The following is a 144,179-nucleotide window of genomic DNA, read 5'->3' as shown; positions in this document are numbered from 1 at the left end:
ACAAGGGCAGATTCTGTACTCAATTTATATAATTTGTTGAAGCCATCTAGACCAATTCTGTATAACTTTAAAACAATAATTAACAGTCTTGGTCGGTCATGCGCTGAATTTCATATTCAAAATTTCAAAGTTTAAACCTACAGGAACTTAATAGAAACTGACTTCTTGTTTGACTTGTCTGTATATGTACACGGGTATTGAAATTTGAGGAAGCGAGAACGGTAGTAATAATTAATAAGTGATTTTAAAAAGACTGAATTAAATGGGATGGAGTTTTTTCTGTAACTTTTATATAAGTATTTGACGTATTTTTCAACGGTCGATCTTAACGGGTTTTGTTCTGCAGAGAACGCCAATTAGAAGGTTTTTGATAGATTCAACAGACAGGCGTAAGAATCTCCTCCATGAGAAAACTAAAGTGACCAATATTGAGTTTATGTGTGATGAAAAAGGCAACATGTAACAATTTTATTGCTCATGTAGGACTGATACAAAACAATTGCAGGTTTATACAATATACAACAAGTTACAAAATCCGTCTTTATATAAAATTAGCCGAGTTTTGATTTACCAAGATCAGAATTTATTTTTGGTGACTTTAGTCTATTTGAACACCACACTGCACACTATATTTTCAGTATTTATAGGTCAAATCTCATCAAAGGATTGCCAATTTATGTCTCGCGCGTGCGATAGGCAAATTGTTATTTTCGGGTAACAGTAAAAAATGATATAAATTTTCATTTTATTTGTAAGAGATGCTGTGATAGAATACATAACTCTTATTTATTAAAAAGATATTTTAATACTAGATAACATATTTACAGATACATAATAACATCATTTGGTTGGGTAAAGTTACGTCTAGCTATAGCTGCTTCCCCTCGGCCTCACAGGACCCCTCTGCCCGGTGTCGAGGGCAGACCCTCTCCCGAGGTCCGGGAGACCTCTCAGCCTCTACGGGTCTCTCTTGTCCCTCCTTTGTATTTTCCTGCCTGCTTGTAAACTAGGCTTTTTATATCGGTTAAGGCACGCCATAGTTAATACCATTCGTAATCAGAACAATGAAAAGTAATTATTAAGATTCACACATCTTAGCTCAAGACAAAAGGTGTCAATACGTGTTAAGCCTGAATCTTATACCATATAGACACTCTGAGTATACATGTTTGTACAATCCATTAAATCTTACATAATATTATTTCAACAACCTACACCTGTTTTAGATTAAATCTTACAATTAATCTGTCACTTAATATATGTCTAAAATTGAGTTACAAATAAAATATGAATTAAGAATACAATATTGAAATTTAGATCCCAAATTCAGAGCATTTTCTCGGAGGTAAGATGAAGCAAATGACGGACCGTTCTCTCACTCGAGTAGAGTCTATTCGACTCGTTCTTACGTTGCCGACCAATGGTGATAATATAATTTGAAATAATAATATCCGCTTTGGCATGCTTGTATATTTTACATACTGTATGAAGTCACAGTAAACGGAATTCAACCATCAAAATATTGAATTCTTTTCGCATTGAACCGTCGGCCATTTTAATTAGATCTGTTTATTTTTTTAAAAAAAAAACGAAATATCAAATATTCACCGCTTGGACTAATCATTAGGAGTATAAGATAACTTGGGATAATCTTTCTATATAACGTTGGCAATTATCAATCAACTAATCAACCAACACGACTGATTATAATTTAGTATTACTCATTAACGCGATCCGGATTATCAGCCCATTGATTAATTTATAGTATGCCGCTACGTGCATTGACGCTCAATGTAATGGTTAATCTAGGATAAATACGATTAGAATTTTTATACGCCCACATTTTCATGTGGACGTATTTTGCCGTCGCCCCTGTCCGTCCGGACGTCCGTCCGTCCGTCCACAATTGTTTGTGGACTCTCTACAGGTCACAATTCTTATCCGATTTTGACAAAACTTGAAATATAGGTTTATCCCCAAAAGATCTCGGCTGCTTTCGATATTGGCATGTATCGGATCGAAATTTCATGGATTATGGCCCCTGATTGCACGAAAAATCACGTTTTTAGCTTGTGGACCCTATAGAGGTCACAATTTTTATCCGATTTTTTGGAAACTTGAAATATAAGTTTATAACCCAAAGATCTCGGTTCCCTTCGATCTTCGCGCACATCGGACCGTAACTTCCTGAATTATGGCCCCTGATTGTACGAAAAATCGCATTTTTAGCTTGTGGACCCTATAGAGGTCATAATTTTTATCCTATTTAAAAAACCGTATTATTATATCACCGTTACACCCTAAGGTAGGATGAGTTAGAATTTCGTGAAAATCGGCCCAAAATTGACAGACAAAATGGCCGCCGTTCGTTCTCAAATAGCGTAAAAATATGGTATATCGAGGTTGTGGACCCTATAGAGGTCACAATTTTTATCCGATTTTTTTGAAACTTGAAATCTAAGTTTATAACACAAAGATCTCAGTTCCTTTCGATATTCGCGCATATTGAATTGTAATTTCCTGAATTATGGCCCTTGATAGTAGGAAAAATCACTTTCTTGTTAGCTTGTTCTCTATCCATCTCTCGAAAATGTGGGCGTATCCTGCCTGGCAGCCGCTGGTCAGATTTATTTCCGCCAGTTCTCAAAAACAATCGCCAGTACCCCAAAACGCTATTGCCAGAATCAAATTTTGATAGCATCTTTCATATTGCGACTTTGGCGACCGACTGCGTGAATCCTTGTACTAGGTATGTATCATCGACATTAAAATTGCGGCGTATTACTTCAGTACTGAGGGATTGAATTAATTTGTAGTACGAAACATTTCGGGTTACCGTCTTGATTGGCCCTGAATGTGCAGAAAAGTAGGACGTTAAACCCATTTCGGAGTAAGAGAAATGTCAGAGATCTGACAGTTACACACAAGACCTATATATTTTGTCCAAACAACCACCAAAACATTGTCAATGAAGACTCACCAACACGCTGTTTCACCTGCAACGCAGAAATCAACAGTAAAGATAGTGATGATCCACCACCAAAATATTTACATTTTCCGATAATTCCACGACTGGTGCAACTGTATGATATACCTACCATCGCATGTGCGCTGCAAACTCATCCAACCAGACCTATCCATAAAAGTGCGATGTGGCAAGAAGGCAGTGAAGACCCGCGTGAATTGGTTTTGTCCTATTGGAGTGATGATGGTTTCAACCCCTATCACTACATCATGAAGAAGCGTAGTTATAGTATATGGGCACAAACGGGCGAGATACTTATATCCCTGTTTTGACGTCGCGCTATTGTGTAACTAAGCGACGCCATTGTCTTTTGTGTTAGCCCTGAAGACACGGTAAGGCCAAAAGATCTTGGCACTAATGTAAAAGTTATTTACATATAGATTATTCCATCCAAATATTAGTATTATTGTTTTGGAAAAGAACATTTTGATTACGGTTATATATTTTTAAATCTGTATGTTCAAAGATGAATATCGAACTGAAGTTCGTTACAACAATAATGGTGCAAGAATTTATGGAGCTAAAAAGGGAGTCACTGCATTTGATGCCTACAGAAAGGAGTCTTTTACATTAAAAGCACGAATTGGTAAGTACATCTAACGAAAAGCGATCTGTTCAATCAATATAATTAATAAATTAATCCTCTTGATTGGTTGGCTGACTAGCATTCTTCTGCTGTTCTGCTGTACACAGTCATACGTCATGTAGTGTGCTATGAGAGAAATTTTGCCAGGACAGCGGTGCTACGACTTAATCCTATTTCGAATTAAAATATCAAGGATAGTTTACGTTCACGCCAATGTATTCATAGGTTGCTGTACCATCCACGGGACTATACACGGTTCCTCGCAGGCCCTCTGTCTGCCATCTCTGACAGGCGGAAGGCACGCTGGAAAATCCCGAGGTACTATTTCTATTTTTCTCGTGTTCTCTTATCTAATGACATTCAATTTCTTTATTGAATTGTCAGATATACCCTGACAGTCTCATATAACAACTCTTGGTCTTCGAACGAATTATTAGTCAGCAGAAATTCGCCCATGTATCTGTTATCACCCGTCACTTCAGTCAGTTATATAGAGGGATAACTCATGTTTTCCTTTTGCGTTCGTCACTTCCGATTGTTCAAGGATTGATTAGGCATCTATCGTAGCAATAATCTCTGTGATAAAATAATATTTGGAACTTGTTTAACCAGTTCTGTCACATACGTGATAATGACTGGCCCCAATATTGTCCTTTAATGTGGACGTACATTGTCGGGAACCTGTCTTTCGGTCCGTCTCCCCGCACTTGCTTTTTAATGGGAGTATACATTTTTTCATACCATTGTAATGAAACTTATGTGTAAAATAGCTTTATTTAACGTCCGGTTCCATCGACGCGGTATTACTGACCATTAATATTTACAAGTATTTCTCCTTTTTTATCACAGGGTATTGCTTATAAAAATGATTAATGGGAATGAACTTTCATCAAAAGTTTTGACAGCCGAAGAAGAAAATGGTCGATTTCAGCAACATACAGTAAGGTTATGTTTCATTGAGGTTAATTTTACAGTAAATAACGCACACACGTAAACATACATATAATAAAATACAACTCCCATCTAATGTATAAACTAAATTAACAACGAAAGACACCAAAATACCAATTAGCGACTAGCGCTTTTCTGTTCGTACTGAACATCTTTCGGCCATTTTTATTATTTTTATTATAAAACTGTCCTGAAGATATTCAGTACGAACAGAAAAGCGCTAGCCGCTAAATACATATATAAATATCAACAATGCCAGTAGACTGGAAAGTGGTGAATATCTGAGCAGGTTTCAATGAAAAACCTGGATTTAATACACCATTTTGGTTCAGAGGGAATAATAAAAAATATTGATTTTATTGTAGGCAAAAAGAAGACGGCTGTCCCTAGACGGAAGGTAAAACACCCAAATTTTCATTAATATGCACTAGAAGTTATCCCACTAAAATACATTTTCAAAAAAATAATTATGTCACCCACCCCATGACTATAAATAAACGGTTCACTCCCATTTCGACTACACCCCATTTCGACTACAAATTTTTTTACCCACAAAATCCTCACCCCCAACTAATCAGCAATGAACTGTTCCGCCGATTAATTAAGAGATGTAATTAAGGTAACGAATACAGTGAAAAAAAAACTTGTGTTGAAACAACGCAAGTTAGGTGTCTCTATTTAACAACACAAACTTGTGTTGAAACCGGGGGGGGGGGGGGGACTTCCTCTGTGTGTGTGTGGGGCGGGGTGGGGGTAGGTTTAAGAATTTGGGGGAAAGGTCAAGTCTCCACATAAGCACTGACCTAGGATGATGGAAATTTGTTTCGTGATACTTCCTAGTTTTATTAAAAATACATGCAATACATCAGGTTTATGTACAAGGTTGATTTCGCTGTTTTTTCTTTGACATAGGTAACCCAGAGCCCGGTCCTCTGTGTGTGTGTGGGGCGGGGTGGGGGACGGGGTGGGGGTAGGTTTAAGAATTCGGGGGAGAGGTCAAGTCTCCACATAAGCACTGACCTAGGATGATGAAAATTTGGTTCATGATATTTTCCTTGTTTAATTAAAAGTACATACAATACATTATATTAATATACACAGTTTGTTTCGTTGATTTTGGTGTTGGTGGCGCTGATGGTCTTCCTTCTATGTCGATTGTGGTATTCTGGTATTTTGATTTCTGAAGAAAAAAGGAATAAATTTAAGGCTCTCGGGTGAGAGCCACATTAGTGTGTTTCCTACTAAGGATTGGATTTTCCAAAAATGAGATTTTTTCACTATCCCGGGGTAAGGGCCAGGGATTCTTATCTTATAACTTGTTGATAACTAAGGGTTAGGGCTAGGGTTTGATATATTATTTGCTTTGGATGAGGGTGAGGGCTGGCGTTATTTAGTCTAATTTACTGATCACTAGGATGTCGTTCAGATTTTTATTTTTAGCCGCCTCTGTAATGGATTCACATTTTTTTTTAGAAATAAGCAAGCAATGTACAAGTGAACATATATTTACAATGAGTGCTTTATAGATGTCCCTTGAACCGTCTACCGATTTAGAAAAACGAGTGGACAGTTTTAAAAATATTGAGTGAGTTTCCCAAGTCGTCAATTCCGTGCAATAAGACAGTAGTGTTTCGATGGATAGTAGGTAAATTATTTATTGTATTATTTCGGGCATCTGAATATAAGGAGCAAAGGAATAAAAAATGTTCAGTATCTTCAAAGTGATGGCCACATTTACATAGAGAATCTCCTACCAGTCTTTTTTGATATCAAAAAAGACGAGTAGGAGATTTTATTTATCACCCAATCCTTTCTTACACGCACAAATAGATAAATATAATTCTTTGCTGTAGATTTCACTTTTACTGAACGGCGTAGTGATACATCATTTTTTGACAGCAATTCAACCATTGCAAAGTCCTTTATATTGACCCAGTGTTTCCATCAAGGTCAATTGAATAACAATAGTTCATTTTTAATTTTAAAAAAAGTTATTTTTAATAAGAAATGGACTGTTCTTTGAAAATAAAAAAAAGTAGTTCCTTTTCAACTGACCAATCAAATTCTCCTAAGGAGATATCGCAGTAGCTTATGAAATATATCACACAAGCGATATCTACTGTAGAACGTATTATTGGGTGATAAAGCATGGATTGTCAAACAAGTGATGTAAACATTTATATCCGTTTAGACTGCTGCAAGAGCCGCAGTTTATGAATGAATGGGGTAGGGTGAAAGAGGTATAGATGGTTTGCAACGATTTACGGTTGAGTCTGTATTTAAGGGATCTTAAGGGACTGGGCCTGAGGGGGTGCTTACGTAGTCTCTGAAATTACATTTACTTGACTTGCAAAATTCTGATGGGCAGACAATACGTTTTAATTTCTACAGGGATTAAATATACAACACGTAAAATTCTTAAGTTCTATAAATCGCCTTAACATTTCATAATTTAAAGGTATTTGTTTTACGTATTTCTGAAACAAACTATGCTTCCGATAGCTTCTTACCAACTGTTCGACTAATATGATTCGTATGACAATCAAAATCTTCGTAATAAGCCCTCTCAATTTCTTAGACCAACATACTCATAACAGGGATTTTTTTTCAAACATGACAAGTTGACAAGGTTATTTTATACTATACCGTTGCAAGTTAGGTGCACGGATTCACACCAAATGTTTCCATCCTATTTTGGCATTATTGGTTAACCTCATTAATCCATTAAGTCTGAGACCCACTGCAATGAGTACCTATTTTGAGACCGACTATTTCTTTCCCTCGGGGGTGGGGGACTTTTCTCTTAGACCAACGGAATAAGAGTGAAAAACATTTATTCAAACATGACAAGTTGGCAAGGTTATTTTATACCATAGTTTTGTGTGACGTATGTAATTTAGGTGCACGGATACACGGAAATTCATATATTAAGTATTTGAGATTTCCCCCTTCTATTCTGGCATTTACCTCATTAATTCATTTAGTCGCCGATGCATAATTTTGAGACCGACTGCAGCGACTTTGGGGATTTTTTTTTCTTAGACCAACATACTCACAACAGAGTAAGGGTAAAACATTTTATCAAACATGATAAGTTGACAAGGTTATTTTATACTAAAGATTTGCATGAATAGCCTGACATATGCAATTTAGATGCACGGATTCACGCAAATACATGTTTGGGTTTTTTCTTCTATTTTGGCATTGTTTGTTTACCTCATTAATTCAGGAAGCATTTATTTTGAGATGGACTGCAGTTATTTTGAAACTGACTATTTTTTTCGGTGGGGGTTGTACCCCCCCCCCCCCCACACACACACATTTACGCCCCTGCCTCGTTAGACCTCAGTGAGTAAGTTGTTGGCTCATTAACTAGGGGGTCCTAGATAAGGTGATGAGAGAAAAATGGGGTTTAACGTCCACTCGACACAGACTAGGTCATTTCGGGACCAACATATGGTTTAATTTTATTTCAATAATTCGCTTGCGCATAGGGGTCTTTAGCAGTCGGAGGAAACCGGAGGACCCCCACGAGGCTGGACAGGCGACCCTACTCCTTGTCACGTACAACCGGGGATTCGAAACCACGCCAGTCGACTCAATGACAGACTTAATGATACAGCGCGTGCACGCTAACCATTCCGCCATCGACCACCCCCCCCCCCCCGATAAGGTGGTATTACATAATCCTACCCGATACGGTACAAATCATCTCTTTTAAACTGAAGTCAATCAAAATGCGGAACTTAGACGAAGAGAAAATCGCAAGTAGAGGAATGAACGTTCCAAGTCAGTCTTTTTATTACATTAGACCTGGTATGTTTAATTAGTTCTAATGGTATAAATTATGTTTTTGAAAAGATTTTGGCTACGTTCCGGTTTCGATCCTGGTGTTGGCCGAAAACGAAAAAGTTCTTCGGGATTTAGCTGTGCGGTTTTCACTTGTCAGTTGTGCAGAATAGAGGGCCTATACAGGAACAGTGTCAAAAATGAAAAAAAAGCCGGGTACATATTGGCGTGTACGTAAAATAAACCTGGACAGGTGGAATTCGGAATGGAGTAGGCTGTAGTACCGCTGTCCAGGAAGCATTTCCCACACAGCACACTTTATGTCTTGTTAAGCCCAGTCAGTACAGAACAGTAGGACTTTAAACCCCATCTCAGTGGTAGAGTGGTCTAAGGGATTCGTTTTAGATCATAAGATATAACACTGAGTCAAGCGGCTTGGTTTCAACCCCACACTTGTACACAGCGCCGCTGTCCGGGAAAGATTTTCCTCACAGCATCAGCACGTTTAAAAAAGCCAACTCATGATCACTCTAGATCATAAGGTCTGTCACTTAGTCAAGTGGGCGGTTTCGATGACAAGCTTGTGCGTTACAAGGAGTAGGCCTTATATAGAATGACCTTCCCAACCATACAAAATAAAACTAAATACTCCTCACTTTATTATAGTATTTTATGATATATTTCAGGTAAAAAAAGGTACATTATACAATGAGGTTATTAATTATAGAATTTATGATAAAGTTCATATTACGAATTATACTACAATGAAGTTAGTATATACAATGGTATATGTTATAATATACAATTCTTTCTGACCTTATCACACAGATATTATTGATACGGGTTTTGATTTTAAAATTGGACTTTTTAAGTTGATGTTTGTTTGTTTCGCTGTATACAGTGCGTTTAAAGATTATATAAGTCATTTTTATCGACCACTCATAATCAGTCAAAGTGATTTGCATTCAATCAAATTTTCATCTTTAACGTCCATCTAATTCAAATTGATTACCCAAATCTGCCAAATCGCTTCGAAATCAACTACACTGTCACAAAACAGCACCATTAAATTCAAAGCGAGTTAGCAAGTCGATAAAAACGCTTTATTAAAACATTTTGTTGTTAATGAACCATGTTCAGTAAACGATTATGGCGTATTATACAAATATGAAACAATACACTGTAGGTAAATACTGAACACAGTAAAAACATAGAGAGGGTCGTATCTAGCCCCTAATACAACCACCAGCAGCCCTTTCAAACATTAAACACAAATCCAACAAATACGTTTTGTCCCGTATCGCGTTCACAAGCTTTAAAAAAGTCTCACTGACAGTGGAAAGTTAATTCTGCAAAAACACATTCAAAATTTACAATCCAAACTTTTGTTTTAACAAATTGGATTTCCTTATCGCGTTCACAAGCTTTCATAAGTTGTAAGTAACATAGAGATAAATACTTGATTTCCGTTCCAAATATTCTGAACGTCGATCAGGTTTTTATGAAATATCTGGCCAGCAGAGAGTTGGCAAGAAATTGTGTACGGACGACGGATGGTAATGACGACAAAATACACCCGTGTTTATTTAAAATGAATGTTTGCACCTCATGAGATTTATGAACTTATAAAACTTAATCATTAGTTTGTTATTTTTTTTTAAACATTTTTACACAGGTTTTTTATAATACAAAAACATATATATAAAATATATCAACATATGGCATATTTAGTTACTGTAACAAAAATAACAACCATATTATATTCTGGTGGTAACAAAATATTCATTTTATATTCTGGTGGTAACAAAAATAACAAACATTTTATATTTTGATGTAAACAAAAATAACAATGACATAATACAAAACATTAAAACAATATGATAAATAATTTGTATAGCAAAAAAAAACATGATCATATTTCTTTTATTAATTCTGATTTAATATTAAAGATTGAAATCCTTTGGCTTTATGTGGAATTTTAGACATTCAAAATATATGATATGATAAAGCAAGAATGTTATTTTTGACCCATTCTTTTTTGGAATTCAGATATTTGGAATAAAATATTGTAATATGAATTATTTTAAAAACTGCGTTTTATTTGAGCATGGTTGTTAAAGGTGAAACATAATTATTAATAAAGTATACAAAAACGAAATCCAACCACAAATACAAGTTCTCAACTTAAATGAAGTTACTTTTTCTGACAACTGTTTTTGAATTCAGACATTTGAAATTTATGACAATATGATTTTAAAAAGGGAAACATTAATAATACAGAAAGAAATCATACGACAAATTCTGAAGCTGCATGAAGTTAGACGGTTGCTTTGTTAATAGTACAATTGTTGGATTACTCGGATTTCGGCGTTTACAGACTTTACTTATATGGTCAGTATCACTAAGGATATATTATATCCCCATTACCGGATTGATTCCGATCAAAAACGTCCCATTCTCTTTGATAATCTAAATATAGGGGATTAGGCATGCCTGTTCCTCTTGGCTGTTGACTGAATCCAGCTGGTTTAATTCCCATAGGAGCGTAATAGTCTAAATCACTATTATTATAATCCATCATAGATCGCTGATCTTTGCTGTTCAAATGTTTATTTCTGTAATGAAAAAAATAAAAACAATAATAATGCTGATGTATGATGATGATGATGATGAAATGAAGATGACGATGATGATTATGATGATGAAGACGATGGTACATATTATAATGATAGTAATGACAAAGATAATAATAATAAAAATGATAACAATGACACCGATGATAATAATAACTAGATCTGCTACTGTGCCATGCACATATGAAAGCTTTCATATTCATCGTCACGTGTCATTGATTATATTAAGAATCTTAAAAGAAAAATGAACAAGGAAAAATAATTATTAAAATCGGTCAAAAACTCGCGAAGTTATAAGCCTAAATAAAGCGAGAAACATTTCACCCGGGCGAAAAGATAATCTGAAAAATAAAGAGAAATCACTGAGACTTGTATTGGTGTGATCAGACTGACTTCCCGCTACAGAAGTTGCAAAATAAAGCACCAAGTCGTTTAAAATCAGAAAATGAAATAAAAGAAATTACGGAAAAGCACTAAAAAATGACAGGAAAATATCGAAAAATTAATATTGAGATAAATTTGAATGGAACTTATATTTTGGAGTCAGATTGATCTCAGCTGTTCGGATATTTAGTTTAAATTTGTAAATTTTGAACATTAATGAAATACATTGTCCCGTAAACAACTTTGTCGGCACGAAAAAGGTAAACGGCTAAATTTGAAATTTTCAAATTTTCAAATACCCCAAATTTGACCCTGATTCCGGCTATCCAGAAATGTATTCATTTCGGAAATAGGAGACGAATTATCCAAACTACGGCCTATTGTGTTTATTATCACACCAGTTAACGTGGAATTTTCTTTTTTTTCTATATTCAATTCAAAATGGTGACCTAAATCAAAATTCTGCCCTGAACGTTTTTTAGACATTCCTTCAAGGATTTAGAAAATGTAAATCCCATGTCTGTAAGTAAATTATCGCATAAGCCTTAGGGATTTTTCACGATTCATGATGGTGACACTTCCGGTTAGATTGACAGCTACTCAAAAAAAAAAAGAATGATCTAAGTTTCATGAAAATCGTGATGATATTAAAGAAGTTGTCATGTTGGATTTTACTTCCAGGATGAAATATCAATGACGTAATTTTCTAAATTCGAAAATCAGAAATAGAAGATTTAAAGTAGATGTGTAAGGTACTCAAAGAAAAAAGAAATAGATCAAAAAGTCACAAAGTTACAGCTATGTAAGTCATTTTTTTTTTCATCGGTAAATTCCGGTTATTTCGGATTCCTAAAACGTTTTGAAAATATATTCATTCCATAGACAATATCTATTGTTGGAAGGAGGCTAACCAGAAATGTATTAATTTCGCAAATAGGAGACGAATTCCCGAAACAACAGCCTATACCGAGTATTTCCAAATCGTTAATGCGGATTTTTCGCTCGTAAACAACTAGAAATTCGAAATTTGAATCTTTCAAATACCAGAAATTCGACCATGAACCTGGCTATTCAGAAATGTATTAATCTCAGAAATAGAAGAGCAGTTCAACAAACTACGACCTATTGTGTTTATTTACAAGCCCGTTAACGTAGATTTTTCATTGTTTTCCATATTCAATTCAAAATGGTGACCAGCAGTTGACCGAAATCAAATTTTTGTTATGAACGTCTTTTAGGCATTTCTCCAAGAATTCAGAAAATGTAACTCCCATGTTTGTAAGTAAAATATCGCAAAAGCCTTAGGGATTTTTCACGTTTGATTATGGTGACACTTCTGGTTCGATCAATTGACGTCATATATTGTGTACGCATCAGCAATTTCTTAGCTAGTACAGAAAAAAAAAATTCAAGGCAATCTGACCAATATTTTGTCGATTTTTTGGAAAACTTTGACCCATAATTTCTCCAAAAGGAGATAAGTTAGAAAATTTCTCATGGCATCTTTAAAGTCGCATGAGTGAGATCTACATATATTCCAAATTTCATGAAAATCGTGCAAATATTAATGAAGTTGTCAACTTCCGGGACGAAATTTCTGAAATTCGAAAATCTGAAATTGCAAGTGAAAATGAATTTCCTCAAGGTACTGAAAGGGAAAAGAATGAGTAAAATGCATTGTTAGGTTTTTCGTTCGTATGATTCGGTGATTTCGAACTCTTAAAACCGTAAAACATTTTGAAAATGGTTTTAATTCTCAGCCATTACTTGGTGGGGGTGGGGGATGTCAAAGTTTCAGCAAAATTTTAAGAGTTATGGGTAAATAACAAACAAAAAAATAAATAAATAAATAAATAAATAATAAAAATAATAATAATAATCTTAACAGAAACAATGTGTAATATGAAAGCTCAATAACAATTAAAGCAGTGTGGTACCGGCTTTCCGGAAGCAGACCAAAAGGAATAATACGATTGTCCATTCATCGGGCTATCCAGCGATACTTTAGCTGTTTTGATCGGGTTATATCTGATGGAGATTTTTTTTTTTCGATTTTTACAAAATATCGGATATTTGTTCGATTATTTCCGGTTTACGGATCATTATCTGGATAGTTTTAATATGATTTGGGCAATTGACATACATTTAGCAGTTTTCAAAGAAAATGAAAAATAGTAGAGCATTTTCAGAAATTCAATTGTTTTTCAACTTTTTTCAAACACTGAGGTCCTTTTTAGACCAATTATATCATTTCAAGCCTTTTACTTTGGGATGGACACCCTAGACCACCGATAGGACTCTGAGTAAGAGACATTTAAGAAACCAAAAAAGAGGCCTAGTTTTCCAGATAAAAGCGTCTCAAAAGTTTCTAAATTGGAAAATACGAGATTTTCGGAGTACCAGAATTTATTTCTTAACCGTCGAATTCGTATCAATTGGCTACCATATGATAGTCCATCCATAGGACTATCCCACGAAACTTTTGTTAATTTGATCCGCTGAGATCTAACGGAGATTGTGTTTTTTGCAAGAGCACCACCCGTCGGAATAAAGCGTTGACTTCCTCGGAAATGTTAACTTCTGACACACTTCTAAGAACACGTCCCTTGAAGTGTGTAACAAACTCCACCGAAATGTTCATTTCTAGGACACTTCTAGGAACACTTCAAGTGTTCACTTTAGAAAATTTCCAAAGACAATTCCTTTCAAGTGTTATAAAAACTCCACTGAACTGCTAATTTTATCAACACTTCCAAAAGATGATCTGTTTTCCCAGCATTTCATGGTCACTTACAACTGCTTGTCATTCGCCACTTCTGAAAGACAGTAGGCTATATATACAATTACATGTCATTAACACTTCTGAAAGATAGTCTATATACAACTGCACGAATGCACGATCATTCCATCGCCACTTCTGATATTCCACTTCCGAGTTGATTGTTAGGGTGGTTCGTTGTGATGCAACCGACTGGTGAATCGGGCTAAGGATTCGCCTAGTGTGCAATTCGGCGCCAATTGATTCGGCCAAATGATTCGGCTAGTGTATCCACTAAGCAGATTAATAGGGTTTACTGTCCACTCGACACAAACTAGGTTATTTCCAGACTAATATATGGTTCAGTTTTATTTCAATAATTAGCTTGCGCTTAAGGAAACCGGACGACCCAGAGAAAACCGACGAGGTTGGACAGGCGACCCTACTACTTGTCAGATTCCATTAAGCAGGGAATCGAAACCACGCCACTTGACTCAACGACAAACCTTGTGATTTCATGCGCATACGTCAAACACTGGACCATGGATCCAACCAAAGCATTGAAAAAAAAGAGACGAAAGCATAGAAACAAATGTTAGCCCGGAAGTGACCTGGTTTGTGTTGAACGGACTATCTCGTATACAAACACAGAATGTGCAGTGTGGTATGAGGGAAATTCTACCTTGACATCTACCGTGCGACCTACGCTTATACCTGCAATGGTTCTTTCGCATGCATACACATGAGTAAACAGGATCTTGAGTTCGTTTCCGTGCACACCAAAGCTTTCCTTCCATAGCAGCAAGATTCGAATGACTCCCCCCACCCCCTATCTCCCACCCCTGTCCCGAAAACCCCACCTTCCCCGGGTTGTATGATCAGGGACAGTTTTTCGGCCGTCGCCCTGTTTCTCACCATCAGGTGGGTCAACACTTTTCGATTTCTTTCCACTCATTTCATTTCTTGTGCTGGGCGCGCAGTGGTTGGATGTTGCCATTCAGCAGTTGGTTGGCGGCCAACTTGAACCACTGCAACAATCCAATACGCGCCCTGCCCGTATTCTTGACCAACTGTTCATAAGCCACATCGGGAGTCAAATGTTGTAACTTGGGAATGAAGAACTCTTCTTTTCTCTCCTTAGTCTCTGAATGATCGGAGACACAGGCCCCCTTGGTGACGTGAGACGCGGCGGTGGTGGTGTGACCGGAAAGGGTGTTAACGAGGGCAATAAATGTGCTCGGCCGAGTCGGCCTTCGTATCGTGTGATCTCGAAGATCAGGTGTCAGGGTGGACAACGTTGCTCTGGGAAGACCCGGGGTGGGTGTTTACGTATTCTTCGTGCGAGCCATCGTTATAACAGAGTCAATTCTAGGTACAACTAACCCCCTTTTATACTTTTCAGGTAAAATGTTGGATCTCAATCGCAAAGCTTCGGGCATGTCGGGCTTCAAATAAATGAGTAAGTAACTGCGAGAGGCACTCGTTGCATCGGCGTAAGCGTCCTGCATATACATGGAACGGGAAGGCATATCTGAGCGTCTTCTTCCATCACGTCGTAAATATCCCTCAATCCTTTGACGTAATTGTACGGAAAACGATCTAACTACCCTGTCATTCCCTTAAAGGCTCACATGGTACGCTGGGAGGGGCGTCGAATAGGCACGCTTGCAGACATTTCTGTACAAAGACCGTCTTTCCAACACCTGTTGGACCGCTAGCTAACCTCTGTGCCCACAGAACAACAGACATGGAGTGAAATAAGAACAAAAGTTATGTTACAATAAAATACAAATGCATGGCATACAATACAAAGAAAAAATGCAAGGCATACAATACAAAATAAACAGAAAAAAGAATGCACGATGTTAGTTTGGACTGTTTCTCTTCGGGATCTGTTCTGTCATCAAGAGTACGTTTCTCAGGACGCGCGGAACCCAATACACTTGTCCCAAAAGCTTCTGTATCATATCCTGCGGAATCCAGTCATCCACTTCATTTAACATTATGACGACAATAGGTACCCATTTACTCATATCGAAAGATGGGGATACGATAAGACTTTTCTCATATCTCTCGCACCCGCATATAGGCTGGGTGCTCGGGTCAAACTTTGCAAGTCTTTCTCCGCGAGCCAGAGACATTGGACAGTAGGCTTTATGGCTTCACTGTTGGTCAGTAGAATGAAAGAAGTTGGTGGGATGGAAAGCTTCGTCGGTCGTTTTCTTTATCTCCTTGTATCGACTGTAGAGTTCGAACGCTAACTACCAGTACCAGTATCGCTAACTACGGGCGTTGTCTCTGGGCATATAGATGTTGTTGTCCAGCATGCGATTGGCAACGGCATAAAAGTTGTCTTCGGTTTTGTATTTTTTCTTGGCACTCGCGAAGGCCGTGTGCGAGCTGTTCACAGTTGAGGCACTTGTGGTTCTTTTGACGGTGTCTTTTCATTATTCATCGTTTTTCGCTTTTTGGGCTTCGGTTCGTTTGCCACACTGGGGTGCCCACTGCCCAGTGTCCTGTCTGTCAACAAAGGAAACAACTTCCGTAAGAGCCATAAGCTGGTCTGTCTTTGTTGTGGTTTTCGTTGCTGATGTTGGGAACGAGCAGTTCAGCCTCTATAACAGTGTCCGACCTTATTGCAGAAGAAACAAGCTTCTCCCAGCTTGTCGGACATCACATTGACATCGATGTCATCCATTTCTTCGGTAACTCGCCTATCCATCGTCGTATGGGGTCATCTTCGTCTTTGCGTTCGATGAACTTTGCGTTTGATCGAGACCGTCTTAAATGCCGGAACGATCTTCTAGTACTTTCTCAATTCTTCCTCGACGTCTTCCTGTCATCTCTGTCCGTCTTCCCTCCTCTCGACTCGACCCCTTCGATCATCCGTCGTACTGCCCACAACGCTTTCGATGTCTTGTAGTTTCGGTTCGTCCACCCAGATGTAGTGACTGTAATCGTCGATGGGATGTGAGGTGCGGCCCGGTATAGCTGACACGAGTGATACTTTGGTACATGTACTGGCAACTGATGCACTCCTCAGCCTGCCTGGTTTCTATTATCGGCAAGTAACACTTTAGCCATCTCTGTCTTCGTTTATCGGCTATACCCGTATTCTCTGCTGGTCCGCCATCTTCTCTGGGTTTTTTTCGCCATCGAGACAAGAAAGTCAGTATCCGCATAGGCAAATGTTTGGTTGGCCATCGTCATTGAATTGAACGAAACGCTTGTCGTAAACGATTTTATATTTTGTTGTTCTTGGTGCGTGTCCAGAGACGTCGGTCACGTGATCTTGATGTCTTGAAAGGATTGCAAATGGGTAGAGGTTTGTTCTGATTGACGTTTCGTACGTTCTCCTCCATGGTGAGTTTATTCAGCGTGAATTCCCTGGCTTTTCATACAGTTTTTCCACCGCTCTGCCGGTACGCCCAATTCTTTGGCTCTCTGCTAACAAATTCCTGTATGGTTACGTTCTCACCGTTCTTCCACTAACGTAACCTGGAACCTTCCATTGGAATCCATGATGTTGGATTTTATGTGTAGACGACAGTGTCGACGTTGGCATCCATGATGTAGGATTGTATTTGTAGATGATACTGTCGGTGTCAAAATAGCAGAGACGTTCCCCCAACTTTTCCAAGACGGAATAGAGTCTCAACCGGTCCCGAGCGGTGACAAAGACCGCGATAACCACGTTGGTAATGGGACAGGGTGAGATATGTTCCTCTTTCTTCAACGTTTCCACCAATATCATGTCATCGTTGACTAACTGCATGTCTCGAAACGGTCTGAGCTAGGCCCCACACTGTTGAAGTCTGCAACCTTATAAGCATTCGTTCAAAGTGACAAAAACACAATATAACGAAGTAGCAACACCCGATAAGCAATGGGTTGAAGTGAGAAAAACACCCGATAAGCAATGGGTTGAAGTGAGAAAAACACTCGATTAGCCCTGGGTTGAATGGAACAAAACACTCGATAAGCACTAGGTTAAAGTGAGTAAAACACCCGATAAGCATGGGTTGAAGTGAGAAAAACACTCGATAAGCACTAGGTTAAAGTGAGCAAAACACCCGATAAGCAATGGGTTGAATGGAACAAAACACTCGATAAGCACTAGGTTAAAGTGAGCAAAACACTCGAAATGTTCATGAAATGTACACTTCGTGGAAGCCTAATTTGTATAATTGATATGGCTTCATCCTCACTTCAATATCATTTCTACCTTCTTTATTTCATTAGAATTTTGAAGTGTGACTTTTGAAGTGTGGTAGAAATGAACACTTCGTGTATCAAACATTTCACTTCGAACACGTCTCAGTGTAGTGCCATTCACACTTCATTCGGGTGGTGTCGTCAGATGAAATCGGCCTAATGTAGAACAATTCAAAGCAGACATAACTTATGAGCAGTTATATGAACAGACCAAAGCACATGATAATATTCATCATAAAATTGAACAATATAACAAAATTATTATTAAATTATTAGATAAACATGTACCGGTTCAAATTAAAAGTATAATTATCAGATCAAATAGATATTGGTTTAATGATGAAAATCAGAAATTCAGAAATGTAAACAGAAAGAAAAGAAAAGCAGAAAACAGGGGTGAAAATCAAATCTAGAAATACACAGAAATTCACAAGATTATCAATAAAATCCTAAATAAAGACGGGCCAGAACAAACTCTCCCAGTAGATCGGGATTCTGAAATGCTGGCAAATTGATACTATACGATCAGGTCTTGGAACAATTCCACTCACTGACTCTCATTTAGAACCCTATCTAATCTTGATATAAATATCACGGATATTGTAAATTCCTCTTTGGCTTCTGGTTGTTAATGTTTCCGCTACTAAAAAATCCCAGCCTTGATAAAGAATTACAGACCGGTTTCAAATCTTTCTCTTCTTTCAAAAATTATTGAGCAAGCTGTTGCCTCCTGTTTTTTAAAGACATTTGCATAATAATAACCTAAACGAAGTATTCCAATCTGCATATAGAAAACAGCACAGTGCCAAAACCGGCTTATTACGTGTTCAAAATGACCTACTAAACGAAATGGATAAGAAACAAACATCAGTAATAGTCCTGCTTGATCTAAGCGCTGCGTTTGACACGATAGACCACCAAATTAATGTGTTTTAAAAGATTAATGAACAACTTTAGAGTGGACTAGCCCTTACATGGTTCCCGCCATACCTTGAAAACCGTACACAGACAGTTGTTATCAAAGGTTCCCCATCCAAATCAACGGTTTTAAAGTAGGGCGTGCCACAGGGTTCCGTTGTCGGTCCTTTATTGTTTACTACACACAAAACATCTTTCGGAAATGTCATACGTAAAAACGGTCTTAACTACCATCTGTACGCTTTTGTACTTTCTTCTGAATCATCTGAGATATTCAAACTTGAGGATTGCTTATCAGATATTCGTAAATGGATGGGGTCAAATTAAAGAAAAATGTCAAAATATCGAAAATGACATTACAATAATCCAAAACATTTACACATCATTAGAATCGCTATTAGACCACCTATCTGAATATATTTACCTTATTTGAAAATCTGTAAATATAAAAAAAATATTTAACGATTTTTCGTCTTTTTATTCAATTTTCGCCAGTTCCCTTTTTGTCCTATTCCTGTTATTTCGAAGTCTTATTGGAAGCCTTAGTGCACAAGACTAAGGAAGCCACTCTCGATAGAAAAGGTTTAAGAGAAATCGCTTTAGTTTTTTTCGATATAAGGCGTTCAAAAAAGATCCAAATCAGAAAAATACCTGATTTTCAACGTAAATGAAATGCAGGCCCTACTGTTCCGCTCCTATACTGAGGTAATGAAGACGGGCATACGCCATACAGTGTGCTATAAGGGAAATCTTGCATGGGCAGGGGCACTATGGACTAGACTTTTATGTGCACGCCAATGTATACACGGGACCTCGTTTTTTCTTCCCATCCGAACGACTCGAAAGCTATCCTTGTCAGGCTCTCCGCCCTGCACCACCGACATGGCGAAACCACGTCGGAAAACCCCGATGAACTTTTTCGGCCAATGCAGGGATTGAACACGCGACATCCAGGCTAGCGAGCCAGCGTCTTACCCACTTAGGCACCATGGGTCCGGTATCATACATTAGTCCAATCACCGGTCGACCCTTTGATACCTTAATTTGTTTCATCCGTTGATATCGGAAGGATAAATCGCGTTTTTCTCCAAACCATCGATTGTTTGCTTTTTTTTTCAAAATATCGGAAAATACTTCTGGTTTATGGATCCTGTCGGGATAGCTTTATTAGTTGGTTTGGGCGTATGGCTTCATGTTTCAGGCGTTTTAGAAACAACCATTTTGCCGTAAAAGCAAAATGCAGCTGACAAAATGGCATCTTTCAAGTCGCATCAGAAAGATCTATTTACATTCGAAATTTCATGAAGTTGTCAAGTTGGTCTCAACTTCCGGGACGAAATCACAACGACAAATTTTCGAAATTTGAAAATCTGAAAATGCAGGTGAAAATGAAATCCGCCAAGCTATTCAAAGAAAATAGAATTAGTAAAATAGGCCAATTAACCACAAGTTACGACTATGCGTTGTTAGTTCTTCGTTCGTAAATTTCGAATTCGTAAAAAGTTTTGAAAATATATTTAAACAAAGGCCACAACCCATTCTTGGGGAGGGTGGAGGTTAGGTCAATGTTTCAGAAAGATCCTATGGTTACATTCTGAGATACAAGATTTGTAGGGGAAAACAAGACTAATAAAATTAACAGAAACAATAAGCTTTCATCTGAAATATAAAGGCTTCATAAAAAATAATAATTTTAGTAATAACAATAGTCTAGGCCTAACAATGACATTTTTAATAATCAATACCCAGAAAAAGTTCTTCAAACCACCATGACTTTCTTCCCCTCCAGCATCACTGAAATCAATGATTGAAATTCCCAGGGATCAAGTCCATGCATAGAAAGCATCCTTTCAACTATTTAAATGATAAATAGATACTTTTACTTACTTATATCTGACACAGCAACCGACAGCAATTAAAATAAGTAATAAAAATCCACAAACACCGCCGACAGTTCCCCCTATTATTGGTGCAGTCGATGAAGAGAAAACTGAAAAAAAGGGTTTGCAACAATCATACAAATATAGTCCAATCAGTCCTTACTAGTCAATTTAAATTCATAATTCTCAAAACATTAAATCTTGGCCATGTCGTTACTCCCTTGTGTTACCATGACAATCTAAAACTGCTTAGAACAACTCCGTTCCAGGACATCTTCTATGATTTGATTTTTAAGCAGATCTGACGCAGTAAAACACTACAGTGGTATCTTATAGTATATAACCATTTGATTTGATAGTTTTCATCATTATTTTCTAGTTATACAATTGTTTTGTCTTTGGCAAATACTTTTCAGCATTGGAATTCCTCAATATATTATATGAGCTTTACGTATGACGTACTTTGGGTGCCTATTTTCAGCTTGGAAAACCCAATACCACTGGACGGAAGATAACATGGGGCTTAATACCGTGCAGTATAAAATACCTTTATTTAACATCAAGGTTATATCACAGGAACATGACCAGTCGCCATTAGCTTAGTGGTTTGACAGGAACATGACCAGTCGCCATTAGCTGAGTGGTTTGACAGGAACATGACCAGTCGCCATTAGCTTAGTGGTTTGACAGGAACATGACCAGTCGCCATTAGCTGAGTGGTTTGAATAAAATACTTACTCTTTCTGTTTTCACACGTGAGTCCGACATAATTTTCTGTACAAGTACACATCATTTTATCACCATCAATTCGACATGTTCCTCCATTTTTACAGTAACCAGGATTAGCTTCACACATAGCTAGAATAATAATAAACAAAATGGGCTTTAACGAGGTCTTATACTACTGTTATACAATACTAATATGACTGTTATACAATATTAATATTACTGTTATACAATATTAATACTACTTGTATACAATACTAATATTACTGTTATAAAATAATAATACTTCTGTTATACAATACTAATATTACTGTTATACAATACTATAAATAATGGAAAAGGCAAAAAAGATGTGTTTCGTGGGGCATATAAAGGAAACCAAAAAACGGTCTATTATATTCTTTAAATCCTCTAAAAATAACAAAATAAGAAAATTAGCCGTTTCATAAAGTGGCTATAAGTCCACAATGTTTTAAGATTAATTTTGTACACTGTCAAATCTAAAGTCCTGCCATCTTTAGCCTGTCCTTGGTTTGTTGCTCTTAACTATCGTTTTTATAAGTTTCTCCTCCAGTCGTTTCCGTTCACAGTAGATTAACATCAATTTACAGCCCATCGATGTTTCAGAGGAATACATGACCTTTTGCAATAGACCAACATCAATTTTAAGTTGTTTTCAGTCTCGGTGAAACACAGGGTTCCCCACAAGTAGATGTCCATAAATACCAATACGAAAACCGAAACCACATTATAAATAAATACCCCAGCCAGAACCAAACAGATATACTTACAGATACACAGCGAAGCCATGTTTGAACCTGTTGTCATGGTAACATTATTTCCAGGACAACTGATACATGTGGATTGTTTTATTTGATTTTGGTATGTATTCTTTTCACACTGGATGCATCTTACAAGTGTTGTGTCATATCGTGTTCCCGCTGCACAATCAACTGAAAAATAATTTGCATAAGTGATTTAAAACACTACCTGGCCTTTACTGCAATATAAGTGAATTGAAATGGGGTTTAACGTCCTACTGTTCTGCTCCAACTGGGCTAATGAAGACAGGGATATTCCATACATTGTGCTATGAGGGACATTTTGCCCAAATAGTAGTACTACGGCTTACTCTTATATCGAATTCCAACTGTCAAGTTTTCTATTAGGTGCACGTCAATGTGAACACGGGACCTAGGTTTTTTCGTCCCGTCGCTATGACTATACGTTGCCAATTGTAATCAAGTTTGTAAGGGATATGTTGTATTCCTGCTTCACACTCAACTGAAAAAATGATTTTACAATGTAGTAGACGTTTCAAGAGAAGTTTGCAAGGAATTAAACAAATGCGAGATTAGCGACTTTAACAATTATATATATCCAAGAACAATATATCGAACCCCCTTATGGCCAAGGTGTACAATATTTTTGAAAAGCAATATAATCTAAAACATATGTCAGTGTTTAGAACAAACTGTCGTTTTCATCTTGGCGTGAGGGTGTGTGTGTGTGTGGGGGGGGGGGGGGGCTTCTAAGTAGAAAGGCCTAAGGTCTCTTTTTATCTACATCCGGTACTGGAGGGGGGTCACCTTGGCTAAGTGGGTAAGACGCTGGCTCACTAGCATGGAGGTCGGGTGTTCGATTCCTGCATTGGCCGAGAAAGTCCATCCAGATTTTCCGGCGTGATTCCCCCTTGTCAGTGATGCAGGAGGAAGGGTTTGACAAGGACAGCTGTCTAGTCGTTCGGGGGGGAGGGGGGAAATCGAGGTCCCGTGTACACATTGGCGTGCACGTAAAAGATCCCTTGACAGTTGAAATTCAAAATAAGAATAGGCCGTAGTTCCGCTGTCCGGGTAAAATTTCCTTCATAGAACACTGTATGGCGTATACCCGTCTTCATCATCCCAGTTCGGAACAGAACAGTAGGACGTTAAACTCCATTTCATTTCTTTTCCGGCACTGGAGGGCGGGGAAAGGGGAGGGGCATAAGAGGAAAAACCTAGGGCCTCTTTTCATCAAAAGGCAACACTGATAACAAAATATACTTAACTTACCACACATGTTATTTTGAATTTCTTCTCCAAACGCACATGTGATGGCTCTAGAGATATCAGCAATACCAGCATACGTAACCTGATTATCATCCTTGTATTAAAAAATAAAAATATTAATTAATCAAACAATGAATTAAATAGCGGGTGTATATTGTCACTCAAAGTTTAGTGAGGTGGGTGACCGAATGATTTGACGCGTGCGCTTTAAATTATAAAATCTTTCGTTGAGTCATGTGTCGTGGTTTCGATTCCATGATTGTACGAATAAAATACAAGGATTACGGGTACCATCGCGTGTCCAACCTCGTGTGTTTTCTACGAGTTCATCGGGTTCTTTCCACTGCTAAAGAGCTCTACGTGGAAGCCAATTATTAAATGACCTAGTCCCACCAAAGGTGATATTGCAGATAAGTCTTTAAAGTAATTACCCATTGTTATAAAAATAGATTGATAAAACCAACATGGCGACTGCTAGATCATTATTAAAACCAACTACTAACACCCAGTAAACATCTTTATATTAGTGACTGTCGTTTGTTTGTCTGTCTGTCTGTCTGTTCAGGGTTGGCGGCTACACTAGCGCTGTCCCGTGGCTGAAATTTATGGTTAGCTCGGACCGATCAGTAATATAGGCATGGTGGCCATGGACTACCGGTTCATGGCAATACCCGTGCTACGCCGAGTTAACCGCTAGGGTTCTATAAATGGAATACATTAGGGTTAAACGTCCTACCTACTTTTCTCCACCAACCGGGATAATGAAGATATGCTAAGAGAGAAATTCAGTACGAATATAAACTGTCAACAATTCATTTACACAAATGCGTACAGTAGACCTCGGTGTTCCTTACCATCCGAACAACTAGTCTTGGCTCCTGTTGACAAGGAGGAAACTACAGCGGAACATCCCGAGGAACACCGGGATCGTCCCCGGGCACGCCCTGGTTAATAAGCCAGTGGCTGAATGATAGTACCACTATTGTTAATCCAAACAAAAATACCTTTCAACACTCAAAAACAAGAGAAAAGAAAGATATACATACCATGACTTGTTGACTCTGTGGAGGAAAGGTATACGTAGATTGTTTAATCACACTTTCAGTATCTCTACTACCAGTATTCGACTCGACAACAACTCTATATTAATAAACAATATAAAAAATATATTTCAGTTTATATGTTTCAGTGTCTCTACTACTAGTATTAAAGATACATTATGGGGGATTCGATAACGAGTTGGCAGTTCTCACTATAATACTTAAAAACTAGATAATTCAAAGGCAATTCGCTGAAAATTTCATTCACATAGATCCACTATGACCCGAGAACTAAAAGTTTGAAATTTCCGCCTAACGACGATCATCATTACTGAAGTCAGTACGGTAAACAGCATAGTTTCGATTATCCATTTAACCGTTAAATCGGGAAGGAAAGTTATGCAGTAAATCGGCTCATAATCCACTTAAGATCGCAGGCTAGTGATGCCGTCTAGAGCTGATTATGGTCTGGATAGGTTAATTAATGTCTAATTAATAATTTAGATAACATTTCAGGCCTAAAGAAAGACCTGCATTAAACAGATTTAGCTCTTGCATAATATATGTTTAATAAACATGATAATAACTATATTTCATGTTATATTGTTACGTGTACTCTATAATGGATGATAAATAACCTGATATGGATGGGCGGACTGGGCCTATATTTCTCTTCAAAATAAATCAAATTCATCATCGCGTCAACTGAAAAATATAGTAGTCTAAATCCGAGAAGAAAAATGAGTCGGGTGCGGGAAAGGTCAATAAACTTTCTTCCGTTTTTTTTTCGTTATGGCACGTATTCCTCAATGCGTTAGGGGGCGAAAAAAACTAGTTGGTCCGTTGGCACATAGCTACAAATAAACAAGTTCCACGAATGTGCACCCTTGACAGATGGAATATATATCCAATATATAAGACACTGTAAACCATTATAAAATCAGTACACGCAGGTGTGCACTGTATGCTCTCGAAAACAATGGGGCGTTTTAACAATGGGGCTAAATGTCAAACAGAACTAACCAAGCGAGAGCCACTGCTATTCAACTTGGACTCCTCACTTAGTTCGACAAAAACTGATTAGACATTACAATAAAAGTTTTAAAAATATACTCTCATATTACACTAAAATGTGTCTCCGCCATTTTAAGTTCCAAAGAAATGACGACAGGCATACGCCATACAGTATACTACACTTATATCGAATTTCAACAGCCAACGGATCTTTTATGTGTACACGGGATCTCGGGTTTTCGTATCATTCAAATAATTATACGATGTCTCGTGCCAGGCACTTCACTACTAACAAGGGGAGAGGGCACGCTGGAATATCCTTATGATCTTTCTCGGTCAACGCAGGGGTCGAGTACGAGACCTCCAGGCTAGCGACCCAACGTCTTACTCACTGAGCCATGGTGGCTCCAGGTTGCATAGAATTTATATTTAGATATATACTTACGGTACATCAGTGATATTTGTAGTAACAGTAGCCGTCTGATCTCCTGTTTGTCGTTTCTGACGTCCACCCACAGATTTACAGTTGGGACTGAATACTACAAAGGTAATAACATTACCACAGTTCGGTTGACTACAAACATCACGATATACACCCGCTATGTCCAGTATCAGATTAAGTATCAACCTTTTCAGCAGGCTTTCCAGTTGGTTCAAATTACCACAACTACCAAGAATAAACGTGGTCGTCATGGTGTATGTCGTCCTTACAACTTCTGTAGGTTGTGGGGCTATAAATACAAAAAAAATAAACAATAAGAAATGAAATGAAATGAGGTTTAATGTCTGCTCCTATACTGGGCTAATGAAGACGTGCATACGCCATACAGTGTGCTATGAGCGACATTTGGTCCGGACAGTGGTGCTACGGCCTACTCTTATATCGAATTCCTACTGCCAAGCGTACTATAACGTGCCCACCAATATGTACACGGCACCTCGGTTTTTCGTCGCATTCGAACGACTATACTTTTTCTCTTACCAGGCCCTCCGTCCTGCATCACTGACAAGGATGAACCACGGCGGAAAATTCAGATGAACTTCCATAAACAATAAGAGAATGCAGTGTAAATGACATGGGGTTTAACGTCTTACTTTTCAAACACGGGTTTACATCCCAACCTGTCCAACCTCGTGGGTTTTCTCCGGGTCTCCCAAACCGCTAAAGACCGCTAGACGCCAGCGAATTATTGAAATAAAATTGCACCATATCACGAAATGACACCACCACCCTCTCTCATCTCTCTTTGCTGCTATAACTGTCCTCATATGAAATCTAGAAGCAAGCCTTACCTTCTGCTCGAATGCAGTTCGAACTACCTACATCAATGGTAGTGAAGCCTGATGGACATTGAACACAGGAAGGTGTACTGCTGTTTTTATAGAAACCCAAGGCACACATGGTACAGTTGTTATTTTGTAAATCATATTCAGACCCATCGGTACAAGCAACTGTAAAACAAAGTTGAACGATTGAATGATTTAAATAGTCTATCATGGTTTAGTTAAAGATTAGATTTTCTCACCTAGATACGCTGCCTAATCTCGTCGGTTTTCTCCTGCAACTTTGGTTACTAGGCTAGGTACCCAGCCCAATGCCGCCGTCTTTCTCCCGTGACTCCGGGTTCGGTACCCTATTAATGTCGCCGTGTTTACCGGGTATTCTGGTGTTTGAGTTATGTATCCATATTTATCTATCTGCTCCTTCTTGTTTAAAACCCATATTTATATATGTAATATACAATATAACACCTAACGATGCTTAATTACGAGAAATCAACTTGCTTATGAATGAATGAATGAACATGAATTGAAATGGAGTTTCTACTGTTCTGCTCCGACTGGTCTAATGAAGATTGGCATACCACATACATTGTACTACAATGGACAATTTGCTCGGATATCTAGGGATATTTTACTTGTACATCAATGTGTACACCGGACCTGTATTTATCTACGGTAAACATAGAAGCCTTTATATATACTATTCAAAAAAAGTAGGGGATATTTGATTTTGGGGGCATAATACTAAAATATGCAAATGACTACGAAAAAAGTCACTATAGAACCTAACAGAAGAAACATTTCCAGTTACATGTGACGCCCAAACGCACCAATAGCTACCGCATGGAATGCAGGTGATGCTTGGGATCATCATGGGGGTCCAACCCAAGATTTGCACGACTCTGACTTTGAATGTTACAGTCATTGTGGCATTGAATTCCAGGGTGGAAACATCAGTTTAATTGTTTTAGTGACCAGAAAACAAATTTTGATATGCGTCGGCTTACCCAAAATGAAAGGTTACGTGCCCTTGGCATGCTACAGATCGGCACAACACAGGCGGTTGTGGCGCGGACGATGAATGTTTCTCAGTCTGTCATAAGCAGGCTATGGTCCAGATACCGTGATACACAATCTGTACAGGACAGACCACGCTCAGGTCGACCAAGGGCGACAACTCAAGCCCAGGATCGATTTATCCGTACCTTGGCCTTGAGAAATCGTGTCATCACAGAAAATCAGATCAGCGCTCGTCTTCAAACAGACACTGGTGTGAGAGTGAGTGGCCAGACGATTCGGAATCGACTGCATAGGGATCACCTTCGCGCCCGACGTCCTCGCGTGATCCCTTGTTTGAGAGATCATCACATTCAGGCAAGACGTCGTTGGTGTAGGGATCGTCAACACTGGGATAATCGACGCTGGAGCAATGATATGTTTTCAGATGAGTCAAGGTTCACTGTTGATTTTTTGGACAGACGTAGGAGGGTGTGGCGTCGTCGAAACGAGCGCTTCCAAGACGTTAACGTCATCAGACATGATCGATTTGGGGGTGGTTCTGTTATGGTGTGGGGAGGCATCACTGTTGCTGGAAGAACGGCTTTACATGTTGTTGCAGGGCGTGTTACAGGCCAGTACTACCGGGACAACATCTTGGCAGTCCATGTTGTGCCGTTCGCACGACGTCATGGCCGCCGTTTCATCTTCCAGGATGACAACGCAAGATGTTACAGGGCCAGGATCGTTACAGGTTACCTCCAACAACAGAACATCACCACATTACCTTGGCCAGCACTGAGTCCCCGACCTCCCCCCAATCGAGCATGTCTGGGACATGCTTGGACAGAGGTTACGTCAACGTCAACAACGTCCTGTCAATGTCCAAGAACTTGCTGCTGCGTTGCAACAGGAATGGGACAATCTGGACCAAAATGACCTTAGACGTCTCATTAGGAGTATGCCACGTCGGATCAATGCTTGTTTGGCAAACAGAGGAGGATTTACCCGTTACTGACTTGGTTGTGATGCTGTGGTAACTTTGCTGTTTGACCCCGGGTATCATTTTACCCTTATAATGGTCAGTCTGTGCCTTACTTAGTCTAACGATCATTTGGAATAAATCGATGAATGTGAACTTCATTTCATTTTGTCATTTGTTTCTTCGTCAGTTTCATTAGGTGACTTTAATAACACTTAAAAATCAAATATCCCCTACTTTTTTTGAATAGTATATATATACTAACCAACACATAATTTTTCCATATCGACGCCTTCTTCTAAAGTTGTTTTACCAGTAGGACATTGAATACAAGCTGTTTGTGAGGTCTGATTTTGATAAGATCCAAGAGCACATTTCTTACACCCGCCTGCTTCCCTGAAAGAACCTTTATTACAATCATCTGAAAAAAAGAAAATAAATCATTTTTAATTTCTCTTGCATAAGTAAAAAAAACAACGAAAATGAAATGGGGTTTAAGGTCCTACTGTTCTATTGATATGATATTTATTTCTTGTGGTTTGTCTTATCCACAGGTTTATCTTATTGGTAGTTATACCTATTATAAAAAAAACATTTCAAAATAAAGCAAGGACTCACACACAGTCTAATAATTTCATGCAACACAAATAAATATTTGTTTTGTCTACAGTGTCAGTACTGAAATCAATTGGATAGGAGGAGAGATGGATAGAATGGGAGGGGGAGAGATGGGGAGAATGGGAGGAGGAGAGATGGAGAGAATGGGAGATGGAGAGATGGAGAGAATGGGAGGAGGAGAGATGGATAGAATGGGAGGGGGAGAGATGGGGAGAATGGGAGATGGAGAGATGGAGAGAATGGGAGATGGAGAGATGGAGAGAATGGGAGATGGAGAGATGGAGAGAATGGGAGGAGGAGAGATGGAGAGGATGGGAGATGGAGGGAATGGGAGCGGAAGAGATGGAGAGAATGGGAGGAGGAGAGATGGGGAGAATGGGAGGGGGAGAGATGGAGAGAATGGGAGATGGAGGGAATGGGAGCGGAAGAGATGGAGAGAATGGGAGGGGGAGAGATGGGGAGAATGGGAGGGGGAGAGATGGAGAGAATGGGAGATGGAGGGAATGGGAGCGGAAGAGATGGAGAGAATGGGAGGGGGAGAGATGGAGAGAATGGGAGGAGGAGAGATGGAGAGAATGGGAGATGGAGGGAATGGGAGCGGGAGAGATGGAGAGAATGGGAGGGGGAGAGATGGAGAGAATGGGAGGGGGAGAGATGGAGAGAATGGGAGGAGGAGAGATGGAGAGAATGGGAGGAGGAGAGAATGGGAGGGGGAGAGATGGGGAGAATGGGAGGAGGAGAGAATGGGAGATGGAGAGATGGAGAGAATGGGAGGAGGAGAGATGGAGAGAATGGGAGGAGGAGAGATGGGGAGAATGGGAGGAGGGGAGAGATGGAGAGAATGGGAGGAGGAGAGATGGAGAGAATGGGAGGAGGAGAGATGGGGAGAATGGGAGGGGGAGAGATGGAGAGAATGGGAGATGGAGGGAATGGGAGCGGAAGAGATGGAGAGAATGGGAGGGGGAGAGATGGAGAGAATGGGAGGAGGAGAGATGGAGAGAATGGGAGATGGAGGGAATGGGAGCAGGAGAGATGGAGAGAATGGGAGGAGGAGAGAATGGGAGGGGGAGAGATGGGGAGAATGGGAGGAGGAGAGAATGGGAGATGGAGAGATGGAGAGAATGGGAGGAGGAGAGATGGAGAGAATGGGAGGAGGAGAGGTGGAGAGAATGGGAGGGGGAGAGATGGAGAGAATGGGAGGGGGGGAGATGGAGAGAATGGGAGGAGGAGAGAATGGGAGGGGGAGAGATGGAGAGAATGGGAGGAGGGGAGATGGAGAGAATGGGAGATGGAGAGAATGGGAGATGGAGGGAATGGGAGCGGGAGAGATGGAGAGAATGGGAGGAGGAGAGATGGAGAGGATGGGAGGAGGGGAGATGGAGAGAATGGGGGGGGAGATGGAGAGAATGGGAGGAGGGGAGAGATGGAGAGGATGGGAGGAGGGGAGAGATGGAGAGAATGGGAGGGGGAGAGATGGAGAGAATGGGAGGGGGAGAGATGGAGAGAATGGGAGGGGGAGAGATGGAGAGAATGGGAGGAGGAGAGAGATGGAGAGAATGGGAGGAGGGGAGATGGAGAGAATGGGAGGAGGGGAGATGGAGAGAATGGGAGGAGGGGAGATGGAGAGAATGGGAGGAGGGGAGAGATGGAGAGAATGGGAGGAGGGGAGAGATGGAGAGAATGGGAGGAGGAGAGATGGAGAGAATGGGAGGAGGAGAGATGGAGAGAATGGGAGGAGGGGAGAGATGGAGAGAATGGGAGGGGGAGAGATGGAGAGAATGGGAGGAGGGGAGAGATGGAGAGAATGGGAGGAGGAGAGATGGAGAGAATGGGAGGAGGGGAGATGGAGAGAATGGGAGGAGGGGAGATGGAGAGAATGGGAGGAGGGGAGATGGAGAGAATGGGAGGAGGGGAGAGATGGAGAGGATAGGAGGAGGGGAGAGATGGAGAGAATGGGAGGGGGAGAGATGGAGAGAATGGGAGGGGGAGAGATGGAGAGAATGGGAGGAGGAGAGATGGAGAGAATGGGGGGAGGGGGAGAGATGGAGAGAATGGGAGGAGGGGAGATGGAATGAATGGGAGGAAGAGAGATGGAGAGGATGGGAGGAGGGGAGATGGAGAGAATGGGGGGAGGGGGAGAGATGGAGAGAATGGGAGGAGGGGAGATGGAGAGAATGGGAGGAGGAGAGATGGAGAGAATGGGAGGAGGAGAGAATGGGAGGGGGAGAGATGGAGAGAATGGGAGGGGGAGAGATGGAGAGAATGGGAGGAAGAGAGATGGAGAGGATGGGAGGGGGAGAGATGGAGAGAATGGGAGGAGGGGAGATGGAGAGAATGGGGGGAGGGGGAGAGATGGAGAGAATGGGAGGAGGGGAGATGGAGAGAATGGGAGGAGGAGAGAATGGGAGGGGGAGAGATGGAGAGAGAGAGAGATATGGAGAGAGAGAGATATGGAGAGACGGTGTTTAACGTCCACTTGACACAAACTAGAAAATTTCGGGAATAACCTATAGTTCAATATTTATTTAACAATTCGCGTGTGCGTATGGGTCTTTACCAGTGGGTGGAAACTTGAGAACACGGAGAAAACTCATACCCTTTGTCACCACGCCATTTGACTCAACGAAAGACATGATTATGCAACGCACATGCGTTAACCATTCGGCCATCCAACCTCTCAAGTAAATGAAGTCAAATTTAGCGGAAAATCAAATTCTCAGAATGCCCGGTATCACTCATTCCGAGGAAAGAAAAGGTGTTTATTGGTTATCTAATGTTTATAGTTACCTAGACTACAATCAGCAACACTGGTCGACTTCTCAGATCTTGTTGTTTTACCTGTAGGACAGTCTTGACATTTATCGTGGAGACCAACTAATCCGGAATATTGACCAAGAGGGCAGGAAGAACAGATCATACCATTCAGATATTGACCAGCTTGACAAATTGCTGAAATATAAATAAAGATCGTAACAAGTGAACACTATATTAATTAAACTATAACAACCCCTACATACAACTATTGTTACTTCACTCAACGTTTCAAGAAGTCGAAGGTATCTTTTCAACGTCAAAATACAGGATATGGAAAAACAAGCTGATATTTTATTTTTTAATCTGTGTGCCATGCAATTAAAGATTTTTACAACCCAATGGCTGTGACCTAGCGCCATGTACAGGGAGAGTCTGACCAACTATTGACACGATGGGTGTAGCCTAGAATCTTTCATAGAGGGTCTGACGAACTATTGACACAATGGGTGTGGCCTAGAATCTTTCATAGAGGGTCTGACCAACTATTGTCACAATGGAAGTGACTTAGAGTCATACATTGAGAGGATCTGACCAACTATTGTCACAATGGGTGTGGCCTAGAACGATACACAGAGAAAGACTGACCAAATATTGTCACAATGGGCGTGGCCTAGAGCGATATGTAGAGAAGTGTAGCCAACTATTATCTCAGTTGTGATAAGGTAATAACATGGATGTTTTGTACGATTCAATTTAATATTCGAATATAGTTCCATCTTCTGATCTATAGGTTAGGGAACCATACATAATAAGAACTTACGTAGACATTCTGAGATACTTGTTGATCTATTATTACGGGTTGTTTGACCTTGAGGACAGGCGATACATTCAGTCTGACCTGTAGAGTTCTGATAAAAACCAACCCGACAATCATAACACACATCTCGCTCTTTCTCCGGATTACGTAGTTGACCCACTGGACACAAAACTTTTATATGAAATAAAATATTACAATTTAATCAGAATTACCATAGCTGGTAATCAACATAGTTAGCATAGCTGACTATCACCATACCATAGCTGGTAATCAACATAGTTAGCATAGCTGACTATCACCATACCATAGCTGGTAATCAACATAATAAACATAGCTGACTATCACCATACCATAGCTGGTAATCAACATAATAAACATAGCTGACTATCACCATACCATAGCTGGTAATCAACATAATAAACATAGCTGACTATCATCATACCATAGCTGGTAATCAACATAATAAACATAGCTGACTATCATCATAACATAGTTGGTAATCAAAATAATAATAAACGTGACTGGCTATCACCATGATAAACATGTATGGCTATCACTATAATAACATTCGACCACCGCTCTATAATACATAGTCATTAACCAACATAAATATAATCAAAGATGTGTGTGCGTGTGTGTGTGTGTGGGGGGGGGGGGTCTGTTCCCCCATCACACTTCGCCGCCGCAACATGCCCCCACATATGTGGTATCATATGAATCAGCAATGATACCGTGGAATTTGAGTCCGGGTTACATGGTTATATTATAATAAGTCATTGCATTGAGTCCGGGATATATTGATATATTATAATAAGTCATCGCATTGAAATAAAAACTTACTTTTACACATTTCTATTGAATTAGCTGCTGTATTTGGTGTTGTAAAATTCTCCCCACAGAAAATACAAGATGTTTTAAAACTGTCTGGTTGATAAAATCCTGTATCACATGGCGAGCACTGATTGGATGAATTACGGTAATTACCAGCTGTACATATAACTATTAAATAACAAACAAACATCATTATGACATCTACATGTATAGATAAAAATATGTGATTATAAATAAAAATATGGGATGTATAGATAAATATATGGCATCTATAAATAAAAATATGGGATGTTTCGATAAAAATACGCCCACATTTTGCAAGAGATGGACAGAGAACGAGCTAAAAAAAATAATGTTATTTTTGTACAATCAGGTGCCATAATTCAGGGCTTTACGCTCCGATATAAGCGCGAGATCTTTGGGTTATAAACATATATTTTAAGTTTCATTAAAACTAAATAAAAAATTGACTTATAGAGGTTCCACAACCTTGGTATTACATACTTTTACACTGTTTGCGTACAAGGAGGGTCCACAAGCTAAATTGGGATTTTTTCCACAAGCTAAATCGGGATTTTTTCGTAAAATCAGAGGCCATAATCCCTGAAGTTACAGACCGATATGCGCAAGTAACGAAAGGATCCGAGATCGTTGGGTTATAAACATAAATTTAAAGCTTAATCGAACGGGACATTAACATTTGCCCTACCCCCCCCCCCCCCCCAAATCCTCCGATCTGATGTACTGGGTATACCATAAACGAAGTATAAATTTATAAATTATATAAGGGCTAACTTACTAAGGCAGTCACTTTCTAACATTGATCCTTCGGCAGTTGTATTATAGTTGGTAGAACAGTCAATACATTGAGTCATACCCGGGTTAGACTGGTACGTAGCATATTCACACTTTTTACACATATTGTTAGCATCTCTATATTCACCCGCAGCACAATAAACTATAAAACAAAATGGAGAAAAAATATAATCTTAGATGATCTGCGGGGCCCCAGGTTATTTCACGTATGAGGCCTCTTACTACCCCCCCACCCACCCTCACGAAGATACAAGTGTTCTTTCAACACAATTTCGGGTAGCTGGATTTTGAAGCCATAGGGTTCAACATGTAGGTAGACCCAAATGATTTCTTGTAAAATATTGGAGATAAGTTTTATTATTTGACTCCACATCTCTTTAATTACTGGTATTTGAATTAAGAATATATCCACGTATTTGTAAAATGAAAAACCCGTCTAATATTAAAATCATGTCCTTTTTGATAAAGGGAAAGTCGGAATATAACGATCTTTGAAAAAGATGGCATGACGTCAGGCAAACATGACCCAGACAACTTTCAGCACTACAGATGATGGTGCAGGCCTACGTTACGTCGGATAATATTTCTATTTCAAAACAGTTGATTAAAATCGTTCGTCAATCATAAAGATATTCAAATATCTACTACAAATTGCAACGTGATCAACGAGCATATTATGTTATAATATGACAATTCCTAGATAGCATAGCATGATAATTTGATATATTGTTCCTAGATAACATAGCATGATAGTCTGATTTATTAGTCCTAGATAACATAGCATGATAGTCTGATTTATTGTTCCTAGATAACATAGCATGATAGTCTGATTTATTGTTCCTAGATAACATAGCATGATAGTCTGATTTATTGTTCCTAGATAACATAGCATGATAATTTGTTACATGGCTCCCAATATGGGGAATCAAAGATGTGAAAACACGAGCTCCCAGCAATTGTTGAAAATTATTAGATCGTAGACGTAGTAATTTTTTCTAAAATGAAAATAAGATCGCAGATATATTGTTCCCAGTAATTTTTTAAAATAAAAAAAATTAGATTGTAGGTATACTGACTCCCAGTAAATTGTCTAAAATGATAAGTATCTCGTAGTGTATTGTTGCAAAATTACATAATATAATTTAAACAAACAGCTTTTACTTACCTAAAGAACAATTGGCTAGATCAGTTGCGCCTGTAGAGACGGTAGTTCTACCACTAGTACAGTTCTTACACGTGGTTTGTCCTTTCATATCTGTATATGTGCCCTGAGAACAGACCTCACACGAACTAGATACAGCAGAATAAAACAAACCCAGTTCACAGAATGCTGAAATATATGCAGAACGATGGAGGTCATAGGTCAATGATGAATAGGAGAACGATAGAGTTAATAGGTCGACGATGAATAGGGGAATCGTAGAGTCAACGATAAAGGTTAAACCAACAAATACTAGATAAAAGGTGAAGGTCATAGTCAAAGATGAATAGGTCAGGTTAAACCAACAAATATAAGATGGATGTTGGAGGTCATAGGTCAACGATGAACAGAGCTTAAAACAGCTACACCAAGGAATATCACTGTTTTCTGCAACGATATGTTTTTAAGTTTAGAATGGAATGGGTTTTAACGTCCTACTTTTCTGAACCAATCGGGCTAAAGAAGACAGACATACTTCACAGCTAAAACTGTATTAACAAAAACGTAACATATTGAAGAATCATTTCTTCTGAAGTTTGGAATCTTTGCTGTAACAGCCAAATAATGGGATTTTAGAACAGATTCGACAGAGGTAAGATGGAAACTAGCATGGATATGTAGTTTCACAATAAATGCATATTTGCTTACAAGACGTCTATTTTAAAATAACACCAATTTTATTCTGAACTCAACTACTTGCCTGTCCTACCTCGTGGGTTTACTTCGGGTCCCCTAGCTTCCCCATACTGCTTAAGATCCCTACGTACAACCGAATTATGGAAATAAAATTGGATGATATGATGCTGAGTGACCGTTTAACCCCCATCTCTCTCTGTCTCTGTCTCTCTCTCCCTCTCTCTCTCTCTCCTTTACAAGCCGTCAATATATTAAACCTTCAAAAAGAAGGGTCGTTGCCCTTAATTAGTTTAATTTTTATTAATGTACTTACGAACATTACAATCACTATCAGATCTTGATCCACTTTCGGCTGTGGTGAAATTCTTTGGACATTCCATGCAAGTTGTATTTCCTCGTACAGCTTTATAAGAACCAATGGTACAATTGGTACAGGATCCGTCACTACTTGGTTGAGATCCAAGGTCACAAAATGCTAGAAACAAAGATAAAAATATAATGCCATATATATAGTGGTATATTGGACACCATAGTAACACCCCAGGATCACCATAGTAACACCCCAGGATCACGTGATCCGAATAACACGTTCCTCAATTACAACGAATTTATTCCCATGATTCAGAATTGAAATAAAATGGGTTTAATGTCCTACTTTCTGCGCCGGCTGGGTTAATGAAGACGGGCATACGCTATGCAGTATGCTCTGAGGGAGTTTTTTTTTTATCCAGACAGCGGCTCTACGACCTATTTTTTATTTCGAATTCCGTTTGTCAATGTTCTTAAGTACACAATGCAAGGATTATCATTGCCTTATTTTAATATTATCACAACAATCCAATGCGCCACGTTTATCAAATGTGCCGGAAGTGGTCTTTCCTAATTTAGGTCGTTTTGGATTTATTATATTATTACAGGGATGCAATACGTCACTTGCCATCACCTAATACGCCACATTTGGCACATGCGTCAGAGAAAGGCCATCCTTGCTGTGGACGCTTACGGCTAGCCCCTGGATCCATTGACTTGATCTGATATGTGCGTGTGTTGTTTGTGTAATTATGTAATTGTGTGGGGTACAGTCCTCCAGAATTTACTGTAGAATATATATACATAAATATACGTACGGATATCACAAGTTGATCGTGCAGCATTTGATGTAAAATGACCTGGGCACTGAATACAGTTGTCATAGCCTGCTTCAGATTTAAAGAAATCCTCAGCACACAGAGCACATGCTCCATTTTTATCTTGTTGACCAGCCTGACAGAATACTGTAACAATAATAATAGTTTTAATACATGTAATGGTGACATAGTAGATCTTGATGTCCAGTCTGACAGAATACTGTGACTAATAAAGTTTTAATACATGTAATGGTGACATAGTAGATCTTGATGTCCAGTCTGACAGTCTGTTCTATTTATAAATTTATATGAACGCAACTCTTAAATCATACATGTAAATGATTGTTCTGCTCCAACTTGGCTAATGAAGACGGCCATACGCCATGCAGTGTGCTACGAGTGAAATTTTGCCCGGACAGCAGTACTATGGTCTATTCTTATACCGAATTCCAACTGCAAAGGGATTTTTTACGTGCACACTAATGTGTACACGGTATCTCGGTTTTTCGTACCATCCGAAGGACTGGACAGCTGTTCTTGTCAGACCTTCGACCCGCACAACTGACAAGGGAAAACCATACCCGGTTAAAATCCTGACGAACTTTCCCGGGCAACACCGGTAGCGAACCCGTGCGCTCCAGGCTAGCTCTATTAGATTATAAAAAATAGTTTTTGAATCTGAAAATGACTATGATGCAGTTTGATACACGAGGATTCGCGTTCATACCGTATATGGTGTAAGTCAGTGGTTTTTAACATTTGTTAAACCATCCCCAATTTCAGTCATTAATATAATGGACGTGGACTTACTCTGAACTCAATCTCATCACCAACCCACTTGAAAACCACGGAGGTATATGATAAATATAATGGACGTGGATTTACTCTGTCCTTAATCTCATCCCCTTGAAAACCACGGAAATGAAATAAAATGGGGTTTAACGTCCTACTGTTCTGCTCCGACTGGGCTAATGTATAGACGGGCATACGCCATACAGTGCACTATGAAGGAAATTTTGCCCGGGCAGCGGGACTATGGCCTATTCTTACATCAACTTCCAACTGCCAAGGGATCTTTTACGTGCACGCCAATGAGTATACGGGATACGAGGCCTCAATTTTTTATACCATCCGAACGACTAGACAGCTATCCTAGTCAGACCCTCCGTCCTGCATCAGTAACAAGGGATGAAAACCACGGAGATAATTATGTGATATAATGGACTTACTCTGGCATTGCTCGAAATTTGTTGCACCAGGTGTTGATGTGTTCTGGTTAACATTACATGATAAACATGTTGTTTTATGACGATCTGGTTGATATTTACCGAAAGGACAGTCTTCACAATCAACAGAATTCACTATCTTTTGACCGGCTGGACAATCACCTGTTTAAAATACAATTTTACTTCATGGTTTAAAAGACCCATTGATAAAGCTGTTCCAATTCGATGCACGCAAATATCGGAGATTGCTTGGTAGCGGAACACCACAATAGGTAGTTAAACTAAATTTGGTACCATGTACTTCTCTGTCATCATTTAAGATTTCTCTTAAAACCCACTTGTTTAAAAAAAATGCTTTTAATTTATCATCTCTGTGATGTGTATGTATTATACATTAATTCCTTTTACTCAACTTTTATGTATATATTAGTCACTTTGTTCATATTTGTTTTGTCAAGTTTTTAATATCATATTTTGTTTATTGCAAAGCGTCATCTAGCACTTTTGTGGAAATGACGCTATATAAACGCTTATAAATAATAATAATAATAGCTCCAGTAGAATTCAGCATTATACATAGTTGAACAATTCCAAGCTGTTCAAATCAACTGGGCGCCAATAACACAGTTTATCATGCAAAATAATTTTATGATTACAGGGTTTTAATGGGGAGAACAATAAACCAGTAAGTACATTGATGGCTATTTGAGGGGGTTATTGTAAACTAAAACATGCTGATCGCCCATACTATCTATTATATCGGTCTTGTGGCGTCAGTTTCCTCCCATTTTCCAATAGTTATAAATAGGAGAGCAGACCTTCAGGTTAGAACTTTGTGATAAATATGACCGCAGACCTTTAGGTTAGAACTTTGTGATAAATATGACCGCAGACCTTTAGGTTAGAACTTTGTGATAAATATGACCGCAGACCTTTAGGTTAGAACTTTGTGATAAATATGACCGCAGACCTTTAGGTTAGAACTTTGTGATAAATATGACCGCAGACCTTTAGGTTAGAACTTTGTGATAAATATGACCGCAGACCTTTAGGTTAGAACTTTGTGATAAATATGACCACAGACCTTTAGGTTAGAACTTTGTGATAAATGTGACCGCAGACCTTTAGGTTAGAACTTTGTGATAAATAGGAGAGCAAGCCTTAAGGCTAGAACTTTGTAACTTACGTAAAGTACAATTATCTATTGACGTTGAACCATTTTGATTGGTTGTAAAATCTGCTTGGCATGATTGGCAGGTTTCAAATCTTAATGACATGTTTCCATTATTCCACGTGCCTTGTGGGCAGTCTTCGCATTTGGACATGGCTGTGTTATATTGTTGACCAGCTGAGCAATATGCTAAATTACCAGTTATAAATCAAGTACAGTTATAGATGAGATATGACATTACATTAACATATTACATTAACATTACATTAACATTACATTAACATTAACATTACATTAACATTACATTAACATTATATTACATCTACACCACACCCTCACCAAATTATCAATAACATTAACCCTGTCTTTGTGTCATTACAGATTCATATTACATCTATATCACACACCCATCAACTAATCAATCACATAGTACATCCACATCACACCCTCACCCACTAATTATTCTACGTCACATCTACATCACATTCCCGCAGACTAATTAATTACGTTAACCCTACTTTGTATCATTACATCTAGATTGCATCTACATCACACACACCCCACATTGTAATCACCTCGTATCCTCAGCTTTTAATCAAACACATGGGAAAGATGTTTGTATGTCAATCGTTATTCTATCAAGCGTATTGATCACAGGTACATGAGGACAGGAGCGCTTTTCTTATGCCTATGGCGCACCTATGTCACATATGATTTTTTCAAAGATTTTTACATCGTTTTCTTTTCTTCATATTTTTAAAATTTTTTTAATCTTCTTTACTTTTCTTCCTATTTGTTGCTAAATCATATAATATTTACTATCAAACATGATCGTATTAAAAAAAATACCTCCTGATGTAGGCCTATATAATAAAAGAGAAAGGTAAGACACTTTTCGGTTGACATTTTTTTCTCCGTGAGTTACCCCTGTCACTATTTAATTCAAAATCGTGAATAAAATTGTCTTGCCTTACAAATCATGTTTGATAGTAAATATTATATGATTTAGCAACAAATAGGAAAAAAAGTAAAAAAGATTAAAAAACAATAAAAATATGAAGAAAAAAAACGATGTCAAAATCTTTGAAAAAATCACATGTTACATAGGTGCACCATAGGCATAAGAAAGGCGCTCCTGTCCTCATGTACCTGTGGTATTGATCGATAAAAGTAGCACAATCATGAAGGGCAGATAATTTGAATACGTGTTTCCGCCATGGATGAACCCAGGATATAGTGAAGTGGAACGGAATCAGACCACCGTGGGAAACGAGGATGAATGTTGATTAACTTACGTAGACATAAAGTAGAATTAGATGAAGCTTGTTGTTTGGTACCACTATCTGTTGGGCAGTTTGAACAGGTGGTAGAGAGATCAGGTAGAACAACAGGTTGATATGTATCGAATGGACAGTCACTACAGGTATCATTGACAATAATCTGACCAATAGAACATTCCTCTGTAAATAAATCCACAAACATTATAAACAGTGATAATAATAGAGACTGTTCAACGAGACAAGGGGTGGGGTTGCCTGTCCAACCTCGTGAGGTTTCTTTAATCTGTTGAAGAAATAAAATGAAAGTAAATGGAATTGGATTTAACGCCATACTGGGCCAATGAAGGCGGGTATATACAATATAGTGTGCTGTTTTTGAGGGTTGAATGTTGTGCTTGAGAATTCCCTGTAAACACGTAGCAGATGAAAATAGTGATTGCACACAATGAACTTACTGGTTGAATTTACTGACTGAACACAATGAACTTACTGATTGAACACAGTGTTGATGAGTTAGCACCTTCCATGTTTGTTGTCATACCACCGGAACAAGGTGTACAATTAGCAAAAGGCTGATTGTCAGGTTTAAATGTTCCTCTTGGACAAAGTTGACAAGTTTCCCCGGATTCTGATAATATTTGTTTTCCACCTGGACAGTAAACTGTTAAAAGAATCAAAACAGTGACTAAATTTTCAAGTTAATTTGATGATTCTGAAATATCGAGGGATTAGATTACAATCCATATCGTATAGTTTAATCTAGAACGAAAGAACAAACCACAATAATACAAATTAAATGGAATAATATAGGATTTTACGTTATATACTATTCAAAAAAAGTAGGGGATATTTGATTTTTAAGTGTTATTAAAGTCACCTAATGAAACTGACGAAGAAACAAATGACAAAATGAAATGAAGTTCACATTCATCGATTTATTCCAAATGATCGTTAGATTAAGTAAGGCACAGACTGACCATTATAAGGGTAAAATGATACCCGGGGTCAAACAGCAAAGTTACCACAGCATCACAACCAAGTCAGTAACGGGTAAATCCTCCTCTGTTTGCCAAACAAGCATTGATCCGACGTGGCATACTCCTAATGAGACGTCGAAGGTCATTTTGGTCCAGACTGTCTCATTCCTGTTGCAACGCAGCAGCAAGTTCTTGGACATTGGCAGGACGTTGTTGACGTTGACGTAACCTCTGTTCAAGCATGTCCCAGACATGCTCGATGGGGGAGAGGTCGGGACTCAGTGCTGGCCAAGGTAATGTGGTGATGTTCTGTTGTTGGAGGTAACCTGTAACGACCCTGGCCCTGTAACATCTTGCGTTGTCATCCAGGAAGATGAAACGGCGGCCATGACGTCGTGCGAACGGCACAACATGGACTGCCAAGATGTTGTCCCGGTAGTACTGACCTGTAACACGCCCTGCAACAACATGTAAAGCCGTTCTTCCAGCAACAGTGATGCCTCCCCACACCATAACAGAACCACCCCCAAATCGATCATGTCTGATGACGTTAACGTCTTGGAGCGCTCGTTTCGACGACGCCACACCCTCCTACGTCTGTCCAAAAAATCAACAGTAAACCTTGACTCATCTGAAAACATCACATTGCTCCAGCGTCGATTATCCCAGTGTTGACGATCCCTACACCAACGACGTCTTGCCTGAATGTGATGATCTCTCAAACAAGGGATCACGCGAGGACGTCGGGCGCGAAGGTGACCCCTATGCAGTCGATTCCGAATCGTCTGGCCACTCACTCTCACACCAGTGTCTGTTTGAAGACGAGCGCTGATCTGATTTGCTGTGATGACACGATTTCTCAAGGCCAAGGTACGGATAAATCGATCCTAGGCTTGAGTTGTTGCCCTTGGTCGACCTGAGCGTGGTCTGTCCTGTACAGATTGTGTATCACGGTATCTGGACCATAGCCTGCTTATGACAGACTGAGAAACATTCATCGTCCGCGCCACAACCGCCTGTGTTGTGCCGATCTGTAGCATGCCAAGGGCACGTAACCTTTCATTTTGGGTAAGCCGACGCATATCAAAATTTGTTTTCTGGTCACTAAAACAATTAAACTGATGTTTCCACCCTGGAATTCAATGACTGTAACATTCAAAGTCAGAGTCGTGCAAATCTTGGGTTGGACCCCCATGATGATCCCAAGCATCACCTGCATTCCATGCGGTAGCTATTGGTGCGTTTGGGCGTCACATGTAACTGGAAATGTTTCTTCTGTTAGGTTCTATAGTGACTTTTTTCGTAGTCATTTGCATATTTTAGTATTATGCCCCCAAAATCAAATATCCCCTACTTTTTTGAATAGTATATATTGCAGCAATCGGGCCAAGGAAGAAGTCATGCGCAATTCAGTGTGCTTTGATGAGACATTTTTCAATGGCAGTCTACTTTTTATCCAATTCCAACTGTCAGAGGACCTGGGCTATTCTTTATCAAAACCGAGAGAGAAATAGCTTAACGTCCACTCGAAATAAAGTGATTTTGGGACTGACATATGGTTTAATTTTATTTCATCAATTCGCTTTCGGGAGGAAACCGCAGGACTAGGAGAAAACCCACGAGGTTGGATAGGCGACCCAACTCCTTGTCACGTAATATCGGGGAATGGAAACCACGCAGTTGACTCAATGACAGACCTTGTGATTTCGCGCGCATGGCAAATGTTGCGAAATTTGCAATTCATTTAATATCTGCAAATACTGACTGGAACTGAACAATATTTGGACTTAATTTAAAATGCATCAAAAACATATCTTGCTTTAAAAAGAAACAATAAATACTTACATTTACATAGAGTAGAGTTATCCGCCCTTTCAGTCATTGTTGTATATTTATCAGCAGGCTGACATGGCATACACGTATCCTGTAGATCCTTTTCCTGGTAATATCCAATAGGACAGGCACCACACGTGTTATTGTCTGGGAATCGTCGATTACCAGCCAGACAAATAGCTAAAGTAAAAAACAATAGTAAGCTAGTGATTTTTATCTTTATATATGTCCTACTGTACTAACCAGTCTAATGAAGAGGGATATTTAACTCGACCCCCGATCAGCGACGCTTTCGCTTGCACATCGTCCAATTCGAAATGCCAAGGTTTCTGGATATAAGTGAGATATCACGTGTGACACTGAACTTATTTAATGTGGCTGTGTTGGGGTGGGGGAGAAGTGACTAATTGTTCTGTATGTTTATAGGTGGTTCTGCTGTCTGTAGTATTATGTACTAGCAGGATACCCGGCTTCGCTCGGGGGTCATGACTCCGAAACCGGAAGTGGTAGACTAACGACACCTGGCCTATGTTACTCCCCGTTCCGAGCTACCCCTATACCCCAAATTTCAGACTCGGGGCAGACCTAGTGTAGCCGCCAACCCGGAACAGACAGACAGACAGACAAACGACAGTCACAAATATTAGTATAGATTTAACTACATGTATTGCATCCACTCGACACAAACTAGGTCATTTCAGGACTAACATATGGTTCAATTATATATTTAATTAATTCCATTGTGTGTAGGAGGAAACCGAAGAATCCGGAGAAAACCCACGAGGTTTGGCAGTCGACCTTATTCCTTGTCACGTACAAGTATGGACTCGAAACTCCTTGACTCAATGACAGACCTTATACTATGAAGTGCACGCGTTAGACCACTTGACACCTTACCCTCCTCCGTCTCAATAACAGACCTTATGGTCTAAAGCGCATACGTTAGACCATTCAACTACCCAACCCTCCCCCGTCTTAATGACAGGCCTTATGGTCGAAAGCGCATACGTTAGACCATTCAACTACCCATCCCTCCCCCATCTTAATGACAGGCCTTATGGTCTAAAGCGCAAACGTTAGACATTCAACTACCCAACCCTCCCCCGTCTTAATGACAGGCCTTATGGTCGAAAGCGCATACGTTAGACCATTCAACTACCCATCCCTCCCCCATCTTAATGACAGGCCTTATGGTCTAAAGCGCAAACGTTAGACCATTCAACTACCCAACTCTCCCCCGTCTTAATGACAGGCCTTATGGTCTGAAGAGCATACGTTAGATCATTCAACTACCATCCCTCCCCCATCTTAATGACAGGCCTTATGGTCTGAAGCGCATACGTGAGAACATTCCCACCCCCTCACCCGTCTCAATAACAGGCCTTATTGTCTAAAGCGCATACCCACTTGACTTGATGGCAGACCTACGGATCTAAAGCGCAAACGTTAGACAAATAAACCACCCGCCCCCACCTCCATATTATAAAATGACTTACTTATATTACAATGACTGGCCATCGTACTACCCGTTCCTACTGTTGTTTTGGTAACATCAGAACAAAGGAGACAAGCACCATAAACCTGTGATTGTTCATCCGATTTAAAATAACCACGTTTACATTCGGTACACTCAGTAATATTCCCCTCAGAACCAGCAGGACAGGCAACTGTAATAAAACAATAAAATAATTATATTAATTATTGAATTAAGCAAGTCTATATTTCTAAGAAAAATGACAACCAGCATATCCACACCTAATTAAATGACAATTCAAAAAGAAAAATTTGGAAACTATTCCAACGAGTGTGACAACTAGTGTCAACTGCATACCGTGGACTACAATCACAATTCAACGTAGCCTACTTTAAAATTAACGACGTACTTCCCTCTCTCTCCACACTTGGCTCCCACTTTCTCCGACTGCCACGCCGTCGCTTATGGAGATAGCAGCTTATTTTTCTTATAAATAAAATTAAATTAAATTGGGCTTAATGCCCTACTTTTCGGCACCGAATGGGGAGAGAGAGGGAGGGAGAGAGAGAGAGAGAGAGATGGGGTTTAACGTCCACTCGGCATAAACCAGGTCATGTCGGGACTAACATAATGGTTCAATTTTATTTCCACAATTCGCATGCGCGTACGGGTCTTTAATAACAGTGGGAGGAAACCGGAGGACCCGGTGAAAACCCACGAGGTTGGACAGGCGACCCTATTCCTTGTCACGTACAACTTGGGATTCGAAACCACGCCAGTTGACTGACAGACTTTATGATACAGCGGGCACGTGCTTACCATTCAGCCATCCACCCCCCCTGCACCGTCTGGACTATTGAAGACGCTACGGCCTACTCTTATCTTGGATTTCAACTGTTAAGGGATCTTTTATGTGCACATCAATGTGTACACAGGACTTTGGTTTTTCGTTTCATCTGAAAGACCATTCTTATAAATACATATCAACGATATTTAGTTGGAATGATACTTACATTCACACTGCGAGCTATCGTTGGCCCCGTTCATACGTGTAGAGTAACTGGTAGAACAAGCTGTACAGTTGGTCATCCATTTGTCGGGTTGATATGTACCGTGTTCACAAGGTTTACATATGCGTTCCATTATATCTATAAACTGACCGGGCGGACACGGTGCTGGAAAATATAAATACAAAATCAAGTAGAATTTTTATTACCTTTAATAGCTAAAATAATAAAAATAAAATAAAATAAAAATGGAGTTTCACGCCGAACTGTTTTGCAATGACTGGGCTAATGAAAACGTAAAAATATACAACTACTCTAGTGTGCTCTGGGAGCCAGAAGTCAATCATTAGTAAAAGATGAAGAGATGGGATGACTATATTGGGTTTATTTAACATATAAGACAATGTACATACGATAGATACAATCTGATTCAGTTAATGAACCATTCCTCAACGTCACATTTCCACCAGGGCATTGTATACATTGGTCGTTGATTGATCTTGTACGATAAAAATTCTGGGCACATTCAATACACGACCCTTCATCTGTAAGTTCCTGGCCATCTGGACAATCATCTATAATAATAAAAATCATCATCATTAGCACACTCGTTCCACGGAACATCCTCTATCGGTTCATTAAACCAAGATATTAGTTCACAGAATAATCTCCATTAGTTTGTGGCAACAAGATATTTGTTCACAGAACAATCAATATTAGTTCACAGAACAATCATTATTAGTTTGACGGAACAATCATTATTAGTTCGACGGAACAATCATTATTAACGGAACAATCATTATTAACGGAACAATCATTATTAGTTCGACGGAACAATATATATTACCTAAAAGAAAAACCTCTATCAATTCACGGAATGATCATTATTAGTTGTTCGAAAAATTCCTATTAGTTCGATGGAACAATATTAACGGAACAATTTTAGTTCAAAGGAACAATTGCTTTTAGTTCCAGTGAACCACATCTATTAGTTCGATGACACAATCAATAGACCAGTTTCTATTAATTCACTTCATAATCGTTAGTAGTTGCCTAAAACAAGCCCTATTAGTTAGATACACCCATCCCGATTAGTTAATCGATTAATTATGATTATTTGTTCGAAACAATTGGTACTATTTCAACCCAAAAAATCAAATCTCTATTTCGTGGCGGAATAAAATCTATTATTTCGTGGCGGAATAAAATCTATTATTTCGACGGAACAACCCATATTATTGTGACGAAGCATCCTGTATTTGTTTACAAAATAACCCCTAAACGTTGCTTTGAACAACTCCGCTTACGACTCCCTGTGTAATCTATTTCACCCAATAATCGCTGTTAGGTTTTTTTTATTAAATACTTTTTAAAAAAAAAAATACCTTCAAAATGTAAGACAATATCTTGATGGGTTTTTAAATGATTTTGTTAACTTATGCTTGTTTCTAATTTAATAAATCGGTTAGTATTGAATAATAATATACGAAATGGAATGAAATATGCATGCCTATGTATACACGGGACATCGGATTTTTTTGTACCTTTCCAGACCCTCTGTCCTTGCACCACTGACAAGATGGAACCACGTGGGAAAATCCAGACGAATTTTCTCAGCCACCACCGGGAATATCAGTATGTGTAGTTACCTGAACAACTAGTTTCGTTAGTTGAACCTTCACTCTTGGTTCGTTTTGTAAGAGGGCATGCATTACAATAGTCCTTTCCAGTCAGTGGTTGGTAGAAATCTCTAGCACAGAGAGTACATCTAGAACTACTTGAATTATAATAACTACCAGCGGCACAGCTAACTATAATAAAACACATCAAGACAATTATTAGCAATAGTTTACTGCATTAAAATCATCAGGAGAATAAATAGCAGTAGTTTACTGCAATACAACATAAAGAGGGAATAAATAGCAATAGTTTACTGCAATACAATAAATAGAGATTAAATAGCAGCATTCTATTGCAATAAAATACAATGAAGCAACTTCAAAGTTTCCAATCGTTTTGCAACCGAAATCCCACTCTATGCTGACCTGAATTCCAACCATCTAATCAGATTTTCACAGCTGCATTCACAAATAATAATCGATGCCCCAAAAATGTCGCACAAAGTAGAGTGGCTCTAGACAAATGTTTTAATCAATAGACAGTTTAGTACAAATTCGTGGTATTCAAAAGAAAACGAAAATAAGTCTTTTATTAGATTTCGGGCACTTTATTTTGGTAACTAGATGAAATAATATTTTTTGTTTTCACTTTATCCGTCTGCCTGCACCGCACCCCCCCCCCCCCATTACCTCCTACGCCGCCTATGTGCAAATAAATAAAAAAATACTTACCAACACAGTCACTAAGACTTGTTTCTCCCTCGGCTAGAGTTGTCTGTCCATTTGGACACGCGTTACATGACGTATTACCGGAAGCTGACTGGAAATGGCCAAAAGGACAAACATGACAGGTCATGCTTGTTGAATTATAATACGATCCAGGTCCACATTGGACTGAAATAATAATGTGAATAAAAATTCCCTTAATCCGCCATGTTGAAATTGTCCAAGTGTAGAAGTTTGATTGTATATCCTCATAACTCAAAAAAAGGGCCTGGCATTGACATGGCGCAACAGATAAAATAGGGCCTAGCCTTGACATGGTGCAACAGATAAAATAGGGCCTGGCATTGACATGGCGCAACAGATAAAATAGGGCCTAGCATTAACATGGCGCAACAGATAAAATAGGGCCTGACATTGACATGGCGCAACAGATAAAATAGGGCCTAGTATTGACATGGCGTAACAAATAAAATAAACTTTTTATCCTAATTAAGGAGGTTAGCTTATCCACCAATGCTGACAGCTGCGATAATTTCAAATTTTAAAAAAAATCCTTAATTTTAATTTCATTCTTTGATTGGATGCCCTCCCCAAAAGGACGTCTGTCTAGTCGTTGGGGCGTTAAATATCCCTTGGCAGTTAGAATTCGATATAAGACCAGGCCGTAGCGCCGCTGTCGGGGCAAAATTTCCCACATAGTACACTGTATGACGTAAGCCCGTCTATATTAGTCCAGTCGGATCACGGAGCAGAACAGTAGAACGTTAAACCCGATTTCATTTCATTTTGGATTCCCTCTGGACAAGGATTTCCGGGGCCACTCTCCCCACGCACTCTATACACATCACTGCATCCTGGTCTCCTCGTTCTGACAAACTTTGAACTATATAATACAACCAATGAAAATTAAGGTTCGAGACTGTCTACACTAAGTTGTTTATATTATATGAAACTATTTAACAATATGGGAAGGTAATAGACTTACCGCATACTCCATGTTGTACAGTATAACCCATTGGACAAGAACCTATACCATTTATAGTCGCCATTGCTTTCTGTAGAGATGATCCGCCTATACGCTGGTAGTTATTAATAAACATTTACTTTATTCTATTGGAATTCAGTAGCATTTTGGGAAAAGTTACAAATGTCTAAATTAGTTTTTGGCTATATTTACTACCAAACAATGAAAAAGAAAAAAAACCCAATGATTTTGAAGAGCAAGGAATCAACACCCGCCCCCCCCCCCCTTTCCCAGGCTGAAGGTCTTTTGAAAATAGACATTTTAATTAAACAGCAGACATGTTATTTTAATCATTCTGTTAATGAGTAAATGTGCCGAGAAAAAAATCGACACTTTCCTAAGCCAAGAATTGAAACCAAAACATAAAAATAAACGTCCCTTGTCAAGCTCAGGGTCCACGACAATTCGCCCCGTCCCTGGGAAAAGCAACTCGGCGAGGGGTGAGTCGGGGGAGGTGTAACTGAAGGGTCTTTGCTAAAACACAGAAATTGAGATTTAAGACAACAACGTATGACATACCAAATACATGTAGGCCTACTATATTTTAGTTTTACTGAGGTAATAATAATCAGATGTACACCATTTTCACAGGAAATTTTAAGCAAACAAACAAATGGAGAAAATAAACATCGTGACAATTAGACGCCAAAATATCTAACGGAAATTTTTCATCACATAAACTTGATCCAAACGGAAGGAAGCCCGGATATCCTGGCGGTGACGAGAGTCTCGCGCGTAAAGGGATTGGAATTCGATTCTAATCCGACATACTGCACTACGTATCCACCAAAGTTCTTCTACTTTACGATCAAGTAACAGTGTATTGTTTTATTAATTTATACCAACAAGTGTCCAGCTGAGCCCCCCCCCCCCCCACACACACCAACCTCCTCCCTCACGGGCCTTGGTCAAGCTTATACTTTTATGATTCCCAGAAACTTTAAAATTTCAACGATGAATATGGGTGTACTTACAGGGAATGCAAAAGTATCCTTTTCCTTGGTGATTATTGTGAACACTTCAGTTGGCATCAACATCAATGAATTATCCGATTTATTTACCATGGTGCTATAAAAATAAAGTTTAAAATATAATGTAAAATAGTTTATAAAAAATATAATGTTAAATAGTTTATAAATATTATCTACCTGAGATTTACTATACACCTTGACCAGAGCCGGAATAAGGCATGGTCCCTCTTAACTCGAGGGTTCACTGGGATCCAATGAATAGATCTGTTGGTACTATACATTACTGACAGTACTATACAAATAAAGATGTGGTGCAGTTTTATAGAACAGATTGGAGCAAACATCCCAACGAACCTGGCACGTAGAGCATTTACAATGTTTTCCCGACATTTACAATGTTTACAATAGAAGTAGAAGTCTAAATTTCGACATGGTTTCGTTCTTATTGTAGGTATGAACAGACAGTAGATATATGTGGGTATTTACTTACGGTAGATCTGATACCACCACGGTAGCATCCAATGTTTGAATCTTGTCCCCTACACCACATTTCGAAGTAATCTGAACATTACTACAATCGTTCAAACATGTCATAGGCCAGTCGGCTTTAATGTCGTTAAACTTCTGCCGGATAGCTCCATCGAAAACATTCTCATAAGTATTAGGTACACAATCAAGTTGTAGTTGGTATGGTAAAACGATGGTAACTGTTAGTTGTAATGCAGATGTATCTAAAACAAATAACAATAAATGGTGTAAGGTAGATAACTCCTTTAGCAAATGAAATTGAGTTAAACGCTCTACTTTTCTGCTCCGACTTGGCTAATGAAGACGTCCATACGTCATACAGTGTGCTATGAGGGAAATTTTGTCCGCACAGCGGCACTACGGCCTAATCTTACACCGAATTCTAACTGTCAAGGGATCTTTTACCTGCACGCCAATGTGTACACGGGAGGTCGTTTTTTCGTCCCAACTGAACGACTATACACTTTCCTTTGTCAGACCCTCTGTCCTGCGACTGACACTATATGCATGTATAAGTAGTTTCAAAATTCAGCCTGTCCACGCGAGGAAAGTTTCAAAATTTTGAATTTATAATAATTATATTTACCTCCACAAGGTGGCACTGTCACTCTCTGTCTCCAATCCTCTAGATTGTATGAACCAACAGCACTACATGTAAATATATTAGGTGACGGTACAGATGAACGTTGATTACCAGAACATTGACCATTCAATCCATTTATAGAACACTCAGAACCTGTTAGACCTTCTCGTGGACATGATTTTCCTATTGATATTCAAAGAAAAACAAGTATAGTAAAGTAAGTATAGTAAAAACAGAAACATTGATATTACATTATTATATGCGTTGCGACCCATTTGTGTCAATTTTCTAGATCCCAAATATTAGCGATTTAGCTCCTATAAGTATTTATAACGCCAGGAACGTTTCTGACGGACGCCATTTTCATTATGTAATTGATAACGCGACCGATAACCTCCGGGTCACCCGATGTAGTGTGCGAGTCTACGACAGAGCTGAAATCTGGATAGTGAGACTTGTGTGGAGAATGGCATGACCCATCAATTCCCAAATTTTATAAATAATATGATAAATCAACTAATTTCTCAAATATAAAAAACCTACTATCCCATAAATATGTATTAAGTAACAAAACATACTAACCTAAAAATATTTAGGTTAGTAAGTGAAATAATAACCTAGTAAACCATATTTAGGTTAGTAAGTGAAATAATAACCTAGTAAACCATAAATATTTAGGTTATTAAGTGAAATAATAACCTAATAAACCATATTTAGGTTAGTAAGTGAAATAATAACCTAGTAAACCATAAATATTTAGGTTATTAAGTGAAATAATAACCTAGTAAACCATAAATAAGTAGTTAAAGGGACTATCCCAATTTGAACAGAGTCTCAAAAATAAAAGTACGAGTACGTATGAAATGTAACTAATCACTGTAACACTTTCTTAGTGATAACAGAGGTTAGTTTAATTAATATATGGTTTATTTACATTGGAACAGAATACAACACATCTACATAACTACAACAGCAATACAGGTACTTAGAATATATACAGGAACTCATCAAGACGGTACATAAATATGTTAACTCTACCATTTCGCCTCTCTGCCAAGGCAGCGGTTGAACTCACCCTAATAATGTAACAGAAATTTAAGCACCCAAATATAGAGAAATGTTTTATTTACTCCGTCTCAAAATTTTAGCTCAAAATATTGAGTCGTTAGGACGTGAACGTCAAAAATGCTTATCCGGACACTTAACCCTTTTAAGATTTCGGGTCAGTTTTCTCGTTGGGCGACCTGATAATGGATTCCCGTTTCTTTAGAGGTATATACAGTGAATAACCCGTGTGCTGTACTTCATAACGAAGGGTTAATTTCACCTACACATTATTTTTATAAATTAAAGTCTGGTTTTATCAAGACATCGTATAATACAGTTTGGACACCGGTCTCCATTTTCAGATGACGACTGGCGGGTTTATGTTGTTTGAAAACGTATGACAAATATTGAGTTAGTTGCTCAGCTCTTAGGTAGAGGATTTTAAGGGATTTTAACACAAACTTAAGCAGTTTTATTTTTTAAGTAAAAAAAACCCTACTAACCCATAATTGCTAACTTCCTGCTGCACTGCGCATAATTATTGTTGTCGTCTTTTGAAACATGCACAAAATCATAAGATCCCCATGTTAGTGCTCCAGCTACAAGTAAACAATGTTTATAATAATACAACAAGGTACAGCAACATGAAGAAGACAAGAACATCCCAAGCGTATTCGGTTCCATCTACGGAAATGAGTACATGCAGATGAACAAATTGAAGGCTAAATTGCAAATTAAGTCAACTGGCGGGGTTTCGATTCCCCGGTTGTACGTAACAAAGAGTAGGTTCGCCTGTCCAACCTCGTGGGTTTTCTCCGGGTCCTCCGGTTTCCTTCCACTGCTATAAAGACCCCTACGCGCAAGCGAATTATTGAAATAAAATTGAACCATGTGTTAGTCCCGAAATGACCTAGTTTGTGTCCAGTGAACGCTTAACCCCATTTCTCTCTCTCGCTCGCTAAACTGCAATGGATATTGAATATCATTGTGGTGCGAACCTTATCTTTATGTAATTATAAGATGCCTCCCGTATATTTTAGTTCTTCCCTTTCGAGTAATAAAGATTGGATTCTAACATGGAGAACTTTTTTTTTTTAAATTTAATCCATAATTTATTGTAACACCCGAGGTTATAACAGGATCTAGGCCCTTCCAAACAACACCCCTGGATATAACAGGAGCTAGGCCCTTTCAAGCAACACACAACACCCCTTTAAATGAATTTAAAACAAAACTTACCACCTAAATCAATAAAATGAAGAATTCCCTTGGAGAAGGTAGGAATGGTTCCTACATCTGTTAATGTGACCGATCTTTGGCTTGATGATATATTGAGATTACTTGTACTGCAACTTTGAACCATCGGCGGTTTCTTATCTTTTACTGAATAATAATAATAATAATAATAATATAATAAATAATAATACTAATATAATAATATAATAATAATATAATAATAATAATAATAATAATAATAATAAAATAATATAATAATAATAATAATAATAATAATAAAATAATATAATAATAATAAATAATAATAATAAATAATAATAATAACAATAATAATATAATAATAATAATAATAATAATATAATAATAATATAATAACAATAATAATAATATAATAATAATAATAATAATATAATAATAATAATAATAATAATATAATAATAAATAATATAATAATAATAATAATAATAATATAATAATAAATAATATAATAATAATAATAATATAATAATAAATAATAATAATCATTTCTCTGCAAAACCTACAATAAGTGAAACGTGCGTAACTTCGGGGCCAATGGTTAAATGGAGGCTTACGAATAGCGCACAGTTTCATTCACTTGATTTGATAGGTGTTTATGTTTTCAATGTCCACGTGTTGTGTTGTGGGACTGGCTATATTTGCTCTGGTGATAGATTCATTATCATGTCTACTCTCATCTAGAAAATGTTACATTACAAAAGATATTGTTTGTCGTAATTTAGAAGTTGAAATGAAATAGGTTTTAACGTCCTACTCTTATATCGAATTCCAACTTCAAGGGATCTATGTCTTCCTTTGCTAGAGTCCCTGTCATGCATCACTGATAAGGGGAACCACGCCGGAAAATACTGATGAACTTCAACAGCCAAGACAGGGATCAAACCCGGGACCTTCAGGTAAGCGAGCCAATGCTCTACTCATCGAGCCAGTTTAAAACGTTGACGTGATTGTTGAATACAATAATACTCACCAGAACAACCATCATAAATGCCATTTTCACAGAGGGCCATTTTAACTTTACTTGGTGATATACGATATGACGACCTAGTTACAGTAGGATCCAACCAATCATATGCTAGAGTTTTATTAGGTTTAGCATCAATCATTGAAATTGTCTGTAAAATATCGGCCTCTAATAATTCCTTCCATATTGTTAATCTAGACACGTAACCAAAAAATGGCGACTCTTCACTTCCATAATAAATATCAAGCCATCTGAAAACAGAGGAGAAACCACAGTACAGCTAATTGTTGACTGATTATCAGCCGAGAAGATTTCAATAATATTACCACATAACTATAGAGATATAACATTTTAATTCCAATTTGTTATGATTTATTTCTATATATCCACAGCATATTGGAAACATTCTGCAGTCTCGTCTTTGTGGGACGAATATGACAGTAATTGTCATACACAGGCGAAGATGAGAGTATTTATGACAGTATTTGTAAGACATTGGGCGAAGATGACAGTATCCTGTGAGACAGTAATTGTGAGATATGAGACGTTGATGACAGTATCCTGTGAGACAGTAATTGTAAGACATTGGGCGAAGATGACAGTATCCTGTGAGACAGTAATTGTGAGATATGAGACGTAGATGACAGTATCTCGGAATAATTTATTAACTCACAACAAATCACTCTGTTTTATTTTTTTAAAATTCGAAAAAGAAAAACAATAATATAATCGACCCCTGATAGGACAATAGAGCGTAAATCTTCAGTTCAGCTATAATGTTTACCTTGGTGCCATGAATGGTAACATGCCTGTCTTAGCACCAATACCATTAACACTAATGATAATCATTCCAGTCAATTGCCATGTTATCGCCACATGATTCCATCTCCCGTTGTCAAGATTTACTTGTTGAAGAAATTCTGTTTTCAGCTCCACTTCAACTGTGTTACTACCGTTGTTGAAATAAACAGCACCACTTTTTACTTTTATCATCGTTGTGTTAGTGTTGCTGTTAAAAAAAATATAATTGAATTGAGTTGAATACATCAATTATTTCGCTAACCTTTTTGGTTTTCAGACTTCACAATACGTAATTCTTCATTTAATTAACACTGGGTCAGTTTTAGATTTCACCCAAGCATTAGGTCCGTTACCAATCCTGGATACATGTTTACGTTCACTGTGCGTTTTATTAGTCATAAAACTTTTTATTTTTAGTACAATAGAAGGATATGTTTATGTATGTTTAGTACAATAGAAGGATATGTTTATGCATGTTTAGTACAAATAAACATGAAAACAATAACTGAGTTATAAAAGCTTACGAGTCTCTGATAGAGAAAATAGTACTGTTATTGTCCTGAGTCAATACAGCAGTCCAGAACATGACAGTTAATCCTGTTGTCGTACTGAAAGCTATGGGTACTCGAGTTCTAGGCCTTTCTCTATTTACTCGCTGGTCTATCAACAAATCGTACATTCTGTTAGAAGCTGAAAAATACAGTAGAAATTGTATACAAAAATAACTTTACAAGACACCATTGGCTTAAAGGCTAGGTGCCTCATTTTCGCTAAAATATCAAGTTTCTCACAGCTTATTCCAAGCTATGTACTCAGAAAACATAATCAAAATACCAGTGCTCGATAATCTCCCGTCTTCGATTCAAGCTAGACCCATCGTCATTCTTTATTACCTGTAAAGATGGCTGCAGCCTGTTATCATAACTTTGTAAATATCGAACAGAAATGAAGAAATTTCTTTCTTGGGGGGGGGGGGGGGAATAAACGACGCGTCAAGCCGTTAAGCTTGTATACGTTTGCTTAATACAAAGACAAATATTTTTCTTTAAAAGTTACTAAAAGATCAGTATACGGTATTTCTCCTTTAGATATTACTGACATATTTTGGAATTAAGAGTTTTATTAATATTCGAGTGGTGAATTTACCTTTGCAAGTTGTTCCCGTCATGACTTGTCCTGAAGGACATAAACAGAAGGCACCACGTGGTGTAATGGTACATGTAGTAGATTGTGGACATGATAAACTAGAACATGAGTCGGTGGATGTTTCACACATCGATCCAGTAAAAGCTGCAATAATAATAAAAAACTTTTCAGAAACGTTGTACACTGGCATATTAGATATTAAACAAAGATGGCCGCCATTAAATATGACACGAAGGGTAAAATATAACACAAAAAGTGAAGAATAAAGATTAAACAATAAAGATTAAATTGAAACTAGACACAAAACAAATCATTAACATGTAATACTTTCTGGACCAAATCAAGACCCAATCGGGGACATTCTGGTTAGAAAGCCAGTGCATTAACCGCTGAGCCACCGACATAATACATTTATACTCTGTTAATGGCTGTGCCCCTTCTCTTAAACACAGTTTTATTTCGTTTCGTTTTTTATACTTTGATGACCTTCACTACATGTAGATCTGTCCGCTCTGCCAGGAAGGTGACGTCAGCGGTGAACCTTGACTGGAATAATTAAATCTAACTTACGTCTGCTTCCACTTTGGGTGACATCGCAGACTAGCGTTGTTTGCAGTGATATAACTCCCTTAATTCATTGTAAACCACGCCCGAAGCTCGACAGTGTTCACGAATGGGAGCCGCCGGGGCCCAAGGTGGATCACAAATATGATCAATTCAGGAGCTTAGAGACAATATTTGAGTGCATACATATATAGGATTACAGTGGAGTGAGCCAAAGTCGCGTTATTTCAATGAATGTAGGAAAAAAAACATTCTCTACGCAAGCAGCACCCCCCGCACCCCAGCTCTGGATACGCGCCAATATGATCTGAGTTTTAATGAACCGTCTATTTATACAGTATCATAATATAAAGTATCATAATATAAAGTACATACCTGACGGGCAGACACACATCCCGTTATTGCATGTTCCGCCATTTCCACAACCACCAGGACACGTGGCGGTATTTACCAGTTGACAAGAGTCACCAGTATAACCTGTTTGAACAAGAGACACAAAAATAACATTTTCAATAATAAACATTTGGCAGTATTGCATGTTGGTTTGTAGAACATTTTGGCTGTATATCCATTTTATTTTGTATAGCATTTTATTTTGTATAGCATTTTAGCATTTTAATTTGTATAGCATTTTTGTTGTTGTTTTGTATAGCATTTTTGTTGTTGTTTTGTACCATTTTGTTGTTATATTGTAGAGCATTTTTGTACCATTTCGATGTTTCCTCCCTTTGATTAATTACCAGGTATTTCCTTTCGAACAACTGTCATGCGTATATAGAGAATCTCCTACGAGTCGTTTTTTGATATAAAAAAAGACAAGTAGAATATATTATTTATTACCTTGATATAGATTGAATATGATATCACCTAGAAGATATCCTTCAGTCGAATATGAAAGTTATCACACAAGCGATATTTACTGTAAAATGTGTTATTGGTTGATATAATACTACAGCAAAACCACCCCAGAAAGGGTTTGGCCATGTCTAGAAGACCCCTTAGTTTCTTTGTTGGGATTGGTGGACGTCATATATGTGTATATATATGGGGACAATTTCATGGGAATAACGTATTTATCTTCAATCGCGGGTTTGGCCGCCACAATTTACATTTTAGATAATAAAAAACCTCACCATCTTGACACATGCATACGGCTGTGCCCGATCGTTCTGTACAAGTTCCATTAGTAGCACATGGGTCGATTTTATCACACACACCAGAAGATTGTTCACACAGAGTACCTGTTACACCCGAACCACACCTGTCACAAAATAGTTCAACAAATTATTAATTACATTGGTAGGTAGTATAGACTTTAATACGTGGATCCAAAGATCACCACCATTTTGTCACGTAAGATAGTTTCTAGCCTTGACGATCCTATTTCTCGATTCGTTGAGTAGTAATTCGCTGAGCGGGATTTTAGCATATACGAATCCCCTGAAAACTATAATATTGTAAAAGGTGAATCTCTAACGAAAATATCAGATTCAAAATGGTTCCGTTTCGTCCAGGATTTATAAAGATTTGATGAATTGATAGATAGTCAATCTATGCTGCAATCTACGGTAGGCTAATGTAGGCCGAGGATTTTCCGAAGTGGTTTCCCCTTGTCAGTGGTTCAGGACGGAGGGCCTGTCAAGGGCAGTTGTCTAATCGTTCGGATGGGTCGAAAAACTGAGGTAACGTGTACACATTGGCGAACCCTTGGCTGTTGGCACCACTGTCCGGGCAAAATTTCCCTCATAGCACACTGTATGGCGTATGCCCGTCTTCATTAGTCCAGTCGGAGCAGAACAGTAGGACGATAAACCTAATTTTATACAGTGTGCTACGAGGGAAATTGTGTCCGGACAGTGACACTACGGCTTACTCTTATATCGAATTCCAAATGCCAGGGATTCTTTTACGTGTGCAGGCAAATGTGTACACAGGAGCTTAATTTTTCTTCCCGTACGAACGACTATATGTTGACCCTTGCCAGGCTCACCGTTCTGTACCACTGGTGAGAGAGAGAGAGAGGGGCGGGGTTGGGGGTGGGGACTAGAGTTGTATCAATATTCTACTCACCTACAGAAGAAACTATCAAGAAGACTGTAACAAGTACCAGAATTACACACCGTATCATTACAATAACTGACTTGTGTTTGACAGTTTTTACCAGTCCAACCTTGTGTACAGTTACATGTATAATCAGCCTGTCCATCAATGCACGTACCTCCATGTTCACAGGGTAACTGTAAACATTCATCTACTTCTTCCTATAAACAACATATTTAACACTGTAAAAATATTAAAACTACTTCTTAATCGTACACGTCATATCTAAAACTTACTATAATCATACACGTCATATCCAACACTTACTACAATTATACACGTCATATCTAACACTTACTATAATTATACACGTCATATCTAAAACGTACTATAATTATACACGTCATATGCAACACTTACTATAATTATACACGTCATATCTAAAACTTACTATAATCATACACGTCATATCTAAAACTTACTATAATTATACACGTCATATGCAACACTTACTATAATTATACACGTCATATTTAAAACTTACTATAATCATACACGTCATATCTATAACTTACTATAATTATACACGTCATATGCAACACTTACTATAATTATACACGTCATATCTAAAACTTACTACAATTATACACGTCATATCTAAAACTTACTACAATTATACACGTCATATCTAAAACTTACTATAATTATACACGTCATATGCAACACTTACTATAATTATACACGTCATATCTAAAACTTACGTCATATCTAACGGGTCTTATCATATATTGTGGTCAGTCGTAGCAATCGTATCGAAACGTATCCGAGGGTATCTGCACGTACCAGATCGTGGACTCAACAGGGAAAATCATATCGCAACACAGTAAGAACCTAGCATTACCGTGCAGCTTAAACTGAATTACTACTTACCGTATAAATATTTACCTTACATATCAGTATAAATGATATTAATACGTGAAATAAAATGAAATGTGGTTTAACATCCTGCTGTTCTGCTCCAACTGAGTTCATGAATAAATGAAATAAAATCGGGTTTAACGTCCTACTGTACTGCTCCAACTGAGTTTATGAATAAATATGAAATGTGGTTTAACGTCCTACTGTTCTGCTCAGACTGACTTACTACTTACCGTACAGTTCATTCCCTGGTAACCCGTTTTACATTTACACGTGCATTCATTGATACCATCAATACTAATTTCAGTCTTGGTAGGATCACAAGATACACATTCGTCAATGTTACGTTCACATGTCGTTCCTGTAAAAAAAAACACCCAATATTTATTTGTTCCGCTCTCTCTCTCTCTCTCTCTCTCTCTCTCTCTCTCTCTCTCTCTCATAATAACAAAATTCGAACCTGTATATCCCGACATACAGCTACAGCTGAAGGCTAAATGTTGGTCCGTACAAGTTCCACCAAATTCACATGGGTTGGGGTCACATTCATCTGTAGGGTGCTGACAAATAGAACCAGTGTATCCCGGGTTGCAAGTACATACGGCCATACCATTAGAAGACATACATGAAGCTGTTTCATTGCTGCACGGACTCGGTGAACAGCCATCTATCAACTTGCATAAACCGTCAGCTCCTGAATTAAACAAAATGTTAATGTAACGGTGAGAGTGCCCCCATTAAAATGTTACAGTTATAGATAAATAGCTGGGCGTTCTATCTATAACAGTTGAAAAATAGATAATGAAAAATGAATATATTGAAAATTTAATTCAAATTACTAGGCGTAGTTACGACTGAAAATTTAAAGTTGGTCGTTTATTGCAGTAGTACCGGTACCTGTCAAGTCTCGATTATCCATTTTATGGTTATTGTTTTAGATCTCGCGGGTGTTCAAATCCATTTACATCTGGGTCATCCGATGATCAAGAGAATTGCTTACAGGCGTCTCCAGATTTAGCTCTTATAAAATACATCTGGACAAATTGCTGTTGAAAGATATCGATAATAAGACATACTTATAGAAAACAGCTACTACTATATTTGGGCGCTGTTTCGAGGAGTATTCTCGCAACGTTATCAATGTTATTAACTATGTACGATTGAGAGAATACCCTTCAAAACGTCATTTAATTGCTGTTTTGCCATAAGTATGTGCTATTGCCCCTCCCAGTTTTTGAATGCAAGGTATTTTAGTATAGTAATTAAGAGAAATGTTCAAATTCTTTGTAGAAATTATAGAAGATTAATACCGATGATGTCAAGTGACAATTGTGTAATATTTGATAGAAATGAAATGGAGTTTAGCGTCCTACTGTTCTGCTCCGACTGGGTTAATGAAGAAGGACATACGCCATACAAAGTGCAATAAGGGAAACTTTGTCCGCATAGCGGCCCTACGGTCTACACTTATAACGATTTCAAACAGCCAATGGATATTTTACGTACACGCCAATGTGTACACCGGGCCTCTGGTTTTCGTACCATCCGAACGACAATACGCTGTCCCTTTTCAGCACGTCGATCCTGTGCCACTGACAAGGAGGAACAACGCAGTATTATCCCGAAGAACTATCTCGCCGAATACAGGTATCGAACTCGGGACCACCAGGTAAGCTAGCCATGGTTATGCTCAATGAGCCACCAAGTCTCTATTTGATGGATGAAATGTAGCCTAGATAAAGATCACACTTGTAAGATGAAGCTATCCAAAAACCCTCTAAGGCATTTTGAAATTTAAATATTCTCTTGTCCTTGGGCACCCCTAATGATGCCCCAGTACTTCAGATACCTTTAAAATATGCATTGCATGGATGAATGCCCCAATTAAACATACATTATGCAAGAGCTAAATCTGCGTATTGCAGGTCTTTCTTTAGGCCTGAAATGTTATCCAAATTATCAATTAGATATTAATTAACTTATCCAATCCAGGCCATAATCAACTCTCGATATCATCGTTAGCCTGCGAAGTTAGTGGATTTGAATACATATTGTGATGGATAATTTAACTTAAAAATGGATAATCGACACTTTGTTTATTCTCGCGCTAACGTTAGTTATGACGAACGAGACTAGCCTAACACTGAATTTTGAATATGTCGGTTCAGAGTGGAGCAATTTGACTGAACTTTTAAACATATTCTGTTTTCATTATCTATATTGTAACTAGTAGAGTGTGCTCTGTATCTAATCTTATCCAATGTCCTTGTTTGTTATAATTTATAGTGAGAATTGTCAGCTCTCTATCTAATCTTATCCAATATCCTTGTCAATTATAATTTAATTCCATTACCTCGTTCATAATTCTCTTCACAAAGACAGGCTGTTTTTAGTTGTGAATTATCTTCATAACACACCCCATTATTACATGTTGTAAGTCCACATTGTGGATTAACCATCTCACATTGATCACCATTATAACCCGTTGTACAATTACACATATAGGTACCAGTTCCTGGGGTTTCATAGCAACCACCCATATGTAAACATCCGGTGGGATTTAAATCACATTGTTCTACAGAAAACAGAGAGTTTATATCATTACATTATTTACAACTTCATGAATTAGAAGCAGAATAAATAATTCTCAAAGTATACTTAGTGTTTTCCACTAAAATCGGGGGATTGGATGGCCGAATGGTTAGCACGTGCGCGTTGTATCATAAGGTCTGTCATAGAGTCAACTTGCGTGGTTTCCATTCCCCGGTTGTACGTGACAAGGGGTAGGGTTGATTGTCCAAACTCGCGGGTTTTCTCCGGGTTCTCCGGTTCTCTCTGCTAAAGACCAATACGCGTAAGCGAATTATTGAAATAAAATTAACCATATGTTAGTCCCGAAATGACCTAGTTTGTGTCGAGTGGACGTTAAACCCCACCCCTCTCTGTCAGTGAACCAGCTTTGTTGGTAATTAGAATATTGCCTAACTCTTCCAGAGATAACTCCGACTGAGCTAATGAAGATGGGCATACCCCATATAGTGCCCCGGAAAGCGGCGCAATGGCCTACTCTTATGTCGAATTCCATCTGCCAAGTGATATTTTACTAGTACGCCAATGTGTAAGCGGGAACTGTTTGGGTTTTTTTTGTAACATCCGAACGACTATACGTTGTACCTAGCCAGGTCCTCTTTCCTACTACACCACTGACAAAGGTTACCACGCCGGAAAATCCAGATTGACTTTCTCGACCAACGCAGGGATCGAACAATGGATGTCAAAGTTAGCGAGCCAACGTCTTATTCACCGAACCACCACGGACAAGGCCTTTGATTACTGTTATACTTTACCTGAGTTACAATTGTTACAACTTACTTATTTCTGTTTCACATCGATCACCTGTATAATCAGGAGGACAAATACACTGGAATCTGATAGTTCCAAACGTCTCACAAGTACCTCGAACACACGCATTATCACATAGATCTGCTTTTAACTCGCATCTAAAAACAAAACATTAAAAAATTAAAAAACATAAATCAAACTAAACATTACAAAATTAGATCGGAAAACAGTGCCGGATTATGATGAATTAAAAGCAGAATAAATGATTATCAAAGTTCTCGAGTAATGCTTAAAGATTTCGACTAAAATCGTCAATTCAAAGATTAAAATATCGGTCAAACAGCCACTTATATGTCCCCTCCCCACTAGAGAAATATGAAAGTGTATTTTAAAAACATGTCAGCAAGATTACTTACGTCAAAAATACTACAGATGCCTACCAAGCCATTAATAAATCTCGCTCTGTCAGAACTAGAGACGCCTACCAAGCCATTAATAAACCTCGCTCTGTCAGAACTAATACTTTGTTATTTGTATTGAATAATTCTCTAAATCAAATCTTAAAGTAGCTAAGTCTCTAACGCAATATCATCCAAAGTCTTGGGCATTGAAAACACGAATTATTTGTCAATTTAAATCAACACTGATGATGTGATCTTAGCGGGCAAAAATTTGCTTCTGATAACCAATGTTTAAGACAAAATAAACATGTTTCCATTGGTACACATTCGTGTACCATAATGCGTTTCAGTGCCATTTGTAACAAGGGGCTCGAAGAATGAGGCTAGATATATTCCACAAGTCATGTCAAACGGTGACGCAAGATTCTTATCTGGACAGAATGCGCAATAAATACTATCCGTGTAGACTGGAATAACCATACGCCAGAGATTGCCATCCCATTGAGACTTCTGGCGTATTAGAAATTAGAGTAAAAAACAGAAACGATTGATGTAAATCACTTTATATATATTAATATTACATTATTATATACGTTGCGACGCATTTTTGTGAATTTCTATGTTCCAAATATTAGCGAGCTAGCTCCTTAAAGTCTAGCCCACAACCCGCCATATGTGTTTTGACACCTACGGGCCGTAGGGTTTGATAGTAGTTCGCAGATCAGCCGCAGGAAACCGGGTGAAATTTTTGTATGTGCAGGACCAGAAGTCTCTACAGCCAGTCTGCTATCTGCAATCTTCTACGGTGCCCAACATACGCAAGCGAGTCGTAAGTTTCACGCACGGGTTTACTTCAATTTCCCCCGCAAACTATATGTAGAAGCACACACGGCGTGTTGTAAGCTTGGCATTATACATTGAAACCTTGATCCACCACCACTTTAGTATTACCGACCACTTTATACTCGGGGGGGGGGGGGGAGCTAGTGGTTTAACACGTATTGTCATTGAGTCAAGTGGCTGGTTTCCATTCATCGCTTGAACGTGACAAGGAGTAGGTTTAAGAATTTTGGAGAGAGGTTAATCCCAAAATGACCTAGTGACGTTACCCCCCAACCCCTTCTCTCGCGCGCGCTCTCAAAAAGTTGTTATTTGAGACTTTGTGAGGATATCTGACAATTCGAAAAATAATTGAATGTCACTAGATAAGAGAAAACGAGAAAAATAGAAATATCCTGTACATTCACTTGTTTTTATTCATTCTATACTTAATAAAACATGGTAATGCACGGACTTTTTCTAATTTGTTCGTTTTCCCTTATCTAGTGACATTCAAATTTTGAATTGTCAGATATCCTCATCTCATATAACAACTTTTCGTCTCCGATAGAATTTGCCAGACTATTTAGTGCACATAGTGTTGTACTGAATGACTGCCGTACCTTGGTTGTGTAGATGCTGATGATTTACAAATACATTCAGCACTGTCAATCTTATCTCTACAATAACCATCCGATGCACATGTATCAGCTGTACAGTTATTAACATTATCCGTTTCACACTGATCTCCCACAAAATCTATAACAATAAATAAATAAATAAATAAATAAATTAAAATAATGCAGCTAGGTTCATCTCAATGTTGCGTTTTGGTGTCATTTAGGGATCGTTATACATTCTCTATGGCAAGTGGGGTCAGTTCATTATTAAAGGTTCTGTTCAGAAGCGGCGGGGGGGGGGGGAGGGGGCTGCTGGGTTTTAAATAATTGAATATTTGTCACTATCCAATAAACTCTTTTCTTTCAACGTAGAATGAAACAAACTAAGAATAGAGCACCAAGGAAAGGGAGACACCGTAGAGAAGTGTTTGCCAGTGTATAAATAGTGCCAATGAGACAGTTTCCATAATACAGAATTCAAACATGATTATAGCAATATTTCATACAGAATTATTATAGCAATGTGTCATACAGCCAGGTGTTACAGACAATTCAAAAATCCTACTAAAAGTAAGAATTTTATTAAAGAAAAAAATAATTTCTATCGAAATAAAAATTATCTGAAAAAATTAAGACTTACATTGAAATAAAAATTAAGACTTACATTGAAATAAAAATTAAGTTTTCCGACCCACTACATGAACTGTAGTATATAAGTTTTCGTATGCGATATAAGCACGTTTTGTGGATTCCGAGCATATTATTATTATTATTATTACATTTCTAAATATCAAATCAAAAATAATCAAATTAAAATTAAACTTACAATACTGAGTCTCACATGTCTTATTAGACAGACGGGAAGCAGTATTAGGCGTTTTTGAAGATCCGGCCCCTACCATGTAGAGATTACAGAAAAAAGGATCCGAACCATAAACTATCGAGAAAAAACACCTATCTTCGTTGATGCACCTCATCTTACAATCGTCATTTGAAGTTACCGATATACCGTCACTAATTATAAAACGTCTATCCACCTCATTGTTCCCATCATCTACCATTGTACATTGCCGAGCTGAAAGCAAAATTTAAATAAAAGTAAGTTAAATGAAGTGCGTTTTAACGTCCTATTGTTCTGATCCTGGGCTCATGAAGACGAGCATATGTCATACAGTGTGCTATAACGGAGAGTTTGTCCGGGCAGCGGGCAGGGGATCTTTTAAATGCACACCAATGTGTACACGGTACCTCTTTCTTTCGTACAATCCAAACGACTAAACGTTGACCTTTGCCATGTCCTTCATCCTGCACCACTGACAAGCGGGAAACCATGCCGTATCATCCCGATCAACCTTCTTTCTCGGTCAACACAGGGATCGAGCAAGGGACCTCCAGGTTAGCGAGCCGACGCCTTCAAATCGGAAAACAATGGCGAGAACGAAGTTTGAAAATATTCTAAACAAATTAAAGGCCAATGCCAGCGTCGTTGAATCGTAACCACGAATTTCGGCAAAAAAACCCCATGAAATCAATTATTCATACCGACTGAAGTAAGGATCTGAAGTAGGGATGTTAATATATTGTATCTAACAGATCACTAAATCCATCAAATAAATGTGATAATTATTAGTTAGATAGTGATATGCGCTTTACCCCTATTGCTATTACTCTATGTAAAGTGTCAAAACAAAACTTCTAAACTTTTTACAGTACTGCTTTATACATGATCTGTAGATATATAACTTCTGTGAACATATTTATGGATACACATTTACTGAGTATAATAGTATGCGACGTTTCAACGGGGATACTGTTATTTGTGTTGCATATTCTGTATATATTTGTCTACTATATACATATTTGTATCCATAAAATTGTAATTCAATATTAGTCTATTTCAATCATTATTGGTGTCGTTATCCTGCCGTGACAATAAGGGGTCCTAATATCCGATATTTAAGACACAATGAACTTTCTATAATCAGTATTCTATAATTTCGGGGGCTATTTGTAACAAACAAAAAATAACCTACCCTACAAGATGATACGGATGATTTACAGACGATAAAATAATAAAGAAAACAATAGAATGGACTAAGCAAACGCAATTTAGGTGCACATAATGGGTTAGAAATTACAATAATTTAGTTAAAAATTGAACATAAATCACTTTATATACATTCATATTACATTAATATGTGCGTTTAGACTCATTTTGTCTATTTTAAGGTTCAACAGAATAGAACCGTACGATTTTTAATAAAACGCTTGTCTTGAGGGTAGCTTATTTCATTGGTGTATTGGAACCTTCATAATCGTGTCGGTGGAAGCTTATTCTCGGTTACCATGACTGTTGGAAGTTATTTCCCGGTTATCATGACTGTTGAAAGTTATTTCTCGGTTTTCATGACTGTTGGAAGTTATTTCTCGGTTATCATGACTGTTGGAAGTTATTTCTCGGTTATCATGACTATTAGAATTTATTTCTCGGTTATCGTGACCGTGGAAAGGAAAGTTTAATTTACCTGCTGGACATTCGCATGTAAAACCGGCGGATGATGACATACACGTGGCACCATTCCAGCACGGACTAGAATCACAGAAGTTGATAGTAGTGTTACAATCATCCCCGGTGTACCCTAAAAATAGAATTAACAATAATACATAACAAAGTTATAAAAATATAATCAAATAATACATAACAAAGTTATAAAAAATATAAAAATAGATCACACGAAACATAATAGAATAATACCAAAAAATAATAAGAACAGATATGAAAATAATACGATAAAAATAGACATGAAAATAATACGATAAAAACAAACATGGAAATAATACGATATAAAGACAAATAAAAATTGTGCCCTCTAGAGGGTCCACAAGCTAAACTCGTGATTTGTCGTACACTCAGGGGACACAATCCAGAACCACGATCTTTAAAGTTTCGCCAATATCAGATAAAATTGTGACCTCTAGCGGGTCCACACGCTACACACGCGATTTGTTGTATACTCATGGGTCATAAACAAGGAAATTACAGACCGATACATGCCAATATCGAAATATTTCGGATATCGAGATATTTCGGATATAAACCTTTATATTTTAAGTTTCGTCAAAATCGGATAAAAATTGTGACCTGTAGGGTGTCCACCGATTTCACGTGAGCGGAAGGACGTCCAGACGGACAGGGGCGATGACATTATACGTCCACATAAAAATGGGAGCGATAAAAAAATAGAAATTAAAATAATATAATAATTATTTGAATAGTCACAGTCTAATTTGTACACATTCCTGATTAAACAATGTCGCCTTTATCCGTTTTCCACGGGCCAAGGAGTCATCATAAAACGAATAAGCTTTATAAGAAAATGGGACCAAGATTATATAAGATAAAAGTGTTGAATTATTATAAATGTGTGCCAACTGTTGCAAGAAATTATTCCTTTGGCAAACAAAAAAGAATCATGGTGAAAATAGTCGGTAAGGATTCCAAAGTAGGCTTAGACCAGAGGTGGTAGATGAGCGATATTTTCATATTGCAGCTATATAGGAAGGGACATTGTCCGATCAGGGGCAGTTCGTAAACGAATTAAAGATCTATATGCTTTTCATGGAAACATATCCATTTTGTCAAGAGTTTCAGAGCAGTTCGCCACGACTCCACAAAAAGTTTTCCGCGACCCCGAAGTTGGGAACCCAGGACATATTACGGCATTTCTCCTCTTATTTTAATCTTACTCAGTTTTGTTAATGATTTTAAACCGTTATCTTTTATTGTGATTTTTCTATTCTACATTTACATATTTCATTCATTTTATTTTTTAATCATTACAAATATAAACTTACCAGGTGCACAATCACAAACAGGTTGATGATATTTAACAGAACAAGTTCCATGGCCACTACAAGTATTAGCAGTACACATAGACGAACCTGGATTAATACAAGCAAACACGTTAAATAAAAACACCAAATATTTCGGTTAAACGAAGACCAACATGCGGTAATGTTTATTTCTATACATACAATGTTTAGGCGGACAATTCTGTTGGGAGAACAGTGTTACCGACTACTCTTGTTCCATTCCAAACTGTCACGGGTTCTTCTGAGTGTACCGGTAGACCTGGGATTTTGTACTTTTGACAGTGTACATTATTGTAGTTCAAAGATCAAATTTCGTCAATTATAGAATCGTAAACCTTCTATCTAAATACAAATTGGATGTCTAAGTAATGAATAAAAAACTAATCCGGGGTTATGCTGGGGAAGGAAAGAACCCGAGATGACAGAAAAAAACTGGCTTTTTTCTGGGGTCTTTCTAACCCAGGATAACCGAAGAGGAGTACTGTATGTTTATAAACACACACAAAACTGAACATCGATAAAAGTATAATAACGAAGTTTGCAAGTTATTCCGAGTATAGAAAACCTTGGAAAGATCAAAGAGATTTACCGTTACAGGTTTAATCGTATGAGGTTTATATTGCCGTTGACGCTAAAAGTTATTTTTCAGTTTTGAATTATTTGGTCGCAACATTTACATCCATCGAAGGTTGGGACATATTGACTATCTGTTCTTCATAATTTACAGATTTAGTTGTAATAATGTTCATATCACAATCTGTAGGCTACTGAAACCCACGTTACTCACCGCTAGTACATTGTAACGTCGAGTTACTACCAGTATTGGTGGTCATTTCATCGGTGGCACATTCGGCACATGACGTAGAACCAGCAACATCAGAATAGAAATGTCGGGGACACGGCAGACATTCTTGAAAGCCTGTTCTAGAATAACTACCAGCCTGGCATTGTGCTACAAAAAACAAATCAAATGTAAATTTCGTTATCACAAAAAATATTATGATACTTATTATCATAAATATCAGGACATTTATTATCATAAATATCAGGACACTTATTATCATAAATATCAGGACATTTATTATATATATCAGGACACTTATTATCATAAATATCAGGACATTTATTATATATATCAGGACACTTATTATCATAAATATCAGGACATTTATTATATATATCAGGACACTTATTATCATAAATATCAGGACACTTATTATCATAAATGTCAGGACATTTATTATATATATCATGAAAAATATCATAAATATCAGGACACATATTATCATAAATATACCGTGTTATTTAAATGAAATGAAATGGTTCTACGTTTCTGCAACAATCGGACCAATGGAGACAGGCATATGCCAAACAGAATGATATAAGGAGAATGTTGATTGTCCACCTATTCTTCGCCGTATTGCAACTGTATATCGTCACATCCGAACGACTACAGATCCTCCTGGCTATGATCAAAAGTCACGAGGAACTTGCTTGGTTCACACGCTGATCAGACGCCAGGTCGCCTGGTTTTAAAACCAGACTCTAAAATCACCGATACACCGAGGCACTGTGGCCCATCTTTATGATGAACCATGATTTCAAAAAACATAAATAATATTGTATAATGTAATTGACACTTCTTAAAAGACTCAAGTCAGTAGAACTCCCCTGGTTTTTTGGGGGTTGTGGGAGATCAAGAACCGATCCCCCACGCTATTCATCTTGTTGTTCTTCTTCGATTTTGGATGTCATGTCAAGATGGCTGCGATGACGTCATGCTTCGCTCATGTTCAGAGTACGGTTGTATATAGAGAATCTCCTACGAGTTTTTTTTTGATATCAAAATATATGAACACAAGCCGATAAAGTAAAAAATGAGGCTCTGTCGAGTTTTGGTACTTTATCGACGAGTGTTGATATTTTTTGATATAAAAAAAGACGAGTAGGAGATTTTACTTATCACCCAATGCACAAATAAATAAATATAATTCTTTGCTATAGATTTCACTTTTGCTGAACCTGATTACATTACGGCGTAGTGATACATCATTTTTGACAGCAATTTAACCATTGCAAAGTGCTTTATATTGACCCAGTGTTTCCATCATGGTCAATTAAATGAAAATAGTTAATTTTTAATAAAAAAAAGAAGTTACATTTAATACAAAATGAACTGCTCTTTGAAAATAAAAAAGTGGTTCCTTTTCAACTGACCAATCAAATTCGTGTAAAGTGATATCTCCTATATCGCAGTAGATTATGAAATTCATCACACCAGCGATATCTATTGTAAAATATATCATTGAGTGATAATGTTTTTAAACTAAGTGAGTTCTATACAAATAAATATCATTGTGTTTTCTCAGTTTAACTGACTTATCCGTCAGAGACCTGTGAGAGCCTTTCACTTTTTATAATGACGCCACCTTAATCAACATTGACGCGCCTTGGACATAAACAACCATGGCGATGGCAGAACGACGCTCTATCTTGTTGAGCTTCCACCACGATTCTGTAAGAAAAGTATTAAAATATACAAACCTTTGCAAGAGGAGATATCAGAGGCGCCTTCATATTTTTCTGTGGAAGAATTGGGTGGACAAGCTGAACATGATGTGGTATTTTCACTGTACTGGTCAACAGGACAGGCTGTACAGGGTGGAAAACCCGTGGCAGAGGTAAAACCGCCAGAACACATCGCTAAAATCAAATCAAATATTGAAGTTTAGTCTTTGATAGTATTTAGCAATTGGGACACAATCAAATGTAAGTTTAGTCTTTGATGGTATATAGTAATTGGAACTCTGGAACACAATCAAATAATACACATTTTAGCTAATAACAATTACTATCGTCAGTTACACTGTGATATTTCAACAGGATTTCACAAATCAAGCATATATACAAAAAACCCTCAAAATGAGAAAATAAAAACGATATGAATATAAATATATATATATATGCGTGCCAACGTCTTACTCACTAGGAAGAGATTAACCAGTCTCAGACAATATTATATGTGCTTTTAAAGGGACATTTGTACGTATCTAATTTAAAATAATGTTATTAAACAAAAGTAATCAAAGTATAAATTTAACATGAGAATATTCCTTCAAGTAACCCTAAATTATCATCTAAATTGTGCATATTTTCTTTAATACTGCATATTTGTGTTTTTATTATGAATGCCAGTTGCATATCGGTCTTAAGGAAGCGATTTAATATAAGCTGATAAGGCCTATTATCGTATCCTGTATTTATTATATATTATGAATATAATTTTACCTTTACAATCCGATTCTTGTCTTCTGGGTTGTAAAGATCGCGTGTTGACAGGACATGACTTACAAGTCATACTACCAGCTGCATCCTGATATTGTGTGTCTGAACAACTCTGGCAAGTTTTATCCGTAGAATTGTAAAATGTTCCCGGTTCACACAGCACTAAATAGAAAATAAATAAACAAAATAAATTGGTAATATTGACATGGTCGCTTCCTAATTATTAAAACAAAAGTGAAAAGGTGTTGAACGTTCTGCACTCAGCTAGAGAAATAAAGTGGGAAATAGGCCATACGGCAAAAAGTTTTACCTGGACAGCGGAGCTTACACCTACTCTTATTTAATAATCTAAATATCAAAGGTTCATTTACGCGCATGCCAATCTGTACATAGGACCTCAGTTTACGTTCGGTTTAGGAGGAACATGACATTCAATGAAAACATCGTATGTAACGGTTACACCGTTTGTCTACAGTTAGCTCAGCCTGAGAACAGGCACTTAGCTAGTTGACCGACATTTTGAGTCTTAAATTGATGATTTTAGTCGAAACCCTTTTTAAAAGTATACCTCGAGCAGTTTGAGAAGTATTTATTCGGTTTCCATTTAATAATATTGAAAATGTTTATCTAATTGTCAAGTGTATGATGACAGATGTGAAACGGAGTTGAACGGCATTATAAAATAGTATATAAACTTTTAGATATGGTGGCTATTCAGGCTAGAGATATATTCTCGAATTCTCGAAGTAGCTAACATTTCAACATGCTAAGTACTTTTTCGGTCATCTGGGATCACGTTAAAAATATGTTCGATTCCTGGAGGCCACGTGTTCGATTCCTGGAGGTCACGTGTTCGATTCCTGGAGGTCACGTGTTCGCTTCCTGCATTGGCCGAGAAAGTTAATCGGGATTTTCCGACGTGGTTTCTCCTTGTCAGTGGTGCAGGAAGGATGGCCTCTCAAGTACAGCTGTCTAGTCATTCGGATGGGGCGAAAAACCGTTTCATTTCGTCAAAAATAATGTCATTGTAAATGTGTTACTATTGGTTGTCTGTTTGGCTCATCTTCAGAACAGTACTACTACCCCATTTCATTTTTCGGTGTTGGCGTTGCTCTAATGTTCAGGGAGCTCATCGAAAGAAATGTTGAATATCCGTTGAACATCAAAACCATCCGATCGCCTAGAGAGTTGGTTATGGGCTTGACATATCCATAAATGTCTAATTAATGATTTAAGTAACATTTGGGGTACAATAGCCAGATAATGTATGTTTAAATTACTTACAACAGAGTGGAGTTGGTGATGCATTGACTAGTTGATAACCAGGTGTCGGACACGTATATCCAAAACTTTTTATATCCAGTTCAAGACTATCGATCTCGCCACAAGTAGAATTAAACTTAAAAACATCATCCTTAAAGTTTAATAAATCGTCTTTACAAGTTTCAAATTCTGCGGTATCCTTGTCAGGATCGGTTACGCGTAATACAGCATCCAGCTTGCCCTGCAAATATCACACAATTAAACTTTTAAATACATGATTCTTACATTTCAAACACATGAAATTAGTGAAATCATTAGAGTGGCATTTATAATAAATAATTAAAACAACTATATTCTAAGAAGACAAATTGATACTAGTGTTTCAACGTGCAGCCAGTGGAATTTTCATGTGGATACTCATACAGGCTTGGGCGATATCAAATAACAATAATATGGATTAATTTCTGTCTCTACAAAATCATAATCTGAATATTATTGCGACTTGAAACTTTCTCAGACAAGCATTCCTTACATAGAGACAGGCATTCCTTACACAGACAGTCATTCTTTATATAAACATCCCTTACTATTTCTTATAGAGACGGTCATTCCTCACATAGATAGCTATTCTTTATAGAGACAACCATTCCTTATATAGACACTCATTAATACAGAGACGGTCATTAATTATAGCGAGTCATTAATACAACTACATGTATTCCTTATAGGGTCAGACATTCCTTATATAGACCGACATTCCTGATAGAGAGAGAGAGCGCGTCATTCTTTATAGATATAGTAACACAACAACTAAGATCAATCTATGAATTATGCTGATGAGTAAAATATTCCTAAATGATAACCATAACATCTTGCTCAATACTTTCAAAATAACAATGTTGCATGTCATTATTAACAGCTGATGATAACAACAGAGAGAAGTTTGTTTCAAATGAATAGTTTACCTTTCAGATATTTTAAAATGTGTAAGAACTTTTATTTTTTTTAATGAAAAAGGAAGAATACAATTTCTCACAAAAAAAGATTGTCTGAGCAAAATTGTACCTTGAACTCGATTAAACTTACTTCAGTGTCTAAATGGCAAGCAGTGGTTGTAGGGCTGTCTATCATAAATCTAAGAAAACAAATTGATACTCCCTCCGAAAATATCAACAAAGATATTGGACGCGGTTAAACTTACTTGAGTACCCACGTTGAGTTGACTGGCCGTAGCATTGTTCACCATAAGTCTCCCCTTCCTACAGGTTTGACTCAATTCAGATGTAGAAGCAGAAAAATGGGTTTTAAACTCCTCTTCGAAAGTGCCGACACAGCTCTTAAATAGTCCCTTAAATGTATACACAATTTCAACAGCATATGTATAGACCGGTGTTTCACTACCTAAAATACGAAACAAGTGAAGAACTTTAGAAGTAATTGATTAATCTAAATAGTAGTCTGATTAGCAGATGGTGATGACAAGATGGTAATCTAAGTAGCAGAGCGACTGTTCACAAGAAAAACATTAAAAGCGGATTGTTTATAACTAACGGTACAGTTTATTTGAATTACGTTGTTTACAAAAATGTAGAGTTCAAGGGTTGAATTAAATAGTCATGCAGAAAAATACAATATCTATTTCATCTGTTTTTTCTCGTGACTGACAAGGACTGTGTATTGTGTTTAGAGTATAGTGTTAGAAATGTTCATGTCAAATCACGCCATGCCTTCTTGTTTTCAACATGTCCCAATAGCCGAAATTATCTCTATTTAGAAAAAATGCTATAAAGGGGAATAATTCCAAACAGGTTGTCAGGATACAGACCACCATTAGTTTTGTAAAATAACACAAAATACTGTAGCGACATTGTTTGTCGTCGCGAACAGCGACATTTATAAGTTGGTAATCTAAATAGAGTGGTGATTAAAATATGGTAATCTATTATCTAAGTAGTAGTAGTAGTAGATGTGTGATTACAGAGAAAGACAGAAATGGGGTTTAACGTCCACTCGACACAAACTAGGGAATTTCGGTACTAAAATATGGTTTAATTTTATTTCAATAATTCGCTTACGCGTAGGGGTCTTTAGCGGTTGGAGGAAACCGGAGGACCCGGAGAAAACCAACGAGGCTGGACAGGCAACCCTACTCCTTGTCACGTACAACCGGGGATTCGAAAGCACGCCAGGTGACTCAATGACAGGCCTTATGATGCAGCACGCACGTGCTAACCATTCGGGCATCCACCCCCTCCCAGGTGATTACAAGATGGTAATCTAAGTAGCAGATGTGTAGTGGTGATTACAAGATGGTAATCTAAATAGTAGATGAGTAGAGTGGTGATTACAAGATGGTATACTATATAGTAGATGAGTAGAGTGGTGATTACAAGATGGTATACTAATTAGTAGATGTGTAGAGTGATGATTAGAAGATGGTAATCTGAATAGTAGATGTGTGAGGGGTGATTACAAGCTGGTAATCTAATTAGTAGTTTGTGTACAGTGGTAATTACAGGACGGTAACAACAAGTAGTAGATGATTAGCTGTAAGCATCAACCGAGCTGTAAATTATCAGACCTGTAAGGATACAGGCTTAAATGAAGAATGAAAACAAGGTTACAATTAACAGAGAAAAACTTTATAGTGAACACAAGACATAATATACTTGAGTGGGATGACAGCTGGCATGAAGACAGAATATCTTTAAAATATATTCCTATTAAATTCATATTAAAGATAGAACAGTACAGGATGGGTAGAGATGTAGATCAGTTTAACATAATTCTTACCCACACAGTCTTCGTCTCTATCATCCCCTATCCACATATTTTCACCACTACAGTTATACATATGTTTGGTATTACCATTATTAAAATAATAACCAGAGTTACAGTTAGTGGTACAGACGAGGGATCCAGTGTTACTATTTTGTTGGCAAACTCTCGTAGCATTATATAAAGTTTGTAAGCTTTTCTCCAAACAAACCGTGGCTTTAAATAGATAAAACATTAAATATTCAGATATATATAAATATTTTTGATATTTAAATACTATAATCTATGAAAAATACCGTGGCTTTAAATATATATAACAATAAAAAATTGATATTGATATATATATTTGATTATTCAAATACTTGAACATAATCGAAAATGAAACTTATTCATTCAATTGATATAAAATTGAAATAGATATTGGATTTTATGTGTTGGTTTGTTGTGTGGGGTGGCCATCTGTCATTGTTGAAAAGTTTAGTCTATAAGCCATCGGGTGGATCATATATTGAGTGTATTAGTCAATGTCTATAACAACCTTCGTTGAAAGTTAATCTGGGCTCAAATTCCCAGAAACGGGTAGGCTGCAAATCGAGACTTATTGTTTATCATCTTGGCAATGATAGTAATTGAGACTATTCGGGGTTTTTTCTTATAAAAATACCAAACATGACATGTTCAATGACATGTTCATTTTTTTAATTATTTATTTTTAAAATTGTAAAGCAAGAACAGTGAGCTCATTATTTAACTCTTATGTAAAACATCTTTAAGAAAATAACGCACTTCACGTGTGTACTACCCATCCACACTGTAATTATAAACTTACCTATAACATTTGACCATCTATCCACACTGTAATTATAAACTTACCATCCATCAACACTAAAAGTATTAAACTTACGTTTAACGTGAACTTGGAAAGCACAGGATGCATTCTCGAGTCTACCAATAGCATTGACTCGAACATCTGTGTAACTGTCAGCCTGGGTTATTCCAACTGTAACTGTGGGTGGCATTATCTGTAACGGGCTGTTACTGGAGATATTCTGGGAAAGGTCATATGTCGATGATGTTGCACTGGTTAAATGTAATTCTAGCCTGTCTGGACAATCTAACGTCACATTATTAGTTTCTAGAGAAATAATAGTATAATATTACCATGGGAACATCCTCCTGATTGTATGACCTCCGGATTCAAGTAATAATAATAATTTGAAAGATTTGGCATATCGTGTTAGTAGTTCAGATAAATAGCTAGGTACAAGATTTCGCAAGCACAGAGCCTTAAAGTTGATGCGAGCTGGAATTGGGAGCCAATGTAAAGATTTTAGAATAGTTGAGATGATGTATTCTGTATTATCTGTGGAGACTAGTTTGATTAATAGGGTCTAGTACTTCAAATTATGTATGGCTTGGACACCAACAACAGCGATTATTTCAAATTTAAAAAACAACTTTATTTTGCATGCCCTCTCTGTCTCGGTATCTTTACGTCACTTAATGCAAAGAATCAATTGACACCATTACAACTTATCTGCTCGTACGACAAATGTCTCGGTTATTTACCCATAAGTTACCAATACTAAATATAATGGCGTCATTACAAATTACCTGCTTGTACGATGAAACTAACAAGGCAAGTTACTGTGTTATTTTCACCATCTATAGCCGTGTAGGTAACGTTTAAATCATCCAGTAGAGTAACTCTACCGGTAAAGTCATCTGAAGCCGTTACCATGACAGATCCTGAATTATCTGTAGCTGTCGGTGGGGAAAAGGTAAATTCCTCCAGGGGTTTCTTCAAGTAAAGTTCGGTTGGACAATTATCAAATACTGGATCGGTTGTATCTGTAAAATATATGAATATCCAGTCATGTATTGTGCTTGTCAAGAGGCCTTGTCGGTGTTGGACTTGGATAGCAATTCGGATGGGACAAATACTCAAGTCCCGTGTACACATTAGCGTAAAAGAACCATTGTCATTTGGAATACGATATAAGAGTAGGCAGTAGTGCTGCTGTCATATCACACTGCGTGTCGTATCCTCGTCTTCATTAGATCAGTCGGAGAAGAACAGTAGGACGTTAAACCCCATTTCATTTCATTTCTTGTCGGTGTTGATGGGCTTTTGGTTGCCATTTAGGACGCGACGGTTCTATATTTTCATACAAGTTGAACATTGGTTATTTTAGTGTCAGTCTCTCTATTTATAGATTTAAGATGGAAGTAAAACACGATACAACTTTACGCTCGGCAATATCTGTCCCATTATATATGGTCGATGTTACCAATGGATACGATCAAATCTTACCTTTACACGTGGGTACTGTAGAATTCCAGTCTACCTGACCATTACTGTTAATTGTACAGTATAATGGTTCTGCTGGCACGGGCGTATAGCCACTTCTTGAACAGGTGTAGCTCACAGACTGCCCAAATCCGTAACCATCGGTAACCTGTGTCGCATTAGCTGATGTTCCGGGATCGGAACATGAATTACCTTATAAAATATAAATAACAATTGATACCCAAACATTAGCTGATGTACCTGGTTCGGAAAAAGAATAACCTTATAAATTAAAATCATAATTCATAAGTCTTAGAGAGCTAGTTCTATACGAATAAGACTTTGTACTGAATCTATCGAGGAGTGCCGATTATCATCCAATGATATAACCAGTATTTCCAAGCGACGGAACCCCTTTTTTGGTTACTTTGGACAAACGTAAGTTTTGGAGTGCACCACTAAAAAGAGGGAACCCCACTGGAAAATTCATAGATACTTTCTCTACCAACAAAGGGATCGAACCCAGGAAAACCTCGTTATACAGCCAGCGCATTATTCACTGAGCCACCGCGACTACCCTGCACACGAATGTGACGAACACCAAAGAGGAGACCGTAGTGGCGCAGTCCGGGCAAAAGTTCCCTTATAGCACACTGTGTGGCGTATGCCCGTATTCATTAGCCCAGTCTGGACAGAATAGTAGGACGTTAAACCCCATTCCATTCCAGTATTAATTAAACATGAACTTACCGACACATGTAAGGTTACCATATCGCCAGCGACCAGTATTCATACAAACAACTTCAAAATCTTCAACAGTTTCATTGGCAGATCCTTGTCGGTTGAAATTAGGTTGACACGTAAATGTAAAACTGGAACCGATTGTAGAATTGACGGTTGGTACTGTTGATCCGGGTATGGTCAATAACGGACCACATTCGATTACTTTAATAAAATACAATCAGTTAGTATAGTAACAATGTCATATATATTATATCATTTAGTATAGTAACAATATTGAACCCGTTACTTTAGTAACAATACCACCCAGTATTAAACCAGTTACTGTAGTAACAATACCACCCAGTATTGAACCAGTTAGCACAGTAACATTGCTACTCAGTATTAAACCAGTTACTATAGTAACAATGCTACATATTATTAAACCAGTTACGATAGGAACAATACTACACATTAGTAAAAACCAGCTGCAATAGCATATTGTTATATCCGTTAAAATATTACCATACCAAATATATTATTACAGTTAGTACAGTAACATCTGGCTCCTAATATTATAACAGTTGCAATATTGTAACATAGCAACTCATTATATTATAGCAGTAATTATAATAGTAACTTAATGAAACCTTATAATCTGTCAATAACTATGTAAAGTCATAGCAATTGCTGGCACTATTATAATATTAAATCTATCTGTTACTAAGTCCAAATAATATGATACGCTTTACTATATATAGCAACATAATTGCTAAGGTAACAAAGATATTACAACAAAATGTGTTAGTATGCCAATAACTGTAGTAATATTGTAGCAGTTATCATATAATTGCCATAGTAACCAATGTCGTACAACTAAATGTGTAAAAGTGCACTAACCTGGACAGAGAGTAGAATCCCCCTGTAAATCATACGTATTATTCTGACTATTGTATGCACAATATTGTGTTTTGTTGACTCTACTACCATCATCTAGCAGACATTCTACAATAGCCTTTCCACCATATTCTACTTCCGTTTCACCCATTTTTATCGTAGCCCGTTCTTGATTTAATGCTGGTCCTTCTAACATCACACCGGTACACTGGGCACCTGTAACATATCTCATCAATGTAAAAGCGTATCAGAATATAGTTATTAAATATTTTCCTTTCCTTTGGTAGTCGGTCATAATTTCCCCTTAAAGGCGTTAGCGTCATCATAAAAACGAAATATTCAAAATCATGACGTGTTGATGTTTTACAATCATGACGTATTGATGTTTTACAATCATGACGTGTTGATGTTTTACAATCATGACGTATTGATGTTTTACAATCATGACGTGTTGATGTTTTACAATCATGACGTGTTGATGTTTTACAATCATGACGTATTGATGTTTTACAATCATGACGTGTTGATGTTTTACAATCATGACGTGTTGATGTTTTACAATCATGATGTGTTGATTTTATACTCATTCGACACCAATTTCCACGGATCAGAATCAAAACATGTCCAATTTACGATACAAAATAAAGAAAATGAACACAATCTGTTGTGATACTTACGTTCACAGGTTGGAACACTTTGATCCCAAGATTGATTAGGTCCACATGTCAGATCACTAGATCCATTTAATTGATATCCAATATTACACTGATATTTTACAGTTTCATTATAGAAAAAATACTCTCTTAAACTGAGTAGTAGACCATTGGTTAGATTCCCTGGATGTGGACAGACGTTTCCTTTAAATAAAAAATTACACAGTGTTAAATACTGTGGGGTAAAAAAAAGGGGCAAAAATTTTAGATTTGACATTGTCAAAAGAAAAAAAGGATTTTAATAGACATGTAAAGGCTTACACTTTAAGTTGTTGTCCTTGTATTTGTGTTAATTGTTTTGATAAGCGTTTATGATTACGTTATTGCGTTTAGTGTGATGAAACTTTACCATACTGTTTTTAGTTAATCGAGTGGGTGGTCTAATGGTTAAAACCCGTGCCCGTTGTAAACTGGATATTTATACAGAAATTGATCTTTTTGTTAAAATACTCAAGAATACTGGTTTCGACCGATTTTATTTGAGGATGAAACAAATAGAGGTTTAGAGGCTGGAAAATCCACGCAGCCATTTCGTTTCGTTTCGTTATATATCATTAAATTTCCTTCTATTTCTTTTAATTCCGTTTTGTCCGACTTTAATTTCGTTTCGTCTAAATTCATTGTGTATAATATAGTTTCATCTCGACTCCTATCGTATAATATAGTTTCATCTCGACTTCTATCGTATAATATAGTTTCATCTCGACTCCTTTCGTTTCATTTCGTTTCGTCACTTCCCATTCCGTAATTTCGTTTCGTATTTTGAAGGATCACGCTGGAGCATAAACAGCTGTTGGTGTTCGTAGTGTTTAGCACCCGCTACCACCGACGGTGATATCGCAGACAACATGTCTTATTTTTGTTTAGATTTTTTTTTATTATCTTAGCGCACGTGCAGAGGTCTTGTCTGTGGGCGGAAACCGGAGAACCAGGAGTAAACCCACGAGGTTGAGAAAGTGCCCACGACCGGAAGCCACAGGTGACCGACCATCAAGAGCTCAAAGCAAGACAATCTAATCCACTAGCGCTAGTACAAACAGTGATATACGTATGGTTGATATGAAATATATATACTCACGAACACAGGTATGGTTGATATGATATATGTCGCCTTCTTTCAACCCGGTATCAGGTGCTTGGATATTTCTACGATTTGTACCGTCTTGTGTAAAAAGAGAGAAACCCGATGGACATTCACACGAAAAACTTCCCATTGAATTGGTACAAGTATGACTACAGCCGCCATTATTCATATCACACTCAACAATATCTGAAATATAATAATAACATTATAAGTACACCAATTTGTTTTACAAGACTCTCGTCTAGTTTGATCAGTACAGCTAATATAATCAATAATAACATTATTATAAATGCACCAAAATTATTTAAAGGACATGCGTCCAACAGTACGTGCAGGAGGTGCGCACAATACACAAGACTAACTAGCGGACGAGACAAACAACATTGACATTGCAAGGAATAAACAACAATCATCAAATCAAGCAAAAAGAAAATACAACTGAGGCGAGCTACCCTCGGTCACATTGTCTTTGTGTCAATCCCAATCCCAATACTTTAAAAATCGTCATAACGGGCCGACTGCAAAACGTCATTATAATTTCCCTTAACTTTGATGTAGGTCACATAGGTCACATAAAGTTAAGGGGATATTTCTCACTCCAACTAGCCTTTGATTAAGGGAGAATTGATACTTAACATTGCCATTGAATTCCACTTACCTTTAACTTACAGGAAGTTACGTATATTTAAATGAAATCTAGTAGTTACGTGATTAATTCAGGCTTAAGATTTCAGGTGAATATGGACACCCGGTTTATATTTTAAATACATACCTGGACACCTGGTTGGGTCAGTCTATAACCTGGTTGAGTTACCTATAAACACGTAGTTGGACCGGTGGGCCTATAATCTAGTTTATACGGTAGTATCAGTAGGCCTATAACTTGTATACGTGGAGGCACTAGTAGGTCTATAAAGTCGTGTATATGGTAAATACAGGTTGATTTGTTAGAACCAGTAGGCTTATAATCTAGTTTACACGGTAAATATAGGTTAACTTACCTTCACACCTGGTAGAACCAGTAGGCTTTTAACATGGTATACACGGTAAATACAGATTGACTTACCTGCACACGTAGAACCAGTAGGTTTAAAACCTGGTTTACAATCACATCTGAAATTTCCCGGTATATTTACACACATCTGGGTTATATCATCACAGGAATTAGTGTTTAGTTCACACTCATCTTTATCTACAATATAACATCAATTACTTAACATACATCATTTACCACTTAGTTTAAGGTGTTGAACATCTCTGTATTCTTTTAAACACATTTATTTAAACAAGCTTTTAACTGACTTGATATATACATCATCCATATTGGCGGGAAAAAAATTAAAAGTCAATGCGAGCCCCTATTCTTGTTGTTTTGCACTCTAAATAGGCTATAATAATATAACACGGTGTATAATTACTATTATATTAAACAGGATGTAGAATTTTATTATTCTGGACGACTCATATAGTACAAATAAAACCATATCAAAACAAGCAGGCCCGTAATCTTCGCCCCCCCCCCCCCCCGACCCTTGTGCAAAAATTTTCGACCATAACAAACATATATTAACATTGTCCGTCAATATTACAGCACCCCTGAGAACACTTCACACCCCCCCTTGATGCCCTGGGCTAGTTACGGCCCTGAAAACAATAGATCACGTGAAACACTTATATGGAATACAAGTTACTTATACGTTATGACGAGGGTTCTCGAGTCTTCATCAATTCTTTGCTTGGTAAGGACGAGAGAACCGTTGTTGAAACGTCGTCAGAAAGTAACTTATATTCCCTGTAATTGTGTTTTGAGTTAGTCAGTTAAACAATTTAAAACAAGACAGTAACATAAAGTCACAATGATTACATCAACTACACACGTTCGTGTACCCACCACGTTCCTCAGAAAACATAATACTTACCAACACATACAACATCGCCAGCAAACATTTGATCAGTTCCACAGGTTAATGATTTGGAAGTATCAGTGGTACCATTGATCACATAACCAGAATTACAGGCAAATGCCACAGCTGTACCCAGATTTTCAGCTGTTGTCGCCATAGTTAATGCATCTTTAAACATTGGAATTGGACATTGTTTTGCTGTGATTTAAAGAAAAACAGAATATCATATTATTTGATATTAATAGTAATGTAAGGTTTACATTTTATTTGGTGTCCTTGTATTATTACTTGTTTTGATAAGCGTTAAAGAATACTTTATTGCGTTTAGTGTGATTAAACTTTTCGATAGTGTTCCTTATTAATATGTAGCTAAATATATCTGATTACTAATGGCGTCTTTCTCCCTTCTCCTCTCGATGGTCTTCGTCAATGTTCGTCTGGATATCCGTATCTACGATAGTGCTATTAGTCAATGTTCGTCTGGATATTCGTATCTAATATAGTGGTATTAGTCAATGTACGTCGGGATATCCGTATCTACGATAGTGCTATTAGTCAATGTTCGTCTGGATATTTGTATCTAATATAGTGGTATTAGTCAATGTTCGTCTGGATATTCGTATCTAATATAGTGGTATTAGTCAATGTTCGTCTAAATATTCGTATCTAATATAGTGGTATTAGTCAATGTACGTCGGGATATCCGTATCTACGATGGTGCTATTAGTCAATGTTCGTCTGGATATTCGTATCTAATAAAGTGGTATTAGCCAATGTTCGTCTAAATATTAGTATCTAATATAGTGGTATTTGTCGCTGTTCGTCTGGATATTCGTATTTAATATAGTGGTATTTGTCGATGTTCGTCTTGATATTGGTATCTAATATAGTGATATTTGTCGATGTTCGTCTGGATATTCGTATCTAATATAGTGATATTTGTCGTCGATGTTCATCTGGATATTCGTATCTGATTGATTCTTGTATATAATGGCCGCCTATTAAATTAGATACTAACCTACACACGTGGGTGTGGGATGCGACCATGTACCGCCTGTATTACAAATCACTTGTTTGGCTCCCCTCAGATCATACCCGGGAGCACACGAAAATACCACCAAGTCGCCGAAATCGGTGCCAGTATTATTCGTCATCAAATTGGCTGATAGCGTTAACTCCGGACATTGTTTGGCTGTTGAATAAATAAAATATTTAAAATTAATCTTAACATTTGTACAAAATACAAATAGAATTCGAGATAAATAGAGTACTATATCCTATAATTGAAACCTTTCTGGGATTTTACCATTCGACCGACGGCCAACTAAACATATTAAATCACATAAAGTATGTTGTTTCACAAGGATCAGTGTTTGGCCCATTTCGGTCATTAATGTTATCATTAGCAGAAATAATAATATATCTGAAATAATGGTACTACTATTGGATTGAGCAGTTTAATTTTTGCTTACTGGCCTTGAAAGGGTTCGAGTGCAATGTAACTATTTACTAACCTTGACATACTATACCGGAAGTAAACATTCCACCAGCTTCACACGTGGATTCGAGACTCCCAGGTGTCTGAGTCTGAAAACCATCATAACATGCATACGTTACTTTCTGCCCAACGACTGAGCTACCGGTTGAGTTTAATATAAAGCCATTATTGATAGGATCTGGTATGCCACAATATGTTACTGTAAATAAAACAAACCCATGTCAATAAACACTGCTGTCATTCTTGTCATATGTCATTTTATTGTTTTTAAGCTTTAATCATGTCTTGGAAGAAAGGAGTGAGTGTGGGGCGAAGCTCTAAAGGAATTACCCAGCCATAAGGCAATTGATCTATTGCTTCTGATTCTTGCAGTTGATTAACATATTTAATCAAGAAACGCACTGAAAGGCAGAATTTCTCATATTTATGTCTTTTTTATTTATTATTACGCTTTTTTCTTTCGGAAACACAGTGAAACGTATTACTGCCGTAAAGTGTATTGAATCTATTGCCCACGGGATTCTTGATTTTCATATTTATATTTCATTTATTGCCTTTGTACGGTTCATTTATATTGTACTAGCAGGATACCCGACTTCGCGCGGGGGTCATAACTCCGAAACCAGAAGTGGTAGACTAACGCCACCTTGCCTATGTTACTACCCGGTCCGAGCTACCCCTATACCCCAAATTTCAGACTCGGGGCAGATCTAGTGTAGCCGCCAACCCCGAACAGACCGGCTTCGAATGGGGGGCATAACTCCGAAACCGGGAGTGGTAGACTATCACCCCCTGGCCTATGTTACTCCCCGGTCCGAGCTACCCCTATACCCCAAATTTCAGACTCGGGGCAGACCTAGTGTAGCCGCCAACCCCAAACAGACAGACTTCGCTCGGGGGGCATAACTCCGAAACCGGAAGTGGTAGACTAACGCCATCTGGCCTATGTTACTCCCCGGTCCGAGCTACCCCTATACCCCAAATTTCAGACTCGGAGCAGACCTAGTGTAGCCGCCAATCCCGAACAGACCGGCTTCGCTCGGGGGTCATAACTCCGAAACCGGAAGTGGTAGACTAACGCCACCTGGCCTATGTCACTCCCCGGCTCGAGCTACCCTATACCCCAAATTTCAGACTCGGGGCAGACCTAGTGTAGCCGCCAACCCCGAACAGACCGGCTTCGCTCGGGGGTCATAACTCCGAAACCGGAAGTGGTAGACTAACGCCACCTGACCTATGTTACTCCCCGGTCCGAGCTACCCCTATACCCCAAATTTCAGACTCGGGGCAGACCTAGTGTAGCCGCCAACCCCGAACAGAATGGCTTCGCTCGGGGGTCATAACTCCGAAACCGGAAGTGGTAGACTAACGCCACCTGACCTATGTTACTCCCCGGCTCGAGCTACCCTATACCCCAAATTTCAGACTCGGGGCAGACCTAGTGTAGCCGCCAACCCCGAACAGACCGACTTCGCTCGGGGGTCATAACTCCGAAACCGGAAGTGGTAGACTAACGCCACCTGACCTATGTTACTCCCCGGTCCGAGCTACCCCTATACCCCAAATTTCAGACTCGGGGCAGACCTAGTGTAGCCGCCAACCCCGAACAGAATGGCTTCGCTCGGGGGTCATAACTCCGAAACTATGTTACTCCCCGGTCCGAGCTACCCCTATACCCCAAATTTCAGTCTCGGGGCAGACCTAGTGTAGCCGCCAACCCCGAACAGACAGACAAACAGACAGACAAACGACAGTCACAAATATTAGTATAGAGTTGTCTTTCCCTGATTAACAAAACAATTGCATGTAAAAAGGTTATTATACCATGACATGTTGGATAAGAATTGTCTTTCCCTGATTAACAAGAAAATTGCATGCAAAAAAGTAATGATACCATGACATGTTGGATAAGAGTTGTTTTGCCCTGATCAACAAGACAAAATCGGAATGTAAAATGTTTACGATGCCATGACATGTTAGATAAGAGTTGTCTTTCCCTGAGTAACGAAACATAATGGAATGTGTAAGATGTTGGATAATAGTTGTCGCATAATAGTGTACCTTGACATGTTGGATATACTGTTTCATTCCATTTTCCCCCGGTTAAACAGGTGAACGTTAACTGGGACATGGAATTAAACATGGATTGAGTGAAGGAATAACCATTATCACAGTGTATGTCAACCATTGTACCAGGCTTCGTCTCATTCGAAGATATTACCATATTAGGAGATGTTGGTATAGATGGACAACCTGAAATAAACATGTGGAGTACAACATGTTATTAATGTTACTGTATTGAATTATTTGGTTGTTTTTAACACAGCCTGCTTCGTTAAATAAACGGGTGTGTTAGGTTTTTATCCGAGACACATACTTATGGTAAACATCTACTATTATATTTAGTAACCAGATAGAGTATAACACATACTTATGGTAAACATCTACTAATGTGTTTAGTAACTTGATAGAGTAATAAACTACAACACATACTTATGGAACCACTTATATATTGGCTTGATATATTTGAGAGAATACAACGTACTCTTTGAAACGTTGCCCATATAAAGTATTAGTTGTGTCATACTTTAGAGCATATAGGTTGTTTTGTTAGCTAACCTATAGAACGTTAGAATGTATATTACCTATAGAACGTTATAATGCATATTACCTATAGAAAGTTATACAATATTTTACCTATAGAAAACTTGAGTTTAAAGCCTCCCTGTGACTGTATTATATTAGAGGTGAAAGTTATATACAGCTCGTTACTGCCAGTAAAACTAACACCAGTTTGTGTTTGTTTAAAACCACCAGTGGGATGATAAGTTGCAGAACGATTCATGTTATCAAATATCTAAAATAGAAAATAATACAAAGTTATAGCACGGTTCATATTATCATAAATCTGAAATATAACATATTACACGAGTTACAGAATAGTTTGTGTAATCATATATCTGAAATATAGCTAATCTTATGGCACATTTCCAGAACGGTTCAGTATATCATCCAATATCTGAAATATAACATACAAGACAAAATATAGAACGGTTCATATTATGAAATATCTAAACAAAGAATCATAGCGCACATATCAACATTTACCGACTCGACATAAACTAAACTTGAATTGGATCACTTTTCAGTCAGGACATAATATTAATGAGATATAAAATAGGTTTAATGTCCTGTGAAGACACCAATTTCACCTCCCGGGCCCTTCCCAATTAAAATTGTATAGATTCAAATACAGTGACGATAAGAGACTAAACCACCCCAGCCCGATCCAATATTATACAATCTATCAATTTCAATACAATCTAATACAATTTACCATAAGTGCATCTGTAGTATCCGCCAACGAAAATTGTTCAAACTCTACTGTGATTGGTTGCTTGGGTGTTATATTGGGAACAATTGTCCAATCACAGTTAATGGACGGTGGATACATGTTATTAATAAATCCAGGAGATGTTATATAACCGTCGACATCTTGGATGTTAAAACTACAACCTGAAATATATAAAAATTGTTGTTTATCTTTCATATCTAGGACTTGTTACAGCTTGGATTCTTGTAAAAAGGCCAAATAGTTCAGGCTAAACTGCAATTAATTATAGGCTTTTCAAACCAAATATACTCTTTCCAAACCAAACATGGACTATCCAAACCAAGCATAGACTTTCCTAACCAAATATAGACAGTTCATATCAAGTATAGCCTTTCCAAACCAAATATAGACATTCCAAACCAAATATGGGCTTTCCAAACCAAATAAGGCTTTCCAAACCAAATATAGGCTTACCAAATCAAATATAGACTTTCCATATCAAATATAGGCTTTCCAAACTCGACGGTACAGTATCTATACATGGTATCCAGGTTTGTAAAACACTGGTGTCGACTAGCCACCCGCCCTTTCTTCCTCATAAAATAAACTTTTCTCACCCTTCTTAAATTCGACATTGAAACCTTCTCCTCTGGCGTCATCAGCCCACATGACAACTCTCACATAATTTGAATGGCTGATATAAATTGGTGGTTTCAGGATATCATCATGGTCGGCACCAGAAATTTCAAGCATTTTCTTCTCTACAGTTTTACCATCGTATAATGTCAACCGCCACATGCCCATCAGTTTATAGTTTCTCACCTGAAAACAAATACATAAGAATTCTGGACCACAATATGACAAAAAATGAAATGAAATAAAATTAGGGTTTAACGTCCCACTTTTCTGCACCGAATGAACTAATGAAGAATGGCATATGTCATGCAGTATGTTATGAGAGTAATTGTGCTGGCTACTCCTATAACGAATTCCAGCTGACAAGGGTTCCTTTATGCACACGGGACATCGGCTTTTTGTCCCATCCGAACGATTATACATTGTCCCTTGCCAGCCCTCTGTCCTTAAACCACTGACAAGGGGGAACCACAGGGATCAAATATGGGACCTCCAAGTTAGCGCATAACGATATAACGTATTCACTGAGCCACCGTGGCTCCAGTTTACAATCTAAGTACAAACTTTCTACAAGAAACCAAAAACTGTTCTAATGTAAATATTTTGTAATAGGGATGCAGAGAGAGAGAGATGGGGTTTAACGTCCGCTCGACACAAACTAGGTCATTTCGGGACTAACACATGGTTCAATTTTATTTCAATAATTCGCATGCGCGTAGGGATATTTAGCAGTGGGAGGAAACTGGGGGACCCGGAGAAAACCCACCACGTTGGACAGGCGACCCTACTCCTTGTCACGTACAACCGGGGATTCGAAACCCCAATAGTGATGCAAGTTTAAATGTTATCGGTGTTTTCGTTTTCCATCAGAAGGTTCCATTTAAAGGTGCTTTATGTAAGATTTAGATAAAGGGTAGACAGTTCTCGCTATATTCAAACAATAAATAATGAAAAGGGAATATGTTGAAAATTTCAGTCAACTTACTCCAGTGTAGTCTTGATTATCATTGTTACCATGGTTACGATAATAAACAAAGTCTCGATTATCCATTTTGTAATTAAATTATTAACTTCAATCATATTTAAATACGTTAAAAATCAAATTCATCTGATGCCTAGAGAGTAGATTATGGGCGTGGCATGTGAATAAATGTCTAATTAATAATTTATATAACATTTGAGACCAAACGAAAGACCTGCAATAGACCGATTTAGCTCTTACATAGTGCATCTTTAACTAAGAACAAAAACAATGTCAACTCGAACATTTAATTTACGTTTCATCTTTGTTTCCTTAGACATTTAATAATTTCATTTATGTCTACAAGATTGGTCCAGTGGTCTTAACGAGTGCACTGCGGATCATAAGGTCTATTATTGCGTTATGTGGGTCGCCTGCATAACCTCGTGGGTTTTCTCTGGGTCCTCCCACAGTTAAACCCCCTCACCCTCTCCAAGAAATAAAATGTACGAAGTGTTAGTCCCAAAATGATCGGGTTGGTGTCGAGTTGACGTTGACCCGTCTTTCTAATCCTAACATTATGTAATAGTTGCCTGTGTCCCCTTTACTAGAGTTACTTCCCATTACAATATGAATAAAGATGACTTGCCCCTAAATATGTGTTTACACCGATAACGTGCTGCGCCTAAACCCTAAACAATTTACCTTACAAGATCGTAGAACATATAAAGTTCACTTACTGCAATAGAAATCGCCTCCCCTGTATCAGCCTCTATTAACCAGTCTCTTCGGAACCATCTGGGTGACATAGGGTAAAATGGCGACATAAGTGCTTGCCATGTGGCACTTGCTGTTTTCGTTACAATATCTGTATTTAATTCAGGTACCACTGTATTATATGAAATAGTTAAAATAAAAATGTTCAACATCACCCATTTATTTACCAAAACCATGGAACGTATATACACGGAGAGCCAAAACAAAAACCGAAGTTATATTACATGTATGTATATGTATATTTGTTTCCGGTGACGCAATGCACGTTGGGGTTGGACTGTCGACATGAATCAACGCGTTAACCGAGAAAAACATATCTAGAATAATAGCCGAAAGAGACATGCTATATTTACTAATCAACTCAATATGTCGGCAATCAAACAGAATGAAGGTTATGTTTCCCAGTCCATTTTGTTGAATTACCAATTCGCTGACCCCTCGCAAACAAAGTAAAATAACTATACCTGACGTCCACTGAAGTTTAAACCCTGTTTTTTTAACATCTGAATCTGTAGTAAGTTTGATTATAGCTAAATGGTTAGCTGTGTAGAAGATCTTGTTGCTATGGGAACCAGATAATGTAGCTATCATTGTACTGTTTTTTAAACTGCTAGCTCCTGTCCACACCTCCACCACATCTCGTTTATCTTCTGTATCAACGCTTTCAAACTGTTTATAAAAGTAATTTAATTTATATAATATTTAATTGTCTATAACTGTTTTAAACCATGATTGGCATTGCCTAATATTTTTCTGGGTGCCTCTTTTAATTACCAAATCGCGTCGTCTGACTGTAGGTACATGTCACATTCCTCATGGCTGTTCTGCAGGATGACCGCAACTGCTAACCCTGATCTCGCCCATTCACAGACTGCGCGACATGCTGCATTCCTCATCTCGTGGCTGTTTTGTGGGATAACCTTAACCTAGAACCCTGATCTCGCTAATTCCAAGATATTTGACTGAATTGAGCTGCACATATAGACATGTATTGATATAGTCGTGCAGATAGCAAAATCATGTTCTTACCGTCGAACAAATGCATAAAGATCGCAAACTATCGGACAAATTGGTTGTCGACAGGGTATATTTGTTTGCCGACAGTGAGATTAGCTTTAAGGAGATTGCCTTCTCCCTCAGTTAACCTGGATACTGGATACAATTTTTCTGATGACCATGATAATGTCCAGTAAATCTTAAGAGGGAATTTGTTTCCATGTTTTGAAATGCAAGCATGGCTAAACTCTTAGCGTTATTACGGCTGTGTGATCGCATCCCGCACGTAAAAGCTTAACACAGAAACAGGTATAAATGTGGTAAGTCTTTAGCATGCGTGGTACAAGGCTGCCCTTTCTTCAGACCATCAAAATGATTGATTTTGCGAAAAGATTTGATATCTTTACTAAGAACTATGATAAAATAGTACATTATATTTACCGTAAGTTTCAGTTGATATCCAATCGGTCCAGATATAGTCCATAAACAATTGGCATTATTTTCATACCCAGTTGTTGTTTCTATAGTCCCGGACATACCAGTCTTTAGATATTTACATCTGGTATCTAAAATAAGGTAAAAGAGGAATTGTTTCTGAAGCTGTCTTTGATATATGAAATAAAACCAGGAAGAATTAAAGTATCTGATATTATTTATATAGGGTTCATGAAAGGGGGTTTACCGTCCACTCAACACAAAATATTATTTTGTCGTTTGTGAATGGGCCATTACTATTTGTCATGTAAGGTATGTTTTTCTTTGTTCATTACAATAGATTACACGACTCGTGTACTAAATATAAAATGTTAGTTTTGTCTTACATAATGGATATTAGGTTCGCACCTTTTTTACGGCTAGCTAACAAAAATGAAATGAAATAGGGTTTAACGTCCTACGAACAGTAGGACGTTAAACCCTATTTCATTTCATTTTTGTTAGCTCATATACTGGGCTAATGAAGACGGGCATACGCCATACAGTGTGCTATGAGGGAAATTTACCCGGGTAGCGGCACTATCGCCTACCCTTATGGCTAGCTAACAACATCAATATTGATTGAAATGGACCAATATTGAATTTTGATTCGAGTTTTTAATTTCTAACATTATTGAAAACATAGAGTTAGAATTTATAGCAGGTTTATGTGATCGGGTTTGTTTGTGTGCAGTGCGGTCTCCCTGCATTTATTATTGCTAAGGACGGTAATTATCTAGCAATCCTTCAAAACGCGCAACCGTGTAATACTGTGACAATGAGGTCCCCGGTACGATCCCATTGATGACAGAGACAAGTTGTTCCTTATGATTTCCCGTAGCTGACGCACGTTTATCAAGTAAAATTGTCTAGTTGCTCAGATGGTGCAAAGACCAGAGGTCCCGTGTACATGACGGTGTGCACGTAAAAGAACCATTGACATTTGGAGTATGCATACACTACATGATGTATGTCCGTCTCTATTAGCTCAATTAGTACAGAGCCATAGAAATTTGAGTTTATTAGTTTAATTGTTTAATATAACAGCACCGACTGGTAGACCATACCTACACTTCAACCCGAACAACCAGTACAAAATAAAATAAATAAATACCACAGTTGTTTTCATCAGTAGAGTCTTCACAGTCATTTTCTCCATCACAAACCCATTTGTTACTGATACACTGACCATTAGAACATCTGAAACCATCTGTAATACATGCTGGGGCCTGACAGATAAACGGTAAACTCTCTCGACAGTTTTTAACTTCCCATCTCATTCTTTCATTGGCAGCTACACAATGCCCGAACATGACGTCAGGGGGTGGTTGGTTAAAATCCCATATCCCACCACATTTCTCTTCTTCAAATGTATCATTATCTATAATTATACATACAGAGCACTGTATCAATATCTATAATTATACATACAGAACAGTGTAGCATTATCTATTACTATACATACAGGACAATGTATTATTATCTATAATTATACATACAGAACAATGATTATACATTACTATACGTACAGAGCAATGTAGCATTATCTATACTTATATATACAAAGAGACGTGACAATGTAGCATATCTATAATTACAAATACCGGCAGTATAGTGATCTATAAATAAATATAATTATAAATACGGGCAGTAGAGTGATCTATATATGGAGAGTGCAAGCACCACGATATTATGAACCTTGACTCCATAACAGGACTATCAGTTAAAGAAACCAATTTGTCAACATTCGGAATACACTGAAGATATGCTATGTTCTTGCATTGTTCAATGCGATCTGTGTTCCAGCTAAATATAATACAACATATATAAAACCACAGTACTTACTAGATCTGAGATTTCTAATCCAGAAATGTTTTAATGACTTGGCGGCTGCCCATTCCGAAAATTTTTCGTTTTCAGCACTGTCTTGGACATGCGCTAAATGTCCTCCAATGCTAGAAAATAAAACGCAGATAATGAAACACCCCAACATTTCCTAGATACGTTGTGGAATACCATGTTTAATAGTTTTTAGAAAGTTGCTCGACTAGTACACAATAATGTCTTGTAGTATACTGAAATGGTAACTCAACGTTTGAAAATGTTTGGTGTTCCACAAGGATCAGTCCTTGGCCTTATAATGTTTACATTATATACTACAACATTAAGAGATGGTCTCAAAATATTACTAATATCAATCGAATCCGCCATGTTGTCTAGTAAATTCACCTGATGATATTTGATAGCTGATTTGCCTCTAAAAGTTTTAGGCAAGCTTCAAAAAGTAATAATACTGCTGCAACACTTATTATTAAAGCTAGAAAATACAATCATATTACCTCTGTTAATAATGTAGTATTTAATTTTTACCCCATTTCCTATCAATGATCGGTATGTTATTATACAAACTGATGACACCCCTGTCCCTTCCATCCCCAACCCTGTCCCTTCCATCCCCACCCATTCCCTTTCATCCCCCCCCCCATCTCCTTCCATCCCCACCCTTTCCAAAATGCTCTAGTACCTGTTGCACGTGTCCTCGGCTTCCATCCATTCCACTTTATGTTCTAGAATCATATAACATCTGGCACCATCTATGGTCCATCCTGTAATAATAATTAAAACAGCTCTAGAGTAGTATTAACAACAATACAGACTGTTAAAGATGCATTATGTAAGAGCTACGTTTGTCTATTGTAGGTTTCTTTTCTCCCTTTGAATGTTATATTTACTATTTTTTTTAAAATATAGTAACATGTCAAGTGCATAACCAATTCCCTGTATCATTTTATGGCTCCGATTTTAAGTAGATTATAACATCGCGATATTTAAAAGTTTAACGGCAGAATAGATAGAGGTCCTCTAAACCAAACTGGTATATACATATACTGGTTATGAATTGTTTTACGTAAATAATACCCCTAACCCTAGCCCTAACCCAAAGGTCCGATCAACAAAGGTCTATGTAAGCACTATCTTATACTCTACAAGAATAAAGGTCTAGATGTAGAAGTAAACAAATCCTTGCAATCACAACTAGGTCTTTTACTGGTTAATATTCCAGGTTGCGCAATTATTGAATTTGTCAAACCACCACTCGTACGTACTTAAATATTTTGTTATTAAAGTTTTTTGTCTGCTTTATGAATTTGTTTATCCTATTAAAGATACCTTCCCATTACAAACTGGGTGATTTGGTGATATATTTTGACTAAAAGCATATTCAAACTAATTAATCTGTCAATATTTTACTTCAAATCCTTCTCAATACATTGTATTCGCGAGGGAATACCACTATTAAAAGAAGTCATTCTTGTTTCACACGACTTGGCTGACGCGGTACCTAGCAGCGGGCACGAAGTCGGGGGAGAATTCATTGCATATACGATGTTGTCTTTAATGGCTTAATCAAATTCTCGGATAATCCACTGTTCCCGTCTTTTTCCGTGTTTTTTGTCAGACATAGTCTGTTTTACGTTTAAGTTCACCATCAAGTATATCACCATATACATCAAGCGTTCACTAACGTTGAGAGACCAGACAACCTTCGCGTGCATCCTTTGACGTCACTCGAGCAGACATACTTTATCATGGTGTTGCCGGTTAGGGAAACCATTACATTTTTGTCATGTATGCGCGCCATGCGTGATTTTTCACTCAATCCAATTTCTACTTTCAATATCATACCCAAATTGCGATACGTTTATTGTAAATCACCACTTTTGTAGGAAAGTATCTTTAACCTCCTGTTTGAAAATTAATTAAAATGTTTTAAGGATCTTATTAGCCTTCAAATTAAAAATAAATTAAAATTACCATACATGTTCTAAATTTACCTGTTTGAAGTCAATCGTCTTTTAATGTCCAAGGCCCCATTCCTAGAAAATTCTTAAACATTTAAGTAAACTTACCTTATTTTGTGTTCCCAGAAAATTCTTAAGCATGTTCTTGTGCTTAGATTTAAGTAGACTTTACATTTAAGTAAACTTACCTTATTTTGTGTTCCCAGAAAATTCTTAAGCATGTTCTTGTGCTTAGATTTAAGTAGACTTTACATTTAAGTAAACTTACCTTATTTTGTGTTACCAGAAAATTCTTAAGAACGTTCTTGTGCTTAGATTTTAAGTAGACTTCATTGTAAGCACAAGAACGTTATTATGCGTTCCAAGAAAAAACTTAAGCACAACTTCGTGCTTAAACATAGTCAATCTAAGCACAAGTCCCAAGCAAGGTATACGGCTTGCTTACCAACCCTAAAGTCTGTTTCCACTTCAAACAGATGGCTGACCGTAGAGTTATTCGACACCTTTTGATACCAAAGAGACAATTACAAGACAGAGAAACTCCTTTTCCAGAAGAAATTAAGAATACTATAGAAAATTTCGCTTCTACCCTGAAACCATTTTATTTATTTGCCAATTAGTAAACAATAGGCTACAAACACACGGGCTACTTAAGATCAGGCGCTCTCACAATTATTCAGCTAGCTTGTATGTGTCTGCGTTTTTTTTATCTTGTGGTAAATTTTATATGTGTATAGGGGACATGTCAAATGCATCTAAATCAACCATATATATATATGACATCAATGAAGCAGACGAGAAATTTATGACGTAATTCGCATACCAAAGTTGTTTTTGTGACGTTAAAGAGCATCGTAGCCTCAGATTATGGTAAACTTTACCAGTCACAATGTGCTTAGACTTATACTTGTGCTTACGTAAGAATGGTCTTGAGAATTTTCTAGGGACGGTATTTTTATAAGTTTCTTACGTAAGAAAAAGTGAAGCATGACTTTGTGCTTACTTTAAGAACTTTCTAGGAACAGGGCCCAGATCTCGTTACTAGCATAACACCAAAGGGATACTCATAATCAGTTCATTCCCAATTATTATGTGGATCTTAAGTTCACTTGGTGTTTTTCTAATAGTAGGCTATAAAGCGTCATGCCTATTAATTCCTTTAACCGTTAACCCGTGTCTGCTTGAAAACATGCTCAAGATAATTCTTTGTGTCGAGGTAATTGGGAGAAAAGGTTACTGATGCTGAAAACATTCAAGTGAGATTATGTGAAATACAGAGGTTGGAACAGGTCGTCGCGCCTCGAGTCCGAGTCGAGTCCCAAGTAGCCGCACTTCGGTCCCGAGTCGAGTCCCAAGTCGCCGCACCTCGAACCCGAGTCGAGTCCCAAGTCTTCATAAAGTCCGGGTATCGTTCAAGTCACCAGTTCATCAAACGAGTCAGCAATTATGGAGAACAGGCCCGTAGCCAGCTTTCTGGCGCAGGGGGGGGGGGGGGGGGGCAGCCCCGGCGGTAGGGGGTCCGGGGGGGGGGGTCTCTCTTGCCGGGGGTACGGGGTCTGCCCCCGGAAAATTTGAAAATTGAGTAGCTGTAAACGAGTTTCTAAGTATAGAAATCGACAATTATATGTTCTAAGAACGAACTATTCTGAGTGTTTTTCAAGAAATATATTCAAATCATACATAGGTAATTTATAAATATGGCCGACAACTTTTTGTCAGGGGGGGGGGGGGCAAGATTATTTCCAGGGGGGGGGGGGACTTCGCGCCCCCAGGCCCCCCTTGGCTACGGGCCTGATGAAGAATGGGGTAAGTTTATGCCCCATCGCCGCAATTCGAGTCCTTAGCCCTTTCATGGTCGGGAGTCGACACGACGGACGAGTTCGAGTCAAGTCTCGACGTCACAATAAATATTTCAAGTCGGACTCGAAATGGGAGTTAATATCCTAGATTTTGGCACCAACGAGGCTAATGGAGAGGTGCACGTTGGCTGGCGTGTACCCCGGGCCTCGGTTTTTCGTCCAATATTTGTAAATTAAATTGAAAACTTTTTATTGGAAAAAATACTTTTGTCGTGTATAAAAGGCGATAAAACCACTTATTACACCAATGTACGGGCGATGTAGTGTGGGTTATTTATAGCCCCCCCCCCCTTCTCCTCCTCCTCCACCACCACCCACCCTTCCCCCCTCCTCCTCTTTCTTGTTATGTTTTCATTTCATGTCCTATTTGGTTGTTCTTTTGAAGCAAGTTTATATTAATTTTATCTGTTATGGTTTGTGAATATCACGGATCAGTGGACAAACAGACGTCCATTAGTTAAATCCATGTGATAAATGACATTGTGTGTCATCTTCAGGGCGTTATAAGATGCACGATGTTTATTTGGGTTTAAAAAATCTTATATTTGGGCTTGGTCACAATCTCAAATAACGCTTGAAATTAGCATTACAGTTAAAAGGCGGTTGCACTAGGTAGCCATACACCGTTTAATACTTCAGTGGAGACTGCTATCTATTAAAGTGAACACTGTGATAAAACTGTATTATGACATGTGTTAATTTGTATTTTAACATGCGTTAAATTGTATTATATGATTTCATTTGTATCTATTAATTTGTGTTATGTTGACGTTGTGCGTTAATTTGTGTTATGCTGTATTATATGCGTTAATTTGTATTATAATATGCGTTAATTTGTATCATAATATGCGTTAATTTGTATTATAATATGCGTTATTTTGTATCATAATATGCGTTAATTTGTTTTACTATTGCGTTAATGTGTATAATGATATGACTTAAGTTGAATTATGATGTGCTTTAATTTGTTTCATGATGTGCGTTAATTTGTTTTATGATTTGCGTTAATTTGTTTTATAGTGTGCTTTAATTTGTATTGTATTAATATTACTTAATATATATTATGCTGTGAATTAATTTGTTTTATGGTGTGCGTTAATTTGTAGTAATATTAGTTGATACATATGATGCTGTGCTTTAATTTGCTTTACGGTGTGCGTTAAATTATATTATATGCGTTAATTTGTATTAATATTAGTTAATATATATTATGATGTGCGTTAATTTATATTATATATATGAATTTATATTATATGCGTTAATTTATATTATATGCGTTAATTTGTATTAATATTAGTTAATATATATTATAATGTACTTTAATTTATACTATGATATGGGTTGTTTTGTGTCATGATATGCTTTATTTTGTACAATGACGTTCGTTAATTGGTATTATGATATGCGTTAATATGTATTAATACACGCGTTACATGTAATTATGGTCATGTTAACTTTTGTATACAAAGTCAGTTAAAACCCTGATTAAATAAATGTGTTTTAGGTTGTTTTTTTAAAAGAATTTTGAGATGTTCAACATCTTAAACTAAATGGTGGATTATTCCATAAAACAGGTGCTTGATAATTAAAAGAGCGCTGGCCATAAGAGACTAGTTGAACAGTTTTGGGCTTTAAAAGTAGTTTATCTGATGTACGTAATGTTCGGTCAGGTGTATAAAGTTATAAAAGATCTGACAGGTAAACAGGAGCTAAATTATTTAAACATGTAAGTAAGTAATAAAATCTTAAAATCAGTTCGATATTTAACAGGTAACCATTGTAAATTATTTAAAACAGGAGTTATGTGGTCACATTTCTTAGTTAAAGTAACAAGTCTAGATGCAGTATTCTATACTGTTTGTTATTTATCTAAAAGCTTTAAGGGTACAGAGAACTAAAAGTGAATTAAAGTTATCTAATCGAGCAATGACTAGACAATTTACAGTATGATATGCGTTATTTTGTATTATGATATGTGGTAATGTTGAATATTTCCGTGACGTCTCATGTCGGCATTTTGATATTTTATCGACTAGTGTCATATTCACCCCCCAGGCGAATAAAATTTTAACTATTACAATGACAGAAAGGGAGAAATAGGGTTTACCGCATATGAAATAACACTAACCAAATATTCCTTCCTGCGTACTAACTGTGTGATTTGGTGATATATTTGGACTAAAGCAATATTCGAAATAATTTATCTATGAAAACTTTGCTTCAAATCCACCTCAAAACATTTTAATCTCAAGAAATTAATTCTACAGAGCCTTGTTTGTCACGTGACTTGATTGAGGAGAGGGGTGGGCGTACATTTTCAATTTGTATTTAGTGCTAGTCCCTGTCCATTTGCCATGAATATCAAAGCCTAAGTATCTTTTTTTGTATTATCCTCTGCCAATATTTCCGTCGTGTAATTAAGTCTGTTGCACGCTGAAGTCTCTCAATATTTTCACAACCGCTAGCCAAACAAAGCCCTCTCAGAATCAATCGAATAGACAATGAGCTGACCTGTTATCAGTTAGTGATACCGTGACATTGTCGTCATTTGCGGGCCACATGGGTGTTTTCAGGGAATCAAGTATTTTTCTAGCATGATTGGGTATTTCTACTTTCCATATATATCAAATTTAGCATACTTGTATTGAAAATATCCACCCTATACATACGTTCGTGGGAATGATCTTTAATCGGGAATGGGGAGCGGAGGTTCCTGTGAGTATGTAGACTCGGGGGGGAGGGGGGTCTTAAAGAACGTATTGTTTTAACCAAGTGTTGGGTGCCTTTTGTTTAATTTGGGTCCCTTTATGATGAATTGGTAAGATTGCCACACGCTTAATTTGGGCATAAGCTAAAAACATCAGGAAATACATAATTGCAGGATAGGAAGGATGGGTAGCCGAATGGATAAGCCATGCGCGTTGCATCATAAGATCTGCTATTGCGTCAAGTGGCGTGGTTTCGATTCCCTGTTTGTGCGTGATAAGGAGGGTCGCCTGTCCAACCTCGTGGTTTTACTCCGGGAACCAAAGTTTCCTCCCACTGCTAAAGACCCTACGTGCAAGCGAATTATTGAAATGAAATTGAACCATTTGTTGGTCCCTCTCTTCAGAAAAAAACGTTTAAAGTACCTTTTCAGCCCCCCTCCCACCTTTAGAGTGAAGGGCCATCACGGGGTCAGACTTAAGCTCACGGGCCTCCTGTCCCCAGTTCACCCATGTATTACTAGAAATATATAAAATCACAAATATATATAAAACAACATACCTGTTGGACATGAAAACTTTATTTTTGGTGTTAGACATCTTACCTGAAATAGATGAAAAACAAATAAATAAATTGTTTATAAGGAAAGGTCAGCACCTCGTACCACGGTACACTTGATCCTCCAAGAACTTTAAATCTGACAATAGGAATATTTTTATTTCAGGAAGAACTATTTCGCTTCAGGATAGTGGGGACATGCAGGCCCAAACAGGATAGTGGGGACAAGAAAGCCCAAACAGGATAGTGGAGACAAGCCAGCCCCAACAGGATAGTGGGGACAATAAAGCCCCAACAGGATAGTGGAGACAAGCCAGCCCAAACAGGATAGTGGGGACAATCCAGCCCCAACAGAAGACAGACATACATATTATGGTACTAAACTTTCAGATGGTGGCTCCTAACCAGCAGAAATCATCTCGCAATTAACCTGTATTACATATCCTCCATACCAAACTATATGGTATATGTCTCTCTCCACGAAGCCCGGATGAAGGTAGAGGTAGGATTGGGGTTGGTGTTAAGGTAAGACGTTACACACCATTTTATGTTTATTGTACATTCTCTATTTGTTATCATTGTCTATATGTTGCCAATGAAATGTTTTTTATACATTGTCTATTTGTTACCAATGAAATGCGAATATTTGTAATAACTATTAGTTGGTTCTTAGTTAACAGGAGCCTCGGTGACTCAGTGAGTAAGACGGTGGCACGCTGACCAGGTCACGTGTTCGCTTCTGGTGTTGCACGAGAAAGTTCATCGGGATTGTCCGACGTGGTTTCCCTTTGTCAGTGGTGCATGACGGAGGGGATGACAAGAACAGGTGTCTAGTCGTTCGGATGGGACAAAAAGCACCCCTTTCCGGGCAAACTATCCCTCATAGCCCACTGTATAGCATATGCCTGTCTTCATTTGTCCAGCCAGAGTAGAACAGTAGGATGTTAAATCCCCTTTATTTAATTTTATTTTATTTCCTAGTTTAATATAAAATTATGCTAATATTGACGTCATATCATCAGTTAAAATCTATTTATGTTGTTATTGTGTATCAAATTACAAGTGAGTTGTCTACCACATGGAGGGAATGATATAATACTTTGTTCCCGTAGGCAGTCCTAAATATATTTTACAACATCATTGGGCTGGCTTGGTGAACGATGAAATGTAATGAAATGGGGTTGAACGGCTAACTGTTGCTCGGGCTGGGCTAATGAAGACGGTTATACGCCATATAGTGTGCTATGAGGGGATCTTTTGCTGTTGTTTTTACCCCCGTGCCCACCCATAGTGTCACTGCGCCCCTAATATAAAAGACGGCGTCAAATAGTTATAAAGATAATACTAGTTTGCTGCATCATGTGTTAAATATGACTAACTTTGATCGACCATCTGATCAACGTCTATGTATGTAATGATATTACAAATAAATTGTGCAATATTATTTTAATATCCTGTTTCATCTTATATAAACATCTATTTAAATATATGAATAAGATATATTTTGATCGACCATCTGATCAACGTCTATGTATGTAATGATATTACAAATAAATTGTGCAATATTATTTTAATATCCTGTTTCATCTTATATAAACATCTATTTAAATATATGAATAAGATATATAGATATTAGTACACTTAATCTTTCTTGTATTCTCCATCCAAACGAAACTACACCCCTTCTACGATAATCATCCCCACACAAACGAAACTGCCCCACCTCAGTAGTACTCTAAATCCCATTACATTTCATTCCATTTCCCTTTCAACGCCACCAGCAATACGAAACTATACTATTATTTTAATTCCTTTAACATATAACATTTCTCATTATCGTCCCAATTCCTCAAATAGGGTGAGTAGCAAATGGCGTGGACAACAAATGGTAACAAATGATGTGAGTTACAAACACGGTGGGTAAAAAATGCCGTGAGTAACAAATACAGTGAGTAACAAATGACGTGTATATCAAATGACATGGGTAACGAAATGAAATGGGTTTAACATCCTTCTTCTCTGCCCCGACTACACCTTGGGTAACAAATGCCGTGAGTACCAAATGAGGTGAGAAACAAATGCCGTGAATAACAAATGAAGTAAGTAACAAATGAAGTGAGTAACACATGACGTGGGTAACAATGCATTTTAGATGATAATTATTATTAAGATGTGTCACTGGTGACATATATTTCAAGCATGTACATATGATAATTATTATTCAGACGTGGCCCTGGTAAATTATATATTTTAAGCATGTATATATTGCTGAAAATCAATAAATAAGGGATGTGGTGACAATTGAAACTGAACAGGGACATTTACGTAAATTGACGGACGTGACATATATAAATAAGTGAGACTTATTGCAGACATTTAAATGGGTGAAACCTCCTTTAATCAGCTGCGTATCCATATAAAAGGGCGCAAATTTTTACTCGTGAAATATATAAGTGGGACTGAACGCGGGTCTTTAAATGGATTGACCCCAGTTTACGTTGCCGCATATCTACATGTATATGGATACAATAGGGCGTGAACTTATTGACGTGATATACATAAATAAGTGAAACTGAACGCTGCTCTTTAAATGGGCGAAACCCCCTTAAATAGCTGTGTATCTATAGGTAAATAAAAGGGCGTGAACTGACGGGCGTGAAATAGATAAATAAAGTTTTGTATAGTGTACATAGTTTGATATGCTCTGTCACTACCGATGGATAGTCGTCTAAGTATATAAACAATTAAATCTTCTTCACGACATTACTGACCTATTTTACTGTGACGATATTGACCAAGTATTCAATATACAGCTCATAAAACTACAAATATTTATAGGGTATAGGGAGGCAGGCCATAAACCGCTAGAGGGTTCTATTTGATCTTCAAGTGGTTTCATAGGCGTTATTAGCATCAATATCTTTGATACAAAGCTTTTTATTATGTTTAAACCCCTTCATGTCTATCCTGGGTAATTACAAATTTCTGATTTATAACAAATATAGAATAAGTAATAGGTCTGATATCCAATTTATTTCTAAGTTTATAATTCATAGTAATGCTGAATAAAGAGACTATCCAATTATCCAGACTTAATGTATATGTATATTATTATTCATAGCTTTATAGAGGACGCAATACTGAATGAATAGGCTATAGATTCAATTGTCCAGACCTAATATATTTCATTTTGTTAGTCGTGTGTCATCTTTAATTAAGTTTCACGTTGAGTTATAATGATGCTATATAAACGTTTCTATCCATGGCGGCCCCTTACAGGTAATCTATATTAAAGGAGGCCAGTCTCTAACTCAGTAGCATTCACAGTCTTCGATATTGGAAACACGACTTATTGGTCAATTTAAATCAACATTTATTTTGTTATCTTAGCGTAAAAAGATGGGATTATATGATATCCAATACTTAAGACAAAATGAAAATTTTAAAATTGGCACAGGAATTGTGTGCCAGAATGCTTTCGAGTGCCATTTGTAATGGAACGACTCGATGAACAAGGCTAAACATATCCCACGGGAGAATAATACCGGTGTAGACTGGAATAACGAGACGCCAAAGACGGCAATTCAATTTGGACTCTTCGCGTTTTTCGCCGGATATAACTGATTAGAAATTAAGGTAAAATGAGTTATAATACACATTATAATATGCGATGCAATCCATTTATGTTCATTTCTATATGCCAAAAAAATAGATATTTTGCTCCTTTAAACAGGTGATCTAAAGGTCTGGTTACGTTTTGGACTGGGAATAAAATTAAACCATGTATTAGCGCCGAAGTTACCTAGTTTTTGTCCATTTCTTCCTCTCGTTGTTTTTCTTTTGTGTTTTTTTTTGTTTTTTTTTTTTGTTTTATTTTTTGTTTTTGTTGTTGTTGTTGTTGTTGTAATTTCTGGATATTTATTAATATCTACAAGATGATTTTAGGGGATTTCTTTCAAAAACAACTTGTCATGGGTAATTAATTTGCAATATGATCTCCGGTTCAAATTTCATCTACACCTTCTGTAATTTGAGTAGAATTATACAATTATCACGTGGTCTAAAAAAACTAAGTATAAACTAGGTCGCACATTAAAGATGCATTATATAAGATTTAGATAAAGAACTGATCGTTCTTGCTATAACGTTCGTCAGTGATAAACGCGCAACTTTAACCTTCTAGAATATAAGTGCAGTTTTCATCTTTTTGAATACATTAATAGAAGTTAACTGAATTGAGGAGTTCACAAAGGCAGTGGGTTTTTTTCTATAATTTTAACTCCGGTACTATTTCAGTAACGTACCTCTACCAGTATTTATGGGGCCTAGCCATGACCTCACACCAAATTTCAGCCGAATCTGCCAATAACTTTTTATTTTACCGTAGTTTAGCTTATATTACGAGAAAGTTTATCTGATTTTGACGCCATTTTGTTTGTTGGCTATTTAGACTCGAATAACAAGACAGGGTTCGGGTTAGGGCTAGCCCTGTCTACATCTTGAGACTATGATGAAATCTACAGGTCCTAGCCCTTACCCTAACCCTTATCTTAACCCACAAACCACATATGACGTCATTCGAGCCTAAATAGTCAACAAACAAAATGGCGTCAAAATCGGATAAACTTATCTCTTATAGAAGCTAAACTACGGTAAAATAAAAAGTGATTGACCGATTCGGCTGAAATTTGGTGTGAGGTCATGGCTAGTCCCCATGAACGCCCCCTGAAAATTTCAAGTCTCTACGATCACAGGTACTGGTAGAGGTACGTTACTGAAATAGTACCTTTAACTCCACCTAGAATGATATAGCTAGAGAATAATAATGAACAACGTTTGTATTCTCTGCGTTAGCTTTGGGATTATAATTATCCAAGAAAAGAAAGAAAATCGTGGAGGTATTTTTTTAATAGCGTGGTTGTTATTAATATACAAGTCTCGGTTCACAAGCCACACTGGATTTAACCCGAAGCGATAGGTTAAAGTAATTGGTAATTTACGTCAATGGAATACACCCAAAACTTTGAAAATAAGAGACGAAATTAAAAAATAATAACACACATTTATGAATGAATGGTTTTAAGATTTACTTGATATCGAAATTTATCTAATTTAATGACGTCACCACACCTGTCTATATGTACCTAATTAGTATTTATAATGTGTCAACACCTTACACGGACAGTTGGAGGATTGGAATGGCCTAGTGTTTTAGGATATCATGCTGGTCATTATCGTTCGGCTGCTACAGGTTTAACGTCCACTCGACACAAATTAGCTCATTTCGGGAGTAACAATTTTATTTCAATAATTCGCTTGCGAATATGGGTATTTAGCACTAGGAGGAACACTGGGGATCCAGAGAAAACCCACGAGGTTGGACAGGCGACAATACTCCTTGTCACGTACAACCGGGGAATCGAAGCCATGCCAGTTGACAAAATGGCAGACCTTATGATACAACGAGCACGCGCTAACCATTCGGGCATCCAACCCTCAAATTTTCTACCGCTCTCTACTTCAGTCAGTAACAATAATCACTTTCCTCTATTTGCGTCACTTCCGGATGCTCTAAGTCTTTCGTAAAAATCTGCCGTAGCAAAGAGCTCTAAGTTAAAATTAAATTCGGAATGTGTTTAGCAAGTTCTATTACATTATTTAAAATAAACTTTAGTTAAATTGACGTATCGCGCAACTCAGTCTAGATAGCGACAATATTCTGAGTAGATTTTGATCAGTGCATCTAGATACAGCGAGGGCTATATTTATATTTACTTTAAAGGCATCCTTGATAATATGGTCATTAATAAAGAATTCAGTTACACATAGATGAAATGAAATTGGGTTTAAAGTCCTACTGTTCTGCACCAGCATAATTCCTCCTCGCCCCACCTTAGACCCGGTCTCCTCCCCCAACACAAAACAGATTCAAAGCACAGAATTTAAATGATTACCGCGTGACCAATTCCCCATTTACCCTCACCCCTTCTACCCCAGCCCCAGATCTACCTCCACCCCAGTTCTACCGCCACCTTTTCTATCGTCGGCCGTTCTACCGCCACCCCTTTACCCAAACATCAGTTCTACTCCACCACTGGCCTAACACAGACCAAATTTAAAACCTGATAAATGCACTTTAAACATTCCACCAAGATTTCAATAGAGCATGGACAAAGACATTATGATCGAGAATATAAATTTAATCACCGTGAACCCGTCATTCAGTAGACGGGAATAAAAGCAATGGTGAATGAAGGAAAAATGAAATCGTTAAAAGACATGTAGCAGTCATTTTTTCGTAACGTTTCTCCTTATGATGTATTTATACGGGTTATACAAGCTATAATTATTTTTATTTCATAGTCCAAATAACGACATGTCCATCGGGGATTGTTTAATGGATTCTGAAGCACTGGGGTGTAGAGGTAGGAATAAGACGGAAACTGGGGGGGGGGGTCAACCCGGGGGGGGGGGAAGGGTGGAGCTCAGGTGGGAGCTGGGGTGAGAGTGTGTGTGTGGGGTGGGGGTGGGGGTTGTGGTGATCGTTGTTTACCCCGGGCACGATGTATTTCAGCATGTCTTTGAATAAAATCTGACGTATACATTCCCTACCCTGGTATTCACCCACTGCTGTTGTTGCTTTTACAGTGGGTTAATTTCTTTTAACAGTGGGGCATTTACTATAATAAATCTACATTCCCTTACTTGACAACATCATCGGTATTCACTCACTTTTTAAAATTATTTTTCATAACGCAATGGGTGCAATTTCTTTCAGCAGTGGACATTTACTAGTACAATAAATGCCCGGATGATTATCAAATAAAATGAAATGAAATGGGGTTTAACGTTCTACTGTTTTGCTCCTGACTGGGCTAATGAAGACGGCATACGCCATACAGTGTGCTATGAGGTAAATTTTGCGCGGACAGCGGCACTATGGCCTAATCTTATATCGACTTCCAACTGTCAAGGGATCTTTTACCTGCATGTCAATGTATACACGTTACCTCGGTTTTTCGTCCCATCCGAAAGACTAGACAGCTGTCCTTGTCTGGCCCTCCGTCCTGCACCTCTGACAAGGGGAAACTACGTCGGAAAATTCAGATGAACATTCTTTGGCCAATGCAGGGATCGAACACGTGACATCCAGGCCATCGAGCCAACGTCTTACCCACTTAGCCACCGTGGCTCCGATTATTAAATATGGCCTGACATAGAAAAGTGTAACAGATGTTCGGTAGATAATGGGATGGTGTATTATGTCGTCACTCTGTCAGACTGTCTGTCCGTCGGTCTCTCAACAATTGACTTATGAGCGCGATAGAGTTTACAGTCTTTTACGGATTGTTTTCAAATTTGTTATGACGCATTGTGTTATCTCGATATGTAGTATTAGGTCTTCATTAGCCCAGTATAGGAACAACACCGTAGGACGTTAAACCCCATTTCATTTTATTTTATTTTCTTTGTTTCACAATGACGTTATAAAGTACTATTTCTTTTGGTGGATGATCATTTTAAAGATTAGCGCCGTCCTTTGTCGTTTTAAACATAAACTATTCAATATTCAGTCACACCCATTTTCTATTACATTGTCATCGCTTAGGCTAATATCAGTTTACATACTGTGTAGCCATTACAAGTTTTGTCCTTATTATGTTTTGCTATTTCAGGGCTAATAAACGCAAGTCTAACAACAACGCTAAAACATACAGAAGACATTCCCCGTGGTCGTTGTATCACAGCTCCTAACCCTAACCCTTATGTACTATCTTGTATGTAATACGGGCAACCTTCAGGTGTATTGGTGTGTGTGTGTGTGAGGGAGAGGGAGAGAGAGAGAGGGAGGGGGGGTAACCACTAGGACATTTTGAGACCAACATATAGTTAATTTAATTTCAATAATTCGAAAGCGCATAGGGGTCTTTAGCGATGGAAGTAAACCGAAGAACCCGGAGAAAACCAACGAAGCTGGACAGGCGACCCTACACCTTGTCACGTACAAGCGGGTATGCGAACCACGCCGCTTGACTCAATGACAGACCTTCTGATCAAACGAGCACGAATTAACTATTCGGCCATTCAACTTCCAGTAGGAGATGTTGAATTCATACCTAGGTAAAGACAGTTTCGTCCTTAGTTTTTTTTTAACTACTTCATGTCTAAAGACGAGGCTAAAATCAAAAAGAACACATTCCCCATGATCGTTGTGTCATAATAGTAATAAAGTTAAACATACATTGTACAAGAGTTAAATCTGCCTATTTGTAGGTCTTTCTTTATGTCTGTAATGTTATATAAACTATTAATTAGACATTTATTAACAAAACAAAACCATAATCAACTCTCGATGGCATCGGATACTTGAGATTGTATCTAGATTAGAACAGTTTGCCATTTAAAAATTTAATTTAAAAATGGAAAAGCGAGGCTAAATCTCGAATATACCAGTGCCCTGGTTACCACAATGCACGCATCTTGTCAAAACTACAAAGAGTGATAACTTGGCTCAGAATGAAGTAATTTGAATGAAATTTACAATATTTTCATTTTACATTATCTTTTTTTTCACTATTACAGCAAGGATGGTCAGCTCTTTATCTAAATCTTACATAATGTATCTTTAAATGAGAATTGTTATCGAGTGTTCTAGAAACTTGTATGTATACACTGCTCATACGTACACGATACCTGTAACACGTGTTGGTTTAGGTGAAGATACTCAGATGGATTGGGTCTCTGAGTCACGAGGCGTTGTTTTGACCTAAAGGAGTATCATCGTCCCCTGCCCAACGTCGTGCATTTTCTTCAGATTCTCGCGAAAGAGAAGTTTCGAAATAAAATTGTTTTATATCTTAGTCCAAAAATAACCTAGTGTGTGTGTTTGTGTCGATTGGACGTTAAACTCCATTCTATATCTATCTCATATTTTTATTTAGGCGCTAGAAGTGCAAACTTGAAGATAACCAAGCAGAGAAAAATTTCCACTCCAGATATTTCACCATAAACCCTGTAATCTTATATCGTGTAAGTTTTATATATGACGTTTACGCATGACTTGTTATGAATAGACTTCTCGGGATAAAAATGTCCTCCCATAACTTGAACAGATGAAATGAATAATATCCATGGTCCAGTGCACAACGCACCACATAAATAAAAGCTGAAGAAAAAGAGCACATTAACATCCTACTTTTCTGCACCAACCGGGCTAATAAAGACAAACACATGCAACACAGGGTAAATTTGCCTGACCAGTGGCGGTTCTGCCTATTCTTCGTCGAATTTGAACTGTTAAGGGTTCTTTTACGTGCACACCAACGTGTACAAGAGGTCGCGGGTTTTCGGTTGATCAGAACGATTAGATATGAAAAAATGAAATGAAATGGGGTTTAACGTCCTACTGTTCTGCTCCTAACCTGGGCTAATGAAGACGGGCATACGCCATACAGTGTGCTATGAGGGAAATTTTGCCCGGGCAGCGGCACTATCGCCTACTCTTATATCGAATTCCAACTGCCAAGGGATCTTTTACGTGCATTCCAATGTATACACGGGACCTCGGTTTTTCGTCTCATGCGAAAGACTAGACAGCTGTCCTTGTCAGGCCCTCCATCCTGCATCACTGACAAGGGGGAACCACGCCGGAAAATCTGGATGAACTTTCTCGGCGCCTTACCCACTTAGCCACGTGGTCCCCCCGATTAGATATTGTTCCTACACCACTGATAGGGGGAAACAGGCCGGATGACATAGGGGTACTTACTCGGCCAACACTGGGAACGAACTTGCCACCTCCTGGTTAGTAGGTCAGCGTATATCTTATTCTTCTATTAGTGTTTAAGGCCTGCTTCCACCGATACTGATATCACAGACAAGTTGTCTTATTGCATTGTCCTTAGCGTACGGAGTACCTGGATTAAACCCATGTGCTTTTCAAGACGTTTATAAATATTATGAATTCTGTAGAAATTGTAGCGATTATAGCGATTGGAAATTTTGTCTAATAAAAACATTGTAGCAATAAGAACCCTGTAGGGATTATAAAATTTACTCTACTTAGTCGAAATTTTAACCGTGTCGCAATTACAATATTACCCTACTACAATATAACCTTGTAGCGATTATAACCTTGTAGCGATTATAACAATTAGTCTATTACAAGAAGTAATTATTAATTTTACTTTATTAAAACAGTGTAGAAATTGGTATTGGTTATATTCAACTTGATGTATACTGTTCACCGGTGTTTAATCTATTGATAATAACAAGGAGTTTGTTTTATCACCAAGTTAAACATATAGATAATTTATTTTAAGAATTCCCTTGCACGTAGGTGGGGAAGGAAACCAGAGGACCCTGAGAAAACACACGAGGTTTGGCAGGCGACCCTACTCCTTGTTCAGTACAAGCTTATAACGCCACTTTACTCAACGACATACCTTTTAATGTAAAGCGGAGACTACTTAACGACCCCCCGACCTCCTCCGCTGAACTCGAAAGGTGAAGGGTTTAATGACAAAAAACAAAAAGGGTGCAGATCTATGACCGGACTGTGTTATCTTTGTAAATAATTCTTTTGCGTAGGGTTGGGAGGTTTGTTTTGGCGCCGGGGGAGGCGGTGTCTTTGCGTGCGCGGCTATATGTACACAGTAGGGTAAGGAATTGATCTCCTATTCAATTTAGTCTCGTATGTCCTGATCCGTTGATTAAAGCGGTTTAGCCGAGGTATAAGACGATTGAAATCTCCCCGTTAACTATTTAGAATACAGCTTCTTGTGAAGATATTTTATGAAAGGAATTCTTTAAATTGTTTTGTTGTCAGCACAATGAAGTGTCACTACAAGTATAAATCCTACCATGGTGTAATGAAAGTTCAGCTCTCACTGAACTATTTATCATACAATATTATTCATATTTTACGATCTAGTTCTCTTCCTGGTTTCAAGGTGACATTGTATCCTATTTACAAATACCAATAAACTATACTAGGTTGGTACGGTTTTTTGGGGTTTTTTTTTGTTTGTTGCAATTCTAAACAAGACTAGGCCATAGTGCCGCTGCCCGGGCAAAATATTCCTCATAGCCTACTGTATGGCGTTTGCCTATCTTCATTTGTCAAGCCTAATCGCACTTTGTATGGCGTAGGCCCTTCTCCATTAGCCCAGTAGCAGAACAGAAGGACGTTAAACCCCATTCCATTTTATTTTACAGTAGTATTGTATGTGAGTGCGTGCTTAACCCGATGTTGCCCTATTTAGTGTGTAATTGATATGCTTGTGACTGCTTTGACTAATATAATTAACAACAATTTTATATGTCTATGTAAGATCAAAATTAAAGCTTTAGTTCTTAATTTATAGTCATTAATTCTTATTTCTAGTCCTTTTTCGACATTTGTTGTCGCGTTAAAATTAATATTTGTACACTAAAATTAATATTTGTATACTAAAATTAATATTTGTATACTTAAATCAATATTTGTTTTTACAAATCAGACATTTGTCATATCAAATGTTTTAATTGGATCGTTGTTAGATGAATTTAGAGAATTGTTGTTTTTGACAATAGTTTTGCAAGATTTGTATTTAGATATTTGTTGTTTGAAATTTGTTGTTTGAGATTTAAATTTGGTTTTAAGTTGCTAATAAAATGTACTTGTATTTTTTTAAATTTTTTTCTTGGGGGGGGGGGGGGGTGATTTTTAAAAAGAAAATTGAAATACTATTAAATTAAACACAGGTATTTACAAATCTGATATGACAAATGTCTGATTTGTAAAACAAATATTGATTTGAAGATACAAATGTTAATTTTAGTGTGAAAATGTCGAAATACGACAACAAATGAAGAAATATGAATTAAGAATTATATGAATTTAGAACTCCGAATAAAAGAGCTGTTTGGGCTGCCATATATTTCGTTTCTCAGTAATATATTTTTCGTTCCAAATTTTGGTTTGGTTATGTAAAGTCCACATAGAAAATCTGACCAACTATTATCTTAATTATGACTGTCTAACAAAATGGACGTGGTGTTATGTAATTACCGAGTCTTACACTGCCCCCCCCCCCTCCCATATTTTACACACTAGACCATTATTCCGCTCAATTTCATTCAGGCTCATTATTTTATATTTGTTTTGTACTATTGTTTATGTATTAAACTTAAAGATTTGAATAATAAAATGGCGACAATAAATTTATGGCTCCGGGTTTTACCACATGGAGATTTAATTATTTCCTTGTTCATTGAATCATTCCCTGGTCTCGTTTTTAGATTCATCTACATGGTTTGTACATAATTCAAGGCATATTGTCAAGTCTATTTAGTAAAAGTGCAAATTGCATGAAATAAAAATAAAGCCAGAGTAAATTCTAGTTAGAATTAGAGTGACCATTAATAGAGGGTTTTTAACTGGATTGAGGTTGTTTGCTCTGAAGGTTTGCTTTCTGAAATCCAAGTTTAGAGTACGTTTATTTTTGAGCGAGAGCGTTTGTTCAACCCTTTGAAAGCTACAAAATATATTGATAGTTAAGACACCACTATTACAGTGATAAGTTGGACGATTTTCCCAACATCTACAATATTATAACAGTACAGTAAAGCCATACTCATAACTTTAATACTTACAAAATATGTGGGATTTTTACATAGATTTTGTCATTTGAATTTTCAATTTCAATGTCAAAACTTTTCTAGTTGTTGAATTCCCGTGTACACGCTCGCGTACAGGTAAAAAAGGGACCCCTGGCATTTATAATTCGGGGCTGCCCTGACAAACTTGTCTTTATAGCGCATTGCACGACATGTACCCTTCATTATAACAGTAGGACGTTTGTCATTTCTGGGTATGTTGCTACTGTATTTCACTATCGTTTGTTTTCATCTGTACTCACTTTATATATTAATAAATCTAACCCTAACCCTAACCCTTTCACTTTATATATTAATCAATCTTTCATTCAACTTTTATTTCTAATAAAAAGTGTCAAACTTTACCAAACATTTTTGGTATGTGGACAGATTGATATCTAGTCCCACATGTATTTTCATAGTAAAACGGTCGAATATCATTCAATCTAAGATGTCGGGGACCGCGCGTTGACAATAGAAAAGATTATAAACTGAACTTGAGTTTACCCCAACTTAATACAACCTTCACGTGAAATTATACTATAACTTTAGTGCAGTGAAGCGAAACTTTGTACTAAATCGGCGTCCCTATACAGTTTGCTACTATACGTATTCAAACGTTTTATTGAATTTTTAAAATGATACTAAAAAAAATCTCATTTACTTTTTGCAATAGGATAAAACTTATTTAAAAAAGAACTTAAAAGGAACAATACATACGTGATAAGATAATTTTAGTATATAATATTATATTAGTTTTATATAATGTTTATATTTGATTAAAAACAAGGAACTTACTAATTAAACACACTTATATGGATATACTACTTCTGAATTTATTAACATGCTACGTTTCGATACACATACAGATATCGTTATCAAGCAAATAATCATATTTAACACAAATGTGGTGCAATATATAGTTAACAAATTGGAAACCATGTAACAGATTAATCATTAATTAAGAATAAATAAGGTGAGAGAAGTAATAATATGGATAAACAATTACAAAGGGATTAACAAGATGAAAGGAACTTACTGTTGCCAATAAGATGAAACTTATTAATAAGGTCTGCAATAAATCCCTCATGTTGTAAAATATCACCCGCATCCCAACATATCTCCTTGGGATGTAAACCCGAAGAGTACGCAATCCTTCAATAACTTGTAAAACAATGCGCATGCGCCTCCGGGAGGGGATGTAACAGACGACACCCATGGTTAAAGACTGTCACGTGACAGGTGTCTATAATAGAAAGGGGTTTGGATGTAATGAGATATGTGTATATAGGGGATAATGTATAACTATATTTATAGATATATCATGTGGAGAATGTAAAGCGGTTTTAGATCAGGTGTAATATAATCTATATCCTGATCTACTACTTTACTTGTTTATAGACCCAATTCTTGGCTCAACCATTTTATATAATCCCGTTTTAACTTCTAGTATGACACGATGTGATGTCTGTCGTGTAAGGGGGGCCACGGTGGCGCAGTGACCTAGGTGCTGACACTGTAACTAAGAGGTCACGAGTTCGATCCTGTTATTGCTCGATACAGTACCACGGGATTTTCCGTCGTGGATTCCCCTTGTTATGGACATCGTCTAGTCGTTCGGATGGGACGAAAATCCGTGGTCCTATAGTTTCACACACACGCGTTAAACCACTACCCCCCCACCCCAACACACACACACACACACACACACACACAAACCCACACACCCATGTGGATTAAGAGGTGAGAAATTTGATATTCACACGAAAAATGTCAATGACTCATCGTTACTTTAATAAAAATAAATAGCATAAAATGTAGCACGTGGTGCCATCTATAATCTAGTGGTATATATTAAACACGTCATATTTTTCTATCAGATATGACGTGTTTAATATATACCACTAGATTATAGATGGCACCACGTGCTACATTTTATAAGTACAGAATCTTTATTCTTATACGCTTTTCCAACCGCGTGGGTTTTCTCCGAGTCCTCCGGTTGTACGTGACAAGGAGTAGGGTCGCCTGTCCAACCGCGTGGGTTTTCTTCGGGTCCTCCGGTGTCCTCCCACTGCCAAAGACTACTAATCGCAGTGGATTATTGAAAATAAATTGAGCCATTAGTTAGTCCCGAAATGACCTAGTTTGTGTCGAGTGGACGTCAAACCCCAATTCTCGGAATATATAAACTGTATATTTACCCTCGTGGTTTATGTGCAATGTTGCTACTGACAGCTAAATCTTCTTGTTAATGAGTTAGTGATCCATTCACTGAGTCAAGCATAGATAAACCAAACCCTGGCACCATCTGATAAAGAACCCTATTGATCTATCAGTATTTGATGCGCCAGTATCCCCAAGCCACTTGCGCTCAGATGAGGGATCAAAATCGCGACCGCAAGTCAGAGCTAGGTGACCGACCAGCTAGATCTGGAAGTGCGACACTCTAGACCTGTAGGCTACCCGACCCCCCGGGTAGTGAGCCACGCAAAAGACGAAAAAGTGAGGTTCCGTGTACACATTGGCGTGTACGTAAAAGATCCCTTGACAGTTGGTATTCTATATAATAGTAGGCCGTAGTGCCGCTGTCCGGGGCAAAATTTCCTTCATAGCAATGTGTGGAGTAAGCCCGTCTTCATTAGCCCGGTCGGAGCAGAACAGTAGGATGTTAAACCCCATTTTATTTGATTTCCCGGTCAGTGAGTCAGCGCCTTATTCACCGAGTCAACCATAGATAAACTAAAACCCTGGATCCTTTTGTGGGAGCCAGAGCTACCCATTCGTCAACTTGAACTAAATCTTAGCTTATTAAATTAAATTACCACATATTTAATTGCAAGTTAAACCGGATTATTTATAATGTAATATAACCACAGCAACCGTACCTAGAATCTGATGCCTTTTTCAATTATTCAAAATTTATCTTAATTTATAAAGACTGTATATGACTCATTCTTCTGGGTATACTGGTTTATATATAATACTATGTCCCTTAATTTATAAAGACTGTACGTGACTTATCCTGCTGGGTATACTGGTTTATATATAATATATGTCCCTTATTTGAGTCTCCATTACGATAAAAGGGATGACTACATATTCTCTAAGAAAACACGTATTTCAACCAGGATGTAAAGAAACAAAGGGTAATATATTCCATGTAGGCTGTAAAAGTGTTTTATACACACAAATTGTGACGCGTGAATCAGACATACCCGTTGAAAAGAAAGCTATTAGCGCCACCAAAATTAATATTTTGGAAATTAAATCGGGTTCAACGTCCTATTTTTATGTTATGATGGACATTTTGCCCTGGCAGCGGAATTACGGTCTACTCTTATATCGTATTCTGTCAAGGGGTCTGTTACGTGCACGCTAATGTATACACGTGATCTCGGTGTTTCGTACCTTCCGAGCGACTAGACAGTTTCCCTTGTCAGGTCATCTGTACTGCACCACTGAGGAAATACATGTATATCTGCCAACACCGAGAGCGAACCCAAGACCTCCAGGTTACTTACTGAGTCACCGCGTCTTCCATTATATTTTGTTGATACGATCTGTGTTATATAGGGTTGGGTTAGGGTTAGGATCGGTGTTATATAGCTTTAAAAACAAAATGTTCAATGATCTGATTACAATGACGTTAATCTAGTTTCGACTAAATGTAAACACGCATCTAATTATTGTCATAGATCAGATAAACTCTTCTTTATAAACGGGATACGTCGGTTAAACTCGCCTTTTAAACATGACAACTCGACAAAAAAAATAACATTATTTTACACATCTTCCCGCGAGTATTTCATTCTATAGAAATCTTTCTGTGATCGTCAACCACTGTATCATTAATCGTTTATTCAATGGTGGTAGAAATTGAATGATACTGACAATAGTTAAAGGTGATGGGGAGAAATAGAGAATCTCCTAAGAGTTGGGTTGGTTTTTTTTGATATTAATAATTATCAAGACAAGTCGATAAAGTAAAATAAACGAGGCTCTGCCTTTTTAATAAAAAAGAAAATACTTTTAATAAAAAATGAACTGTTCTTTTCAACTAAGGAGATATCGCAGTAGATTATAAAATTTATCATACAAGCAATATCTACTGTAGAATGTTTTATTGGGTGATAAAAGGGGTTTAACGTCCTCTCGGCATAGGCCATTTCGGAACTAACATATGCTTCAATTTTATTTCAACAATCGATTGCGCTTAAGGGTCTTTAGCAGTAAGGAGAACCCGGGGAGAAACCCACAAGCTTGGACAGGCGATCTTGCTCATTGTTGCGTACAAATGAAGAATGGAAACCACGCCACTTGACTCAGTGACATACCGTGTGATATACAGCGCACGCGTTAAACTAATCGACCTTCTACACTCCTGAAAACAGTTAAAAGATAAAGATAGGGTTAAGCTATCCTCCATCAGCTGCCCTTCTCTGGACTCCTTAGAAATGCATAGTCGAATAAAGAGTAAGACACGACAAAGTTTTGCGGTGTATATCTTTAATACAACATAAAATAGGCCTGTTACAAAATTAATTAAAATATGGAAATGAAATGGGGTTTAACGTCTTACTGTTCTGCTCCTATACTGGGCTAATGAAGACGAGGATACGCCATACAATGAGCTACGAGAGAACTTTTGCCCGAACAGCGGGGCTACGGTCTACTCATATATCGATTTCCAGCTGCCAAGGGATCTACTACATCCCCGCCAATGTGTACACGTGTCAGACGCTTCGTTCTGCACGCCGGAAAATCCTGATTAACTTTCTCAGCCAATGCAGGGATCGAACTCGCTACCTCCAGACTACCGAGTCAGTGTCTTACTCACTTAGCCACCGCGGCTCCCGAATATAATACAGTGATCTCGACCGTATACCATGATGACATTTTGAATGGACAGCTACGCTACGACCATTTTCTGATTCCAACTATTAAGGGTTCTGACCACAAACCATTCTGATTTTCTGTTCTTCGAGAATACCTGTCAAAATTGTCATTCCTATTCCTGTGAGAGAGCGGGCTATTAGTTGGAATCGATAATGGTCGTAGCGTAGCTGTCCATTCAAAATGTCCTCATCGTATACTGCATGGCATACGCCATGGTGGCTAAGTGAGTGTTGTGCTTTTTAAATTTTGAAATATTAAAGAAAACACCGTTTCATTGGCTTATCCCTCACATTATCCAGAACGCTGGTTATATAACAACTCTTCCAGATCCTGGTGTAGTAAAGACAAGTAAAACGAAATTTTAAACTATAAAAAAACGAAAGTAAATAGGATCTGTGTTTTAATCAGATTGGTGGCTATCCAACACCCAGAAAACGTGAAAATCGTATTGATATGGCGGTGTAACTTTAATACTCTAAAACGTATTATAATTTATAATGTCGCTAGGAATTAATATTATGGTATAATGGTGCACGTGAAATCACAAGGTGTGGCATTGAGTCAAGTGAACAGAAGTAGGGTCGCCTGTCCACCCATATGCACAAGCGAATTAATGAAAAAAAAATTGAACCATATGTTGGTCCCTAAATGACCTCATTTGTATCGAGTGGACGTTAACTCTCTCTCTCTCTCTCTCTCTCTTGTCAAAGGTAAAGGTGTAGCGGCTTTTCTGGAAAGAGTTGTCTCCCATTAATATAATACAACAATATATATATTTGTGACTGTCGTTTGTCTGTCTGTCTGTCTGTTCGGGGTTGGCGGCTACACTAGGTCTGCCCCGAGTCTGAAATTTGGGGTATAGGGGTAGCTCGGACCGGGGAGTAACATAGGCCAGGTTGCGTTAGTCTACCACTTCCGGTTTCGGAGTTACGACCCCCAAGCGAAGCCGGTCTGTTCGGGGTTGGCGGCTACACTAGGTCTGCCCCGAGTCTGAAATTTGGGGTATAGGGGTAGCTCGGACCGGGGAGTAACATAGGCCAGGTGGCGTTAGTCTACCACTTCCGGTTTCGGAGTTATAACCCCCGAGCGAAGTCTGTCTGTTCGGGGTTGGCGGCTATATCTACACCTTGAGTCTGAAATTTGGGGTATAGGGGTAGCTCGGACCGGGGAGTAACATAGGCCAGGTGGCGTTGGTCTACCACTTCCGGTTTCGGAGTTATGACCCCCGGGCGAAGCCGGTCTGTTCGGGGTTTGCGGCTACACAAGGTCTGCCCCGACTCTGAAATTTGGGGTATAGGGGTAGCTTGGATCGGGGAGTAACATAGGTCAGGTGGCGTTAGTCTACCACTTCCGGTTTCGGAGTTATGACCCCCGAGCGAAGTCTGTCTGTTCGGGGTTGGCGGCTACACTAGGTCTGCCCCGAGTCTGACATTTTCGGGTATAGAGGTAGCTCGGACCGGGGAGTAACATAGGCCAGGTGGCGTTAGTCTACCACTTCCGATTTCGGAGTTATGACCCCCGAGCGAAGCCGGTCTGTTCGGGGTTGGCGGCTACACTAGGTCTGCCCCGAGTCTGAAATTTGGGGTATAGGGGTAGCTCGGACCGGGGAGTAACATAGGCCAGGTGGCGTTAGTCTACCACTTCCGGCTTCGGAGTTATGACCCCCAAGCGAAGCCGGGTATCCTGCTAGTACAACATAATATGTTCCACACGGATCAGCAGTGAATATTCGCTGGGCCGCGACAATCACTGATAAGCATGACATCGATGTGGTGGTTGTGTAGGATTTTGTTTGCCTTTGGCTAAAGATATATTAAGAGCCAATTGTAAACAAAATCCTATACAACCACCCCAACCAAAGCCAAGGTATGTGTTTATCAAATAGTATGCAATTGTGGGATTGCATACATCGGGGAGACAAAGCGACCATTAAATAAAAGGATAGATGACCACAAGTCGAAAGCAGCAACCAACAACCTAAGAATGGTTGTGTTCGAATTTCGTAAAAATCAGAGCGAAACTGAGGGTCAAAATGGCCGCCTCTCGTTCGCAAATAGTGTCAAAATATTGTGTATCAGGGTTGTGGGACATCTGAAGGTCACAATTTTCATCTGATTTTGATGAAACTTGAAATGCATGTTTATATATTTTCGTACATATCGAATCGTAACTTCCTGAATTATGGCCCCTGATTGTACGAAAAATCGCGTTTTTAGCTTTTGGTCCCTCTAGAGGTTACAATTATTATTCGATTTAAAAAAAAACTTTCGAATATATCACCATTATACCGTAATGTTTGTTGATTTCGAATTTCTTGAAAATCGGGCCAAAACTGCCAGGCAAAATGGCCGCCCCTTGTACGCAAATAGTGTAAACATCTGGTAAATAAAGGTTGTGGACCCTCTAGAGGTCACAATTTTGATCGGATTTCGATGTTTATAACCCAAAGATATTCGCCCCTTTCGATATTCGCGCATATCGGATCGTAACTTCCTGAATTTTGGACCTTGATTGAACAAAAAATCACGTTTTTAGCTTGTGGTTCCTGTAGAGGTCACAATTTTTATCCGATTTACAAAAAAAAACCGTGTGAATATATCACCATTACACACTAAGATCTTGGTTCCTTTTGATAATCGCGGATAACAGAACTTAAATTCCTAGATTATGGCCCCTGATTGTTCGAAAAATCGCATTTTCAGCATGTGTTTTTTTTTAGAGGTCACAATTTTTTTCCGATTTTAAAAACCATTTAAATACATCACCATTCCACCATAATGAAGGATGAATTCGAATTTCGGGAAAATCGAAATGAGAGAGAGAGAGAGAGAGGGAGAAATGGGGTTTAACGTCCACTCGACACAAACTAGGTCATTTCGGGACTAACACATGGTTCAATTTTTTATTTCAATCATTCGCTTGCGCGTAGGGGTCTTTAGCGGTGGGAGGAACCCGGAGGACCCGGAGAAAACCCACGAGGTTGGACAGGCGACCCTACTCCTTGTCACGTACAACCGGGGAATCAAATCGAAATGAAACTGCCCGACAAAATGGTCGCTCTCTGTACGCAAATCGTGTAAAAGTGTGTAATACAAAGGTTGTGGACCCTCTAGAGGTCATAATTTTTATCCGATTTTGATGAAATTTAAAAATTATCTTTATATCCCAAAGATCTCAGTCCACCTTGATATTGGCACATTTCGGGCCATAACTTTCTGGATTATTGCCCCTGATTGTACGAACAAAAAATCGCGTTTGTTTTTAGCTTGTTCTCTATCCATCTCTTGCAAATGTGGGGGTATCCTGCCTGGCAGCCGCTGGTGTTTTTTGATGCCAACGGTACACCTTGGAACACGTGATAAAATAGCGGCACACCTGGCTAACTATATATATGAAAAATATTTTGAACTTTGCAAGATAGAAACATGGCAAGTCATAGACGGCATACAAGCGTGGACAGTGATAGTCATAGACACATAGTCATAGAGTGACTCGGAGTATATAAAGAAAGTACAGCTATGAACTAAACACCAGTGAATACTCAGTTGGGATCACGTGGTTTATCGCCTTTTCTTAGTGTGTACTTAGGAAGATTTCACGATAATCACTGCTCTTAGAAAGATAAATAATATTCTGTGTATTTCAATTATTAAATGCTATTGAAACAATTCATGTTTTCTGTGTCCTGGCATTTCACATGTGTTCGAAACTTAGTTTGCTGACAGAGAACACGTTAAATGTAGAATATGACTATGGTTCTGTAGGGAAGTTTGAGTAGGAAAAAATTTCTTTGAAGAAATGTTTAGGGGATGTTGAAGTAAGTATTTTGAAATTGGGTGGATACTCACCACGTGCTATGTTATTCCACTATGACGTCATCAAATATGGCTGCCGAAGTTATATCAATTTTATCCTACTTGCTCTAGTTTTCTGTCAATTTCTATAAAATAAAGGGCAGAATGAAGCTGTATATATGAACTTATTTGAAGAACATAATTTTTGGTAATTTTTTATCAATTTTCAAGAAAACACACATCACATTTTTAAGTGAAAAAATGGAAAAAGTTCAAAAATGTAAAAAAAATTAACACATTTACAATGCTATAACAATAAGAAATTCTTTAATAACACTCACAAAAGAAATTTGATCTTTTTATGTAAAGAACTATCTGTGGATACTAATGTTTGATGTCAAGCATAGTTACCACAACATATGATGTCACAATACATAGTTACCACATGATGGAGTATCTTCTCTCTGACTTTTAAGAAATAGACCGAGCGGAATCTCTCACCCAGATTCGAAGTGAAATTAGCAAACATATACTGTAATAATATTGGTAGAATTTTTGCTCTTGAAATTAATGTGAGCAGTATATTTCATTAATTAATATCTTTGGTGGCAAGTTATTTAATTCACATATATGTAGAATTGTACTAAAATCAACTTAGTAAGTGACAGTTGACACATAAAAAGAGTTAAACAACCAAAACATAGCTGGCTGTATGTGTCAATAAAATACCACAAGATTACACGTGAGTGGAAATATTCTAATTTAACCAATCATATCAGAAATTGCACAGGTTCAGGGCCATGAACAGGCTTTCTGTGCGTGATATGCATGAGCCCTACAAAAGAAATCATAGTAAACTTTTAAGTCAGACTTTCATTAGATTCCGGAGAGTTTACCATCTGAGTTCCTAGATAGCAGCTTGGTTCCAGAAGGGAAATTATGTAGCAGGTTCTATCAGCAGACTCGCCCAACGAGTCTGACTGAATGAGGTTTGAGAATATGACTTAATTATTGTAATCTATATTATGCTTATCCATGTATCCAGCTGATATATAAAATTTAAAAACGAACTGTTGCATTGTTATAACTACTGAGAAGACAAACGTCTTAAGAAAACAGTAAGAAGTAAATACACAACGTGAAGCAGAAGTAAAGACAGCTAGAGGCAAATTCTAGACGATCATAAGACTACAAAGATAAGAAAAGATGCATGGGCAGTACGTAGGATGTGGCGACCGGTCATGATCTCCCGCTCTTCACGTCGGACAGAAAGGCGCATGGTGCTACAATACCTAGCGTCAATAAAACCTGTATATTTATATATATCACGATAATAATTGTTATCTTTATAATAGAAACATTTTAAGACATGTTATTACCGTAAACATACTAAAATATCATAAACTAGGCCCGCAGTAAAGGGTACGTTCACTTCGAATCAAACAGTATTCAAACCAGCTTTTGTGGCAAAACGTGTTTCTATTTCACAGAATCAAGGGACGAATAAACTACTAGACTGCAAAATTTCATAAGCCTCCTATGTTGCATTGTATTCAGGACGCCTATTTTACACAAAATCGTATTTTATATTCAAGTGGACCTTTCATATAAACATCTATCTGCATAATAAGTTTATGAAAATACGCATTTAAACAACATTTAATTATTGTCTGCCACCTGTAGCACTTTCCGCTTGAACTAATTATAAATTGTTTATTGGAATTTTCGATTAAATGGACACATTTTTGTTGCTGTAATATACTCGATCAAAATACCAAGTGTTAATTTATATGATAATTTAAGGCCTACCATGTAATACAAAGTTTGCAACACGTTTTAACACCATATCTTTCTGCATGAAATTACAATAAATTGTTTATAGAATAAAACGGAAACATATTTTTTTCTATTTTGTAGATGATGAATAATATACGAATTGTCATTTTATATCGCGTAGTTATTTATACTGATGATTTAGGTAATGCAGAAATTTGCAACACGTTTTAACATCCCATCTTTCCCCTTCCTTTGTAGGGATGGGCTGAACAGGAGTAACGGTAGTTTCAGGGGTCCCGAAACTAGTTAATGTTCTTGCATAGTTTGGAGTCACCTTTTAATCATGAATTTACGTCGTTTTTGATGAACCGCAAATGTTGCCACAAGTTAAATGTGTCCAGAAGCTAGAAACACCATATAAAGCACAATTTACAGTCAGTTTTTCTGGAGAAATTTTCCGCTTGTTCGCAGAGAATCTCATCGGATCCGCGCCCTCACGGAGTAAGGATCACTCCGCCCCTGGGGTATCATTAGGGCCGACATTAACCACAGGTTCATTTTTTGGTCTAGTGTCCATGGCTGATGAAAAACAGTATTGTTGTGGCAATCACAAGAACTTGTGAAATGAATAATGGACAGAATGAACCTGTGGTTACTATCGGTCGAGATGATTGGGGCCCAATGCATGTTTATATCCCAAAGATCTTTGTTCCTTTCAATATCCGCGCATGGTGTGATTAGAATGAACTGGCGATGAATACGACGACTACCTATTTTCAAGATTCTAGTGCAGGACCAGGAGCGATACTCACCTACTTGTTGTTTTCTTGGGGTGACGCTCTTCACACGGGCCTAAGGCTCCCCCAGTTGAAGTCCGATCGATTTTTGAATTTCATCCAACAACATGGTCAGTTCCATGGTCAGGACAATAGTGGTGTCAGTCGTTATCACGTTTCAAATATAATTTTAACAAGGAGATCAATGCTACGATAGATGCGTAATCAGGGTTTCAACAAACGGAAGTGACGAACGAAAAAGGAAAACACGAGTTATCCTTCTATATAACTGACTGAAGTGACGGGTGGTAACAGATATACGGGCGATAATGATAACGACTGACACCAATGTTGTCCTTTAACTGAAGGCAAACTGGATTCAAACGATTTTACATTTATTCCTTAAGCTGATATACAGGTGTTCCAGAACTGATGAAACAGACTACAGTTTTTGTCTTCTTTTCCGGATATGACAACAGATTTTACCATATTTTCCGATTTATTGAAAAAAAACAATTGCACAATATGGTAGTTCGTAAATGAACGGTTTGGTTTTGAGTGAACATAAAACAAGCTTATCTCTACATGTCAACATTAAACATCCTCTACACAGAGAGAGAGAGAGAGAGAGAGAGAGAGAGATAACTTGTTTGTGTCGATTGAACGTTAAACACCCCCCTCTCTCTCTCTCTCTCTCTCTCCTGGGAGTTAATCTTCCATTTATATTTTTATTTTGTTTTTGTTTTTTTAATTAGATGTTACATGAATAAACATACATAATGCAAGAGCTAAATCTGTCTTCCTTTAGGCCTGAAATGTTATTTAAATTATTAATTAGACATTAATTAACTTATCCAGATCAAATCTCGAGGCCATCTCTAGCCAGCGATATTTAGCGGTTTGGAATACATTTTTTAAAAAAATAATTAAACGTAAAAATGGATAATCGAGACTTTTATCGTATCGATTTTAGTAATGATGATCGATGCTAGGCAAAATTTCAAAAGCTAATACCTCGGTTCAGAGTGGAGCAATCTGACTGGAATTTTCAGCATATTCTATTTACGTTATCTAATTTTTTTAACTATTATAGCGAGAATTATCAGCTCTTTATATAATCTCCCATAATACCTCTTTAAATATTAAATAATTAGTCTAACTACATATTATTTAGCGTGGTCTAAGCCGTGGACAATTTGATATTCTCCGAAATATGAAATGGCGCAATAAGTATGATTTTAATATTTAAAATTAAGAAAGATTAATACTAATGATTTCAATATGACACATTTATTGATTTGGGTATAAAATAAATATTATTGATTTGATTAAATGTAATGTGTTGAATAGCCGTCTACATTTAAAATGTTAGGCCCAAGATAAAGGGAGCCACAATGGATCAATGAGTAAGCCATGGGCTCGCTAGCCTGGAGGTCGCCATTTCACTCCCGGTGTTGGCTAAAAAAGTTCATTTGGATTTTCCGGGTTAGTTTCCTCTTGTAAGTGGTGCACAAGGACAACTGTCTCTAATATGGGGTTTAACGTCCTACTGTTCTGCTCCGGCTAATGAACATGGGCATAGGCCATACAGTGTGCTATGAAGGAAATTTTGCCCGACAGCGGCGCTACGTGTAGCACCATGGGTCTTTTGTCTGACGTGGAGAGCGTACATTCTCAAACCGGTCGCCACATCCTACATACGACCCATAATTTAACGAGCCTATAATTTTTTTTTCCAGGAAAACTATAACCAACATCCCAACATTAATCAAAAGTTAAATTACAACAACTCTAAGGCCTGGACTAAGGGCCTCAAAATTATATAGTTAATTAACCACACATACGAACGACACAAAAAAACACAAATTAACGAATCACAGTAGAAAGTAAGGCCAACTAGGAAACTAGAGTTAATCACTCACAACTTCATCCTTAGATCTGCCGTCTTCCCACTGCGATCCGGAGACAACATTAGTTCCTTACTTTATTCCCTATTCCGTTTCCTTATTATCCCTTAGTTATTTCAAAACACTTTTTTAAAACCTACTCCCTAAACTTTCTCTTTAACTTTAATTTTACTCAAATTTACTACAGGTCATGTTAACATACCTATAGCTTTTGAAATTATATTGTTTAATAAACCTATCAATCTCAACTTATGAATGATTATATTTTATTCGCTATATAGTTAAATTTCAAATATTTAGATTCTAATCAGATTTTAACTTTAAATTAATATTATTTGGTCTTTAAACAAATTTAACACATTTAATTTTCAAAACAAAATGTATTTACTCAATTTTTCAAATATCTCCACCAGATTTTTTTCCACCAGAATTTTTCTGTTGCTGGATTGTACAGGTTTTCTTCGTAACGTCTTCAAATATGTATTCTTCTTCTAAAGTGACTTCTTACCCCAAAGGTCGAAACTGCGTTACGGCAACCAAATAGAATATGTAAGACTATGCAGTGCTATGCAGTCACTGATTAGATGTGGAAAATATGTGATGCTTACTCTCTTTTCTTCTAATCTTCTTCCAAATTTTCTGCTTACCCTAAAGGTCAAAATTTTCACGGCAACCAAATAGAATATGTAGCACCATGGGTCTTTTGTCTGACGTGGAGAGCGTACATTGTCAAACCGGTCGCCACATCCTACATACCACCCATGCATCTTTTCTTACTACATATTTCTGTAGCCTTGTGATCGTCTAGAATTTGTTTCTAGCTGTCTTTACTTCTGCTTCACGTTGTGTATTTACTTCTTCCAGTTTCTTAAGACGTTTGTCTTACCAGGAATAATAATGCATAGTTCGCTTCTACATTTTATATAGCATATAACTGAATACAGGTATACAGGCATAGCACAAATTACAATACTATATAGCTAAAACCACTTCTCCACCCTATCCAGCCTCTCGGCTGTCTAGGAACTCAGATGTACCCTCGATCTCTGGAATCCAATGCAAGTCTGTCTTACAAAGTTCCCCGGTTTCTCTTATAACCATATGAATATCACGCACAATCAAGTGTGATCATGGCCCTGAACTTGTGTAATTAACGATATGATTGGTTACTTTAAGCTAAATGATGCAATTAGAATAATTCCACTCACGTGTAATCCTGGTGGTAAATGAGTGACATATGTTTTCGATAAATAACTCTTTTTTATGTGTCAACTGTCAATTACAGAATAAGTTGATTTAGTGCACACTATATATGTGAATATGTTTGAAATTACTAACTTGCCAAAGATATTAATTAATGAAATATAAAGGCATCTTATTTCAAGAGCAAAAATTCTAGCAATATTATTACATACGGCCTACTCTTACATTGCAACTGCCAAGGGACCATTTACGTACACGCAACACTTACAATGAGGACTCACACAGGAAAATCCCTAGCCTAGGATCGAACACAAGACCTCCAAGCCAGCAATCTAGCATCTTACTGAGAATTCATATATTCGAATATATTTTAAAAGATTTCCAATATATTTTGTTAAGAATTCCAATCTATTTTATTAAGAATTCCAATATATTTTGTTAAGAATTACAATCTATTTTATTAAGAATTCCAATATATTTTGTTAAGAATTCCAATATATTTTGTTAAGAATTCCAATATATTTAGAGATTATTTTACGGGTTATTCCGATATATTTGTTACAGTATTCGTCATTTTTTTCTGTAGTGGATTGAATCGAATCATGAATATAAACATGGGCAGTATTCTGTGGAATTTACAGGTTTTTGTCGTTTTGGCAGTCGGTTCGTATTATTATAATTAAATACAAACTATATACAACACAATGTTTATGGAAAACAGTCAGTTATATAGGCATGATAAGAAGCCTTTCGTCGTTACCAAGCACGAGGGGAGAGAGGAAGCGGCGCTACGGCCTACTTTTATATCGAATTCCAACTGCCAAGGGATCTTTTACGAGCACGTCAATGTGTACACGCCTTAGATCATAAGGTCTGACATTGAGTAAAGTCAAGTGGTGTGGTTTCGATTTCCCGCTTCTACATGGCAAGGGGTGTGGTTTTCTCCGGTTCCTCTGATTTTCTCCCAGACCCCTACGCGCAAACGAATTATTGAATGGAGCATATGTTAGTCCCGACATGACCTAGTTTGACCTATTCTCTGAATAATGTAATTAATGTATGGGTTTAAGATGGTGTTGTATAAAAATTCTGAAAGTTGTTATAAGGACAACTCTAGTTTGTTGTTTGGTCTCTTAAGGCTGATAATGTTTCGAATTGTTCTTGTATTCGATTATGCTTTGTTTTTAGGTCTGATAAGGTTGATACAGTCTGAAAGTGCGGATGCATTCGATTCTACTGTGTGTCGTGATACCGGTAAGTTACTTAACGTAAGTAACCAATAACATATTAAGGAACATAATTACTAAGCTACTACTAACATAGTAACTAAAGAGAGAGAGAAATGGGGTTTAACGTCCACTCGACACAAACATTGTAGCTAATGAGAACTTACTAGGTCAGCTGTAGCTATGTTACCAAGCACATTGTAGCCAATGGGAACTTGCCACGACCGTTGTAGCTGCGTTACAAAGCACGTTGTATCTAACTAATTGGAATTGGTTGCGACGGGAAAGACACCCAAAGCAGGCCCTGTAATGAGGATATTTGCCTAGGTACATGAAGTACTATAACTTTGATAACCTTTTAAGTATCATTTCCCGCTCTCGTAACCCGGAAACCACACTATTTGACTTTCCGTTTTAAATGTGTATAATTTAGTGTCAGCCACATTTATCACACTACCCCTTCAAAGTCCACTGCATTGGACTATGCACCGGCGACTTGAATAAGGTTTAGCATTTCTCCTTTTTTTTAAAGAATTGTTGAGTTTTTTTGTTTTTGCAGAAGACAAATGTCTGGGTTCTGGCAATTATAAATATGATTCGGTTTCTGAGACGTGTATATTGTTATCAGATTACCTATCTTCATTTACAAGTGCCAAGTACACCTGTCAAAACGATGGTCTTAGACTATATAAAATGGACACTTTGGAGAAAATTGCATTCTTGAAAAGGGTTGTCGTACAGCATAATCACCAGAGTACGTATTAATAGTAATAGTTGATTATAGGTTTGATATTCTAGTCAATTTTTAATATTAATTCTGTACATCATTCATCAATATTTTTGTTTGTGTGTAAACCAGAATATTACCTGTCTTGAAGAGCTATAAAATGTTTTTTCTTGTATTGTTCGATCTTGTTTTGTTTTGGGGGAATCGCGGCGGCTCAGTATTTTTGTTCGTTTAAAAATGAGATAGTCAATCCTGTAATTTGATAACATTAAACAATAATATCAACTAACTTGAAGAGCAATAATGGTTGTTTTATCTTCTTGTATTGTTAGATATATTTTTGTTGGGGGGAGGGGGGGCAGCGGTGGTTTATTGAGTACGGCCCTGATTAGCTAATCTGGTTTTCCCTTGTCTTTTGCGCTGGACTGGGGGGGGGGGGCTGGAAAGTAAACCGGACATATGAAAACGAGATGAAATGAAGTTTAACGTCCTACTGTTCTGTTCCGACTGGGCTAATCAAGACGGGCATACGCCATACAGTGTGCCATACAATATGCTACTCTTATATCAAATTCAAACAGCCACGGGTTCTTTTACGCGCACATCAATGCGTACACGGGACCTTGGCTTTTCGTTCCATCCGAACGAATATACATTGTTCCTGAACAGGCCCTCTTGCACGGGCAACAACTGAATCTCAACTGTCAAGTGTTCTATTACGTGTTTGCCAATGTGTACACGGGACCTCTGTTTTTCGTCTCATCCGAACGAATAGTTGTTGTTCCGTTCCAGGCATTCAGTCCTGTCCCAAAGACACACTCTCTCTGACAACAAGGAGCATTCAGTCCTGTCCCAAAGACACCCCCTAGTTAGCCTATCATTAGTCGGTGCAGACACAATTTCATTCATTCATTTCATGTTATCGAGCAGTCTTACTCGCTGAGCCATCGCCGCTCCCTGTATAAAAACAACATCTATACGGGCAAAACATTGACATACACGCGGGGTTATTTTCCTAAATTAAAAGACAACCACGCAAAACGTGTAACTATTATACGCCAACACATCAGCTGTGTCTCGAAAAAACAGATTGCTATAGATTCGAGAGCATCTTATCCTAAACGAAAACAACGCACGTGTCCTCAAGAAATATATACCGAAGGTTACTGAACTCTGAATATCGAAATGGTGCGTTCTCTCATGACCACACCCAATTTGAAAAAAGATCCGTTAAAAACTGTAGCCTCTATCGCGTTAACAAGCCAATTGTTCATAGATAAAGACAGACAGACCGACCGGGTGACGACTATATACGTCCAAACTACACACGTGTGAGTACTGGCCAACAATCGAATCTGATATATTTAAGTATTGAGAATTATGTGTTTGAAATTTGTGTTCTGTTATATCTGTGGATATCAAATAATAACATTCATTTATGATTTAATATTTCATACATATACATCAGGACACCGAACGCCATTTACATAAATGTTATTATTTGATAGCTACAGAGATAACAACAGAAGGCAATTTCAAATTACATGAAAATCATGGAGAACACATTACCATCTCTGAAGTCAGGTTGCGTTTTTGAGAAAATTTCCTGGGTTCAATTCTGTGTTTGGGAAGGAGCCTTATTGCTCAGGTAAAGTTGGAGATGTGGGCATAAATATACAATAAAAACATTTGGCAAGTTTTATTCCGAGTAACATACCAACCTGACGTTTCTTTTGCTGCTTAGTATATATCAGATTCGTCGGTTCGCCACAAACGCGGCGATATAAGGTAGGCCCTGGTTTATCGAAATCAAAACTGAGAGTCCAGTACGGCGGTGGCCCTTCCTTGTGTCATTCCGTGGATCTGAGGTACATAGAACGGTCAAAAGAAATTTGTTTGATAACTTGATAAGGTCTCTAGAAAGTGACAATGGGTTCATAACGTTCACTCGACACAAACTAGGTCATTTCGGCCGGAATTAAACATATGGTATAATTTCATTTCAATAATTCGCTTGTCCGTTGGGGTCTTTAGAAAAGGGGGGAGGGGGATTTCACATCTAACTTAAAGATACATTATTGGAGATTAGATAAAGAGCTGACAATTCTCGCTATTATCGTTAAAAACTAGATAATGTAAAGGTAATTTGTTGAAAATTTCAGTCAAATTGATCCACTATGAACCGAGATATCAGCTTTGGAAATTTGCGCATAGCCTCGTTCATCATTACTAAAGTTAGTACTTAAAAAGCATAGTCTCGATTATCCAATGTTTTGATTTAATTATCAATGAGCGTTAGCAGCATATAGGATTCTAATCCAGTCGATATCGAAGGCTAGCCTTGACATCGAAAGTTGATTATGGTCTTGATAAGTTAATTAATGTCTAATTAATAATTTAGATAACATTTTAGGCCTATATAACGACCTGCGATAGGCAGATTTAGCTCTTGCATAATGCATGTTTAAGAAAATAGGGACACATCGTTGCCATGGGATCTTAAACAATCGACTGGTCATGGAACCTTAAATACACTGCTTTTCACGGAACCTTAAACAATCGGCTTGCCATGGAACAGTAGATGAAAATAGATCCACAACCTCAACATAACAACAACAACCAAGGCCGGATTAACATGGTTGACTTTGTTATGGGGACAATTGCAACTATTTTAGGCTTTTTACTTAACGGTTTGAGTTTGAGACGGATAGACAGAGAGACGTGGACGTTAACTTCACTTGCCAGTCGGGACTAACATGGTACAAATTTATTTCAATAATTCGCTTGTGCCTAGGCCGTCTTTAGCAGTAGAAACCTCATTAGGATGGACAGGGGAACCTACTCCTAGTCACATACTGGCTTGAGATTCAACTCACTTGACCCCCAGGACTTTTAGAGGTCACCATTACAGAGTAAATACATTATTTATTCAACCAACGTGCGGTTTGTTTAACACATGTGTGGTTTATTTATTTAACAAACCTGTGGTTTATTTATTTAACAAACCTGTGGTTTATTTATTTATCACACGTGTGATTTATTTATTTAACACAAATTGGAATTGAAATACATGAGAGGTTTGACTAGAGTATCAGCTTACTCGTTTTCTATCCTTCGTTTAAATGACATTTAAAGTCAAATTTGCCCTTCTGTACGTTAACATGCCCTTAGCACATCCAATTAAAGATTCATGTGTCAAATTATCCTCTATTCACTTTCATTAGATTTTTAAGTTTCTCGTCCATTCAACCCTTCAATTTAACATGATCCAGTTAAATTAGTTTTCTGTCTAACTAAAACGTTGAGTTTCTAGTCCTTTTCAAAGCTTCAGTTTGACAATAACAAACAGTGAAGACTTTTATGTGTCAAATTTTCCTTCTTTTTCTGCACGACTAATCCTCATGATAAAATCCAATAAATACATCTGAAGTCTCATTTCTAGTTTATTATTAGTAACATAGAATCCTGGTACACCAACTTTCTCTAACAGATTCTGTTGTTCCATGGCTTTCTGATCTAACTCTAAAATAATCTTCATATCTTTTTTCTTCATTTCTTCATCACATCTTTTATTTATCATCTGTAATTAGCAATATTATTTTACAAACACCAACCATTAGTAATATTGTCATTATGTTCTAAAAAAACCAAAAAAAACCCAACAAAACACTCCAGTCTTTGTTAAATTAGTAATATTTTATTAATTTATAAAAACAAACCATGTCCAGTCTTTGTTAAAATAGTAATATTTTATTAATTTATAAAATCCAACCATGTCCAGTCTTTGTTAAAATAGTAATATTTTATTAATTTATAAAATCCAACCATGTCCAGTCTTTGTTAAATTAGTAATATTTTATTAATTTATAAAATCCAACCATGTCCAGTCTTTGTTAAATTAGTAATATTTTATTAATTTATAAAATCCAACCATGTCCAGTCTTTGTTAAATTAGTAATACTTTATTAATTTATAAAAAACAACCATGTCCAGTCTTTGTTAAAGTAATGATATTGTTATTAATAAAAAAAAAAAATTAAAAGTAGGAATATTCATATTAATTTATATAAACCTACCACAAGGAGGGAGTTAAAACATTCTTGTTATGGTAGTCTACAAACTTATTGAATATCACAAATTTGAAAACTCTTAATTCTTAAAGGAGCTAAATCCCTATTCTTTGACACCTAGGAATGGATACAAATGGGTCGCAACGCATATAATAATGTAATACAGGCCCGTAACTAGAGGGGGCACAGGGGGGGCTTTGCCCCCCTTGCAAAAAGTTTCGCCCCCCCCCCCCCCGTGAAAAAATTTTCAACCATAAAAAAACTAGATATACATTGTCCGTCAATATTACAGCACCCCCGAGAACACTTCCCGCCCCTGTCGTTGCTCTGAGCTAGTTACGGCCCTGATGTAATATGAATGTATATAAACTAATTTACATTCAATCGTTTCCATTTTTACTGTAATTTCAGGTCAGTTATGTTCGGTGAAATACTCGAAGAGTCACAATTGAATGGCAGCCTTTGGCGTCTGGTTATTCCAGTCTACACTGGTAGTATTCTCCTGTGGGGTATGTTTAGCGTTTAGACTTGTTCATCAAGTTGTCTCATTAAAAATGGCACTCAGAAGCATTCCAGAACGTAATTCGTGTGCTAATTTTAAAATTTTCATTTTGTCTTAAATATTGGATATCAGATGTCCATCATTTCACAGTAAGATAACAACATCAATGTTGATTTAAATTGACCAATAAGTCATGTGGAAGACTGTGGATGATATTGAGTTAGCTGCTTGCCTCCTATAATTTGGTTGGCTACCAAAATAATATTTGGTTAAAGTTTGTGAGGTCATACAGGGATAAACAATATTCAAGTAGAATGTAAGTATCAGAGCTTAAACTATCAGAATTTATAAATTAATATGCAAATTCAGCGATTATTATGATTAAAAGATGAATTATGACAACGAATTATAACGTTTCTGCACCGACTGGGCTAATGAAGACGGGCATACGCCATACAGTGTGCTATGAGGGAAATTTTGCCCGGGCAGCGGCACTATCGCCTACTCTTATATCGAATTCCAACAGCCAAGGGATCTTTTACGTGCATTCCAATGTATACACGGGACCTCAGTTTTCGTCTCATCCGAAGGACTAGACAGCTGTCCTTGTCAGGCCCTCCGTTCTGCACCACTGACAAGGGGAAACCACGTCGGAAAATCACGGTGAACTTTCTCGGCCAATGCAGGGATCGAACACCCGACCTCCAGGCTAGCGAGCCAGCGCCTTAACCACCCAGCCACCCTGGCTCCTGCTACAACTTACTCTGAAATCAAATTCCAAATGTCAAGCGTTCTTACGTGCACACCATGTGTACACAGGACCTTGTATTTTTTCACACAATTCTAATAACTAGAGATTGAACTTTCTCGGCAAACATCGGAAGCAAACCCCAGAACTCCTGGTTAGCGAGCCAGCGTCTTACTCACTGAGCAACCACAGCTCCCTAAAAAGGTAGGAGTGTTGACCGAGAAAGTTCTCCAATGGTGGCTCAGAGGGTAAGGGGCTGGTTCACTAACTGGTTTGCTATTCTCAGTGGTGCAAGATGGTGGCCATGACAAGAAACAGTGTCTAGTCATTTGGATGGGACTAAAAAAATACGGTCCAGAGAGATATGGGGTTTAAAATCGACTCGACACAACTAGGTCATTTCGGGACTAACATGGTTCAATTTTATTCCAATAATTGGTCTTTAGTAGTGGGAGAAAACCGTCAAGGTTAGACAGGAGGCAACTCTACTCATTGTCACGTACACAAATAGGGAATTGAAATGATGCCATTTGACCCAATGACAGACCTAACGAGCTAAAACAAGGTCCAGTGTAACAGAACACTCCATGAAGAGTAGGTTGTAGCACCTTTTGTCCAGGTAAAATCTCCCTCATACACCTGTCTTTGTCCAACCAGTTGGGGTTAGATCTATTTCACATGGCCATCTGCAGATTTCGTCATAGGTCACGAGATATAAACAGGACTAGCACTTACCCTAGCCTTAAAACAAGACCTAGCCCTAACCCTTATCCTAACCCTTACCATAACTCACAATCCTCGGTAACAATCAAGTGCCCTAACCCTGTTTACATCTTAAAACATTGGGGAAATCTGCAGATGGCCATGTGGAATAGATTTACATCCACAAGTTGGTGTAACCGATCATTAAACTCATTTCATTTTCAGTTGTAGGCCTACCTGAAAGAATGCCAGACACTACCGAACTTGTGTCAGGGAAATATTATGTGGTCTATCTCTACCTCTAATTGCTTGTCGATCTGGCTTGTGCCAATAAAATATTAGTGGTCTATTATACGCCTACCTCCAATTCGATGTCGATTGGAGCTTGTGTCAGTGAAATATTAGTGGTCTATTATGGATACCTTCAATTCAATGCCGATCAGAGTTTGTAAAATATTAAGTGGTCTATAATTATGCCTACCTCCAATTCCCTGTCAATCTGTGCCTGTACAAGTGGAATGTTATGTGGTTTATTTTCACACTGCTGCAATAATTCTTTATGTTTCTTCTGCATTACATGATGTTGTGCTGAAAAATAAAGTAAAGACTGCACATCTACGACAAGTCTTAATTATCCAGTCTGGCAGTGATGGTCTGGATGGATTTATTGCTAAATTTGAATTCTTACAGATGAAACAAGGCAAATGGTCATCAAATTTAGATGTCTAACCTATAGTCTTAAGAGTAAGACGCTGGCTTGCTAGTCTGGAGGTCGTGGGTTTGCTAGTCTGGAGTTCGTAGGTTTGCTAGTCTGGAGGTCACGGGCTCGCTAGTCTGGAGGTCGCGCGTTCTCTAGTCTGGAGGTCGCGGGCTCGCTAGTCTGGAGGTCGCGGGTTCGATCCTGGTGTTGGCTGAAAATGTTCAGATGGGACAAAATACGGAGGTCCCATGTACACACTGGCATACATGCAAAAAGCCCGTTCAGTTGAAATTCGACATAAAAGTAGACCATAGCGCTGCTGTGCAGACAAAATTTCCCTAATAGCACACTGTATGGGGTATACTCGTCTTGATTAGCCCAGTTGGAGCAGAACAGTTGGATGTTAAACCCCATTTCATTTTTTTCATTTATTAGTCAATCTGACACATTACCTTTATGTTCACTGACCATTCGTGAACGAGTACTACACATAGCCTTTTCTTCCAGATGTTGAACTTCTTCTAAACTATGAACTATATCATACACAGTAGAATCTAATAACGAACTGGCTAAACTCGACAACAAGTCATACGGTAATCTCTGCTGAAAAGTCCTGAAATTAAAACAAACCTGGATATAAGGCACCAAATACAGACATTGCTAGGCACAATCACTCTGGTGCCAGTCATTGTCTGTTACCGATTTATCTAATTTATGCATGCACATGTCTGGTACAAGTTCTAAATGGCACAATCTGTCAGGTACAACTCAACTCGCTGTTTTCATTCAGCAACCTCATGGGTTATCTCTGGCTCCTCCGGTTTCCTTCCACTGCTTAACACCCCCACACGCTAGAGAATTATTGATATTATATTGAACCATATGTTAGTCCCGAAATGACCTGGTTTGTGTCGAGTGTTAATAAGTCTACGCTAATGAAATAATAATTATTATTTACGGTTTTTCAACCAAAATTAGATTTCACTATAATTTAATTTCTGAGTTTTCTCCTCATAAAAATAAATGGGAAGAAAAAACAAAAAAAACAAAACAACGCAGAATAAAACACATTCGTTGCAATGCGTTAATTTTGTTTAGTTTTAAATTTCTGTCATTAACAAATACATGTACTATTATAATAGGCCTAATAAAGAAATACGGCAAACAGTGCAATGAAATGGGGTTTAACGTCTTACTGTTCTGCTCCTAAACTGGGCTAATACTCCATATAGCCATACTGTGTGCTATGAGGGAAATTTTGCCCGGGCAGCAGCCCTACAGCCTACCCTTATATCAAATTCCAACTGCCAAGGGATCTTTTATGTGCAAGCCTATGTGTACACAGGACCTAAGTTTTTCATTCCATCTGAACGACTAGACAGCTGTCCTTGTCAGGGAAACCACGCCAGAAAATCTGGATGAACTTTCTCGGTCAATGCAGGGATCGAACACCTGACCTCCAGACTAGCGAGCCACCGTCTTACTCACTTAGCCACCATGGCTCCCGGCAAACAATGAGTCTGATGTATACATCAGTGGCGGCAAAGGCCTATATTTAAGGAGTGGGTAACTCTAAAGAGTTCAAACGTTCTCCTACTATTCTAGGTTAGAAATAGCAGAAAACCACTGAGATTAAATTATCTAGATATTTAATTTCGATAGAAAGACTGTAAATAACAAATTAATAAATAAAACACAAGGCACTTTTAAAAGAAAAAGTATTTCTTTATTAGGCCTATTTTAAATAGCATTTGTTAATGACAGAAATTGAAAACTTAACTTATTCTGCTTTTTGGGGTTTTTTTTGTCCTGCCCATAGGCCTATATCTAATGGGGGGTGGAGGTTTCTGATTTAGGGAGCTACCAGTCTGATTTATTTATTCAGAATTTTCCTGGCCTGGATTCCTGGCTGAAGTGTGAAATACCGTCCGTAGTTATTTAAAGAGTTCAATCCAATTCCTTACAATGGTAGTTCCCTAGCCATATTCTGCAGCTCATTTAGCATCTTGTAATGTCGTTTTTGTCTTTCCTCCTTCGATGTTTGGTCGTCTGGAAGCTGAACCGACATTATTGAAGTTGCAAATTTCGTATAAAAATGCAACCGGATGTTGTGGCATGGGCGCTGACATATTGCTTTTTCATATCCAATAAAACGAAAGCTTTTAAAACTGTCCAATGAACAAAGTCTTTGCATCTCGCCGCGGGAAATTTGTAAATACAGGAAGTATCCATTTGAAAGCTTGTCTGTGGAGACATATTGTGTGTGTAAGTGCAAAAAGATTGAAAACACATTCCAAGTTCTAAAAGTTTTCTTTTTATATTGAGCATTTTTATGGGGGATTAATTATCCGAATGAAAAGTGTTTTAGGCTAAAAATATGAAAGTGTTCTACACGTTCCGATAGCACTGAAGTAAATCCACAACTTGACGTTCGCATCATCGACATCATCATACTCTAGTTTACTACCGTTGCTATCATATCAACATGCACGCTTTTTATATATATATAGAATCTTTTACATTTATCCAAATTACGATCTATCCAAGATAACTGTTCGATTAACTGCATCATTGAGTAGATTTATTTTTTCTTTAAAATATAAACTATTATTAAACATACATTATGCAAGAGCTAAATCTGATTATTGCAAGTCTTAATTTAGGCTTTAGATGTTATAGAAATTATAAATTAGATCATATTTAAACAACAAGCCCAAAATCAACTCTGTAGACCCATTGATGGCTCGGCTACATCTTGGATTTAAATAGGATTTCACTGATTGATTAAATCTTAAATGGCGCCCCATGCGGAGATTATTAACCGTTACGTTGACGTCATCAGATAGATCGAGGCTAACTGATAACTGTACGAAGCGAGGCCGCTGTTGAGCAATGCCGCATGTCAGTCAATTTGATTGAAAGTTCGATATATACGGCCTTGATATTATGTTCAGTTGTGGTTAAAATGAGAGTTTGAATGTTGGTATTATCGCTCTTTTGTCACTTGCGTTTACAGAAAAATTATGGAAATTGATAAACATCGCAGCTAACATCACCCCAGTTGAATTGCAGCCCCATTGGATCACTGTAGTGTTTCCTATTTGTCTGCTTCGGGAGTCACGTAGTCACATTACAGTACAAGAGTTCACGCAGGCTAACAAGAAGTCGGCTATAATTATGCCTCATTGATTTGGTCCATTCCTTTCAAACTTTCGCTTCTTATCTATATAATAAAAGTCTTATTTTTAATCTGTAGTAAAAATAAATGTGATACGAATTGAACTGCAACCCCGTCTCAAACCACTGAAAACGTTACTTGATAATCGAGATTATGTAGGTGGAGTTAACGCCAGTCAATCAAACGATCGGCCAAGGTGAAGATACATTTGACTACCATTTCTAGTCAAATATTACAATGATGATAACTTTGTTCAGAATAAAGTAATTTGACTGAAATTTTCAATATATTCTTCTTTCATCGTCTACTTTTGAACTGTTATAGCAAGAATGGCCGACTCTCTATAAAAATCTCCCATAATGTATCTTTAATTACCCCTTCAAAGTTAAATCTTACCTTGTTTAGTTGTTAAGACTAAGAGAATGCCAGTCAAATGAAATAAAATGAAATGGGGTTTAATGTCCTACTGTTCTGCTACTGGGCTAATGAAGACGGGCGTACGCCACTACGGCCTACTCATATATCGAATTCCAACTGTCAAGGGATCTTTTACATGCCTGCCAATGTGTACACAGTACCTTGGTTTTTCGTACCATCCAAATGACTAGACAGCTGTCCTTGTCCTGCATGACTGACAAGGGGGAACCTTCCCGGAAATTCTGGATGGACTTTCTCGGCCAATGCAGGAATCGAACACCCGACCTCCAGGCTAGCGAGCCAGCGTCTTACCCACTTAGGAATGCCAGTCAAGTCGTCCACGGCACAAGCAAAGTCTTTCACACAAAAAATCTGGTTATGTCGTCCACATCCATGGATTCTTCCACTTGACATCAGGGCTAGAAATGCGTCATTTTTGCGAGAATCTAAGACGATTCTCATATATGCAATCGGCGCAAATCCTCTGAATCTTAATAATACTTTCTAAAAGACAAAATTGTATTTATTGTGTTAATCTAAAACACCAAAATACAACAACAATGATAAAAATAAAACAATCAGATGGAACTTTTGGTAAACGCATAAATAGTGTCATTTACCTTTGTATTTCTATTGTTTTATAGTGCTTTCGGCACACCTTGCACACAGCATGCATTACGCTTTTATTTTCAGAATCAAACGTAAACTCATAGTTTTCATTTAGTTCCTTACTTCATTTCATAAGTTTCTTTAGCTAAAGCTTTAATTTCGCTTCCCGAAGCCATGTCAATGTACGAAAAATTCAGTTGATAACTGCACAAAGTATTATAATAAAGGAATATACTTAATGTCCACACTTTCACGAAAGTGAAAAAAACCAAAACAGGTGGCCGACCTTGACAGAGACAGAATAGAATTGGAATGACACAATTTAACACCATTATATTGATGTGGAACTAGCGGAATCAAATCGTTTGTAAGGATAAAATGGAACCCAAAATTATATTTCATTTAAAGGTTGGCCTGCTAAAGCAGTTTTTTAAAAATATTATTTAAAAGGGATTAAAATAAATAATTAGGAAACAAATTAATATTTATCGTATAAACTGAAATCAATGCATAAATACAAATGTAAATGGAGTTGCACCGTTATATTACAGATTCCCTTCGGTGCTCTACTTCTACAAGACACTGTGTTGTGATCGGGGAATTTTCCACACATTTCTTTACAACATTCCATAAACACAGCAAACGACAACGGCCAGTCAGAAACTCATCAAAATTATAAGTTAGAAATGAAACAAAAACACAACAAATATTTTATTTTATTATACATGTAGTATTCTATAAAGTAAGTCATACAAATTTAATTCAAAACAGCCTGACTGACGATTCTCCGAGATATGTTTTTTTTTACAAAAATTTTACGCAAATCCTTATAGATTCTTGTGTGAATTAGATTTGGACGACATCACAATTAGTAGTAGGCAACATCACCAAGGCCTTGAGTGCGACTTGTTTTCAGGCTCCCCAATAACATGTATCTGATCTCTGTCTTTGTATTTTATTGATTAAATAGAAGTACAAGTACGGTAGATAGACTAAAATTAAGTTGACCTGTTGTCTTTCATAAATGTTGAAAAAAGAGGCCCAGTCTGCAGACGGTGAAATCTATTTATATACCAGCATAGTAATAGACACTGTGTTACGGTCATTAGTATAATAACCACAACACTGGGGACTCTTAAGTACACACAAGAGTTATGTTACTTTCTTACGGCTAGAAAAGTGTAAGATTTGGGTATCCACGACTTATGTCCCTTCCATACAACGACCAAACTAGTACCTGGTATCAAACAAGTACCAGGTATGAATTGTTGGATGTTGGACACAAGAAGACTGGGATTTTAAAGTAGGGTTGGAATGCTAGTAAATATTCAGTTCAAGTCACATTCAAAATTAAAAAAAAACATTTGCATTGCTACTACCGTAATTCTGCGCGCGCCCATCACAGACAGTGTATATTATAATCATCTGACACATGGAGATTCATTTCACCTAACCTTGTCAGTGGTACAGCACAGAGAGCCTGGTCAACAACAGCGTAAAACAGAGGTC

General features: G+C 37.7%; 4 protein-coding genes across 4 annotated transcripts; 1 reads left to right on the top strand and 3 right to left on the bottom strand.

The window, feature by feature from the left end:
• Positions 1-31,154: 31,154 nt before the first annotated feature.
• Positions 31,155-32,142, top strand: LOC126811536 (heterogeneous nuclear ribonucleoprotein M-like; the record flags this gene model as incomplete). The annotated part of the gene is given in 3 exon segments (XM_050537222.1): positions 31,155-31,257; positions 31,993-32,054; positions 32,056-32,142. Coding segments are annotated over 3 exon segments (252 nt in total), but the record flags the coding sequence as incomplete, so codon positions are not given.
• A 19,284-nt stretch (positions 32,143-51,426) lies between these two features.
• LOC130010652 (sushi, von Willebrand factor type A, EGF and pentraxin domain-containing protein 1-like) lies at positions 51,427-89,471 on the bottom strand. Its single transcript, XM_056098423.1, has 13 exons — positions 89,391-89,471; positions 88,755-88,946; positions 86,710-86,892; positions 86,214-86,387; positions 85,211-85,393; positions 84,358-84,483; positions 83,286-83,477; positions 82,172-82,351; positions 81,498-81,710; positions 80,628-80,822; positions 79,902-80,090; positions 79,202-79,438; positions 51,427-51,437 (listed from the first exon to the last, which is right to left on the bottom strand). The coding sequence occupies exons 2-13, from the start codon at positions 88,915-88,917 to the stop codon at positions 51,427-51,429; spliced, it is 2,046 nt and encodes a 681-aa protein (XP_055954398.1). The 5' UTR covers positions 88,918-88,946; positions 89,391-89,471.
• Positions 89,472-90,006: 535 nt separating this feature from the next.
• Positions 90,007-116,576, bottom strand: LOC130010651 (cubilin-like). Its single transcript, XM_056098421.1, has 10 exons — positions 116,476-116,576; positions 102,801-102,843; positions 96,396-96,477; positions 95,717-95,826; positions 94,986-95,252; positions 93,839-93,963; positions 92,866-93,070; positions 92,365-92,513; positions 90,645-90,849; positions 90,007-90,209 (listed from the first exon to the last, which is right to left on the bottom strand). The coding sequence occupies exons 1-10, from the start codon at positions 116,545-116,547 to the stop codon at positions 90,007-90,009; spliced, it is 1,461 nt and encodes a 486-aa protein (XP_055954396.1). The 5' UTR covers positions 116,548-116,576.
• An 18,180-nt stretch (positions 116,577-134,756) lies between these two features.
• On the bottom strand, positions 134,757-140,587 carry LOC126811494 (protein DGCR6). Its single transcript, XM_050537159.1, has 4 exons — positions 140,431-140,587; positions 138,919-139,079; positions 138,248-138,354; positions 134,757-135,324 (listed from the first exon to the last, which is right to left on the bottom strand). Exons 1-4 carry the CDS (start codon positions 140,532-140,534, stop codon positions 135,103-135,105), a joined length of 594 nt encoding a protein of 197 aa, XP_050393116.1. The 5' UTR covers positions 140,535-140,587; the 3' UTR covers positions 134,757-135,102.
• Positions 140,588-144,179: the final 3,592 nt, after the last annotated feature.

Source organism: Patella vulgata, chromosome 2 (assembly GCF_932274485.2).
Source record: "Patella vulgata chromosome 2, xgPatVulg1.2, whole genome shotgun sequence".
Lineage (NCBI taxonomy): Eukaryota > Metazoa > Mollusca > Gastropoda > Patellidae > Patella > Patella vulgata.
This window is presented reverse-complemented; position numbering and strand designations above follow the sequence as displayed.

Excerpts from the sequence above, each read along its gene's own strand:
- LOC126811494 (XM_050537159.1), bottom strand. The coding sequence starts at position 140,534 with ATGTCGGTTCAGCTTCCAGACGACCAAACATCGAAGGAGGAAAGACAA. Across the intron at positions 139,080-140,430 it reads ATGGCTAGGGAACTACCATT|GACTTTTCAGCAGAGATTAC; the intron begins GTAAGGAATTGG and ends TTTTAATTTCAG. Across the intron at positions 135,325-138,247 it reads AGATTGACAGGGAATTGGAG|ATGATAAATAAAAGATGTGA; the intron begins GTAGGCATAATT and ends TGCTAATTACAG.
- LOC130010652 (XM_056098423.1), bottom strand. The coding sequence starts at position 88,917 with ATGGTAATATCTTCGAATGAGACGAAGCCTGGTACAATGGTTGACATA. Across the intron at positions 85,394-86,213 it reads TCCCACACCCACGTGTGTAG|CAAAACAATGTCCAATTCCA; the intron begins GTTAGTATCTAA and ends TTTAAATCACAG. Across the intron at positions 82,352-83,285 it reads TATCAACCATACCTGTGTTC|GAAACGTCTGTCCACATCCA; the intron begins GTGAGTATATAT and ends TTTTATTTAAAG.
- LOC130010651 (XM_056098421.1), bottom strand. The coding sequence starts at position 116,547 with ATGCGGGTGATATTTTACAACATGAGGGATTTATTGCAGACCTTATTA. Across the intron at positions 96,478-102,800 it reads AAAGTTTTCATGTCCAACAG|GATGGACCATAGATGGTGCC; the intron begins GTATGTTGTTTT and ends TTATTATTACAG. Across the intron at positions 93,071-93,838 it reads GATATCAACTGAAACTTACG|TTTGAAAGCGTTGATACAGA; the intron begins GTAAATATAATG and ends TTTTATAAACAG.